This window comes from Pinus tabuliformis, chromosome J (genome assembly GCF_031772625.1).
Source record: "Pinus tabuliformis cultivar Carrire ecotype Pingquan chromosome J, CPIR1, whole genome shotgun sequence".
Taxonomy (NCBI): Eukaryota; Viridiplantae; Streptophyta; class Pinopsida; order Pinales; family Pinaceae; genus Pinus; species Pinus tabuliformis.
Window position 1 is genome coordinate 204,024,408 of NC_142295.1, and position 144,179 is coordinate 204,168,586.

General features: G+C 39.2%; 3 protein-coding genes across 3 annotated transcripts; 2 read left to right on the forward strand and 1 right to left on the reverse strand.

Moving 5' to 3' along the window:
• Nucleotides 1-8,030: 8,030 nt before the first annotated feature.
• On the reverse strand, nt 8,031-12,576 carry LOC149226386 (large ribosomal subunit protein eL8y-like). The gene is made up of 5 exons (XM_089380190.1): nt 12,469-12,576; nt 8,815-8,874; nt 8,549-8,676; nt 8,250-8,340; nt 8,031-8,162 (listed from the first exon to the last, which is right to left on the reverse strand). The coding sequence occupies exons 1-5, from the start codon at nt 12,574-12,576 to the stop codon at nt 8,031-8,033; spliced, it is 519 nt and encodes a 172-aa protein (XP_089236316.1).
• A 24,607-nt stretch (nt 12,577-37,183) lies between these two features.
• On the forward strand, nt 37,184-109,065 carry LOC149226387 (D-amino-acid oxidase-like). Its single transcript, XM_089377476.1, has 2 exons — nt 37,184-38,168; nt 108,520-109,065. The coding sequence occupies exons 1-2, from the start codon at nt 37,271-37,273 to the stop codon at nt 108,900-108,902; spliced, it is 1,281 nt and encodes a 426-aa protein (XP_089233602.1). The 5' UTR covers nt 37,184-37,270; the 3' UTR covers nt 108,903-109,065.
• LOC149226388 (uncharacterized) lies at nt 80,960-83,666 on the forward strand. Its single transcript, XM_089377475.1, has 2 exons — nt 80,960-83,361; nt 83,486-83,666. Exon 1 carries the CDS (start codon nt 81,428-81,430, stop codon nt 83,114-83,116), a length of 1,689 nt encoding a protein of 562 aa, XP_089233601.1. The 5' UTR covers nt 80,960-81,427; the 3' UTR covers nt 83,117-83,361; nt 83,486-83,666.
• Nucleotides 109,066-144,179: the final 35,114 nt, after the last annotated feature.

Consider the following 144,179-nt stretch of genomic DNA (forward strand, 5'->3'; position numbering starts at 1 on the left):
TTCTTTTTTTTTAGGGTTTTTGGGGTAAATTGTTCGCTTTTACTTTTTTTAAGGGTTTTTTTTCTTTTTCGAAGTTATGGAAGATATAAATAGATTTAATATTTTGAATATATTTTAATTGTGGAGGGTTTATAGGTCAAACTTGTATTTACAATATACTATTATGATATTTTTAAGTCATTTTAAGGGTTATTGAAGATACAAATAGATTTAATATTTTTAATACACTTTAATTGTGGAAGGTTTATAGGTCAAACTTGTATTTACAATAGACCATTATGGTATTTTAAATAATTTTAAGCAAAAAATGTGCCAAAAAATTTCCTTTTTTTTGCTACAACCAAGTGTAGGGTAATAGGATAAATGTGTGCAACTCAAATGTAAGATGTGAGATGCTAAATATTTTTTAAATGTAATTTTGGTTTTTATCAATAAAATTATGAACAATTTTTTAGATTAAAGAAAATATAATATACATATCACATTAAAATATATAACATATATATATAATACTTATCAAATAATGTCTATTGTACCATATCAATTAAAATAATGATTTCATAACCATTAACTTATAAATATGATTTTTTACAATACCATGGGTCATCTAGGATTTTGATTATTATGTTATGGATCTAGGCTTCTATTGCAATATCGTGGGCCAATACCAAGGCTTATCAATACTACATGCCCAAAAACCATAACTGATCTCAAAATTAACATATTTTTCAGATACTTTAATTTAATTTAATTTTATAACAGTTTTTAACTAGCATTTCAACTACATGTTGCAAAGGAAACGCCATAAGGCATAAATTGAGGAACAATTTAAATAAGATGCAAAGATGTAGCAGAAATGAAATTGCAAAGCTGTATAAATTGAAGCTGATTTTGTGTGATTAAGACTATATTTTATATTAATTATTAAATTAATATTGTATATACATTTCATAAAATTCAACCAACTTATAATTCAGGGCAATCTCTAAGTTTGGCTTTGGGTCATTAACATGGTGATGCTTTGTCTCAACCACTAAACCACCATAGTAAACCCAATGAGTCTATACACAAGAATTTATTCTTTATTAGAAGAGCAATGATTCTACGCACAAGAATTTATTCTTTACTAGAAGAGCATATTTCTTACCCATATCCACAAAAAGAATGCAATGTGGAAAGCATTCCGTAGAACAAAATCTCTGTTATTATAACTTATAGCATTGTTCAAACCAACAAAACCATCTGCACATTTTGGAAGATCAAATGGCAATAAGTTTTGAAGAATTCAATTAGAAAATGTCCAAGATCATTGGCTCACATGATTAATGGTACCCTGTCCCATGAATCTAATATTTTTAGGCACTTACAATTAAGGGAGAAAACAAGATCCAAAGAATGTATACCACAGGGACCAATAAACAGTTTATTTAATAATCCTTGCTAGGCTCACCAATTACCCTTTGGAGTCTCGTTCGTTTTCATCTTCATCTTCAACTTCACTATTTCCCCCTTCATCTTCAAGACGAGAAAAATCACAAAAACCTGTTATATTTAAGGCAAAAAAAATAACACAAAGTCTTCTCCAGTTGCAGCTCCTCTGCCCACCTTGATCAAACTTGAATATGTACACACTTGGTTTTGAGGCATGTACGTCTTGTTATCACCGACAAAATTTCAAAGAAAAAAGGTAAGGGAAGAGTTAATTGATCCTGGACTTATTCATGCTGATCTTGGTCATGTTCATGCAATAGTCATTTGATACAATTCTTAGTTTGAGAAAACAAGCCCATGGTGAGCAGAGATCAGAAATCTTCATCAAATTCAAGCAAGGCAAGATACATCAGATGGATTAATAATAGGCCCAAACCCAACATCAGAATTATGAAGAGGAAAATCAAGGATTTGAAGATACAACCAAGCCAGCAAAAAGGATTTCCTTAGCTAAGGAAAATCACACAGCAAACAAGGTTAGTCCTAAAGTTTGATCATTTACCTTTTTGAAGTTTTCCTTAAAGAGTGGTTCCTCTGCATTCAGTTTTGAACAGTTTCAGGGCACACGAAAATGGACATTTCAAGATAAAGAAGCTCAAGATGGTCAAGTTTTGGCATTAAAACTGCATTTTTGAAATTACACAGCAGTTTCGTAGCGCGCTACGAAACTGCTGAAGATGATGCCTAATGCACAGCAGTTTCGTAGCGCGCTATGAAACTGCTGTAGCTGCATGTTATAATTCAGTTGATCAATTGAGAGTGACAAAGGGAAAATCATTAACAAAGTATGAGCATCCAGCAAAGTCAAAACAAGCAGAAGAAGGACATATATGAACTCTAAATCTATGTGTTATAAAATGGTCATTATTCATAGCTAGTTTTGTTCATGATGCATCAGGCAGCATTAAAGGGTTTGTTTTCACATATACATGGGCCAAGTCTACAGTGTATGTAAAACAAGATAATCCAATGCAATTTTATGAAGAACAACAGGGATAATTGATTTCGAAGATCCTTGTGGAGACCAAAAGCAAAAAAGGAGGAACTTTCTCTCCTTGTTTTTACGAGTCAATTTCTAGAAGACTTTATGAGCAGTTAAAAACTCATCTCTGAAAAGTGAAAGAGGTTTTCATTCTTAAGATACTGAAGTACAAAAACCTCTTCCACTTTCTTCAAATCCATTATTATTTGAGAGAAATGAATGATCAAAGTTGCGCTACGAAACTGCTGTAGGTGCAGTTTTTCATCTCCTGTTTTACACCTGTTTTTCAAAGACACATTCTGGGCGGTAGGGAAGGTGTTTCAAAAAACCAAGATAGGTTTTTGTTCAGCATGGATTGGTTCACAAAAGCCTCCTTCAGTTTTTCCAAATACAGTTTTTATGAGAAGTTATGAGCTCTGTCCCAAGACCTATTTTTCAGCCAGAACAGAGCAAGGGACAGTCTCCTAGTTTCTAGGAACAACAAAAGGATGAGTCATCAAGGGCCAGCTGGAAGGTTATGAGCACCATCAAATTCGACTTCATGGAGTTTTAGGTGTCAAAGGAGTGTTTAATGCTTAGATAAGGTTGTTGTAATCATGATAAGGAGTTACACTCCTAGTTGTATTAGGTCTCTAGGACTGCTAGTTAGGTGTCATTTGAATTTAATAGTTAGTTTTGAGTGTCATTAGGTGTCAGGTCAGGTAGAATTCGAATTTTCCTCTTCCTAGAAGAGGAATCTAAGCATGTAAAGAGCTCTATATATAGCAGAACATCTGATGTACAAAGGGTTGGAAATTTTTATGGAAAAGCTGGTATTTGGCCTATGTAAGACTCATTCTCAGTAATACATGCTTGATTTTACTTCTCAGGATTCATGAAGGATTTTTTATGTTCAGAATATGTGATGTTGTCCTTTCCTTAATTCTTACAGTAGTATGGATGTATAATCACTCAGAATTCACTGAATGTGCTCTGACTTCCTGTATACATTTATAAACTGTGTGGCCCCATATGAGTTTATGTTCTGAATGTTTAAATGCTGAATGCCCTGACTTCCATGTAAGGTTGAGTTCATTGTTATATTGAGGTGTTGTTGACTCCATAAGCCCAATGGATAGTTTTGTTTAATGTGTTTCCACCATTCATATTTTTCACAGTTGTTCTATAAGATTTAGCCATCTTATCTTTAATCAAAATCATTAATCCATCAAGAGAGAGCCCTCTCAGGTTGAGGAGGCTAAGCGTCAGCCTAAAGTAGGTTGAAATAGTTACTTAGAGTCAACCTGACCAGCAGCCTATCAGGACCTGATTTTGAGATAACACGTCTATTGGCTATTGGTTGACAGTTTGAACGAATGAATCGAGGGAATGGAGACGTGATGTTTGAATTATTATGTATATAAATGAAGAGGAATATTCTTCAGCTATGCGTATGGCAATGGGGTTGATCAGCTCCTCAGACAAAAAACATCTGAAACTCCTCTTCTGCCTCTGCTCTCTAAGGACACGGTCTTGCTATTATTCTCACAAATGGCCTCATTACAAAGTTTATTGGGCCTGATTAAACACAATTTATTTCTTCGAATAGTAGAATAATAAAGACAATTACAAAATGTTGAACAGAAGAGGTCGAAATGCACCATTCTTTGATCCATTTCACACCCGCAGATTTCTTGAACTTGGTTTGTTTTGGCTGGCTTGATTCTCCTGTTCTTGGGGATTGGGGTAGGGATGTTGTTGCTCTAGTGCCTCCATTTCCCTATTGTTCTCAAATGGAATTTCGAGATTCAAACTCATCACCTCCTTTTCATCTTCACTCCACCTCCCCCTCGCCTCTAAAACTGTGACAATATCTCACTCGCTCGTTGTAAATATGTCAATGTAGTATTGTATATAAATCTCATAAAATTCAACCAACTTATAATTCAGGGCTCTAATCTCTAAGTTTGACTTTGGGTCATTAACATGGTGATTCCATGTCTCAACCACTAAACCACAGGCCAAGAAACAAAAGACTATAAAATGTTACGATCATTACCATAGTAAACCCAATGACTCTACACAAGAATTTATTCTTTACTAGAAGAACATATTGCTTACTCATATCCACAAAAAAAAAGCAAGGTGGAAAGCATTATGCAGAAAAAAATCTTTGTTATTATAACTTGTAGCATTGTTCCAACCAACAAAACTATCTGCACATTTTGGAAGATCAAATGGCAATAATTTTTGAAGAATTCAATTAGAAAACATCGAAGATCATTGGCTCACATGATTAATGGTATCCTGCCCTATGAATCTAATATTTTTATGCACTTACAATTAAGGGAGAAAATAAGATCCAAAGAATGTATACCACATGGACCAATAAACAATCTATTTGATAATCCTTGCTAGGCTCAGGATAAAAAACATTATTGCTCCTTAAATCCTTCACATCCAATACAAATGTTGTACAACACAAGGCTCATGCTGTTGTCAATCAAGAAATAGTTCTGATCGACAGTGCCACTAGGTTCCTTCAATCTAATACAGTGATTAATGCACCAAACATAGGTGTACCAGCTGCAATGACTTATATCATTTTATTGATGATGCCATGTTAAAATCAATGTGATACAGTTAAGTCACCTTTAAGCAGAATCTCATTGCAATTTCTATACAAGGATGTATGTCCTATCATTAGTCATTATCACTAAAATAACTTTAGTGCTCATTGTTCACACTTGGACCACAATCTATAAGTATGATGTAGTTTTGTAGAACAAATCTTCCAAAGTAGCCTCAAGAAAGGATGAAAATTGGTGTTTTATTGTTTGTCTTGGATAAGCTTAAACTGTGCATAAAGAATTCACTCATACCAAGGGATAGTTGAAAGCTTAGACATTACCAACTCACAAAAACTTCTTCAGATTTATAAGTTTAGATCTTTGTATTTGTTTGCAACAACTCTCTGGAATTACCTTCAGAATTATGCCAAGACTTTAACCTTAAAAATGCGCCAAGCATTATTCCCAGAAGTCTTAATTCATCCCTGGTTTCACATCCTATGGCATTTTCCAAAACTGATTTCAATGTATAACATTCCAATCAAACTTTAATTCTTCTTTAGCAATTTTTTGTCAAATGTTTATGTTTATTCAATAAATCACACGTGAAAAAAAGATGAATGCAACCCCAACTATAAATTCTCTTGATGCACATTTCCATAACAAAACCCTCTTTTTCATATTTGGCTAATTTTTCTTGTATTCATTTATTCATTTGGGCAGCACTGTTGGATCGATTTGTTGCATCTCGGTAGTATTGTTGTCAAGGAAAATTTTAAGGATGGAAATTTATCTTAATCTTTAGAAACCTTGGCGAATCTTGCTAGTCCCTAACCTGAAAAATATAAAATGTTTATCAATATGTTTGTAAAGATATTCAAATTTATAATGATTTTATATAGTCTCTCAAAAACTTTGCCGATTTTTAAGGTAAATTAATTTTATGATATAAAATTTGGGCAAATAATTTTTACGAAAAATGAAAATTAGCAAATAATCTTTTTGGAAAAACATAGAAAATTAGCCCACCTGTGAATATTAGCCCCTAACATTTTCCCTGATTGTTGGTTGCAATTCTGCTTTTGGGTTTTGTGTTGAATGCAAATTTTTTATCCTCGGTTGTAGTTTGAATGCCATTAGGTATTCTTGTTATTAGAGAATGTGTACACTTCTTTATAAGAGGGCATTAAATGAAGCCAATGTGAGATTGAGTGAGTCTCTTGTGGTTGAGAAGAAAGCACTAGAGAAAACTAAGAGTGAGAAGTTGTCGACTGATGAGCTTGAGCAGGACACCATTGAGGCTGCTCAGAATAGGGATCAAGGTCGACAATTTGAAGTTGAAACTATGTAGAGACAACATGCTTTTGATGTGGTTTGCTTGCAGTATGCAACTCAAGAGCTTCAACGGGTTAAGAAAAACCTCTCCATTGCGATGGATCCTAAGGACACCGTATCCAAATAAGGATTTTGAAAGAGGCTCTCAATTCAGCATATGCATCATGTTTAATGGTTAAGAATGAAAGTGATGCTATTGTTGCAAAACTGGGAATTTGAAGCCAAATAAGCATCTGCAATGGCAGGTAAGGCTAATGAAGAGGTTCAACTGTTGAATAAATAATTGACCAATGTTACGGATATTGAGTTGAAGTTGTGTGATGGACCAAAGTTGAGGTTAACATAACCAAAGAAAATGCAACTAAATTATTATATTCCCTTGAAGAAGCTGAAGTTGAGATTGTTGCAGCAAAAGAAGATGCACAAAGTGCTAATATGGAAATTTCTATTGTCAAAGATGCTCTTCCGGACAAAGAAAATGAGCTTCATCTAAGAAATCAAATGACAATTATGTGTCAATTACAAAAGAAGATTATGATTTGTTATACAAGAAAGCACAGGAGGTTGAAGAACATGCAAGTAAAAGAATAGTAAAGGTCCTTTCCCAGGTGGATCATGCTAATATCAAGGAAAGGGAAGCCCTGAAAAAGTTAAATGTGGTGAATTCAGATCTCGAGAAGAGTAGGAAAATTAGAGATCAATCTTTTGAGCAGCTAGAGGTTGTCCCAATAGCCAAACTAGCCCTAGAAGGAGATTTTAAAAATTTGAAGGAAGGGCTAGAGTACTGGAAGAAGGTTGTTGTAGTAACAACATCTCACAATGGAGAAATGAGTGGAAAGATAGCTAAATTAACAAAGTATAGCTCAATGTCAGGCTAGATTCTCATTCAACATATTGGAAGTAGGTGTAGAAGACTTGCAAGCATTATTAGATTAATTATTATTCCAAATGCAGACAAAACACCTTCAACAATAAAAAGATATAATTTAATAAAAATAAGACCATCTCAAGAAAGAGAAAATGTCTTGGAATCAAACATAGAGCCTTCAAGTAATTTCATGCTAGGGTAAACCATCTTCTAATCAAGGACCAAGAAATTCTAAAACATTAGAAAGGAAAATTTCATCCAATGGAGATAATTTTGTTAGAAAGGAAAATGTCATTCATTGGAGATACTTTTGTTAGAAAGGAAAATGACATTCAATTTAGATACTTTTACCATAGTGCAAAAAGTAAAATATATGAAAGTTCATATAAACCCATGCTACAAGATTTGAGTATATAGTTCTTAGCACGTCAAAATAAGGCACACAAAACCAAAAATAGATAGCTACATACATATTTAAACACTATACACACTTAAAAGTATATAGCAATATATATCAACAACAATAACATAACAAAAGACAAAATGAAGATATCATCATCACAACATACAAAAAGTTGTAGAGAATGCATAAGGCCAATGAATGTGTATGATATATTATTTACTCAACTATTTATCCAATTGAAAAATGGACAAGTTTTCTAAGCCTTAAGCTAAAATTGACTTTAGAGAATTCCTTAGTACAAACTTTATTATGTTAATATACCTATAAATCAAATTGCAACAAAATACATAAGGCAATCGAATAAAAATTTCAACATTGAACAAATATTCCGAGGATTTATTCTTAAGCGAGCCTCTTTACTACTTCCTTGGCCAAAAGCTTTTCCTTGGCCTTTGTTTTTGCCTGAGAATTGGTTCCCATAATGCCACCACCCCATTGTGACCGATACTCATCAAACTTGTCATTGTAGTTAGCCTGCAAGAAGACTTAATTTATAATTTTGATTTTATGTGGCATTGTTTGATGAGTAAAACATAGTGATTTATAATAACTTATGCGCACCTTTATTTCCTCAACAATATTGCTAAATTCCTTCTTGTCCTCATTCTTCACATAAGTCAAGCATAAGGTTGTTGTTTCTTTTGTGCACAATCTGCAAAAAAAAAAAAAATCTTAGTGCAAAAGTTCTACATATCAGTTTTCCATGAAAAAGAATCACATATTACTTACAACAAAAAATTGCATAGTGCAGAAGGCATATTAGTTTCCCATGAAAATTAATCACATATTACTTACAATTTAAGCTAATATGAACTCTGTCATGCTCAAAAATAGTTAATAAAGGCTATAAATATGCATACCCCTCAAGGAGATGTTTGCCCTTGGTAATTGCATATGGGATGTTTATTTTTCTACAATGTGAAGGAAGCCATACTACCAACTCAATTGGATCGATATCATGTGCAATGACTACCAATTTAGCTTTAATCTACACGAATACAAATATTCCTTATCATGACTAAGAAGAAGAAATAATTTGTTGGAGGAATACATAAAAATACCCCAAAAACAAAGAGCTCTGTTAAAATGCATATTGGAGAAACAATTACAATTACAATTGCAATACTTGCTCAATTAGGTAGGTTACTTGATTAATTACATATTTCATAACAATAGGTTTCTTCACCTCAACATGTAGAATTTCTCACTTTTGATCACCTTATAAAGCAATATACTAAAGCAAAATACTTGATCTACTTCTACAAACAAACTTGCGGAAGCTTAACCGATTTTGAGCAAGACCACATAGAACTCATATAATAGAGAATGAGAAATCAATGACACATGAACAAAGAAGAATACTCTGGGGAAAGCCTCAGCTAAAAACCCTGCTATGTGTAATATCATACAAGTGGAAATATCTTTGTATAACACAAAGCTTTGTTTCACACGCTATCCAGCTCTTAGTACAATCCCTTAATGCTGCTCATAGACAGAATAGACACAACATATGCCTTCCTTCAGTCCTCCAAGCCTCCCATTTCCTTGCACAGTTTCTCCTACGTCCTCTGGCTGCCACTTGTGTGAATTCACCTCTCACACAACTCACCAAACTCAAAAATAACTGCGCAATCCTCAAGGAATGAATTCCTTCTGCATGCAAGAGATATCCTCAAGGGAATATTCCTGCAAATGATAGTACAATGTCCCATCCTCTGATCTCAACTGGGTCTCTGACTGAACTGACATGCATGAGTTATTTATGATAGAATATTCAGTTATCTGAAGTACACTAATTACATGCATGCATGCATTAACTAACTGAACTCACAATTAGATCCAAAAAATGTTGGAACTAATCTATCTGGACTTAACTTAGTTAACTGAGCTAACTAATTACAACTCAAAGTACAACTCATCCCGATCTCCTTAATTAAGGGATAACTTCCTCAATCAAAGAGATAATTGTTGCATGTCTTCACATAGACTTCATCTTTGATTTTATCCAACTAATTAACTCAAGATGAATTAATTAATTATTTTTCAAACAGTTTCTAAGATCAAATTTTAATTTTAATTCTCAAGTTTAGTTCAGGGACTAAATAAAATTGGAATGTATCCCGAAATGCTATTTATAGCATTTCTATATTTAACATTTCTTTTTTCTATTTCCAACATTGCCTCTCAAAAAGAAAGGGATTATTTGTCACCCTGATCTTGTATCTATGGAACTCGAATTTGCATTTTGACAATGCCTTAGTCAAAATATCTGCATCCTACTCCTCGATCAAAACATATAGCAACAACATGAGCCTCTTGACCACACAGTCTCGAAGATGATGATACCGGATATCGATGTGATTGGACCTGTCATGAAATACTGGATTTCAGAGAGTTTGATACAACTATGATTATCGCAATAGATCACAATCGGATCCATCCTTTGATCAAACAATCCAACTAGAATTTTCCACATCCAAATGGCCTCACATGCTGCCTGACTAGTAGCCATGTATTCAGCCTCTACTGAGCCAAGTGCAACTGACCTCTGTTTCCTGCTATACCAAGAAACTGAAGTTGAACCAAGGTTGAAAATTCCTCCTGAAGTGCTCTTCCGATCTGATGGACTCCTTGCCCAATCTACATCTGTGAAGCCTTGAAGCTTCACTCCCTTTATCAATCTGTACCATAATCCATACTGAGATGTGCCTTTGAGGTATCTCAACACATGCTTCGCTGCCTTCAAAAACAAATTAGTAGACTGAACCATATCTTGACTCAGTTGGTTCACTGCAAAGCACAAATCTGGTCGTGTGTTTACTAAATACATCAATGAACCCAAAAGTTGATGATAAATAGTAGCAGTTACTACCTCACCTGAAGTAGCATCCTCCTTCCTCCAGTTACCTGCTAGAGGAGTCTGCATGGGCTTGCACTTCTCCATGTGGAATCTCCTGAGTACCTCATTGGCATACTTTCCTTGAGACACAAACACTTCCCCATCCTTATGCCACACTTCCATGCATAGAAAGTAGTGCATAAGACCCATGTCTTTCATCTCAAACTATCTTGCAAGGTCCTCCTTGCAAGACTTGATCAATTGATCATCACCTGCCAATATGAGATCATCAACATAAAGGACAATGATCAATGGCTTACCTTCTACCATGATGTGGTATAGGTTCACATCTGCTTCACTCTTTATGAAGCCCAACCCGGTGAAAGAGTTGTCGATTCTGGTGTACCAAGCACGAGGTGCTTACTTCAGCTCATACAAATCTCTCTTGAGTCGACACACATGTGACTCACAATCGAAGGTCTCAAAACCTTCTAGCTACTCTATGTACGCCTCGTCCTCAATATTACCATTGAGGAATGTAGTCTTCACATCCATCTGATGGATCTTCCTATTAGCCTCCTGTTGCAACAGGTGTTCATCTTTCATGATTGACATTTTTACATGCCAAATATGTCATACTTTGCATGCTGCAATGCTCCATATTTCCTGAAAAGAGGCCAAAGAAGAAGCCATGAAAGTGTGCCAGTCTAAATGCCACTACTGTATCCCAATTTTGATGAGTTGTCCATTTTTGAAGAAGTTTCTGTTAAGGGAAGTCCAAACAGCCTAATCTTGGCTTCCCTAGGTTTCAATTTCTTGTTTTAGAATATAGAGAGTCATTATCTGTCTAAACAGTTCAATCTTGGCAGATTTATAGATAGGTAGAGAAACAAAGGAGCCCAACTGCTTAATCTCGGCCCTTGGAAGAAATAAGTGTAGACTTAGATAGAGGGACAGCAAGAAGAGAAAAGGATAATCTGGGTCTGCAAGTCCAAGTGCACCTATGCAAAAAGAAGAAAAAATGCTAGGTAAGTAGGCTGGGTAAGTAGTTTTGTGGTTGCAGAATCATGCTCTGTAATCCATTTCGTGTTTTCAGGTGTTATATCTTCACAGATCACAGTTAGGATGCAGTTTTCCATTCGGAGGAGGTCAAGTGAGGCATGTCTAACTCCCCCTTCTTCTCATTTCCCAAATCACTCACTAACTTCCCTGAAGGGGTCAAGATCTGCTTGATACCTCTTACTTTCATCATTTTCCATATCATTTGCCTTGGTAAAGATCTTCTTTGCTCAAGGCACGTTCATACTTCCTCTATGAATCATTTTTCCCAATAAATAGCCTAATATTCACATACTTAGCGCTTTCTGATCACTTGTCATATTAACTACTAATTTTACTATGTAGCTCCCTATCTATCTCCCCTTCCCCTACTAAAAATATGTTAATAATTCCCCTATGTACATATTCCCACCCCTTGGAATTTTTTAGCCACATTTATCAAGTCTAGGGAAATATTAAGTCCATCTGGGACCTATATTTAACCCATCCGCGTTCATATTTTGTGATAAAGTTGGTTCGAATCACACCCATGCCGCATTAACCCATAAAAACCCACATTATTAAAGTCCCCCCCTCCCGCCATATGAAAACACACAAAAATTGTGTGCGGGCCCCGTCCCTAATTGTCCGCCACCTTACTCGTGCCGCCGACTGTCAAATCTGGCGTGCCCAAGATCTACGGTGGGCGGGACTTTTTGTGACCCGACGTGCCGAGGGTTAACGCCCGGGAGATGGGCGGTTTTCCCGTCGTACTCCCACCACGCGTCACCCTCTCAGCTGTGGCGGAGCCCCCTCCTCTTATACCGCCTGCGCACAAAAGTGGTGCGCCCGAAACCAGATACCGCCTTTCCTCCTCCTGCATCAGCGCCATGTCATGCTGACGTCATCATCCTGCATCTGCCTCCTGCCGTCGTGTCCTTGCCATGTCACCGCCACGTAACCTCCTCCACTGTACTGCCACGTCACCCATCGTACTGGGTCCCACCCCATGACTTCATGCTGATGTCACCGCCAAAAAGCGCGAGAGGCACAAATCGCAGCCTAGGAAGCCCTGAATCAAAATCTGAGGCAGTTTTTGATGCGCGATTAGCGCCTAGCGCTAATCGCGCATCGCTACGGGAAATAGGCCAAAATGGAAATCCCTTTCATGGCTCGGCCCCCAGCAGGCTCGAAAGGCGCAGAATGACATGAATTTCTTCGCGTAGCATTCAGAAAGGGGAAAAGACAGTTTTAGAAAGCAAACAGAGGGCCGAACAGTAGCCATGAAAGGTTGATGCAACAGTTTAAAGAGTATCAGAAGTAAGAAAGGCGCACATTTAGTGCCAAAGCATATCAAGGAAGCGACAAAGAGTATCAGTCAAAAGTTTTAAATGAAAACCTTTATTCCGAATGCAGGTGGACATTGAATGACCTCCAACAAAGTCAAAGAAAGCAGTAAAGGCAAATCAAGGCTCTCCCATCACAGTTAATGCTCCTCAGAACCACTCAAGAGCATGGATTGAAACCCAAAGCACATTTATGGTTAAATGATCAGCACAGAGCCATAAAGACAACACATTAAACTCCTTTTGGTACAGCTGCACCCAGCGCAGCTCGAGGATATTTTCCCGCATTTATTTCAGACATGTGTTAGGTTAAAGACACTTATTACAGCAGATATGTCTGAGATCTGATCTTTATAGATATTTTACTTATAAAAACCACCCTAATTCACTGTTTAAAGGGTTGGTTGGTTGTATAGCTCCAAGAGAGACTCGCTCTGTATACCTGATGTTTTACTTAATCAAAGACTGCTGAAAAGCTTGGAGGAATGACTGTGTGCTGTGTATGAATGTTTTGAAGAATTGAATGTGGAATTCTTGTGCTGCAACATCACTCAATAAGTGTTTCTTACCTTTGTTTTCCATTGATGTACCATCAAAAATAGCAGAAAGAATGAATAATTTAGAATTGGTTTAATTGACCTCTATGCTAAATTTCTGCTGTTTCTATATGTTTTCATTTGAATTAGAAATGAATATGAATTCCCTGTGGCTCATATTTCCCCTAGTTCACTCATGTTTGACAGTTATCTAGGGATTCTTCACTGCTCCTAGATAGAGCTCATTCACCTTCCCTCTGCTAAGCTGAACGAGAGATTCTTAACTGCCTCTCATTCCTAGCCTTCACTCCATCCTTTAGCTTGAAAGATTGTTTCATGTGCAGCTAGCTTGCTCCATATTCCCTCTTGTGACCAAGAAAACGCACCAGTAGTCGTACTCCTTGACTCCACGCCCAATGGTTCTAAAAATTTCATGCTAACCTTGCTTCTTTACTTGAAAGCATCATCCATCCCACCAAAACTAAAACAAAACCCCTTGTACTCAATAACTAGCCTAAAATCATCATCAACAAAGATAAATCCTAAAGAGAGAGCCCTCTCTGACTACTGGTGGGCTAGCACCTGCAGTCCAAAGATTGGTTTGTGGTTACCTCGGCCGTATCCCTCAAGGAGCTAAGGGACAACTTAAGTGATAACATAATGGCGACTCCACTGGGGAAATCCTCGGTTAAATCTCACAAATCAAGTTGGAAAGCTCCACTGGGGAAAAAAATGAATGTTCCAATTGCTGCATATTCCCTAAAACTACAGATGAAGCCTGAATGTCAGCCAGGAAGCCTTTGAAACTGTTCTTGCTTTGCATTTACAGGAGTAAGCAAATGCTGCTTCAGTCAAACTTCGTGCTAGTTTTAAGTTATAGATAGCTACTCCAAAATTTGATCAGTTCCTTGCTAATTCTAAAAAAACATTCACAGAAAATACCAAAACAAGTTCAGAATCTGGCTCCCAAAAGGAATTCATGGTGTACAAGGTCAAATCCATACCCAAACCCCCCAGCTATTTTTGAAAATCCCAATTTAATCCCAAGTAACCTCAGGAAGCTAGAGCAAAGAGAAGATTTTGTTGACTTTAGCCCTGAAACAATTCAGCCAAGCTGTGTTCCAACCCCTGTCAAGGTTTTATTTCGTTCAACCCCCACTTCCCCTTGTCCATCATCCACCACTCAAAGCACTCCTTCCACACCTCCATTTACTGCACATCCTCCCCTGACCACTGTTGTTACAGCTATTCCAGTTATTCCTATTGTTCCACTTTCCCCGTAAACATGGCTAATAGATATGCACCCCTGCAATTACCTGCTAATCCAGGGGCTATGCCTCAGGATTATCAAACTAAAATCACATACTTTGATGGAACCTGTTCTTGCACAGCCCTTCAGCATACAAAGAAGATGCAAGACTATTTTGAGAACTATGAGATAGATGATGATAGCGTCAGAATGAAGATTTTCGTCCAAAGTTTGACAGGTGATGTTAGAACTTGGTTTAGAGCACTCATAGCCAATTCCATAGCAGACCCAGAAGCCTTATACCAGTCATTTATCAACAGATGGGAGAAAAAGAAAGACCCCTTGCACATATTATCTGAATATGACACCATCAAAAGAGGCCCTCAAGAATCTGTCTTGGACTATTGTGCAAGATTTAATAATATTTATAATGCAATACCACAGAACTTAAGACCTCCACCTGATATTGCTTTGTATAAATTCCCTGATGGTTTTGACACTGACATGGCCTATCAGTTAAGGGAAAGAGCCCCTCAAACCCTTGCAGACATGCAAAATGTTGTTGTTAGCGTAGAGGCAAATCCGAAACAGAGCTAGAACTGAGAGAAGAACCACCTTTAAAGAGGAACCCTCAGCCTTAGACCAAAATTTGGATGCTATTATCACTGGAATGCACAGGCTGGGAGACAGAGTAGAGATTGTTGAGAGGAAATCGTCATGGGAAGGAAAACAACCCAATACCATAAGGAACCCAAATTTCCGAAAAACTCAGAATACAAATGCTGGTAGGTCTAGCCCAGACCATGATGTAAGGCCTCCTTTTCACGAAAATTACGCTGAAGCATCTACATCTAGTGAACAGACGGAAGATACTCACATGAACTTGGTGGATTTGAAGGTTGAGCAACAAATTTTCCTAACTCAACCAGACCAAGATGAACATGACCTTAGTCAATTTCAGAATAAGTCTGGTGAATCTTTTGATTTTAAACAAGGCTATGATACTGCTGTGTATGAGGTCCACAAACAAAATAAGTTGAGGACAAGAACCATAGATGTGCCTGAAAAGGTTAAGGCAAATGATACCAAGCAGTCGAAGCAGATTAAAGAAAAGGTTGCCCTCATGGAAACTGCTGGTAAAGCAGTCCCTAATCCAAAGGATGTCACCATAGAGGACATAACATAAATGCAATATTCTAATGATCAGCCTCTGCCACCTTCTTCCTCGAAAGAGAATTTGAACAACGTTCCAAAAAGCCCTCCTAAAACTGAAAAACCGCAAGCAATTACTTCCCTTAACACTGACAAACAAGATCATTTCCATAGATTCATGGGAATACCCTGTTGAATTTATGATTCTTCAGCCTAAATCTAATCTTGGAGGTTGCCCATTAATCTTGGGAAGACCTTGGTTGGCCATAGCAAATGCCTATATTAGTTGTAGGTATAGGGATATGACTATTTTAATCTAAGGAAATTCTACTAAGAAGCTTACTCTTTATCCTCTTGCTAAACCCTCAAACCATGAACACTCTCTTTCGTTGGAATACAGTGATGAATAATCTACCTGACTTCTCTTGACCCTTGACCAAGCCTCGACTTTTAAAGGAGATATTGAAGATGACCTAATTTATACCTTTATATCACATCCCCATACCGATCATGATTCACCTCTTAGTTAGGTTTTTGGAAAATAATCCTAGGAAACATGTTCCTCCATTGAATAAACACAACGACTAGATACAATAGCTCCACCTAATACTACCATGGAAATTCAAACTAAAGTTATTGAAATTTATTATGGAAAACTTTGAACATTAATGCCCAACTAGAACCCTCAAAACAAAAGCAACTTGTAGAAATGCTTAGGAAAAATAACAATGCTTTTACCCTGGATTATACTGACATGAAGGGGATTCCTCCCAATTTGTGTACCCATGTGGATTCTCGACTTATTAGTCATCCCCAAAGGAGGATGAATCTAACACTAAAGGACATGGTGAAAGAGGAATCACAAAAGTTGTTGAATGCAGGTTTATTTATCATACTTCTAATTTCAAATGGGTCTCACCCCTGGTCATTGTCCCTAAAAGGAATGGAAAATGGAAAGTGTGTGTCGATTATCAGGAAATCAATAAGGTTATTGAATTTCATTGATCAAGTCCTAGATACCCTAGCAAGGAATATATTCTTCTCTTTTCTTGATGGATTTAACAACTACAATCAAATCCAAGTAGCCCATGAAGATCAAGAAAATACAACTTTTACATGCCCATGGGGAACTTATGCATACCAAGTTCTTCCATTCGAATTATGTAATGCTCCAATAACTTTCCAACAAGTTGTTCTCGGGATATTTTTTTACTTTTCCAATGACTGTATTGAAATTTATATGAAAAGCTTTATGATATATGGGGAAATTTTTGAGGAAGCCTTGAAAAATATTGAAAATGTATTAATTAGATGTCAAGAGACTAACCTTTCTCTCAGTCATGAGAAATGTCAAATGCTTCTCATTGAGGAAATTGCACTAGGACACCATATCTCTCAAAAAGGGATTAGGGTGGACCTCATTAAAATATAAGTAATTCTTAAATTATCAACCCTTGCTACACAGAAGGATGTTTGCATTTTTTTACACTATGCAAGATACTATCGAATATTTGTATAAAATTTTACAAAGATAGCCTCCCCATTATTCCACCTCCTAACAAAAGTGGTACATTTATATTTGACTGATCAATATCATTAGGAATTTGATATCCTTAAAGGAAAAATATCCACTGCTCTTATTCTATGGGGCCCTAACTGGTCCTTGCCTTTTCACATTCATACTAACACCTTAGATATGGCCATTGGGGTTGTATTAGGAGAAAGGGAAGAGAAAAAAACCTATGCCATTTATTATGTCAGTAATAACGTAACTCCAACTGAATTGAATTACACTGTAACCAAAAAAGAATTCCTTGCCACGATTCATGCTATAAATAAATTATGTCATTACATTAATGGGCATCCTATGTTTGTACACATTGATCACTCTGCCATTTGGTATTTCATGAATAAACCTATTACTCATGTAGAGTGACGAGGTGGCTTCTTCTCATGTAAGAATTTGATATTACTATCCTTGACAAGCTAGGAAATGAAAATTTCATTGCTGGATTACTATCCCAACTTCATAATAAAGATGAATTAAATCTTACTAAAGATGTTTTGCCTCACAAACATTTGTTTGTTTTATCTATTAATACACCCTAGTTTGCAATTATTGCTAACTACATAGTTACAGAGAAACTCCCACAACACTTTTCACCAAGAGAACGACAAAAGGCTGTTAGAAATAGTTCTTAGGTTGAAGGGTAAATGTTTTGAACTGGGCTTGATCATGTGATCAGACAATGTGTTTGAGAAAATTTATGACATCGTAAAAGCATGTCATGAAGAACCTTATGGACGACACTTTGTTGATAAAATAATTGCAAACAAAGTTTTTGACAAGGATATTAATATGCAACTATCTATAGGGACGCTAAGAAATATGTTAAAAGTTGTGACAAATGTTAAAGAATGGGAAAACTATCACATTATGACGAAATGACACCACAACCACAATAATGATAGAACCCTTTGAAAAGTGGGTTCTCAACTTTGTACGACCGATCAACCCACCATCAAAACATAAGGCATGCGTTTTGGTGCGCATTGAGTATGTAACTAAGTTGGTTGAGGAAAAGGCCCTACCTAAGGAAACATAATAGGTGATTAATGACTTATTGTATAAATAAATCCTTGTTCATTTGGCATTCCACGAGAGATTTTTACAAATTAAGGGGCTCATTTCACTTCCAAACTCATCTAATCTATTATCGAGAATTTCAAAATTAAGCACTAGATGTCCATTTCGTATCACCCTTAAGAAAACAAACAAGTAGAAGTTACTAAAAGGGTTCTGAAGACTATCTTAACCAAGGTGGTGCAACAACATCATGAAGAGTAGGAAGAGAAACTCCTAGAGGCCTTGTGGGCTTACAAAGTCATTGGGAAAAATGCTACTAGTTTTACTCCATATGATTTTGTATACATAAAGTAAATTGTCCTTCTTATCGAATTTGAAATCAATACATTAAGGACAACTTTGCAAGTTGGAATGTACCTCTTTGAGGCTCAACAACATGGATTGTATCAACTCAATTAACTTGATGAAATCTGTTACGATGCCATACAACAGACATTTGTCATTCAACAACAAAGAGCAAAGTGGCACGATAGATTCATCAAAAAGAAGAAATTTAAAGGAGAATGGGATTTCTTGTTTGATTCAATATATAAGGACTTCAAAGGAAAATTCTATACTTTATGGCTAGGACCATATGAAGTTGAAGTTGTATTTGACAATGGGTTCGTAAATCTCCCCACTATTGAAAAGGCACACACACCATTAATGGCCAGTGGCATTGATTGAGGTTACATCAAAGACCCAAATATAAAGAAGAGTTCATCAAGGAGTCAGTAAAGCAATCAGATTTAGAAGTTGTAGAGAGGATGGTCAACCCATCACCTTCTACGACCTCTTAATTTCCAGTCCTCTGTGTGTGTGTGTGTGTGAGAGAGAGAGAGAGAGAGAGTTACTTATGCCTATACATTAATGGGCATTGATCGAGGTTATATTAAAGACCTGAGTCTAAAGAATAATTCATCAAGGAGTTAGTAAAGCAATCATATTTAGAAGTTGTAGAGAGGATCGTCGACCCATCCCCTTCTGTGGCCTCTTAATTTCCAATCTAGTGATTTCTTTTGTTAGAGAGAGAGAGAGAGAGAGTTACTTATGCCTCTACATTGTTAATGGAAACTGGGCATCGATTGAGGTTATATTAAATACCCAATTCTAAAGAAGAATTCATCAAGGAGTTATTAAAGCAATCAGAATTAGAAGTTGTAGAGAGGATGGTGACCCATCCCGTTCCGCGACCTCTTAGTTTCCAATCTAGTGATTTCTTTTGCTAGAGAGAGAGAGAGAGAGAGTTACTTGTGCCTATACACCATTAATTTCCAATGGGCGTCAATAGAGGATCCCCTTCTACGACCTCTTAATTTCAAGTCTATTGATTTCTTTTGTTTGAGAAACCTTTAATTTCCAGTCTAGTGATTTCTTTTGTTAGAGAGAGAGAGAGAGAGAGAGAGAGAGAGAACCTGGTTTAGTGATATTGGAAAACCAATATTCTAGCCAAATCACTAGGGAAAAATAAATATTTCCATCTATGAAAACCTTCCTGGAAGGCGCAGTAGGACATAATTTTGCTTGAAAACGAGGAAACTGGCTAGTAGAATTTGTTAAAGAGTTAGTTTCCTAGTTTTCCAACAAAAGTATGCCCTACTACACCTTCCAATAAGTACATATATAGATGTAAAATTTTCATTGAGTTACTTGTGCCTATATTACCTATGAAAGTTCCTAATGATACACATATTATTTTCCAGGATGATTGTGGAATCACATTCAAAGCATTCACAAAATATCAAACAGACATAGTGACGCTGCAATTTTTCCTACTATCGAAGTGCTTTATTTTTTAGTCCCTTGATCAAAGATACTTAACAAATATAATGTGTACCTGGATTTTTTTCATGTCACTTCCCCGCTGAAAACTTCTTTTTTCTTTTTCTTTTTCTTTTTCTCTTTTTTTTTTTTCCCTTTTTTTTTCATGGCACTCTCATTATTCTAAGCCTATACATCCTACTCTTTATCTCAAACCCCTTTTTATCCTATTTCTATTCTTCGCTTTAGTCCAAGTACTAAAATGTTGAAATCCTTATTTAAAATCTTTTTATCATTATCTTTACTTTTTATTCTAGTCTAAGGACTAAAATAACAAAACAAAAGAGGGGAAGAGATTTGTTCTAAACTCTTTTCAAAGCCCTTTCCCAATGTATCCCATAAAAATATTTCTACCCAACCTATAACTATAATGGGCATACTAATGTCCCCTCGAATGATTTAACCTTGTACCATGTGACTTAGGTTACAAAGGTTAAAACATTAGCACACACTATACATCACAACAAACTTTACATTGTTTCGAATATGGGACATTGCCTCAACAGTCCCACTGCCACCTAGGTGACTCGTCGGATCCCAAACACCCAAACTCGATAATGGATACCTACACATGAACAATTTTCATACCAAGTGAGCATGCTTCATGTGTCGGTGGTCGTGTTAGTGTCTAATCAACAAAGTAAAGCACACAAATCATGCACAGTTACGGAAGTTTCCCACATTAGAGTGGCATCATTTTGTAGCATGTGAGGTTATTGTTTTGGTAGCTCGAAGTATTTTTCATCACTATGGTCCATTCAAATGGTTGTCTGCCAAGATTTAGTTGTAGGGATGAATTTTGTTGTAAAGGTTGAGTCACAGTCCATGGATTACAGGGGAGGAAGCGGGACCGCCATTAACTGTGTAGAGCTAGAAAATATCAATGTCATCTAAATAAAACTTGAAGTTTGGAATGTATTTGTACAAGTTGAGTGGGATGAACCCCTCAACCAATTCTAGGTTGATGACATGACTATCGCATTGGAGTTTTCTTGAACATTCAACGAAGCATGGGCATTTGTAAGACAACTAACTATAATGATAAATGAGCTTATGATCTTCGTTATGACCAAGATTTCTTGAGAGGGGGAAGAATTTTCTAAAACTTTGACACTGATGGGGAATGCTGGTGTCCCTTTCTATAGAGGCCATCCCCACTATCGGATTTAAGGAAAAATATTTAATGAGAAGCATTACTCCCTTTATGGCAGGATGTTGTTTTTTCATTCAAAAATTTGTGACATGTTAAGGGAGATATAGTATGGTTTGTCACTACCACATTTGGATTTTGATGCATTCGATGTGGTGTAAACCCCTCAAAATGCCCTATTACTTGCTTAAAATTTGATGAAGATGGATATTTTGGTTAGGAGGAAGAAGAAAAACTCTGAGCTAGGGTTGTGTCATCGAGCCTTGATCAAAATGTTGATTGACATTGAGTTGCATAGACTGGACATACCGTGGGATTTCTTCGTCCGGGGTATCAGAAGTAAACCCTGGGCAAGGGTCCTACCCCGAAGCACACAAATAAGCCCTAAGATTCCTTCTATGACAGAGCAACGATATCTAACCAGGAGCTTGGTAATTCGTCAGACTAAAAAAGGCAAAGGCTTAGCACCTAGCTTTGAAAACTAATTATGATTTATGAAGGAACAACATAAAATACGGATTTAAATAGAAACACAAAAATATAATGAAACTTAACTTTAATTAACAAATAGAAAATGTTGAATCTAATTACATTCAAAATGAAAGCAAACTAGCTCAAGCGATAGTAGCTTATCTCTAAGAAGAGATGTGACAGTTACATGCCTTTTGAATTGTGTTATAATGAGGCTCAAAGGCCTTTTTACCGAGGATAACAATGAGGAACCCTAAACATCTAAAAACCTAACTCTAGGAGATAAAGTGCTGAAAGGTACGGGCCTCGATGGGGTTAGCTGGAATGTCATCTTTTGGGGTCATAGACATACAATCTCTGTTTTGCACGCAAAATAGCCTGTTAGAAAGGTCTAATGAGGACAAAAATTTCAGCTGCAAATGTTTTCAAAGACTCATGTTTGCTTGTTTCCCCAAAAAATGTTGTTTAAGGCCTTAAACAACTCTAGAAATTCAGATACTGAAAACTGCCAAAAATAGAAATTGTCGAAATAGGAAATTGTGTTGAAAAGTAGTAAACTGATAGAAAATAGTGTTGGGGGTCCAAGTGGAATAGGCAAGTGGCCACCAATATCCACCTAGATTAGTCCTCCCCCATTAGGAAGCAATGGTCCCCATTACGTTGAGTGCCTCCATGAGGTGAGGAAACTTCTGTTGAACTTGGTCCCTGATGAATCACTTGCCTTGATGCAAGAGTTGGTCAGCTTTGAAAACCCAATATAGTTGAATCCTTTATTGGTGAGTGTTCTTAATTTGGGCATCCGCGATATAATGAGTCGTGGCTTGTTCAATGCAATCTGGGTTGAGCTCTTTTAGTTTCAATTTCTCAATAATGTCTGATGTATCCAACAATGGTAGAAAGTATGGTCTAAGGTAGTCCACATTAAATATTGGGTGGAGGCAAAGGAATGGGGTGATACTTAGCTCAAAAGCATTATCACCCACAACCTTGATGATAGTTTAATGCCTGTAGTAGAGTGGTCAAAGCTTCCGATGGGCTCTCGCAAGGCATTCCTTCTACAAACACAACCAAACCTTGTCACCCACTTGAAACTTATGTGGCACCCGATGTTCATGACGTTAATTGTACTTAGTATTTTCTTTATCCAGGATATAATGAACTTGTTGGCGGATGTGTTGAATGCGTTCAATAAACTTGATGGCCTTATCAACTTCATATTGAACATGTGCAAATTGTGTCTGTGTGGTTGCAAGAGGCATTGCAACATTAATGGGACATAATGGTTGAAATCCTAAGCCCGCCTAAAAGGGTTTGTGTCCATTTGAGCTATGGAGAGCTCTATTGTACTTGTGTTACACACAGGGGAGATTCTCATCCCATGTTTGTGGATGATTAGAGTGGTACATGCGTAATATGTACACTATCATCTTGTTGACAACTTTTGTCTGACCATTGGTCTGGAGGTGGAATGCAATCGACTTGGTGAGCTTGGTGTCCAACAATGGCCAGAGGCTTGACCAGAATGTGCTTAGGAAATCCTTATCCTAATATGATATAATGGTATGTGGGATCCTAAAATGTTCCCATACTTGTTCGAAGAATATATTGGCAATGGATTCTATTATGATACTCTTCTTGCATGCAACCAATATGACCATCTTAGAAAATATATCAATGACCACAGACACACAGTCATTACCATTCTTGGTGGAAGGAAGGCCATACATATAGTCCATGGAGTTGGATTCCCAAGGCCAACTAGGAGTAGGCAGAGGAGTGTACAGGCCTTGCTTCTTAATGGTTGGCTTGGAGATTGTACAAACAATGTAAAATCTGATATATTTGCTAACATCTTGTTAGAGTTTTGGCCAATAAAAATACTTCTGCAATACTTCAACTGTCTTCTCCACACCAAAGTGTATTGCAACTCGACTGTAATGTGTCTCCAAAATCAACATGGCACGCTCACTTGGTGGAACACAAAGATGTCCCAGATAACACTTTAGTCCATCTTGAAGGTGGAAGTCTTGAACTGACTTTCCATCCATCAACATCTTATAGGTGGCAAAAAATTCCGAGTCATTGTCATATACTTGTGACCATCCAAAGGTCTTATGCCCACAAGAGTTGAGAACTATGCTCAGTGCCACAATTGGAGTTCATCGTAGGCAATTTGTGACATCACCGATGCCATCCTTCTTATGTTTAATGTTCAAATGGAATTGTCGCAGGTATGTGGACCATTTATGACAACGATCGTTCTACAACTTTCTCTATGTCTGCATAAATTGAAGATGTTGGTGATCCATGTGGATGATCATCTCTTCCCTAGAATATAATGTTTCCATTGTGAGTAGGCCTGCATGACACAATACATTTCCTTGTCATAGGTGGCATAGCTTTGAAAAATATCAGTGAGCAACTCACTGTGATAGGCCACTAGATGCACTTATTGAGTGAGGAATGCAATAATGGCATACTCAGAGGCAAGTGTCTCAATACCAAATAGTTGTTGCAGGTATGATAATGTGAGGACTGGTGCAGAGCAAAGTCAGTGTTTAAGTTCAATGAATGCCTTCTTTTGTGACTTAGACCAGAAAAAAACTTTCCTTTTTCTCCAACCTCAATAACTTTAATCAAGGGCCAAGTGATATGAGAGAAACCCAACATAAATCTCCGATAGAAATTAGCAAGGCCCAAGAAAATGTGAAGCTCTATTAGAGTCATGGGGGCCAACCAATTCCAAATGACTTGGATACTAGTTGGATCCACATGCATGCCTTGCTCATCAATTATGTATCCCATATATTGTACCTAGTCCATGCCAAAGGAGCATTTCTCTAGGTTGGCACACAACTTATGTTGTCACAAGGTTTGAAGGTCCTACCAAGTATGTTTCAAGTGCTCTACCTAACTCTTGCTGAAGATGAGGATACAATCTAGATATACAACCACGAACGAGTTGTTGAAAGGTCACAAGATGTCATCCATTAGCCTCATAAAAGTTGCAGGGGCACTTGTCAACTTGAAGGGCATGACCAACCACTCAAAGAGACCCTCCTTAGAATTGAAGGCGATTTTCCATTCATCCGCGGGTTCTATTGGAACTTGGTGATAGCCAAACTTCAAATCGATCTTTCATGAAGTACTTAGCCCCCTTTATTTGGTCAAGAAGGTCATCAATCTATGGGATCAAGTATTTATTCTTGACTATGATTTTGTTTAGTGTTGAATAATCAGTGTAGAGTCTCCAAGTCACATATTTCTTTTGTACGAGTACAATTGAGCTTCCACGAGGTGATGAACTTGGTCAAATGTTCCCTTTTTGTAGCAACTCGTGGATCTGTCGCTTGATTTCTTTATTTTCAAGAAGAGTGACAATAGATTGGCCCATTAGGTATAGGTGCACTAGGGGTTAGGTCGATCAAATGCTTGACCTGATAGTACAAAGGTATCCCCATGGGTGAGGAGAAGATGTCCCTGTACTCTTCCATAACCATATCCACTTGCTTATGCTAAGCGACAAAGAATTTTCTAGAGGCCATGGATGTGGCCATGATCTTCCCCTTACTTTGAAAGCGAATCAGGAATAAAATAAATTTCTTAGTTTGGGAAATGATCTTACTGCATTTCTTAGTAGAGATTAAATAAATGGAGGCAGCGAGCACCCTTCACCCACATCTATGAGTAGAAGAGACACTCACCCTCCTCTAAATATTCAGGATCACTTTTCTTAACCTTGGTGGTGGAAAAGGTGGTGTTGGGTTTTGCATCAATTATTTGTTTCCCCTTGTTGGGTTTTGGCTCAAATTCAGAACATGTGTCTGACTCTAAAGCTTTTTAGCTCATCCACTAGTGACTGCTTTGCGCGACTTTCACTTGTGTTGTGTGTGGGGCTCTTATGGAACTCACACCACTTTCTTTTGTCTTTCTTCAACTTCCCATTACTATTATTTGCTTACGGCTTTGACGGGTTGTCCTGGGTCATTCCACCTTGGCTATGTGATTTGTTATGTGGTTTGGGGGTGCCCTTGCCCCGCTTTGGGTTCGCAGATCCAAAGTCTTGCTTCTTCTATTTAATTTTTTGCTTAGTATTGACAACATATTGGTATGCTACACCAAGCGAGGAGATGTACATGAACTCCATTTTTACCTGGATGTATTTGTGCAGACAACCACGATGCTTGAGCACCAAATGACGTTTAGAGTCCTTAATACCCAATTTTGTGTGTAACATATGAAATATATTCGTGAACTCTGGAAAGTCTTTGCCCTTTTCTTGTCGTAGTGTGGTCAATTTTATGTACTTGCCTTCATAGCTCCTAACAGGGTAATATTGTTCCTTAACAACATCTTGGAAAGAGTCCCAAGAGGTTGTGGCTAAAAATAATGAAGATTCCTCCTTGACCCTTTGGTCACAGTAAGTTTCCCACTAATCCTTGGCATTGGGGGTGGCCTTAAGGAGTGCAAAATTAATCTTTTCTCTATCGGAAAAATTATGGACCAAAAAATATCCTTCCAGCAGATTTAATCATTTATCTAAAGCATCTGCGTATATCTAGCCTTCAAATATGGGAATGTCAAAATTAACTTATTCCTTAAAGGGGCAAAGCCTCCAAAGTGATTGTTGGATGAAGATGCTTCACCCATTGGCATTTGCCAAAGGAATTGAGAAAAAATATTCATCATCTCATTCCTCTTTCGCTCGAGGGCTTCTTTGAGCAACAATTTGACAGTATCTCCTGCTCCCTTGTCTTTCTTTTCTTCCACAATGGTAGGTTGTCAAGGTCGAAGAGGATGGTCTTGCAAGGGTTCAAGAAATTAGAGTCACAACTCTTTATATCCCGACCTCGTTAAGGACATGTACAAAAAAATAGAGAAAGAGCAAACCACATTGATACCACTAATCCAGATTTATGAAGGAACAAAATGAAAGACAAATTTCAATCATAAACACAAAGGTACAATGAAACTGAACTTCAATTAATAAATAAAAAAGGTTGAAAATTGATTACATGCACAATGACAACAAATTATCTCAGGCGACAATAACTTATATCTAAGAAGAGATGTGATGGCTACATGCCTTTTGAACTATGTTACAATGAGGCTTAAAGGCCTTCTTTTTTTTTTCTTTAATCGTGGAGAACAATGAGAAACCCTAAACATCCAAACACCTAACCCTAGGAGATGAAGCTCCAAAAGGTATGGGCCCTAATGGGGTTAGTTGGAACGTTAACTTCCCGCGGATGTCACTTTGGCATATGATCTCAGTTTCGTGTGCACAATATCCCATTAGAAAGGTCTATCCGAGGGCAACAACTTTCAACTACAAACATTAGTTAAAGGCTCACATTCGCCCATTTCCCCAAAAAAATACCATCCAAGGCCTCAAAACGGCTCCAGAAGTTCAAGACTTGAAAACTACCAAAAATAGAAAACTGTTGAAATAGGAAATTGAGTTAAAAATTAGGAAATTGATAGAAAACAGTGTTGGGGTTCCAAGTGGAATAGGTGGGTGACCACTAGTATCCATCTGGATAAAAAACATCAGGGTTCGTAGAGGAACGAGCATCAATAGGGGACAAATATTATGATATATCAAAAGCCATTATAGAGGAATTTAACAATTCAGTGTATGAGGAGAATGTTGAGACTGTAGCCCCATCATGAGTAAAAGGCACAAAAGGCAATGTTATTGAGGAGCTACCATCAACCTTCAAGGTCAACATCAACAGTGGCAAATTCGGAGAAGTAAGTGCAACAAAGGTAAGATTGTAGCCCCAAAGTCTTTTTGATTATGTAGGCTACCTACTAAGCCCTCAAACAAACAAACAAAAAGATTTCAAGAATGAAAATCTTAAAACAAGATTACACTGACACGGGCCTAAGTTGAATCATTTAGGAGCCTTTCTTCATGCTATAGAACAAAAGGAAGACCCTACAACTAGGGATGAAACATTTTATGAGGGGTATATAGAAGAAGCCCATGTTATCAATGCCATTTTGGATGACATCCTTACCAACACCTGTGATTTTCTCCAGTTAAAGCCCGACTTGCCACAATGGCAAACTAAAGATGATATATTTTCCCTAGGGATCATTCATAAGCAAAGTCATAGATAGGTTATAAGGAAGTTAAAACAACGATGTTTTTCTATGTATCTAGTTTAAGAGGAAAAGTGGAAGACCTAGATTGCCAAATGGAAAAACTTTATTAGAAAAAACAAAGGTTTAAAGAAGAAATTTGTGAGATTGGTATTGAGATTTCTACCTATTAGGTCCCCTCTAGGGTTTACCTTGTCTACTTACATGATTCATGGACCACCTTTTCATTGAGGAAAATCAGAGACAATCAACCTTATGAAAAAAATTAACTAGAGACTCTCATTGAGGTGTATCATAATTCAAACATAGCTTTTGAAACCTACTTTCTGAGTTATATTGATTTAACTTCATCATGCTAGACAATTCTCTTTGGAATCCTAACCCTTTCATTGGGGACATTAAAATTCGAGCTTTATGTCCTATATCACCAAACTAGTTAAATGGAAAAAGGCTTCAGAATTTTATGCAAAAGCAGAGCTCGAGGCTCGATTAATGGTTCGAGAGAAATGTTGGAAATACTGAGAGGGGGGGTGAATCAATATTCCTTTTCAATTGTTATTTTTACCAGTTAAATCATTTATATTTAGAACACAAAATGAACAATAGGAATAAATGATTTTATTAATATAATCTTTACAATAAATTAGGTACAATAAATATAAGGCTCCAACCTGTTGCCAAGCACCAACTTGGTCTTTTGTGAGGCTCCAACCTCTAGGGCACCAACCCTATCTTCTCAAGGCACCAACCTTGTGTTTAGGAGCACCAACTCCAAGGACACCAATCCTTCCAATTCTGAGGCACCAACCCTAAGGGCTCTGACCCTATCTTGTCAAGGCTCCAACCTTGGATTTAGGAGCACCAACTCCAAGGACACCATTCCTTCCAATACCGAGGCACCATCCCCAAGGGCTCTAACCCTATAGTTTTGCTTTGTCAAGAATTGTTTTGATTGTATTACACTACTCTCAAAATCTTCTTCACTATGTTCTGTCAATCTACAGCTTCACTGTAGTCTCCATGTTACATCATCAATGACAACCTATCTTCATATGAAGGAGTCTTCACAACTCTTAATATTGCCCACACAGAGTCTGCAAAGTTACCTCATGATGATTTCAAATAGCCATCATGATATCCAATAATGTCTCCAAGATCTATTAGTGCTTTTCAACAAGATATCTTTGATAAGTTGTGCTAAGCCTTAATGTCTCCACAAAAAAACAATTCTTTGTTTCAACCCGTTGTTCTATCTGTCGCGATAAGTGCTTCAAGAGTGACTGCTTCTCATTGTTCTTAGTGTCGCGATATCTTACTTCCAAGGATCATACTCACAAATAGTTTAATACTGGTATAGTCTATTGCTCCCTTCAAACGATGGTAGATCAAACCTTATTTCGCTTCACTCAATTGTTCTTGGTGTTACGATCTGTACTTTCTTTCTTTTTTAATTCATCACAGGTTCAAGCCTTTTAAAGATTAACCCATTCAGCAAAGTCGCTTGACCTTCAGCTTCCTTCTTTTTCGTTTGATCTTCAACTTCCTCTGTTCCTTCAAGTTCACGAGTTGTGAATTGTTACTTCTTCTCTCTGTTAGATGCCCGAGATCGATTTGCCTGACTCAAGTGAAGCGTTTCAACTTCTATATGTATATATGTATGAGTTTTTCCAATGAATCGAAACGACACGTTCAAAGGTGGAGGGGCTGACTTGTGCATGAGGTGGTATATTAAAATATATCGGAGGGCCTGCCACATCATCACCTTACCCCCGCTATTGCAACCTTCATGAAAATCCACATTAATAGAGGTCCCCACATGCCACGTCATATTTTTAATCGCAATCGCAACTTTCGGAGGTCCCACAATCGCAACTCTTAACATCACTGATGTAACATGGTCGATATTCATACTGTCGATGAAGCGAAGGCAATATAATATTAAACCATCATCAATAGATCTGTTGGGTCCATAGCTCCATCGCAATCGGCACTCCGTCGGGTCCACAGTAATATCGCAATCGGCGATTCGACGGTGACAACTCTTATGATTTGCGTAACTTCCTCGATATCTGGACAAGATACTACATAAAGTTATGTTCTAATTGAGTTGTCGGGTCCACATATTATTATCACAATCTTTAGAGGTTTGCACATAACATAGCAATTCCCCTACTGCCGACAGAGCGGATGCGATATGATCTTAAACAGTTGTTAATAAATCAGTCGGGTCCACAACCTTATCGTAATCAGCGGTTTGGCATCCTTAGAAACTAGCGATACTGCGTATGCGATATTGTACAAAGTCATGTTATAGTGGTGTAGTCAAGTCTGCAATAATATCGCAATAGACCATCGGGTCTGCAACTCATATCACAATCAAGGATTTTAGTGTAACAACAAGGCTTCAAGACTCGTGATGCGGTGGATGCAATATTTCAATAGAGGCGTATTGTAACAGAACCGTCAGGTCCACAAAGCTCCTCCGATTTCACTGTTTTCTTCCTTTAGCACTTACTCTTGGGTATATGCGATAAGTGTCATTGTTCTTCCCTTCAACACTTACCTTTGGGCATATGGGATATGCTCCTATAAACTGCTTCTCTTGCTCCAATAGGTCTTCCTTTGACTTCCGATAGCTCTTCTTTAATAGCTCTTGTTCTTCACTTCCGATGGATTTCGTCCTTGGCTTCTTGCTCCTGTTACTTCACAGATCTACTGCTTCTATTATGTCTGTATATATATATTCAATCCACTTGGGTCCTCCATCTCATCATATCGTCATATATCAAACTTTCATCACTATGAGCATTATGATCAATGGGAATCAATGGGCAATCATGTATCAAAGATTTTTCCATCACTAACACTTCCATATTGACATCAATGAAAACCTAGATTAACAAGAAATACATATTGATAAACCCTATTGTTAATGACCTTGCAAGATTTAAGGGAAGACCCTAGTGACTCAACAACCTTCCGACACAATTAGCGGTACACTACCATAAAATACCACGAGTTAACACACGCCTATTCCTTGGAGGCTTTCTTGGTGGCACATGATATTTGGGAGGGGTTACCACCATTCTTACAGGATAAGCATCCCATGGGGTACCCTATTTCAACTTAGCCCTCAATTGTGCAACATTATATTCTTGTTCCTTATTCAAATATGGTTCATGGTGAATAGGGCTTCACTTCCACTATCCACTTCTTTGGTGCCCCAATAGATTGTATAGGTCCCTAATCCATTGGAATGAAGAAGAGGAATGCTCCAATTAGGAAGAGATGGACAATACATCAGGGTACTATAATCCAAGAGAATTTTGCCACCCTACTTACAATTGGGGTGACCTACATGCTGGGCTCCTTGAGACGTAATAGGTTGCAAGAGGACATACCACCAAGCTAGCTGGGGCAAGATGACGAGTTGCTTATTTCACATCCTTTTTACTTATTAAAATATCCATTTTTTCCTAAATATCCTTCATTCTCCATCTTTGATTACTTATATCTCTCATTGTTCATGACTATAGGTATACATATATGCATTTGTTTGAGTACTTTATTTCTTTCGCTTTGATTAAATTAAAGATGTAACAACCTTGGGGTTAAAAATTCATGTAATAAGGATAATAAAGGAAAAAAATATGACCAACGTCACGGGACACTTATTCCAAGCTAAATCTTGGCAAAACATCATAGTGGGTGTCCATTTGGTTTATTATGGCTAAAGAAATTGGCAAAGACAATGACAAAGACATTGAAAAGGCAAAGAGACATTGATTGACATTTTAATTATGAAAATAATGGAAAATAGGAGAAAAGGAAGGTGAAACGTCAGAGGTTGCATGTGAGGAGGAAATTGAAGGAAAACTAGTGGAAAGTGAAGAAAATAGAGGCCTCTTTGATGAAAAGGCTTATGAGGATCAATTCACAACTTTTGTCAGTTTAGTTTTGGAGCTCTCTCTTTATTCTCTCTATTCTCTGGTACTTTTGCACGCTCAGAGCATTCTTGGACCACTCTAGCCTTGGAGAAAAAAAAAGAAAAGAAAGGACAAGAAAGCAAAGGGAAGCAAAGATCAAGCAAGGAAGAGTTGGATCAAGTGGCTACAACAGGATTACTTACAGGTATTGAGTTGCATGCATGATTTCCTTGCTACTTTTTGACATGCATATGTGTATTTGATTCTCTTGCTGTCATTGGCATGGGTTTTTCCAGGTGTGGCAAAGGTTTTAGCTTTGCCTTGCTATTTTCGAATAGCTATGGTTTGATGGGTTTCTTTCATTTGGTTGAGCTTTGGACTGCTAGATGGTTTTGGAACCAGGTGAGGTGGTCTCAGGAAAATTCCCAAGGGCATAGAAATCCCTTGACTGGTAATGGCGGGATATGAGGTAAAGCCTGAGGGTGGGGACGAGAAAATTCCTCAAGGTATTGGTGAAGAAATCTGGAGGCATCCAAGCTTGTTTAGAGCCTAGTGATCCCTTTACCAATTTTGGTGGGATTGCGATAAAGCCTGTTAGTGTATGTTTCTTTGTTTGGGCCTAGGAATCCTTGACTGATAATGGTAGGATTACGGTAAAAACTGGTTGGCTAGATGCTTTCTTCGGGCCTAGAAATCCCTTGACCAATAATGGCGGGATATGCGGTAAAGCATGGGGAAGGCCTGGTTGCTTTGTTGTGAGTCCCACATTCATGTTTAGAATATGGCACGAGGGTGATTGCTTGAAAGAAAGATTTGGTCCAGCCCAATCTATGGTCGGGTGGTACGTGGAAGTCCCTGACTTGGTTGGCTTTTGAATACGTTAATAAGAGCTCTTTTCCTCTTGTATTTCATGAGTATTTATACTTGTTATTATGTGGATTTGATGGTTGTTCTATCATTGTTATTATTCTGATTATATGTTGGTTATTAGCATGGTTTTATGACATATTCTAGTGATGACTCTTATCATGTTTTGATTGGTAAATGAATGGTTAAGGAATGCATGACCTAATAGATGTTTTTGCATCTAATATGAGAGGGTGGTGAATCTCATATAAGTTTTAGACCTCTATGTTCAAATATGTATTCGTGACCTTTAGATTACATGTTTGCCATGTGTTTGACAACATGTCTGTAATGGTTAGTCTTGGTTAGGTCAAATCCTTGATCAAGTTTTGTGTTGGAGGCTTTGTCTTTGTGTCATTTATTGTTTTGGAAAGTTTCATCAAGTTATGGGCAGTGATCTAGATCCTAGCCCTGAAAAGTGGCTCAAATCTTGGGGTCGCATGCACAGAACTGAGTAATTTAGACTGCAGTCATTGGGAGGGAGGGTTATCCATGTGACTGGAGGCTTACAATCGCCGCTTGCCTTGTTATGCAAGCGACTGGGAATCCAGGTCAGTGAAAATGCAGGTTAACTCAGGGTTTGGGCACTTATAGTGGTTGTTTGGCTCTTAGGGGTCCTGTAGCTCTTGAGGAAGTTCAGTAGAGTTTCGGTTTGTCAATTCCACTTCCTTAACTATACCTAGGAGGTTGAGTCATCATATAGTAACTCTTTGTAATATATTTACCTTGGTGGACCGATGAACTTGGGTAAGTGTGGGATGAGGGTGGTACAAAAGAGTTTTTAAGAAGGTATGTTGGCATGTGTGGCTTAGTAGGTATATATATATATATATATATATATATATATATATCTGTGTGTGTGTGTGGTTTGCAATAAAATAATGCCTGATGAACTAATCAATGTCCACGGATCTCTTGTATGTACAAGGTGTTTTTTGATGGCCATATCCACCTTGCCCAAGTATCAACAGGGCAACCTTAATTATTGGAGTGGGAGCTCTTTATAATACAAGGGGTCCACCATTTCGACCAAGCTCAAAGGATTTTTGCAAATCCCGAGGAACCTTTTGTAGACAAGTATAAAAGAAAGGTGTACACATTCTACAACCACGAGGATCAAGTTCATGGTGACACTTTGACAAGGCCAAATTTCACATCAACACCAAGAATCTTGGGCCAGTTGCACGAATTACTTATGCACATGATTTCTCCATATGTGAAGGGTGTTATAACATCACCAGATTATTGTTTTATGGCACATGCAATATTTCCTATATCCCAACCAAGCGCTAGCATCTTGGTTGGTTGTGTCTGCAACTTGCATTTAGGACTCACTGTAACGAACAAAGTTCATTAACGCTCTCATACCAATGTAACGAACATAATTTGTATACTAGTTAAGTAATCCAAATCAATTGGAATATAAAGACATCCATTCAGGGTAATAATATATATATTGAATAATGTATAAGAGAATTGGTTTAAGATGATCGATGTTACAAATGAGGGCTTATTTATATACCTAGGTAGGTGCCCCTTCATGAACAATCATGTCACCTTAGACATGCCTCTTCAGTACTAACTATTATTTACTTATTTATTAGTATGATTATTATTATTATTTATATTATTTCTATATATATTATATTCATAACAGTCATAGTTGCACCAACATCTGAGATTCGATTGGTTCATTGGTTTAGTGCACATGCATTAGAGGCAAGGAATAACAAACATTATTAACACAATGTTGGAATCATAGTTAGTTGTTAGTACGATTTATATTTTCACCTCTTTTGAGTTGATGAAGAAGAATCATTGTTGTTACTCATTTCCAAGTTAAGAATTGTATTTTTCTATGTATGTAGTAGCGCTTTGAAGCGCAATGAGACAATTATACACATAGTCTATTATTATTTTTCTTGGTTAATATACTACTTTGCGTATTGTTCTGCGATGTTATATTTTGTTGTGCCACCTTGTATGAGCTTGGGAGTTTAGTTTCTCGCTTGTGTTGAATGCTTAAGTGCTTAAAGGCACATGCTAACCTTGAGCAACCCACTCAAGGTACGACTTTGTGCCAGTATTTTTCTTGTTAAATATGTAAGTAGGTTTATATTGTCACTTTTGTCTTATAAGCATTTTAAGTTTAGTTGATTTCCATTTCAAGCACGTGTGGTATTTTGTTTTCCAGCAAGTGTGATATTTTGTTTCTGAGCAAGTGTGGTTGTGTGATTTATGGTTTTGGGAATTTGTCCATCTGCTCTGTGAGCATGCTCTACAAAATTGAATGTTACAAAATTGCCTGAAATATGAAATACAACCGGTGACACTGTGTTAGTCACCCCTAAGGAAGTTTGGGTGCTTGAGGCGCCACGTATTTGTGTCGTGTATTGTCCATAGGTAGATTCTTCCATTCAATCACAAATTCCCATGCATTCCCTTGCCTAGGTCAATCGAGTAAGTGTGAGGGCTTGTCTCTTGTGTATACAACATGGAGAGGCTTGCAAGTCTAGCAACCTCGGCCTGACAATTAAAATGAGCCGTGTAGCCTAAACCTTTGTTGAAATAATCAATCATATAATTACACCGTCAGTGGTCTTCGACAATATCATGTCACATATTGGTTCCTCAATGCCATATTTCATGAATGTCCCCAATTTCACAATATTTTTCCTTGGTAGTGTTTAGGTAGACCTTCCTATCTTTCTCTCCACATTATTTGATAATGAGGGTGGTTATATGGTTCCACCTTTGACAATTTACCCTCATTTTCCACACCCTTGTCATCAATACTAATTTTTTGTACAATGTAATTGAAACTCAAGGACAAAGTTCATTTGATTGTTTGCATTAGACGCATTGATTTTTATGTAGATGTTGATTTCTGGTCTTATTTGATTGTTTGCACTAGATGCATTGATTTCAATGTAGATGTTGATTTCTAATCCTATTTGATTGTTTGCATTAGATGCATTGATTTCAATGTAGATGTTGATTTTTGATCTAATATAACTAGATGTATGATGTACATGAATTTCTAAGCAATTAGATTAATAGTGTACATTGATTTATTTGTTATAGTAACTCAACCATAAATAAAATATTTGAATTTTCATACAAATAAAATGTTCACTTGAAATGTTTACATCTTGAAACTAAAAATTATTTGTAATTGACTACATTCTTAATATTACCATAAATTTTTTGTAATTGACTACATTCTTAATATTACCATTTTCCATCATTCAACTTTGTTAGTCACTTTGCATTCAAACAAAGTAATAGAGAACAACTACCATTGAAGCTTACTTGGGGTTTAACACTCCATAAGTCACAATAATTGACATTGGAGAAAGATATTATTAATATTGTAGAGCAAGAGAGACATGATATGATGTTTATTGCAATAGCTCAAGTTAAAGATTTGAATGGTCTATGATTACAATCGCCCTTTTCACATGATCGATATGAAAAGATGACAAAACTAACATGTGTGACAATAAGAAATGTAGAAGAAAATAATTTGAGATTGATCACAGTGAAGACTATTTGTAATTGGCTACATTCTGTTATTCACATTTTCTATCATTCAACATTGTTACATTGTCATTTTGCATTCAAAATTTTCATTTCATCAATTTTCATCATTCAAGTTATTAATGGCCTCTATCATGTCAACAAAGTGACGTAACTAAGCAAATTTATAATTAAAATTACTAGATTAATCTTAGACATATTTAGCATATTTAAAATGATAAGAATAATTAAATGTTTAACAAATTTCGTGTCACTATTCATGACTGCAACCAGACTAGATCCATCTTAACCCCGGATCTATCAAGTGCCAAGAGGAATCAAATCTCTCGAAGTGCATACCTTTCATCAAGTTCTGCACTCAAAAGAGAGGTTTGCACCTCAAGAAATTTGATCCCTTTCAATACTTGATAAATCTAAGATTAAAGTAAATTTAAGCTAATATCTACTATGAACTCAAAATATTTAATCTCTCTTGATACTTGATAAATCTAAAATTAAAATATATTTAAAATAATATCTAATATTACAATTTCATAATTAATATTTTTTTTTTTTTCCCTCTATCAACTTTCATTAACGCTAAAACTATAAGTCCAATTATGCCTTATATACCACTTTGAATCAAGTCATAATTATGCCTTATATACCACTTTGAATCAAGTCATAATTGACATCTTTCTTTTTTCTTTGTCACCTTGCATTAACACTAAAATCACAAATAATTTCAATCATTCCCTGTGGACAACCTTAGATTGGATCAGGCCATGACTAACATATATCCTATGCTACAAACTATGCCATATTCCTTTTCCTTTCTCCACCCTATACATTCCAGTAGATATACATTTCTATTTATATCTATATACACATAAAAATGGTATTCACACTATGTACAACATCTCTGGTTAGCACTACGATCATCACTGGCCGGTCCACTCGTGCACTGCTCCATATCAGAATGGAATCATCCTCAACTTCCACTTCCACTTCCTCTCCGAAGAAGAAAATCCTAGTCTGTGGAGGAGGCGTTATAGGGGTCTGCACCGCTTATTTCCTCGCCAAGAGAGGAGCCCAAGTGACACTGATAGAGAAGTCCGGTATAGCATGCGCGGCCTCGGGCAAGGCGGGGGGTTTCCTGGCCTTAGACTGGTGCGATGGCGGCCCGGTCTCCTCTCTTGCAAGGGCCAGCTTCCTTTTGCATCAACAGCTCGCCGAAGAGCTCGACGGCTCGGCCTCTTATGGGTATCGGCGGTTGAACACTCTCAGTCTCGGTATTCAAGAACAACTCACTTCGAATTCAGAGAAATCGGGACTTAAATCCACTTCGCATTCAAAGAACTCGGAGCTCATTCCGTCTTGGGTCGATGGCAACGGTGCTGTCAATCCTTCCTCCATCGGAACCCCTCAGACGACTGCCCAAGTTCATCCCCAGTTCTTTACCAGGGCGGTTCTCTCGGCCGCGGTTGAGAAGTATGGTCTTAACGTAGTCATGGGGGAAGTGCAGAAGGTTGAATTGGAAGGGGGCAATGAGGTTCGTGGAGTGGTTGTTGATGGAGAATTGCTGCGGGGCGATGCTGTTGTTCTGGCACTTGGGCCCTGGTCTTCTAAGAATGAAATGATTTCGGGTCTGTTGAGGATATCTGGATTAAAGGCTCACAGCATTGTTCTTAGGCCACAGAACCCGGAGATAATCGGACCGCAAGCTCTGTTTCTCAAGTACGTGACTGCTCAGGGAATATCCATGGATCCTGAGGTGTATCCCCGTCCCACAGGTGAATTGAATTTCAGTTTTTTTCTTTTCTTCTCTCTATATATTTCTCTTTTAAGTTAATTTATTTGGGAAAGGGCTTCAAGAAACTTGCCCCGATCGCTGAGGACCTGCTCAGCAAAGAGCTGACTTTAGGTGCCGGGGTCGAGGAGTATCTATTTGACTTGTGTCGGGGCAAAATCTGACCTTGGGTTTCCAGGTTTGAGGGGCATATATTTCAATTATCAGGTCTTGCATCAGGGCTCGTCCTTTGGAAACTTTGTAACTCATGCTATGCTGCTGGTCGGGCATTCCACGGCAAGAATAGGGCCCTGGTTGACGGCTTAACATTATGTTACCATAATAGAGAAACCTAAAGCAGAGCGTGACGTTCCAATACTGAAACTGAAATATTTTTTCGAGTTTTTTAATACGCGTGCAAAAATGTTTTGAAAAAAATGAAAATTTGAGAAGATCAATCTATTCTACAAATAGATATATACAAAGATAAAATAATATTATTAATGGCAATAATAAGTAGGTTATTTGAAATAAAAAGTAGGTTCAGAACACGGTGGGTGTTGGAATTGTTAACTCTGGTCTTATAGCTTAATTTCTGATATTTGATCATACTAGATTGTGGTTTGTTATTGTACTCAACATTGTGAGGTTTAGGTTGCTTATATGTGAGAAATTTGTTTCTAAGTTGTAGGAGGTTGTTAAATCTAGTTAGGTATGTTGAATGGTGTCATTATTGATATCAACGACCGTTCTTGAACGCTCTTAATATAGATCATGATTACATCAGTGGAAAACCTTCAATGCACAAGTAGCCCTGGAAAGATGGCAGAAAACCCAGGATGCATTGCCTATTGTTGGCCAAAATGACATGGCAATTCATGATTGTCGAGTCTGGACCATCCTTATTGGATTCTCCTTGTCGAACAGTTTCCGGTGGTATGTGGCATGCCCCGAGAGCCCTAACAGTTTGTGAGTTATGCCTATTTGAAAACGAAGGACCCATCCTGTGGGCTAAAACCCCACAGGGTGTTGTTGTGGCAATCCTCCATTGGCTAGCATATCAATTCAAATCATGGTTATTGGGCTTTCATCAATTCTTAAGGCTAACGTTATCCTTGAAGACCGGAAAAATTCTTTTTATATATCTACCAGGGGTCTTGGCTTCAAAAATTAAATCCGAAATTCCAAAAGGGAAGGGGCCTCATCCCTGGGTTTCATTCTTGTTAAAATTCAAAATTACAAAAGGGGATTACCTTCATAAAACTCCTCCAACGATTCACTTTTAGAAGCCCCTTTAAAGTCCATAAAAGGCATTCAATCTATCGTCCTAGGCAAGCACTTGAACGAATTATCTTGTGATATTATATTCTGCGATTCTTTTCAGTCCTATGGAAGCATTGATCTGACGTGAGGCAGATCGAAGAGGTCTTGTTGGTTTGATGCATGAGTTTTATTATCTTATCTTGCAGAGGGGTCTCGGCTCCATTCACAATTCAAATTCTGAACATAAAGGACACATGTGGTGAAAAGTGCAGGGCTTTAAAACAATAACTCTCCGTCCTGTGATTCTAAGATATTTACGGATTATCCTTGCGGTCTTGGTCTAATCATTAAGAGTAATTTCTGTGGTGACAAACATCCTCCATTCACAATTCAAATTCTGAACATAAAGGACTCATGTGGTGAAAAGTGCAGGGCTTTAAAACAATAACTCTCCGTCCTGTGATTCTAAGATATTTACGGATTATCCTGGCGGCCTTGGTCTACTCATTAAGAGTAATTTCTGTGGTGACAAACATCTGAAACATGTGCGGTTCATTGATTCATTTATCCTGTGGCCTAGGTCTTGTTCTGAGATACACCTGTGGTCTTGTTTTAATAATCCTGGGCATGATTTCTGAGTCACATTAAAGGGAAACACGTGATTGATGTCTGTACTTCAGCGACCTTGATCTACTTCAGAGGCATCCTTATATATGCGGCTTCATCTTTGGATGGTTTAGATGTTACAATGGCTTGATGATTGCATCGTTTGGGTCTTTTCTCAGTGCCTTGTAGGCCAGCGAAGGAGGTGAAGACTGCATGATCCATAGCATAGTTGTGATCTGTTTGAGCTCCATAAAAGGGCAGAGATCTAACTCAACTCCTTGACGAATTTTGTGGACAACCTTTGTAATTTGAAGTATTGTTTGAGGCTCGGTTTAAGTATAGCTTTTGTTATAGCATTTGAGCCTTGCGGTCTTGACTGGTTGGCATTGGTCCCTCATAAATCACTCGTTGGTTGGATCTTGTGTGACAATTCTTGTACAATGAATTGATTCTTGGCCTATTATAAAGGAGTCATGATTATATTACAGCTTGGATCCTTGATCATTGAAAAGGTCTCACTCCTACTACAATGTGTTTTCACTAGTACAAACAATCAACGGTGAAAGGCTGTGCCTTATCTACAGTGATGTGGGTCTGAAGTGTCTTGTATATATTTATATTCTTGTTTTATGTCTGCCAAACAAAACCGACTATAGCAACAAGTTCAAAGTTTGATTCGTTACATTCACAAAGAAATTTTAGGGTGACTTGAAAAAGCAAACAAAGGTATGATCTTTTATAAGCAAGAATAAAGGTATGAATATTCTGAATTCTGAACCTGGGCAAAGATTCTTAGTTGCTGCTTTAGTTTGGAACTGAAGGCTAAGGGTTTTTTCTACTAAGAAGTCTGTTGTTAGGGCTTTTCATATCTTCAAGGATTTTGGGCTATATCATCACTTTACAATCAGGGTTTCTAACCTTTTTGCAGCAGTCTAGTACAATATTGATATTATTTCTAGTTCACAACGATTTCATCATTAAAAGTCTGATTCTGTTCAACAGTAAGGGTTTCAAGGTTATAAGCTAGGGTCTCATTGTTCTGTCGTTTGGACCTATTTATGCTATAGCGACATATACATGACTTTGTGATAACTGTAGTTGACAGTGATACTTGTTGATGCTTGTGTACTTGATAGTGATTGACTTGATATTATTTGTATAATGCTTGCATGCTTGTCCATATGATTATCTTGATATCCTTGTGCTAGAAAGCTAACATATGCAGGTGCTTCATAGCTATATCTGAGCAACTACAAGACATATGCCAGTAGGCATCTTTGGGTAGAACTTGAGCAGTTGCAAGGTGGTCATAGAGCTGACCAAGGCATCTAGGACTGAGCCATCATCGAACATCAGTGCCAGCAACATATAAACTGGTACTTGCAGTAGCATATTGATTGATATTTCGTTCGACACTGTTGCAGCAGCATAAGGTCAAAAACAAATTGAGGACAGTTGGTTTGGGCGACTGCTCCATGAGCTTCTTAATGCATATTCATTCATGAGCATTGCAGTGTTTGTGTCAAGGGAAACTGTGGTTGTCGTACAATGATAGTGTCAAGGTGGACAACAACAACTACATTGGCAGCAATAGTAGTAGTGGCAGTAAAAGAGACATGACTAGAGGCAAATTTGATTGACAGAAGATCATTGTGTAGATTCTTGTTTTCGTAGTTCCCTATTGATACCGAGCACAAGGGGATCTAGTTTGAAAATTGTGAAACATGGTTTGCCGGCTAATCAGGGTGGCATGGTGGTGCACGACAGGAGAGTGGAGTCTCCTTCAGGTCGGAGCCTGAGAACACTTTAGGGTGGCAAGGTGGTGCTAAGGCAGGTTGGTGCTTGCACAGTGTGTCAGTGCATCCTTTTAGTCGAAGCTGATAAAACACATCCAAGTTTGAATGCTTTCCTGAAGGTCAGTCATCACAAAGCCAGGGCAGTAGGGTGGTGTTACGAGATAGGTCGCAACCTGTTGTGAGGGTGGGAGCCTCCAATCAATTGTAGCTGGTGAATCGTGTCTCCATTTAGTTGTAGCTAATAAACCATAGTAGCTAGTAACCTAATAAGGGTCAGAGCCTCCATCCAGTGGGTGCTGGTAAAACGAATCTCCATATTTATATTCAGGGAGTTTGAGGCTTCCTTGTGTAGTTGCACTAAAGTGATGTACTGAGTTAAATATAAAAGAATTCCATGGTTTTCTCCCACATTGGGTTTCCGCATAAATCTCATATGTACTCTCTTTATTACTGCACATTGTTGAATTGTATTGTTTACTGTTTCTGTTATGTGATGCTGATTAATGTGAACTTAATGTTGTGAAGATTAAAATTAACGGATTGATTAGAAATATTGATTCACGCCCCTCTCAGTATTTCCAACAAGATATGAGAGATTCTCTTCAACTAGCTGGTTCCCATCTTAGTGTGTTGTTGAGATATTCTCTCAACAAGTTTCATTGTCACTTCCAAAAAATGTGTTTCATTGTCTTTGAGCAAATGACAAAGAGGGAAAAGGTTGTCAGAGAGCCCACTCTAAATGAGCCTCGGATGGGATCCTTTGTTACATGACAAGCTAGTGAAATACTTGCATCTTATAAGAATTAGTCATTAGGAATTATAAAAACAACATCCACAAAAATCCAATTTGGGAAAAAAAGTACATAATAATTTATTTATTATTATTTTTTTAATTTCTTAATATTTGCGGAAAAATATTTACAAACAATAAAGCAAAAAGTGAAAGGGTATATACAATGGAATTCACAACCTTTTCGATAATGCTACTAAACTGAAATAAAATATGAATATGCTATGGGATCTAGAGTTTGGGTATCTTTGATCAACAACGCTCGCTTAGCTAGGCGCTGATGGCATACCGCATCATGCGACATGGTATAAAAGTAGATAGGGAGCTATCCTCGTGCTAAAAAACAAAACTACACATGATCTTCTAGAGAAATAAGGTTGAGATCCTCTAGCACTGTGAGATCTTAGTAAGGGCAGATGGAACTAGAGAGCAACAATCTCCAAACGAGGCAGCACACCAATGAACTTGACCATACAACAAAACTAAATACTGATCCTAGAAATACTTCCAACAACTCTTAGCAAATTGGCACTTGGTTTTCCACGATATTGGAGTCTAGGATAGAATCTTAAATCACTGACGCTACCTATCCAAGTATCAAAACAAACTACTTTGCACAACGGAATAATATACAACAATAAATCTACTAGTGCACAAAATGTGCATAACTTTTTACAAAATTTTACAACAACCCAACTTCGTTATATTAATCAAACTGATAATACAATAGTCTAGGGCTTCTGTACCAAGGATAACGGCCCTCATACATCCACTGATATAATACAACAACAACTAGGGCTTGTTGCCGGTCACTTCGACAACCAATCTACCCTGAACAAAGTACTCTGATCGTCTAGCTAATGTAGAGGTTCTCACAGCTGCCTTGGTTGTACCCTGTATACATCTACCCATCCTTTGGCTCCCAATCCCATTAGTAACTCCAATCTACCTCTATCAATGAACCAACTCCATTAGGCCACTGAACTGGGCTCCACCTGCTCTCTCGTTGAGCATTAGTCCTTCAACACATCAACACATCGAGACTCCCGTCGAGTTGTTCACAACTCTGTTTGTTCACAACTCTCAACTACCCACTGCTGCTCCTTAGCTCTTTTGGGACTTTCTTCCCACTAGTGCCTTCCTGTGCTGCCCGATGAAGACACACTTAGGGCCGGAGGGCTTCCCACTATCACTGTCGAATGTCCTTCTCCAACAATGAACTTAGGGCATGGAGGATTGCCCAACTTCTACTGTAGATGTCCTTCTCCACAAGGCAAGTTTAGGGCAACTCAAACTGCTCCTGGATGATTAGACCTATGAGCTCTTCTTTTGCCACTTCTAACAATCCCTTAGTCCTTCAAGGGACTTGTTCCTTAGGGCTTGAAGCAAGCCTCTACAATCCTCCACAAGTTGTTCTTTAGGCTGCTCCAATTCTGCCACTTCTAGCAGCCTAAAGTCCTTCTAGGTCACTGCACTTAGGGCTTAGATTTGGTCCACTCTCACACTGCCCTCCAACAGTCCTCGAGCGTTCAATGCAATGTCCTCTCCTAGGACCTCTCATCCACTAACATCCAACCATCAACAAGAAGTTGTCTGCAACTCACTGTTGCTGTTTCTTGCCTTGGGATTTGTGCCACCTTGAGCTCTGGTTAAGGCTGAAGTTAGGTTGCTACAACACCTAAAACATCACTCCTATCTTTGTGTTCCCTTGTTTAAACACCTGTCACCCTTTGCTGCCCTTTCTAGGCCTTCTTCACACATTGTTTAGCCTTGGTATCCTCTTCAAAGCACCATACAGCTTACGGTTTTGCTACAACAATAGGCCTCGGCCTCTGATCAAAGGGTTACATCCTCTGTTATAACTGTGTTGTCTCCTTAGTAGTTGCGGGTAGGGAAGAAGGCCCTAGGCTTTGCCTATCGACCCTCCAAACTTCCTCCACAAGTTACTATTACTACAACATTCTCTACGACCTAGAACAGAGGCACAATACCATACACAAATCATAGTTTTAAAATTCGGCCGAATCGAATCCGAAACGGCCGAGTTGATCCGAGTCATTGAAGAATTTTATGACTCGGCAGAAAAACCAGTTCGGGAGGCCGAGTCATGACTGACTCGGCCGAGTTATTGCATGACTCGGCTGAGTCAATCATGACTCGGTCAACCCGACCGTTTCCACATCTACTCGGCCGAGTCATTAAATCTAGCCAGTCCCCACAAAAAACAACGATTTTTCTAATTTTTTTTGAACTTTTTAACATTTAGCTGATTGTTGGGGACTCCAAGGTGTTTTCTAAATTGGTTAAGTGCTATTTGGGGTCCATTCACCTCTCCTAGTATTGATATGCTACTCAAATTTCATGGTGATGTTAAATTCTTAAAGTAAAAGTGACATTCTCCTTAATCTTCATTTTCATCCTTTTACTTAAATTTTTAACATTACCATGAAATGACTTAGGATGTTTGAGAGTGGTTCCGGCCTCATTGGATTTCATATGGAGAAAGTAGAATTTTAGATTTCATTCAAAATTCAGCAGACTTATCAGATTTTCAGGATTTCAGGATTGGAGGATTGCAATGTTTCCATTGAATTTTGTCCTGTATTAGGGTATGGAACTCGTATTTAACCAAGAGCACCAATCCCTCTTTGTACCTTGATGTTAGTGACATTGGTTGTCGAACTTCTCCAAGATTCGCTCCCAAACCAGGAGCTTCTGAAAATGTCACTCCAGCTCCCGTTTTCGCTCTTGCTCCCCACTTTCGCTTCCGTTCCCAAGTAGCACTGAGCCAGATGATGTTGGCAACTCTAGCAGTAGCCAGTAGTACTGGTCACAGAGTTTTGTTGTAGAGGCCATTTATAGCCTCCTTGGTTATTTGTTTTTGTTTTGATCTCTATATCATCATCGTGTATGTATTGGACAATGCACTGGGTGCCATTTTGATATAATGGATATATTCATGAGCCTACTTTGATAATATGTTGTCTTCTATCTATATTCTAATGCTGTGTGTTTGGAAACATGAATGAAAATCTTTAAAATTATGTGTTTTTATAAAAAATAAATATTTAATGTATTTTTTACAATGACCGAGTCATTGAAATCGAGCCGGCCAAGTCGATACCGAGTCGGAGTCGGAGTCGACCCTCGGCCGAGTCGGAGTTTTAAAACATTGACACAAATAGCACAAAATTCACCAAACTTACCTTTGAATCAACGACTAGGATCTGTACATAAGTCTACTCTAAATAAGCCAAGACACATCCTCCAATCCTCTTGTTGGGTGCCTCAGACCTGTGGCCCTGCTGCTCAAGGAATCCGCACCCTAAACAGACCCAAAACTTGTGCTACTTGCCTCTCTTCTTCGCTTGCCTCAGTCGCTGCCAATTTCAGAGCCAACCTTTGGATGGAAGATGCACTTAGGATGTGTAGAAATGGCTCTCACATCACTCCAATTTATATCTAACCATATGGTGTTACCAAACATTAATTTGGGCAACCATAGTACTCGAGCCGACCTGCTCTAGTTGCCAAATTAACCTACAACCACATAGAAAAATTCATATCTCATCATAGACACCTCAGATTTGAGTGATTTTCGCTGCCCCTTTCTCCTCCAAGGGTCCTCTAACACCTCCATGTCAAATCACTCAAATGCCTCATGGATTTACTCCCACCAACTTGGGTGCAAAGCCCACATGCTTGGATTCTAAGCCCACAAACATGTTTGTGTGCCAATTCCTCCAAAACTCACTAGCCTAGGGTTTGGAGTACCTCCCAAGCTACAAGTCTCAACATTCCCTCTTAGTGAGGGAGGTACTTCCAACACTAGCAAGTCTCTATCATCATCATCACTGACGACATTAGCCCATCTGGCATCCATTGCTACAACATACTTTGTAGAATGAACTCTGTAATCTCGGTAGTGCCTCTGCCTCATTGCATCTGAACTTGAAAATCCCAACACTTCCATAGGGTTGCTCCCCCTGAAGCTAGACTCCCTCTAAGGCTACACGATCTCCTTTGGCTCAACCTGTCACTGATCCTGTGTCCAACAAGGTCAGTCCAAGTTGTGGTCGAACACGGGCCATCATCACTGCAACCCAATCCTACAAGCACTCATCCTCCTGGATCAAATACAACTTGTGCACATCCCTCCAATCTTGGATATCCAACATCGTGAGCCAATGAAGAAACTAGCCCGCCAATCGGCAGTCCATTGTTGATTTGGGGTAGCATCAGATGTGTTCTAGCCACGAAAATTGGTGGAGAGGCTAAAGCACATGAGATCTCCAATATCTAGAAATGGTTTGGGCAGAATCTAACCAGTTTGGGAGATATTAAAATAATTAATATTTTTAATGAAGTCCCTAAGTCTAAACTTAGGGAAAATAAAATATTAATGTGAATTAATATAAAATTGAGTTAGAATGGTCCAAAATTCATGGATCAAGCCAGATCTAATCTTAGTCGTTGATTAGGGACTTAATCTCGGTCGTTGAATTGTCAACGAGAAAAGTATAAGAGGAGGCTTGAGGGTCACTTGGAGAACACACCGAGTTGATTAAGAATTCAATTTTCTGGTGCAGGGCTTGCTGAGGAAATCGAAGGAGTGATCAGAGTTGCAGCTGAGGGGCAGTGAAAACAGAAGCAGAGAGGTAGAGAGGGTACCGGGAGCATCAACACAGAAGCTGGGAGAGAGTTGATTCAGAGCTAGCTAGAGGTCACGCAGAGGCAGCTAGGAGCTGCGTAGTGCTAGAGAGAGCCAGCGTGGGTGACGCAGCGGTTATAAAGGCTGACGCAGGGTGAGTTGGGTTGACGCTAGGCCGGAGAGGCTAATGCTGTCCCTAGAGGCAGACACTGGAGATTTCGTGGGACAGATTGGAGCTGAGCGCTGTGGGATTGTTCATCCAGGGTTTTAGCCGGAATATCTGTCTTTGACTGAGAGGTACTACTGTCGAGATCATTCTCTGTTGGGTGAGCTGGTTTGGCATCCAGATTGTATTCTGAAACTGCTTAATAATAAAACCCTCAGATAGCTACACCGGTTTTCCTGCATTTCGCTTTTCTGGGGACATTAGTCCAAAAACAACGGTGTCACTTGTGTGCTTGTTTTTCCTTCAGTTGATGATCTGTAATGTGTTGAGCATGTATTTGTATTTATTTTCAGTATTTCCATGGTAAATAACTTGTTAATTAAACAAAACAAGTAGGCAGAAATAAATCAGAAAGTACATGAAGGATTTCTAATAGCTAGACTTTGAAATTCCAACATGGTATCAGAGCGTGGTTGCAGATCATAGGATAATTGAGGGCATCAGCCGAGCAAAGCAAGCAGTAACAAAAACAACTGTCCAGAGTTACAGACGCTGTTGCTAGCGGAAAATAGCAAGGAAGGGGTGACGCAGTGCCTGTGTCATCAGTTCGAGCCAGGAGGAGGATCAGCGCAGTGGCAAAGAGGAGCATACCTGACCTACGTAGTGCTAGATCATCTTTCTCAGTCAGGAAGGATTGACGCCCGTGGCAAGGAGGTGCAGATTTTGCTGGTGCTGAGATTGCACGGAGCCTAGAAGCTCTAACCTTCAGTTTGCTGGGGCATAGGACGCTGTGGGTAAGTTGCGGAGTGAAGTTGGTGTGGTATTGTGGTTAGAACAATACCTAATCGGGCAAGACCAAGGAGGAGGGAGTTGCTGTCGAGGATTTCTAACCAAGAAATCCGGATCAGTGGTGCAGCTGCACTAACGATCAGAGTGGGGACATCTTGACATTGGTAGAGGGGTTTCCAAGAGGGAAATCGAGGCTCAGAGGGAGTCACACCGAGAACGTCCAGGAGGGAAGTAGAGGAACAGCGAAATGGCAGTGAACGAGGTAAGAGACCATGATAGACTGGACGGAGCCTCAAACTTTGTAGTCTGGAAGGCCAAAATCTTGCCTGTTCTAGACAAGAATCATCTCAAGGACTTTGCCTTGAAAACGATAGCAATCATAATTGACTCGGTTGAAAACGATAAGTATGAGGAAGCAATGGCGAGGGCCAAGAGCATCATCCTTGACGGGGCCAAGGACCATGTAGTACCACATGTTGCTGAAAAGAAAACGACAAATTCGATGTGGGAGGCCTTGACGAAATTGTATCAGCATACTTCCGTGCAAAGGAAGATACTACTAGAAAATCAGCTGCGGTCATACTAGATGCAAAAGGGAGAACAGATCGACATCTTCCTCGGTAGATTGAAGGAGATCTGGGATCAGTTAACTTCCATAGGGGCCACGACGGATCAAGAATTGATGGTGAGGACAACCCTGAACGCAGTCTCAGAAGACTGGGAGGTGTTTGTCCAGAGCATACTGGGCAGGTCGACCCTTCTAGATTTGGAGGAACTGTGGGCGACTCTTCGCCAAGAAGAGATCAGAAGGCTGACCAAAGCAGGAAGCAGCGACAAGCGGGTTAGAATCAAGGAGGAAGAGGAGGATGTTGCCCTAGCATTTGAGGGAAAGGAGGAGAAATGAAAGAAGAAGGACCTCTCCAAGGTTAAATGCTTCCATTGTGGGGAACTGGGTCACTATGCGAGCCAATGTCCAATGAAGAAGAGTAAGGGAGAGGCCTTTGAAACCAAGGCTGCACCAGCAAGGGCTGAGAAGGAAGTGGAGACAGATGATGACTATGCCATGAGTGCTCACACGCCACTTGAGAGGAAGTGGGGAGACATCGAGCTATAGTCAGATGGACTACATGCAATGAGGGGCAGGATCCTCGAGGTACCCAGCCTCTTGGATTATACCTTTCTACGGGAGCCTCGAAGAAGAGTAGCAGTGTTGGCGGATGTCGGTAGAGACAGATGCTGATGGAGCGATAGAGGGAGATACAGTGCAGGTGTCCTAGGACAACGTGAGGCAGCAGTGTGAGATGCACATAGTTGTTGCAGCAGCGCAGAGGTTAGAGAGGGAGCACTTGTCAATGACAGAGGGAGCTTTAGCATCGAGAGTGTTTCTAGCCTGACAGAGATGTCAGAGTTGGGAGATTAGTTACTTACTTCTTAGTAATTGAGTTGTAGTTAGCAGTGGCAGTGCTATGGGTAGCACGATGCAGCATGATGAGAGGGGTTGCAATGCAGATGTAGCAGTGGTAGTGGCAGGGCCATGGGCAACAACAACATGGATGCATAGGGAGTTGCCGTACAGATGCAGTGGCAGGGCCATGGGTAGGAGTACATGATGCAACAGTGCAGAGGACGTTGGGCAGCAGGCCTAGCATCAGCACAGGGACCGATGCCGGATTTTCAGGGTGATGCTCAGTGAGGAGTATTACTAGAGCACAGTCCTTGCGAAGAGGGAGTGTTGATTTGGAGTAGCATCGGATGTGCTCTAGCCACGAAAATTGGTGGAGAGGCTAAAGCACATGAGATCTCCAATACCCATAAATGGTTTGGGCATAATCTAACCAGTTTGAGAGATATTAAAATAATTAATATTTTAAATGAAAATAAAATATTAATGTGAATTAATATAAAACTGAGCTAGAATGGTCCAAAAGTCATGGATCAAGCCAGATCTAATCTTAGCCATTGATTAGGGACTTAATCTTGGCCGTTGAATTGTCAACGAGAAAAGTATAAGAGGAGGCTTGAGGGTCACTTGGAGAACACACCGAGTTGATCAAGAATTCGATTTTCTGGGGCAGGGCTTGCTGAGGAAATTGAAGGAGTGATCAGAGTTGTAGCTGAGGGGCAGTGAATACAGAAGCAGAGAGGCAGAGAGGGTACCGGGAGCATCAGTGTAGAAGCCGAGAGAGAGGGACGTAGAGCCAGCTAGAGGCCACGCAACACCAGTCAGGGCCCACGTAGAGGTAGCCAGGAGCTGTGCAGTGCCCGAGAGAGCCAGCGTGGGTGACGCAGAGGCTCTAGAGGCTGAGGTAGTGCCTCCAGAGGCTGACACAAGGCGAGTTGGGGTGACGCTGGGTTGATGTTGGGCCAGGGAGGCCGACGCTGTCCCTAGAGGCAGACGCTGGAGATTTCATGGGGCAGATTGGAGTTGAGAGTTGTGGGATTGTTCATCCAGGGTTTTAGCTGGAATATTTGTCTTCGACTGAGAGGTTGTTAAAATTGGCAACTAGGGCCAAATTCCATGTGGGTCATCTTAGAAATGGAAGCTGATATTTTTCTTGGATCCCTCTCATCGAGAGGTGTAGGATTGATCTAAAGATCATCCGATTCCGATAAGTATTCATGGAGATATGAATTTATTTGTGTTATGGGACAATTCATTAAGGTCGGCCAACAACCAAATAAACCCCACTTGTGCTCAACGTTTTAGTATAAATAGAGGTGACCTTCAAGTCATTTTCAACACACTTGGGATCTCTTCCTCTCTACTTGTCTTTGGGTTTTAGTAGGAGGAGAGATCCTAAAGGGATAACACTGCCCTAATCTAGAGGGCAGAAGCCGGAACCGTCGGAAAAGTCGTAATTGTTGGAATTGCCGTTAATTGTCGGAATTGCTGGAATAGCCGGAACTGCCAGGGGCTGTCGGGAATAGCCGGAACTGTCGGGAACTGCCGAGAATAGCCGGAACTGTCGGGAATTGCTGGGAATAGCCGGAATTGACAGAACTGCCAGAAAAGCTGGAACTGCTGGGAATAGCCGAAACTGCTGGAATAGCCTGAATTGCCGGGAATAGTTGGAACTGCCGAAACTGCCAGGAATAGTCGGAACTGCCGGGAATAGCCGGAACAATCGGAAACTGCCGGAACTGTCGAGAACTGCCAGAACTGCTGGGAATAGCCAGAACTGTCGGGAACAGCCGGAACTGCCGGAACTCCGAAGGAGAGCAGTATGCAAGGGACAACTAACTAATATTGGGACAGTTGTATAGTGCTTAGCAACATATACACCAAGCATGCAATGTCACATCTAGCATGCAAGGGATAGCGAGCATGCAACAACAAGCATGTTAAGGACAACAAGCATGCTAGGGACAACAAGCAAGGAAGGTGCAACCGGAGCATAGGTCAGTACGACAACATGGTGTAGCAATGGCACATAATGCAGTATTGTGATGGGTACAATCACGATTAATGAAGCGTGATGAGATGCAGCACGGTGAGGTACAGCATGATGACGGAATGCAGCACAACGATAGGTGAAGGAGTCACCTTGGAGAATCAGTTGAAGCAACATGTCCTCAACTGATCTCATGTATCATCTTTTTAGAGATGATCTTTGCTCTTATCTAGATAAGTCAAAGTGTTGACTTCTGTTGTAAACGTACTATCTCTCTCTCTCTCTGCTGAACTATTGAAGAACATATAAGAAGAATTGATCAAGGGTTCCCCACATTGGGTTTTGTCCCTGGCTAGCGCTACATCTTGTGTCCTCTTGTCTTGGCTTGTCTTCTGCGATTTATGTTTATGTTCTATCTACAGTTTACTTTAACGCTGATGCGATTGCTAATCTGGAAAAGATATTGAGTTAATTGTGAAAATTGAAATAAATTGCTCTAAGCATAGAACATACTTAAAATTAACATGGTATCAGAGCTGAGGTGAAGGCAATGCTCAAGCAAGAGAGAGAGAAATCACTGAAGACAGTTGGGAAAGGACAAAAGGATTAGTGGATTCTTCATCCCTCTTTAAATTCACCGAGGGTGAAGTCGAAACAGAGAATATTATCAGAATGGTGCAATGGAAGTTTCTAATGGCCTACCTAAAGATCACTTCATTGGGAAGTTCGGATCTAAGGGTGGAAGGAAAGGCAGAAGCCTTGGTTGCAATAAGTTCGGCCATTATGCGAAGGAGTGTCTGAATGGCAAAGACACATCTCTTGATGAAGATAACAATCATTCCAGGGACATCTTCAATGATCAAAGGAATGACAGGTAATGCAGGTCATCAAGGAAATGGTAGACTCTTCAAAGAAAGCAAGGAACCCCAAGTATGAAGAATCAAATGTTGTTTCTAATAAGGTAAAGAAGCGTTATCTTGTATTGGCCCTCTCTTTTAGATTCTTTGGGAATCTGGCTTATTGATTGTAGTGCTTTAAGGCACTTCATCGGATAGAAGGGTGATCTCTCTAATTTAGTAGAGATGGAAACAATCGTGGGATTATACTTGGAGTCAATGCCACCTATCTCGGAAAGGGTGTAGGGAATGTTACCCCTCAATTGAATGAGGGTAACTCTATTCATTTACAAGAATGTCTTTTATGTACCTAGTCTCAAGAAGAACCTGATGTCCATCTCGGAAATGGAAGTCAAAGGTTTTAGGGTGGCATTCATCGATGGAAAGGTACGTGTTAAAAAATAGAATTTTCAAAGATGTTTTTTCTCATGGGTTCAGGGTTGGAAATTTGTATCAAGTTGTAGGATGGTCCATTGGAGACCATGTCAGTTGTCACATCTCATCTATAGCACTAGAGGTCTACTTATTATGGGGCCCTACCCGATGTGAGTCAGATGGTGACAGGGATGCCTGGATTCAAGAAGAGCATGAAGTTACATGTCCGAGATGTACCAAAGGAAAATCTTTTAAGGGGACCATTCCCCTCATGTTGCAGGTCCACAGGTTTGGAACAACCCGAGGAGTTTGAGATTCAAGATCGGGAATCTCATGTATACAGGTGGAAGAAAGCCCTCTATGGCTTGAAGCAAAACACCCCGGGCATAGTATGAGAGGATTGATAGCTGTCTGATGAAGCTGAGATTCACTAGGAGTGAAACAGATCCAAACCATTGCTCGAAGGTTGTGGATGATAGAACTCTCATACCGGCACCTTCGCAGGACGACCTACTTTTGACAGGTGCAGACCCTTTCATTTGCAGAAGTAAGAGGGAGTTGGATTCCGGATGTGGAATAGTAAACTGCAAGCCCATAACTACCTCGTGGATCTTAACTTTCAGAAGTTATATGGTAGTGATGCTGAACTAGATTTGGGAAATGCCTCTAAGTTTCATAAAGTCATTCACATTGATGTTCTTGGTGAACTTCTGTCCGGATATATGTTTTGTAGTTAGCATGGTGAGCTCATGTTTGATTGAGCCTCACTGGATTGGTGCCAAGAATCTTCTGAGATATCTTTGGGGCACAATCTCTCATGGATTGAGATACACTGCCGAAAATATGAAGCTGCATGATTATTCGAATGTTGACTGGGCAGGTTGTGTGGAGGATCACTAGAGCACTTCTCAGTGCTTGTTCTCTTTGGATTCTGCTTCGATATCATGGATGAGTAGGAAGCGGAAGTTGGTTGCTATAAGCACCGTCGAGACCGAATACATAGCTACAAGTATGATCTCGTGTGAAGCTGCATGGTTGCAGAAGCTCTTAAGTGAGTTGTTTGTACACATGATGAATACCACTATGATTCTCTGTGACAACCAGAGGGGGGATTCGATTATTGAGGAATCCCATATTCGATGATTGCTCTAGCGAATAGACATCAGATACTGCCTTATCTGGGATATGGTAAGTCGATGAGCGAGGAGGCTCCATCGCATTGAGACTGATGTATAGGTCGTAGACATTTTGTCAAAGCCCCGGGGAAAGGTCAAATCTGTGACTTTCCTGAATGACTTGGAGTCGTTGAGAGACCTTCTTATAAGGGTCCTGCATGTTGCATGCATTGAGATCTGGGAGCTCTGGGGGGCTTGGGGTACTTACTGGAGCAACATACGACCACAGGGCGACTCACCCTCCCCTGGTGGTGCGCTATGTACAGGATGATAGGTTCAACCTTCCCCCGTGATACCCCGTGGCGACTGTGGAACAGGATGATTAGTTCTCTTGGGTCGGGATGATTAGTTCTTCCGTGGCAATTGTGAAACAGGATGATTAGTTCTCCTGTGGGCTGGGATGATTAGTTCTCCCGTGGCCACTGTGGGGCAGGATGATTCGTTCTCCTGTGGATAGGATGATTAGTTCTCCTGTCGAGGCATCTTACCCATGTAGTCTGGGACTCATGGGAAGTACCTCTCATATGATGAATGAGCAGGGAAATGGGGTTAGGGACCATAGTAGTATTATCAATGGACGCATTGTTGTATCTATCGTACTCCCTATGCTAGGATGACCTCCATTGATTTGGGATCAGTATGAGTGGTTTGAGACACTCTCTTGTGATATTGATCTAGGATCAATAAAACTGACTTCGGGTCAGTAAGAGTTATGTGACACAATCTCTTCAGATGAAATTGACTTCGGGTCAATAGAGAATGGTATGAGACATTCTCGATCAATTCTTCTTCTTCATGGTTCAGCAGAGCAAAGCAGAGCTCAGCAGAGCAGAGCAGTGCAGGGCACTGATGGCAGAGATAGTACAGTCGGACATATGGATCAGCGGATGGAGTTCTCCCTAGTTGAGAGGGAGTGTTAAAATTGGCAACTAGGGCCAAACTCCATGTGGGTCATCTTATTAATGGAAGCTGATATTTTTCTTGGATCCCTCTCATTGAGAGGTGTAGGATTGATCTAAAGATCATCCGATTCCGATAAGTATTCATGGAGATATGAATTTATTTGTGTTATGGGACAATTCGTCAAGGTCGGCTAACAACCAAATAAACCCCACTTGTGCTCAATGTTTTAGTATAAATAGAGGTGGCCTTCAAGTCATTTTCAACACACTTGGGATCTCTTCCTCTCTACTTGTCTTTGGGTTTTAGTAGGAGGAGAGATCCTAAGGGATAATGCTGCCCTAATCTAGAGGGCAGAAGCTGGAACTGTCGGAAAAGCCGAAACTGTTGGAACTACCGGGAACTGCTGGGAACTGCCGGTAATCACCGGTAATTGCCGGGAAAAGCCAGGAAAAGCCGGGAATAGCCGGAATTGACAGAACTGCTGGGAATTGTCGAGAATAGTCGGAATAACTGGAATTGCGGAAATTGCCGGGAAAAGTCGGAACTGCCTGAACTTCTCGGAACTGTTGGGAACTGCTGGAACTGCCGGGAATAGCCGGAACTGCCAGAACAGTCGGGAACTGCCGGAATTGTCAGGAATAGCCGGAACTGCCGGGAACTGCCGAGAATTGTCGGAACTATCGGGAATTGTTGTGAATAGCCGGAACTGCTAGGAACAGCTGGAAGTGCCGGGAACAGTCGGAACTGCTAGGAATAGCTGGAACTGCCGGAGCATCTGTCTCCGAAGGAGAGCAGCATGCAAGGGACAACTAACTAACATTGGGACAATTGTATGGTACTTAGCAGCATATACACCAAGCATGCAATGTCACATCTAGCATGCAAGGGGCAACTAGCATGAACAACAAGCATGCTAAGGACAACAAGCATGCTAGGGACAACAAGCAAGCAAGGGACAAGAAGCATGCTAGGGACAACAAGCAAGCAAGGTGCAACCAGAGCATAGGTTTGTACGACAACATGGTGTAGCAATGGCACATAATGCAGTATTGTGATGGGTACAGTCATGATTAATGAAGCGTGATGAGATGCAACATAGTGATGATGGGTGCAACATGATGACAAAATGCAACACAACGATAGGTGAAGGAGTCACCTTGGAGAATCAGTTGAAGCAGCATGTCTTCAACTGATCTCATGTATCATCTTCTTAGAGATGATCTTTGCTCTTATCTAGATAAGTCAAAATGTTGACTTCTGTTGTAAACGTACTATCTCTCTCTCTCTCTCTTTGCTGAACTATTGAAGAACATATAAGAAGAATTGATCAAGGGTTTCCCCACATTGGGGTTTGTCCCTGGCTAGCACCACATCTTGTGTCCTCTTGTCTTGGCTTGTCTTCTGCGATTTATGTTTATGTTCTATCTACAGTTTACTTTAATGCTGACGCGATTGCTATTCTGGAAAAGATATTGAGCTAACTATGAAAATTGAAATAAATTGCTCTAAGCATAGAACATACCTAAAATTAACAGAGGTACTACTGCCGAGATCATTCTTTGTTGGGTGAGCCGGTTTGGCATCCAGATTGTATTCTGAAACTGCTTAATAATAAAATCCTCAGATAGTTGCACTGGTTTTCCCGCATTGGGTTTTTCCGGCGACATTAGTCCAAAAACAATGGTGTCACTTGTGTGCTTGTTTTTCCTTCATTTGATGATCTGTAATGTGTTGAGCATGTACTTGTATTTATTTTCAGTATTTACATGGTAAATAACTTGTTAATTAAACAGAACAAGTAGGCAGAAATAAATCATAAAGTACACGAAGGATTTCTAACAATTAGACTTAGAAATTCCAACATCCATCACATGAAGCAATCGTGATCAAACCAATCTCGCCCATGCGAAAGCAATCCCCGAGCTGTCCCAATGATCTTTGACAAGACATAGGAAGTCGATGATCTGCAAACTGCCACACAACGTACTGTAGTGCACCAAGTTCATCATCGATGCACCAAAACTCCCAACCCATCTCACCATGTAGCTTATCGAGACCACATCTCCATGTCTTCAATAGAATCCTCTGCTCCATGATATAGACAACCACAACTCCCTCTAAGCTGCTTCGCTGTGCACATTCTCATTCATTCGCCCTTCAAAGGAGCTCTGTTACCATGTTGTTTTTCCACGATATTGGACTCTAGGATAAAATCTTAAATCATTGATGCTACCAATCCAAGTATCACAACAAACTACTTTGCACAACGGAAAAATATACAACAATAAATCTACTAGTGCACAAAATATACACAACTTTTTACAAAATTTTACAACAACCCAACTTCGTTATATTAATCAAAGTGATAATACACTAGTCTAGGGCTCTCGTACCAATGATAATGGCCCATCATACATCCACTGATACAAGACAACAACAACTAGGGCTTGGTGTCGGTCACTTCGACAACCAATCTACCCTGAACAAAGTACTCTGATTGTCTAGTTGATATAGAGCTCCTCACAGCTGCCTTGGTGGTACCCTGTACACATCTACTCGGTCCTTTGGCTTCCAATCTCATTAGCAACTCCAATCTACCTCTATCAATGAACCAACTCCATTAGGCCACTGAATTGGGCTCCGCCTGCTCTCTCGTTGACCGTTAGTCCTTCAACACATCAACACATCGAGACTCCCGTCGAGTTCACAACTCTCAACTACCCACTGTTGCTCCTCAGCTCTTTTGGGACTTTCTTCCCACTAGTGCCTTCCTGTGCTGCCTGATGAAGACACACTTAGGGCCGGAGGGCTTCCCACTATCACTATCGAATGTCCTTCTCCAACAATGAACTTAGGGCATGGAGGACTGCCCAACTTCTGCTGTAGATGTCCTTCTCCACAAGGCAAGTCTAGGGCTACAAACTGCTCCTGGCTGATCAGACCTATGAGCTCTTTTTTTGCCACTTCTAACAATCCCTTAGTCCTTTAAGGGACTTGTTCCTAGGGCTTGAAGCAAGCCTCTACGATCCTCCACAAGTTGCTCTTTAGGCTGCTCTAACTCTGCCACTTCTAGCAGGTCTAAGGTCCTTCTAGTTCTAGGTCACTGCATATAGGGCTTAGATTTGGTCCACTCTCACGTTGCCCTCCAACAGTCCACGAGCTTCCAATACAATGTCCTCTCCTAGGCCTCTCATCCACTAACATCCAACCATCAACAAGAAGTCATCTGCAACTCAGTGCTGCTGCGTCTTGCGTTGGGATCTGTGCCACCTTGAGCTCTGGTTAGGGCTGAAGTCAGGCTGCTACAGCACCTAAAACACTGCTCCTATCTCTGTGTTCTCTTGTCCAAACACCTGTCACCCTTCACTGCCCTTTCTAGGCCTTCTCCACACACGGTTTAGCCTTGGGATCCTCCTCAAAGCACCCTACAGCATGTGGTTATGCTACAGCAATAGGTCGCGGCCTCTGATCAAAGGGTTACACCCTCCGTTCTAACTACGCTGTCTCCTTAGTGGCTGCGGATAGGGAAGGAGGCCCTAGAGTAGGCCTCTCGGCCCTCCAAACTTCCTCCACAAGTTGCTGTTGCTACAGCATTCTTTGCGGCCTAGAACAGAGGCACAATACCATACACAAATAGCACAGAATTCATCCAAACTAACTTCTGAACCAGCGGCTAGGATCTGCACATAAGTCTGCTCCAAAACAAGCCTAGATACGTCCTCCAATCCTCTTGTTGGGTGCCTCAGACCTACGGCCCTGCCATTCAAGGAATCTAAACAGACCCAAAACTCGTGCTCCTTGCCTCTTTTCTTCGCCTGCCTTCGTCGCTGCCAATTTCAGAGCCAACCTTTGAATGGAAGATGCACCTAGGATGTGTAGAAATGCCTCTCACATCACTCCAATTTATATCTAACAATGTGGTGTCACCAAACATTAATTTGGGCAACCATAATACTCAAGCCGACCTGCTCTAGCTGCCAAATTAACCTACAGCCACATAGAAAAATTCATATCTCATCTTAGACACCTTGGATTTGAGTGATTTTCCCTGCCCCTCTTCTAAGGGTCCTCTAACACCTCCATGTGTCAAATCACTCAAATGCCTCATGGATTCACACCCACCAGCTTGGGTGCAAAGCCCACAGGCTTGGGTTCTAAGCCCACAAACATATTTGTGTGCCAATTCCTCCAAAACCCACTAGCCTAGGTTTTAGAGTACCTCCCAAGCTACAAATCTCAACAGCGCTCCTGAAAAATGTGTTTCACTATCTTTGGGCAATGACAGACAGGGCAAAGGCTGTTACAGAGCCCACTCTTGGCCAAATGAGCCTTGGATGGGATCCCCTGCTGCATAACTAGCCAGTGAAATACTTCCAGATTATAAGAAAGTTGAACAGACCAAACACTATGGATCCTGTGTCAATGGACATTCTTCTTGCATTGAGACAATGGATAACAGATGTTTATGATGTAAAATCAATAAGTCACTGAGAGTCATACTGCTGTAAAGGCCGACCAAAACTCCATCCTCCATCCCTTCAAAAAGGTTCAGGCATCCCCGTATTCATTTTGAACATGTTTGTCTATGGGATTACCCCATTAACTCCATAATTGATTGACGGTCAGTGGCAATCAGTCTATAATCTTGAGCTAGAGAGCACCAATCCTTCTAGGAGTGTGTGGCAAGCATCCCACAAGTCCACCCAGAAGAAGATGCCTTTCTTGCTCATTATGCACATCTGAAAGTCATTGCAAGTTTGGTTTGTTGGAATTGGTAGGGAACCAGGGTAGGTTAGTTGAAAGTATGCATATAATTAGAATGGAAAAACATACTAATGATATTTAAATTTCTCTGAGAGCATGTCTGAAAATGCTCCCTTCAGGGAGACATCTCATAATGTGCCTTATTTATCGAATATTTTGAGGTTTAATTTTATAATTATTAGATCCAAATTTTAAAGTTAACAGTTGTGTTTTAGAGATTTCCTGTATGGTATGAATATGGGGACTTGACTTAATCAAAATTTTGACCAAACACCTATATGGAAGGGCTATATTTGGCTGAATTCCGCTACTATGGTTAGAAGCTTCGTACTTTCAATGAATTTTCTTTCCTCTACCTTGTCATTGGTCCCTTTCCATTTCACCAAGATGATAACCAAGAGGGTGTTCTATTCAATCAATTAAATTAGCTTTTAAACTTAAACTAAAACAAATCTAGAATCCTAAGATCATAGCCAAGAATTCAGCTTCACTGCTGGAGACTTGTCTCTGTTCCAAACTAAAGTTTAAAGCCATATTCTATGATTACCCATATTTTCCCCTGATTGCTATTCCTTGCATGTCTTGTCCAGGATTACTCATAGCAGTATCATTGGGATTTTTAAGTCATGAACTCCTTCTTAGTCATGGTCCATTACTGGTTGAGGTCCCTCATATTTTGAAGTGTCCTGCCCATCAGGAAATTTATATTCAATTCTAATTTCTACTAGAGACCTTTATGTATTTAAAAAATTGTTTAATCGGGGGAATGTAGCCATCTTACTTGGAAAACAGAAACAAAGAGGGTCTTTAAAATTTAGTAACTGCGAACAAAATTGTTTAAAAGTTAACACTTGCAAAACTGCAATTGCTAACTCGAGGCATTCTTGCTGATATTCAGCACTGAGCAAACACAGCCAATCTATTCAACATGGACGGTTCAGATTAGTTTAATCTGAATTTCAAGCTTTGAATTTGAAATGAATCTTGCATAACATTGGAGGCTATTGACTTTAACCCACTCAAGCACAACAAGCCTTCAGACAAAAGGCAAGGAAAAAAGGAGAAAAGGCTGCCTCCCTTTTTCTATCTTATTATGGATAGAGGTAGTAATGCTGACTTTTACTTTCTCACTGTTTTGAACGTTGATTGTTTGCCAAGGAAGTTTTCTTCCTTTTTTAAGATGAACTGTTGATTTTTCAGGGATTTGTTTCATCATGCTTTGTGTGTTGAAAATGTAGCGATGGAAGGTCTTCTAGCCTGTGCCTTAGCCAGTTAAGACCACGAATTTGTCTTTCTTTAGCCTGGATGTGAGTTCATGAGATATAGACTTCAGTTTCGGTGAGCTTATTTCCAGTTTACTGGAATGCTCATCAAAATTGCATGTGTATAGTTGGAGCTTCAGTTAGTTGGAATCTTCTTCAGTTTGACTACAGTACAAGTTCAGTTAGAATGAGTTATGTCTTCAGTGTTGATTGGAGAGAGAACAAGTTGAACTCTTATTTAACTTGCAATCACAATTAAAGACTAGGCCTCCTTACATGTTCGAATTCTATCTATAAAGAGAAGGATGAAGGCACAAAATCGATCGTTCTTGTGAGATCAATTCTTTGTGTGGAGTGCGTATTCTTGAGGAGCAAGTGTGCACAGATTTAGGAGCTGATTTGCACTAGGAAATAGGGCCACAAGTGTGCTAAGAAATAGGAGCCTTGTGTGCTAGGAAATAGGAGCAAGTGCCGAAAAAAATAGGGGCTAAGGTATGCAAGGATTGTGGAGTAGGGATCAAAGATTCTCAGGGAAAGTCAATGATATTTAGTAGGCGAATAATTGTGATCTCAGAGACAGATTGCTGGCTGGAGTAGCAGTGTGAATTGTAATAGATCCATTTGCTCAAGAACAATCAATAAAATACGTCAACAAAGAAATCCCTTTTGGGTTTCCTGGGTAAACAGGCATGTCAATTTGTGTGCATGTGATTTTACCTTTGGTGTTTTTTCTTTGCTTATAAATTGTTAAGAAACTTTGTATCTTGTTGAAAGTAAATTTGGTTTCAGTTTTTAATTGCCTTGTTTTCAGTAATTCATTTAAGTAGTTGCAGAGTTTCAAGAGAAAATTAACTTGGTATCAGAGCAAAGTTCAGCGTAAAGATCAGTACCAAATTGATCAGTCAGTGAAAAGTGCAGTTTAGGTTGAAGGCTTGTGTAAGAGATTTGAAGAACAATTTGTTGAAATTTGATGACTAAAATGTTTCCTGCAATCCCAACCCGGTTTTAATTTCACTTTATCACTCCCATTAAGTTAAATGCCTTTTCTCATAAACATACATTCAACACAGTGTTACTTGGGAGCGGAAGCGACATTTTCAAAAGCTCTCGGTTTGGGAGCGAATCCCGGAGCGATTTTTAAAAATATATATATTTTTTATATTTTGATACATATATGTCAACAAAAACATGTAGAATGATGAATTAGATATAAAAAACATAAAAAAACATAGATTAATCATTGAACCATATCACATCAATCATCTAGAAGTTATAATCTTTATCAATCACGTCCACAAGTTAGTAACATACATATTACAACATATTGAGTCTCGTGAATCATGATTCATCAATCTTAAAGTTTCAACTTCAAGCTTTCAAAATTGAAAATTCAATATATAACATTTATCATCATTGATCACCAAAGTTGTACTTTTAAGCTAAGTTTAACCATTACAAGAAATAATATCTAACTGTTAACATGAAATGAAATGTTCTAAAATGAATTATGAAATGAAATGAAACAACTTTCACGAAGCATCATATTCATAATTCAGAATCATTACCAATGAGTTATAATTGCCAACATCAAACTTCAAACTTTCATTGCATTTGTCACAGTCATATATTGTTTACAAAAAATATCATTATGATATGAAAGAGTCAAGAGTCAAGAGTCAAGAGTCAAGACTCAATAGTTATGAAAACTAATAGAAACTAGAAAAGACAAGTAAACTGTAAATCTATTATCTACTACTGCATGTGGCCCTTGCCACAACAGTCTACTGTATGAGCAGGTCGTGGTGGTCTTCTAGGAGTCTCCTGCACAGACCGACGACCAGAACTAGAAGGCACATGCCCTCCACGTGAGGGTGTAGATGGAGGTGGCAACAACAAAGGAACAAGACTTAGAACTCGAGCATTGCTAGTGGATGGTGGAGGTGGCATGGCTACTGCTTCATCTTCCTCCCTTATAAGTTCCTCTTCCAATTCTTCAAGATGTTTAGTGCCATCCTCCAAATTGTCATCCTCTGGGTGGTTGTCCCAGATTTTATATGTTGGATCCTCATAAGCCCGATCATAGTAATGACTCAACAACCTCAAGTTGCAGTGCACATAAACCAAGCTTTTTGCTCGGTTTTCATTGAGTCTCTTTCTTTTCACATTATATATGAAGTTGTAGGTGCTCCAACACCTCTCTGCAGAAGAAGTATTTACAACCTGTGATAGAACTTTTTTTTGCTTGTTTTGGCAAAAGTCCATGGCCGCCATATGTTTCCCACCATGTGAGAGCATCAAACCTGTCTCTGTCTTCCATTGCATGGAAGGTACCAAACAAACCAGTGCCACTGAAGTATCTGCCTATTTCAAGGCGCACACTAGCACATTCCTCCTTGTCAAGCATCAACTTTTCTAATGCTTCCAAATATCCTTTAGATACCTCTTCATCTATATGGGGTTTGGTCCTAACCCCACCCCTTGGTGCAGGTTGGCCCAACCAAGATGTAGAGTAGTATTTTGGTGTAAGGATATACGCCAAGCAATGTAGTGGAAGATTAAGTTTATTCCACTGTACACACACACAATCGTGAATCAGTTTGTACAAGTCGGGGTCATTGTTATGAACAATATCTTTTATTTACCCCGGCATGGTATCCATCTGCTCATACACCTCGCCAATCACTAGTTTATCTGTATATGCAAACCGAATCATGTGATAAATGGGCTTGGTGAAATCCAATACTTGCCTCACACGTGCCCAAAACATACCATCAAGAGCGGCCTCCTCCACCAATTCAAAACCTCACCTGTTAGCTGCATTTGTAGCCCTTTCCTTTAATACCTGCCAGTGTGGACTTGATACCATGCTAGCCAATGACTCTATTACCTTCAAAAGGCGCCTGAAGGTGAGGTAATAGCTACCAAATCTATTCCTTGCAATCTTCAACAACTCCAATCTTGAGTGACTGCGAAAAAGGCCATGGGTATTGCTATGATTTGTAATAAATTTTATCATTTGTTTGCCTTTCTTGTACAAATCACCAATCCATTTGTATTGTTCATTTTTGTTCTTAACAACATCATGCATCAAAAGGTTCAATGTGTGAACCAAACACCCAGACCAAAATATGTTGGGGTATTTATCCTCAATAATTGCTCCCGCTGACTTACAATTCGGATCATTATCAATGATGACTTGGATGACATTGTATGGCCCAATACGGTCAATTGTTTCAAGTAATGCTTCTGCAATGTTGATGCCGGTCTTGAACTTCTCTGAGTAATCATATGCATTTAGAAAGATGGCACCACTAACAGACACAGCAAGAACACTTATCAATGGCTTGCCTTTTACATTTGTCCATCCATCAGATACAATGGACACCCCATGGTCAGTCCAAGAACTTGTCATTCTATTCAAAGAATGTGATTTTTTTGCTTTTTCATGATCAAGTCCAACGGTTCTTGCCTTGTCATACCCAGGGCTCTTGTATCCTTTAGGGGCATCATTTATGGCAGAAACCATTTCGTGCTAATAAGGTGAGCGAAGAACATTGAATGGTATCTCACGTGCATAGAGAAACCTGTAAACTTTTGAATCCACATCATTCCTACATCCTTCATCAAGGAAATCTGATATGGTTCTACGCCTTAAAGCTGGTGACCCTGTGCCTCCATATCCATTGCCTTGGGAGGATGCTGAAGGAGTTCTTTGTGCTTGTGATTGTGAGCTTGGTTCAAAGAAACCCCTTTATTTTTTAGATTTGTATTGGGCTTCCTCCTTTTCCCTTATGTATTTGGCTCTATCTGCTACTGAAACACTTGCACAAGTTTTGATTCCTATTTGTTTATCTCCATCCCATGGCATTTTCCCGCAGAGGTGTTTTTTGGCACGGGTGTATGAACCTGTGTAATTATTGTTGCAATGGGGGCAATGAAATTTACTGGTTCCACCCCCTTTCCCTGCTTCAGGCTTGTTAACATATTTTCACAATGGGGTTTGGTCTTGTTTAGTTTTTTCAGCTGCTGAATCATGTTCACTCTCCTCCAGCTCCTCCTCACCGGGGTTTTCATCAAATCCACTTTGTTCCCCTTCTTCATCCCCTTCTTCATTTTGAACCCTCCTTTTCCCACTCTCCAGCACCATAATAACCAGAAAAGGAACCAAGAAGAAGAAAATGCCAAGAAATATAACCATGATGTTTGAAATTTGTAGTTTTGAATTTGCAAAATTTAATAAAATGGAATGGGATTTGGAATGGCCCAATGGGAAACTGGAATAGAGAAAAATTTATTTATTTATTTAGAAATTAGGAGTAAATTAATAAACATTAAAAAAAAATTGCTAACCTACCTCAAATGCGCCCAAGACTCCTTGCTCCTTGCTGCTTGCAGCGTGCTCCTTGGCACCTTGCTCTCAGTCTCACTCAAGTCACAATGAATCATAAAAGCCCTCCCTCCCTCATTATATAAAAAAGAAAATTTGATTTTTTAGCTGCGCAATTTTTTTTTATTTTTATTATTTTTTTTTTTGTTGTCTATTTTGGTGGTTGTTTTAGTTGATATTGTTGGTTGTACCGCCGGATTGGCTCTCGGCCTCTGCACGTGTCGCTCTAGGAGCGATCGCTCCCTGACCGCTCCCAGGCTTTAAATTTCGCTCCTGGAGCGACGCTTCCGAAGTCGCTCCCGGATTTGGCAGGGAGCGCAAATTTTTTTATCGAGAGCACACTCTCGACCCGCTCCCGCCCGGCTTGCGGATTGGGAGCGGGATTGGGGGGAGGGGGCGCTCCCCCGCAACACTGATTCAACATATAGAATTCTGGAGATGAAATTTTCAGATTAAAACACATGGGACTATCAGCACATGCTGAAAATAAATATGGACATAAACAGACCAGCGACACATAAAAATACACAGATTTTTGGTCAACTTAGACGCAGGCAAAACCCCTTCAATCTTCTCTAGGGAAAACCTATTAGAGAGCTCTTCAAATTATTTATCTTCCAAGTTCAGGAAAAATACATTTGCAGACGAAACAGAATAGAAAAATACAACTTATCTCTTCAGCCCAAAACTCCTTGAAAACCGTGCCTACTTTGCCTCAATTTCCGTGCCCACGTGAAACTGAAAATATGTATTGTACGTATACGATTGTACTATATGGATTCCGTACAGAATGTATGGATTTCTGTACCGTTGTACGGATTTCTTTTCAAAAACTTCTCTCAAGCGGCTTGTAGCTCACAACATTCAATGCTATTTATATTGTACCTTATGCTGTCTTCTATGCCTCAATTTTCGTGCCCAACTTTGTCCAGAAATCACTCCTTCAACTTGCTACAACAAATTTCTCCCTCAAAACTTTTCTCAAGCTCTCTGCCACCTTTCTCCAATCTACTCATGAAGAATGAATTCTTTTCTCCCTTTTGTTTCCTTAAATGACTTTTGGAAAACCGTAAGATCTAATGGCTCAGATTCATTTAGATCAAGGGATGAGAATAAATGTGCATTTAATTCTCACTTTCTATTTTTTAACTTACCCATTAAATAAAGTACCCACATTGTACTTTATGTTTAAAGTCACTTTTTACTTTATAATTTAACATTGACTTTACCACTTATAAAGTCATTTTCACTTTATAAAGTCACACTTAGGAAAATAACTATTTTGGGCACTTTTCCCTAGGTAGAGACTAACCCATGGGAAACCACTTGTCCAAGATACATTAAAAAATCAACACTCCCTCTTACTGAGGAAAGTGTTTCTCACCACACCCATCTTGTCCCTGAAATGGACATGCTTGCCTCTTGGGAAGGACTTTGTGAGAACATCGACCCCCTGCTCATCTGTTGATATATACTCCATCTTCACTGCCCCCTTCTGAACATAGTCCATGATGAAATAATATCTGATGTCAATGTGTTTTGACCTGTCATTGAACATTGGATTCTCCGTGAGTTTAATACAACTCTGATTATCACAGTGAATAACCGTTGGTCTCAACTCCTGATCAAATAAGCCATACAACAACTTGCAAAGCCAAATGGCCTCACAACTATCTTGGCTAGCATCCATATACTTAGCCTCAGAAGAGCTCAAAGCAACTGACTTTTGCTTTCGACTAAACTATGACATAATTGCCGAATCCAATCCGTAGCAACACCATGAAGTGTTTTTCCTGTCAGAAGCACAACCTGCCCAGTATGCATTTGTGTAACCTGCCAATCTCACTCCATCTCCCTGCCTATAGTCCAGACCATAATCTACAATTCCCTGCACATAGCGAAGAATGTGCTTTGCAGCTACCTAGTGCACCCTCCTGAGCTCAACCATGAACTGGTTAAGTGTGTTCACTGCAAAGCATATATCTGGCCTAGCATTGACCAGATACATGAAGGACCCAATAAGCTTCCTATACAATGTGGGATCCATCAAACTAGAATCTGAAGAATGAATCTTCTTCCAGTTGGTGATCATAGGTGTAGACATGGCTCTACAGTCTGCCATGTGAAATATGCTCAACACATCCACAACATACTGCGCCTGCCCCAAAAAGATATGCCCCTCCAATGCCACACCTCAAGCCCCAAAAAGTAATGCATCAGCCCAATGTCTTTCATCTCGAACTCCATAGCAAGATCCTCCTTGCAACCACTAATTAGTCTCTCTGCCCCAGTAATGAACAAGTCATCAACATACAACACAAGGATGAGCGTATCATCCCCTACAACAATGTAGTATAGGTTTGGATCTGCATCACTCTTCGTGAAACCCATCTCTGCTGCAAGTATTAATCTTCAAATACCAAGCTCTCGGAGCTTGCTTAAGTCTGTAGAGTGCTCGCCTCAAACCGACAAACATGGGTCTCTTGCCCAAGTACCTCAAAGCCCTGCGGCTGCTCAACATACACCTCCTCCTCTATAATTCCATTCAGAAATGCGGTCTTCACATCCATCTGATGGATCTGCCAACACGCAGCAATAGAAATAAGGGACCAGATAGAAGTTTACCGAGCCATGGGACCGAAGGTCTCATCATTGTCAACTCCCTCTATCTGTGAGAACCCTCTAACCACAAACCTCGCCTTGAACTTCTCAATGCTGCTATTTGCAACATACTTGATCTTGTAGAGCCCCACCTGGAAGTCACAACTGACTTGCCCTCAGGCCTAGGCACCACTTCCCAGAAATTGTTCTTAATGATAGAGGCATACTCCTCCACCATAGCCTCTCTCCATACCTCTTGGTTGGCAGCCTCCTCATAGCTAGTAGGCTCAGAGTCAACAATGCTGGTAGCCTTGGCTACATAACTGCAAAACCGCTCAGGTGGCACACTCTCTCCCTGTTCACCCTCTTCGAAGGACCAACTGACTCCGCTTCCTTCAAGGTGCCTTGAAACCACTTGGGCCTCCTCTTCCCTGAAGAATCTTCCCCATAAGGAACCTCATCCTCTGTTCGTCAGTCTGGTGAACCTGAAGGTCTACCAACTAACCCTGGTGTGCCTGTACCAACACCCGTCCTCGAAGAACCTGTATTGGCACCTGTGCCTGTGTTAGTTGAAGTGCCATGTGAACTCTGTACCAGTGGACTCCCTAAAGAAGTGCTCGATGAACTCGCCACTGGTGCCCCAAATGTCACTGACACTAAAATACCTCCTGTAACAGTCGATCTAGAACCCTGAGGTCCTGCTCCCTATACCTGACCTCCCTGCTGAGGAGAAGTCTATGACTCTCTCTCATCATACTCCCGTGATCTCCGATAGGCCCTCTCCTCGTCGAACTTCACATCCCTCCTAATCACCAGTCTCCGTTTTCGAAGTCTCGTTGTCACCCATAAAGATACCCTTCTTTGCCATGGGTTCTAGCTTCGTTCTTTGCTCCTTGGGGATATAAGAATATGTATGAGACATCCAAAGATACGAAGATGTCCCACATGAAGCTTCTCTCCAGTGAAAGCCTCCTCCAGAGTCATATTCCCCAATACTATGTGAGGATTGCTGTTCTGAAGATAAACAATAGTATTGCAGGCCTCAACCCACAAAAACAAAGGTAACCTATGATCATGAATTATCGCCGCTCTAGCAGCCCCAACAATAGCTCTGTTCTTCCCTTCAGACACCCCATTCTGCTGGGGGTTGTAAGGAGCCGTGAACTCTTTCCTAATGCCCTCCTGCGCACAGAAGTCAGAAAACCCACCATTGGTGTGCTCACCACCATTGCCTGACCTCAAGACCTAAATCTTCCTACTTGCCTGCTTTTCCACAAGAGCTTTGAACTCTTTAAAGCGACTGAAGGCCTCACCCTTGGTCTTAAGGAAATATATCCAAGTCCTCCTCGAGTAGTCATCAATGAATATAACATAATACTCATAACCACCCAAAGACACATGAGACATACAACCATTAACATTAGTATGAATCACGTCTAGTATACCTATAGATCTGTTGTCGCTCACTAGGAATGGTAACTTGGTGTATTTGCCCAAAGCACACCCTCTGCAGGCCTCATAATGCTCGACACTGGAGTCAGGAACTCCAGTAGTGATCTCCCTCAGTACTCTCAAAGCTCCATGATGCATATGCACCATCCTCTGATGCCATAACTCGCACAAGTCTCTACTGCTGGTGGTACTAGTGTGAGTGCTACCAGATGTGCTACTCACCAATGCCCCTGCTGACTGAAAACTAAACCTATATAGTTTCCCATAGTGGACTCTAATCACTTTGGTCGAAGTGATGGAAGCTCCCCTGGGATGCATCAATACCTGCCCTCCTGAGAAAGTGACGTCAAACCCCTTCTCATCCATAACAGGCACTAAAATCAAGTTCTTCTTCATCCCTGGAACATACAAAATATCCACGACCTTCAAAGGAGGCAAAGACTCCCTCTCAAAGGTCACAATCCCCACACTAACAACTCTCACAGTGTGGTCATCTCCTAGTACAATCTCAATATCAAGTGCCCTATCTGCAAGCTCTGAAAAGAACTCCCGTGCATCAGTCATATGGCGGGAAGCCTCGCTGTCTATGTACCACACATCGGATGATGTACTCCTGAGTCCTACTAGATGTAGAAGTAATAAATGCAAAGTCCTAGTCAAACTGTGAAGCAAACTGCTCCACCGCTGCTGAAGCCTGGAGGTGCAACACCCTTCTTCCCCTTGTTCTTCCTCTTAGGACATGTAGCAGCATAGTGTCCCATCTTCTGACATGACCAACATTTGACTTTGGACATATCCGTATCTTTCTTCTTCTTCTTCTCCTTTCCCCTAGCCCCATTTGATGAGGCCCCTTTCTTGGTCTTCCCTTTGTTCTTCCCCTTGGCTGTCAAGGCTACATCCTCCTCATTTTCTATCTTCACCTCACCACTGCCAGTCTTACGTATCTCATGCTGCACACAATCATCCCAGAATCTGTCCCAATTGGGAAGATTCTCCCTAAAGGTAACATCATCTCCAAAGACCTCCCAAGACTTAGGAAGTCCCGCTACAACTATCCTGACTAACTGTGGGTGCAACTGCCTCACCAATAGCAGTCAAATCATCACTTACCTGTTTGACCCTGCCAATTTAATGAACTACACTTTCAGCCTTTGTCATCCGAATGTTCTTCATTGTTCTTTGAGTACCATCTTCCTGCTCTCATCGGTACTTTGATAGAGAGTGGTTAGAGCTGTCCACATCTGATATGCATATGTGTTTCCTCTCACCCGAGGAACCACATGATCATTCAGACTGTCCATCAAAATCCTTTTTGCCTTTGCATATTTTTTTTGAATTTAACAAGTTCATCTTGCAGCAGTAGGAGGTACAACCACTTGCCGCACTATGTCCCAAACTTCTGCCTCCTCAAACACTGTCTGAATTCTGTCCTTCTAAACGACATAGTTGGATATCCCATCCAATCTGTCCTCTATTCTTAAGAACATGGCCATGACTGCTGTCCAAAATTTACAAAACCAAGATGGAGAAATGAACTTTCGAGCACACCTTGCTGTCCCAAAATATCAGTTTGTTGTCCAAACTACTCTTTGCTGTTCAAATTGCAATTTTCAGCCTGTAGCTCTGATACCATGTTGAAATTTGATGACTAAAATATTTCCTGCAATCCCAACCCAGTGTTAATTTCACCTTATCATTCCAATTAAGCTAAATGCCCTTCCCCATAAACATACATTCACATATAGAATTCTAGAAATGAAATTTTCAGATTAAAGCACATGGGGCATGTCAACACACGCTGAAAATAAATATGGACATAAACAGACCAGCAACACACATAAATTTTTGGTCAACTTAGATCCAGGCAAAACCCCTTTTCCGGGGAAAACCTATTAGAGAGCTCTTCAATTTTATTTATTTTTCAAGTTCAGGGAATACATTTGCAGACAAAACAGAACAACAAAATACAACTTATCTCTTCAGCGCAAAACTCCTTGAAAATCGTGCCCACGTGAAGCTGAAAATATGTATTGTACGGATACAACTGTACATATTGCGTACAGACTGTATGGATTTTCGTACCGTTGTACGAACTGTACAATTTTTTTTCAAAAACTTCTCTCGAACGACGTGCAACTCACATCATTCAATGCTGTTTGTACTGTACATTATGCTGTCTTCTATGCCTCAATTTTCGTGCCCAACTTTGCCAAAAAATCACTCCTTCAACTTGCTGCAACAAATTTCTCCTTCAGAACTTTTTTCCAGCTCTCAGCCTCCTTTCTCCAATCTGCTCATGAAGAATGAATGCAATCTCTCTTTTCTTTTCCCCCTTTTGTTTCCCTAAATGACTTTTGGGCAACTCTAAGATCTAATGGCTCAGATTCATTTAGATCAAGGGATGAGAATAAATGTGCATTTAATTATCACTTTCTATTTTTTAACTCACCCATTAAATAAAGTACCCACATTGTAATTTATGTCTAAAGTCACTTTTCACTTTATAATTTAACATTGACTTTACCACTTATAAAGTCACTTTCAATTTATAAAGTCACACTTAGGAAAATAATTATTTTGGACACTTTTCCCTAGGTAGAGACTAACCCATGGGAAACCACTTGTCCAAGGTACATTAAAAAATCAACACAATTTTTGGATAGTAGGATGGCGTTCTAAGGAGTGGGTGAGACTGTAACAGACAATGACCTTGTGAGTCTTGCACTATTGGGACTTCATAAGTCATGGGAGAATTTCAGGATGCAGTTAATGGCTGAGAGAATATTCCTAGCTGGGAAAGCCTATGGGCAGATTGTGTCTAAGAAGAAATTCGGAGAGGGACGAGAGTTGGAAGATCAACAAAGATAGAGGACGAGAAGAACTTTACCCTCATAGGCAAAGACAACAAAGCTAAGGGCAAGGAGGGCCAAGGAAAGGCCGAGTCCAGTCAAAAGGGCAAGAAGAAAAAGAAATATCTAAGCAAGATCAAATTCTTCCATTGCCACGAGTTCGGGCACTATGCCACTAAGTGTCTTAATAGGAAGAAGCGGTCCAATAAGGATCATGTGGCTGCATCAGCTGGGGTAGATGAGTTTTCTTCTTAGTTCGAGAAAGACTTATCAACGGTGTATGGTATATTGATTCTGGTGCATCCTTCGACATGATCGAGAACAAGGAATATTTTCGCCAACTAAAGGAGAAGGACATGTAGTTTCACATTGAGCTAGGAAATGATGGCTGGTACTTGACTAGGGGAGTAGGTACTATCAGTTTTGAGAGGGAGTTTGGTAGCTCTCTCCATCTTAAGGATGTCCTTTATGTTCCAGGCCTTAAGAAGAACCTTATTTCTGTTGCTACCCTAGAGGACAAGGGTTATGATGTTATTTTTAGTAGAGGTAAAGCTTACTTAGAGCACTTAGCTTCTGGAGCCATGAACCAATTGGTGTGAGGATGATGAATCTTTATAGGTTTCAAGTTGAGAAATGCACAACCTTGAGCAATAAGGCAGGAAGTGCACAGAGCAGAGATTTGGGGGAGCTTTGGCATAGACTCATGGGGCAGTTGCATCATGGGGTGCTGAAGATTTTTCAACAGATAGCCATAGGAATACCACAGTGCGTATTTGACCAACATGATGTGTGTAAGGGCTGCACACTTGGCAAGTATGCCAAGTCATCTTTTCGTGGCCAAGACAATAGAGCCAAAGGGATTTTGGAGCTGGTACATTCAGACGTATTTGAGCCCCTCTATTTTCCATCACTCATTAGACACAGGTACTATGTCACCTTCATAGATGGCTATTCCTCGAAGACATGGATCTACTTTATGAAGAAGAAGGAAGAGGTCTTCTTCAACTTCATGGAGTTCAAGGCCTTGGTAGATAACCAAATCGGGAAGAAGATCAAAGCTTTGAGGAGTGAAATTGGCGTGGAATATGTCTCTAATGCTTTCAGGGACGTGTGTGTCGAGAAGGGCATTAGGAGAGAGCTTACAACACCACATAACCCTCAGCAAAATGGGGTGGCTGAGAGAAAGAATCATAGCATAGTTGGAGTGACCAAGGCTATGTTGCATGACTAGAGGCTCCCCATGTTCTTGTGGGCAAAGGCGTGCAACACTGCAATATTTATGCAGAACAAGTGTTCACATAGAGTGCTTGGATATGTTACACTGGAGGAGGCTTTCATGAGCAAGAAGCTTGATTTTTCTCACTTCTGCATCTTTGGGACAAAAGTTTACTGCCACGTATCCAAAGAGAGTAGGAAGAAGCTGGAGTCCACAGTTGAGACATCTCAAGCATATAGGGTGTATATACCATCACTGAAGAAGGTAGTTATCAGGCGGGATGTGAGGTTTGAGGAGGACAAAGCTCTAAGGGAGTCCTTGGAGCGAGAGTAGGTTGGAGTACCTAAGGAGGAGCTATTCGCTCCCAAGTAGGAGCCTCAGCTAGTATCATAGGTTGAGTCTTAGCCAGGTGGCAAGCAGACTGCACAACAAGATGACAAGGAGTCATTGCAGGATGAAGAGAGACCAGGATGAGTGGAGGCAACCACTCAGTCAGTGACTCCTAACACGAGAAGGAAGAGTGCCAAGTGGGCCGAGCAGTTGATTTAGGAGGCCCAGGATTGAGTTGAGACTCCTAACTTTATGTTCAGGCAAAGCAAGCAACCACAAAGGTACACTGGATATATGGCATTGATGACTGAGTTGTTGGACATCGAGCCTTCTTGTTATGAGGAGGCAACCTCTTAGCAAGTTTGGGAGGATGCCATGGCGGAGGAATATTCTTCCATCATGAAGAACGATATCTGGAATATTGTGCCACGACTAGAGGGAAAATCAGTAGTAGGCTCATGCTGGGTGTATAAGGTGAAGCATGGAGCAGATGTGAGTGTGGAGAAGTACAAGGCCAAGTTTGTGGCCAAGGGCTTCTCACAGGTTGAGGGCATCAACTATGATGAGACATTTGTTCCAATGGCATGCTATTCTTCCGTTAGGGCTATTCTGGTACTTGCAACTCAGATGGGGTGGAAGATCCACCAGATGGACGTGAAAATAACATTCCTCAACAGGGTGGTTGAGGAGGAGAATTATATGGAGCAACTAGAGGGGTTTGAGACTTTCAGTAGAGACACTCATGTCTGTTTGTTGAAGAGAGCTCTTTATGGGCTCAAGCAGGCTCCAAGAGCATGATACACTCGCATTGATAGCTACCTCCAGGGATTGGGCTTCACTAAGAGTGAGGCGGATGCCAACCTGTACTACATCACTGTTGGAGGGCTTCCACTCATTCTAGTGCTCTATGTTGACTAGAGCAGACAACTTGATCCAGGATTGCAAGGTAGATCTTGCAAGAGAGTTTGAAGGGTATAGGTCTTATGAGCTATTTCTTTGGACTGGAGGTATGGCAGGGTGATTAGGTAAATCTTCTTAGGGCAGGGGAAGTACACTACAAAGATTCTCAGGAGATTTAGTATGTAGGATTGCAGGTCCATCACTAAGCCTCTAGTCACAAACTGGAGGAAGGTGGAAGCTAGTATAGCAGAGCAGAGCGAGTAGATTCTACATTGTACAAGCAACTCATCAGGTCATTGATGTACTTAGTCAACACACGACCTAACAAATGTTTTGTAGTGAACCAGTTGAGCCAGTTCATGATGGATCCTACCAAAGTTCATTGGGTTGCTGCAAAGCATGTTTTGAGGTATCTCAGAGGCAAGAATATGGATTATGGTACAAAAGGGTTGATGGAGTGAGGCTTAAGGGCTTCAAAGGTGCAAATTGGGCAGGGATCTCCACAGATTGAAAGAGTACTTTAGGTTACATCTTCAACATTGGGTCAACCACTGTTTCCTAGATCAACAAGAAGCAAAGATCAGTCGCACTTAGTTTAGTAGAGGCCGAATACATGGCTACCAGTTTGCTAGCATGTGAAGCTATCTAGATTAGGAAGTTGCTAGTGGGACTTTTTAGTCCGAGGATGGAGCCCATTGTGATCCACTTTGACAATTAGAGTTGCATTATTCTCTCTGAGAATCCAGTGTTTCATTATTGCTCCAAGCTTATTGAGATTAGGTATCATCATCTCTGGGACTTGTTGAAATATGTAACTAGGTTCGGTCTTCATAATGACAATATGTAATCATGATTTTATGTATTTAATGAAAAGAGAAAAATAAATTTATTATTGTTATTCTTGAAGCATGGGTTCATGCTCAAAGGAAATTTATTTTTAGGTCAATCTCCCATTGAGAGCTTCTAGTGCTTGTCATTGAGTCTACACGTAAAGAAGAGTTGTTGTCATGTATGGAAGACCCATTTGGGCATGTTACATATTCTAGAGAAAATTTATTTTAGTCAAAAGAAAGTCAAAAGACCCTCCAAGACCTTGTCATGGTGCAAAGATCAAGTCGACCTACATGAAGGGATAAGTCGGCCTAAAGGTACCCCTCAAAAGCCTATAAATAAGAAGGAACTAGATCTCATTTGGACACACTCTAAAGAAAGTTCGATCTCCTCAAGAAAGTAGCTGGAAAAGGAAGAAAAAGAAGAAGAGCAAGATCAAAGTTTTGGGCCTCGCTCTCTCTCTCTCTCGTGCTAGGGTTTCTACAATTGTTGGGCAAGTCGAAGTGCTGGAAAGTTGTTGGGCAAGTCGAAATGTTGAGCAAGTCGAAGTACTGCTGGGCAAGTTGAAGTGCTAGGAAGAAACTTCTCGGTCGAAGTTGTAGAAGAATTTGCTGAGTAGACCGAAGTTGCAGAAGAATTTGCTAGGCAGGTCGAAGTTGCGAAAGAATTTGTTGGGCAGGTCGAAGTTAAAGAGGAATTTGCTAGGTAGGTCGAAGTTGCAGAAGAATCTGCTAGGAGATCGAAATTGCCTAAGTTGTTGGAAGGAAAGCTCATCAAGGAAGAAAGGTTTGACTTGGTCTTGGAGGGTCTTGGTCAAGGGTCATAAGTCTTGGAATTCTTCAATTCAAGATTCTATAAGAAGAGAAATTCTTGCGGGTTTTCCTCTTAGTTGGAGAGGTTTTAGCCTTAGTTGATCGCCTATATCTTGTGTCCTTTGTCTTATTGTTCTTTATGGTTTGGTAGCTGCTTGATGGAGAATACTAATAATAATCAAGTGAAAGAAGAAGTTAATCAAGTTAATTAAAAATACATCACAAGCAATTATCAAAGTAAGAGAAATCACCTAATCTAGCTGCCCTTAGATTTGTCAACATGGTATCAGAGCTAAGGTGACAAGACAAGGAAAGGCAACTTAAAGACGAGCACTGACAAGCTGAATCACTAGAAGGTCATCAAGAGCATCAATCATCAAGAAGAACCATTCATCTCAAGGATCATCACATCCCAAAGAAAGAAGACCTCAAAACCCTAGCTCATCCAAAGAAGGGTTATACACTTGAAGCATTCTTGAGAAACTCACGTCATCATCACAAAGATAAGATCTATAGCACCCTACCTCCACTTAAACAATGACTACTCATTGAAGCATTTTGGAGTCTCTACAATCAAGGGAAGCAAGAAGAGGCGTTGTCTTCATCATGAAGGAATCAAGGTGATCTCCCTCTCTTTGAAGGGTCACTTTTGAAGGAAGACATCTTCTATTATCAACATCATCATCAAAATCAAGAAGGCATCAAATTGAAGATATTGTCATCAAAGAGCATCTTCACTTGACAAGTAAGTGCTTCTATATTTATGACCGAATTTGCTATCAAAATGACTTCATTTCCAAGTAAAACAACAAATTGGTTGGGTCATCAAACTTTCTTGCATGGAAGAATAGGACAGATTTGATCCTCGTAGAAAATGAAGTCGATGAACATGTTAAGGGATCAATCACTAAGCCTCCAAAGGAAGAAGCTCAAGCTCTAGCAAAGTATATGAAAGGGCAAGGGCTCAAAGGATTCTTATTGAATCTATCAAGGATCCCCTCATACCTAATGTATCAAAGTTGGAGACATCAAAAGAAATATATGACAAGTTAATAGAATTGTTCTCCGTAAGTATTGTAGGAGAAGTGATATCTTTGAGGAACGAGTTGTACAAAATGAAGATCTCAAAGGAAGATGGAATAGCCCCATATTTTATGAAGGTATCAGAAATAAGAGACCAACTACAAGAGTTGGGAGAAATAATGTTCGATAAAGAAATGACCACCATAGTGCTCAATGCACTTCTAGAGGAATGGGGCAACTTCACATCTAGCATCTTTGGAAAGAAGGAAGCCACCCCATTCAGTGAACTTTGGTCATTGTGTAAAATTGAAGAAACCAGATTGAAGGCAAAAAGCGATGTAGGATCAAACAAGAAAGTCTCAGCATTTGTTGCCATGGCTAGGAAGAACAAGAAGAAAATGTCAAAGGTCTAATGCTATGGTTGTCATGAATATGGGCACTACAAGAGAGACTGTCCAAAACTTATGAAGGACAACAACAAAAGAGGAAGGGAAGAAGCCCACATCATTGAAGAAGTGGAAGAACCTGAGAAGAAGAAATAAAATAAGGAGAAAGTAAGAGATCTCTACTATGACTGAGATAATCTCCTCCACTAAGTTCTTTTTAGTTTTGTAAATAATAGCTATCATGGTAGGAAGCATTGTAAGTATAATAGGATGCATCATATCAGGAAATGGCATCATGGGAGAAGCATATGATTGAAGCAGGAGTTCATTATAGAAGCTTGAAAAGGATAGTGAAGTAGAAGTCTATACGGATGTAGCAATTATCACATAAAGGAAGTGGCTTGTGCTAACCTCATTGAAAGCATGTATAGTGCATATAATTGAAAGAAAGTCATCTAGCATGGTAGAAAGAATTCATCATACATCATCATCATGAGAAAGGAGCTTCTACCGGATGAGGATAATCTAGATTCTCTGTTCGGATCTTCATTAGAAGGTTCACCTCTTCTTGGAAGAAGCAAGTGTCTCGCTGATCATTCCACTTTGTGTGGGGTACATTGTTTAGAAGGATGATGGTATGGTGACAAAGGAGTGCAACAAGACAAGTTGATTGGAGTACTCTCAATCAAGGAAAGGAAGCTGCCGAAGGAAGTCTAGATGACCAAAAGGAGGAAAGAGGTATGCATATATTTGATAGATTAGATTAAGTCATGTCACCATATAGTTGCAGATAGCATGAGAAAATGCTTCATCTCATGAGCATGATCAAAGAAAAGTGATCTCTTTCTTTGGAAAGATGCATGAAGGCATAACTCACTTATTGATAAGATGAAATCAACATAATATGCCCTCATATGGACTATGAGGTGGTTGACAAAGATGAAGGAACTATGAGTTCCTGGGAAGCAATGTGTGAAGAACGAAATAGAGATCGTGAAAGATGCAACTACGTTCACAAGAAGTCAACATTCGATGACTAGAAGAATTGATCATGACATCTCCATAGAGAAGAAGACCATGATAAGGTCTGTAAAGAAAGGAGACCCTTGACATATGAAGTCTTGAAGATATGTTTATGAATTTGTAGGATGTTGCAGGCAAACAAGATGTCATGATGAAAGGCCATCACAAAAGGTAACTTTGATTTGATGTTAATTTTTTTATTTTTGAACAACATTTGGATGGGTTGATACAGGGCTACTGAAAAGAGAGTTGTAGATGTCACCTACAACTAGCACTCATGTGGTTGGATGAAATATCCTGGAGGAAACATGACTTGAAAGAGGTAGCTGTATGAGGAAAAAGCCAGATGGGGACTAGAGGATCACTTTTTGACAGAGAGAAGGATGACATGACTGATGTGGCTCGTGAAGGAAAGTGATGGATGGCCGATGCCCTACAAAAGATGAAGGCTCCATAATGTTGAAGATGAACTTCATGACATTGAAAGAAGGAGCCCCACAAGCAGCTGATAGTCCCATGATCTCCACCTAGAGAAGAAAGTTGCTGGAAGCAAGTCCCTGGTTAAGAGGGAGCTTGGACAAGTCCTTGAATAAGAGGGAGCTTTGGTACATTCCTTTATAAGAATGAGTATGTCCTCTCTAGTTGAGAGGGAGAGATAGACACATCATTCTTATATTCACTTTGGAAAGAAAGAACGGAGGATTGGGTAGGCGTCTGACATCTGATACTCTTTGAGGATGAGGTAGGGCATACAAGATAAGAGTAGTCGAAGAGGATTGATATTCTTTGAGGATTGGGAATCCAAGATAAGAATAGTCTTGGGAGGACATACTCTACTCTGTGAACACCTGGGTGGGGTATGTATCTTGAGAGACAATGATGATGGTGTCTATAAGTCATTGGTCTCGCTAACACTATGCTCTGATCTTGTGGAGAGATAGAGCTGTTAGTCAAGGCCTTGCTGTGTGACAATGCTGGATGATATGATGCTAAATAGATGGGTTACCAATCTGACTCTTCTTATGATAATTCTTCAAATTGAGAATGTCCAAGTACTTTGCATGGATTATGAATGCTTCCATAGTTTAGAGGGAGTGTTGAAATATGTAACTAGGTTTGGTCTTCATAATGACATCTAATCATGATTTTATGTATTTAATGAAAAGAGAAAAATAAATCTATTGTTGTTATTCTTGAGGCATGGGTTTCATGCTCAAGGGAAATTTATTTTTAAGTAAAATTCCCATTGAGAGCTTCTAGGGTTTGTCATTGAGTCTACAAGTCAAGAAGAGTCATTGTCATGTATGGAAGACCCATTTGGGCATGTTACATATTGTAGAGAAAATTTATTTGAGTCAAAAGAAAGTCAAAAGACCCTCCATGACCTCGTCATGGTGCAAAGATCAAGTCGGCCTACATGAAGGGACAAGTCATCCTAAAGATAGTAATTTGTACCCCTTAAAAGCCTATAAATAAGAAGGAACTCGACCTCATTTGGACACACTCTAAAGCAAGTTCGATCTCCTCAAGAAAGTAGCTAGAAAAGGATGAAAAAGAAGAGGAGAAAGATCAAAGTTTTGGGTCTCTCTCTCTCTCATGCTAGGGTTTCTACAGTTGTTGGGCAAATCGAAGTGCTGAAGTCAAACCAGTGAAATTGTCCCAATCACCTTGAAAATTGTGCCCATCAGTGAGGACTTCAAAAATTGGAATTTTGCCCTCAAGATCAAAGTCAACATTGGTCAAAATCACCCAAGTCAATGCTGGTCAACGTTGCCTTGTTTCTTGAAATTTTCGTCCAGCAAACTACCCCAGAAAATCGTCCTTCTCTCACATGTGCAAATTAGGAAGAGCCCGCCTCCAAGCTGTATGAACCAGTGTTGCACACATCGCGATAAAATCGCGATAAAATCGGAAAATCGCGATTTTTTTAAATTGCCGATTCAAAGCGCGATTTTTATCCAAAAAATCGCCGCTTTTTTTTTATAGCGATTTTTATCGAAAAAATCGCGATTTTTTGAAAAAATCGCGATTTTTTCGATAAAATCGCGATTTTTTCGCATTAAATCGCGAGGGGCGCGGGCAGCGGGGTTTTATATGGAAAAAACGAAATTTTTTTTATTCATTCAGCAGTCCGCCGCGGAGGAGAAGGAGGAGAAGGAGAGGAAGTGAGGGAGAGGGTTGCCGTCCGTTGTGGGAGCGAATCGAAGCGATTTTAGGAGGAATCCAAGCCAAGATCGCCAATTTGTCCATAAACCAGGTATGTAGATTAATTTTTTTTTGTTTTGGTTCTATAAAAACTTTGTTTTTCATTGTTTTTAAAGAATTTTTGGAAATTTTTCATTGATTTGGGATGGGTTATTTGTTATGACTATGAGAACCAATTTTTGATTTTTATTTTCTCATTTTCTTTAAACATTGTTTATTTTTTTTGATTTTTCATTGTTTTTTGGCATTTGGTTGGGTAACTTGGGTTTAGAAATTGGGATTTTGGAAATAATTAGCTTGTAATTTTGCAAATGCTAAATTGTAATTTGTATTTACTATTATCATTTATGTAATCCTAAATTCCTATTTCCTAATCCTTATTTTTCCATAGGTTTGCAAATTCAAAATTCAAAAACAAACATGCCAAGGAAATTGGATCCTTTCTGGGAATATGGTGACCCTAAAACTCCGAATGATAGACAAAACTTGTATTGCAAGTTGTGTGGAAAGGAAATATTCGGGGGGGTGTACAGGTTGAAGTTCCACCTTGCACAAATCCCTGGACGTGATGTGGTGCCCTGTCTAAAGACAAATGCTGAAATTATCCAAAAAGCCATGAGAGCATTGGGAGAATTAGAGCACACTAGAGACGCCAAAGAAGAACTCAAAAGGCAACTAAAAAGGTCAGTTGAAGGAAGTGGGCCAAGTGGCACAGGTTCTACTGCAGCGTCAGTCAATCCGGTAGCTGCATCATCATATTTTGTTCCTCGAACCACACCTGGTTCACAACCAACTATTGGTTCAATGCTAAAAAGAACTGAAAAAGAAAAAGCTGACAAGTTGATGACAAAATTTCTCCTCTGGAGTGATATTCCTTTCAGCATTATAAGGAATAATCCATTTTTCCAACCTACTCTTGATGCTGTTGCCAGTGTTGGCCCGGGGTACAAACTCCCTTCTCTTCATGATTTCAGAGGCCGGCTTCTTCAAGATGAAAAGCGTGACTGCACCCAAAGATTGGAGGATTTTAGGGCATCATGGGCACAAACAGGATGCACTGTTATGTCAGATGGTTGGACTGACCAAAAGGGGAGAACCCTTATAAACTTCTTGGTTAGTTGTCCCTTGGGGACTATGTTTATCAAATCTGTTGATGCAACTCATCAAATCAAAGATGCAAAAAATTTATGTGATTTGCTGGATGTGTTTATTTTGGAGGTGGGTGCAGAAAATGTTGTCCAAGTCATAACGGACAATGCTGCAAATTATGTTGCTGCTGGTAGAATGCTTATGGACAGGCATCCTACTTTATTTTGGACACCTTGTGCTGCCCATTGTATTGATTTGATGTTAGAGGACATTGGGAAAATTCCCTTTGTCAAAGAGGTTGTTGACTCATCAAAAAGCATCACAAAATTTATTTACAATCACACATCTGTGCTTAGCTTGATGAGAAAATGCACCAACAACAAAGAGTTGGTGCGCCCCGCCATTACACGGTTTGCGACGAGTTTCATATCTCTTCAATCCCTCTTGAATTCTATGTGGGATTTGAAGAGAATGTTTCTTTCAGAGGAGTGGCGTGCTTCGACAATGAGCCGCAAACCAGAAGGAGAGGCCGTCTGCAGACTAGTTTCATACCAGGAGGACTTCTGGGCGGGAGTGCAGGAGGTGTGCGCTGTTACAGAACCTTTGGTAAAGGTTCTTCGGTTGGTTGATGGTGAGAAGCCCGCAATGGGCTATTTGTATGAAGCCATGGATAGGGCCAAAGAAGCCATTCGGTCCTACTATGATGACAAGGGAGATGATGGGTTCCAGAGACAACTCCTTCTATGGAACGTCATTGATGAGCGATGGAACAACACACTCCATCGTCCCATTCATGCTGCTGGCCTTTTCCTGAACCCTGCATTTTCTTATGCATGTGGGTTTAATTTTGATGTTGAGGTCGTGGAAGGATTATTAACCTGTGTCCAGAAGATGGTGAGAACTTCAGAAGAACGTATGGAGGCCTCTAGACAAATTGAGCAATATAAGTTGTCAGCTGGCACATTTGGCTTTGAGATGGCTGTCATTGATAGGACGGTTAAAATGCCAGGTATTTTTTAGTTTGTAGTATGTACTTTGTAACTTTGTTTCAAATTTCATTGTTTCTTCAAATTCCATTTTTTTCTTATGTTTATTTAAAATTTTCTTTGTAATTTTGTTGTAGACGCATGGTGGAAGATGTATGGTGGCAGAGTACCCCTTTTGCAAAATCTTGCCGTGCGGATCCTCAGCCAAACATGCAGCTCCTCGGGATGTGAGCGCAATTGGAGTGTATTTGAAAAAATACACAACAAGAAGCGCAATAGGTTAACACTTAAACATTTAAAATATTGCAAATTTCCAAATAAATTTTTGAATTCATTAAAGTTTTAAACAATATTTTTTTTATAATATTAATTATTAATTTATTATTTCATGAACTTTGTACAGGTTGGAGTCCCATAGACTTAATGACATGGTCTATGTCTACTACAATCTTCGATTGTGGGTGAAACAACTAGAGAAGACACCTGATACGGAAGCCATCTCATTGGATGGGATTGACACCACTGCTGAATGGAGGGTTGAGACCGAGAGGCCTCTCATGGATCCCACTGAGGATTGGTTAGTGCAGGAGGAGGGGGAGGAGGAGGGGGAGGAGGAGGAGGAGGAGGAGCAGGAGCAGGAGCAGGAGCAAGAGCAGGAGGAGGAGGAGTTGGAGGAGCAGGAGGAGGAGGTGACACCGCCTACCCGGGCTACCCGGGCTACCACTACCACCAGTAGAGGACGTGGTCTCCGTCCACCTCAGCCTCCTGTAGCTGCTACTACTAGTTCTTCAGCTTCTAGAGCACGTCAGACTCCACTGCCATTTCCACCACCACAGGCACCAGCTTCTACATCTAGAGGGAAAGAGAAAGCTGTGCCATATTCTCGCAAGAGGGGCAGAGGAAATCAATAGGATTAGACTTTCATTTTATTGTATATGACATTATGACATGATGAGATACATTATCATATTTTTTGTTGATATTTTGAGGCTGAGTTGGACTTGGGACTCAGGACTTACTATTCAGGACATGATTCAATGTTATGTGTGATTTTAGCGCTAGAAATGATATTGAACATCTTATATATTAGTTTTTTTATCATATTTATGTGTCAATGTATTTATTTTATGTTGTAGATGGTTTAGATATTAAAAAAATTGAAAAAAATTGAAAAAAAATGAATATTTTTGTGCCAAACGATTTTTTCCCGCTTTTTTCCGATTTTTTCCCGATTTTAACGATTTTTTCCGCTTTTTTCCCGGCGCCGATTAAATCCCGATCGCGATGTGTGCAACATTGGTATGAACAAATCAAGAGAGGAGAGAGAGAGATATGTGATGAGATGAGTGATGTCCAAATGAGAGAGAGGTCACTCATATCTATACACTTCGTTGAGGGTGAGGAGACACATCCATTGGGCTTCATGAGCCTACATTTGACTGAGGCCGACCTTGACAATTTGTGCATGAGAAAGAATAAATTCAAAATTCCATTTCTGCTTGTGAGACTGAGATGATCTTTATATCAAAATTGCACCTCTTGAAAAGAGGAATCCAATGCAATAATCATTTCCATCATATGAACTGTCCCAAGGTGGAATTTGGCCATAGTTGCCAATTTTAACACACCTTCTCAACTAGGGAGAATTCCACTTGCCAATCCAACTGTCATCATGCCATCCTGTCATCCTGTACCATCCCTGTCATCACTGTCTTGCTCTACTCTGCTCAACTAAGAAGTAATAATGAAGAAGTGATCGAGAGTGAGTCATAGGATCATACCGCTCTCCACTGATTAAAGTCAGTCCTTGATCGCAGATCAAGTTGTTGAACACCATGCATCCTAGTCATAGGGAGTACGACAATACACGATGTGTTCATTGGTAGTGCTATGGTCCCTAACCGTCTTTTCCCAACTCATACGAGACCCTCATAGGAGGGTCATTCCACGACTCCAAGTCTCTCTTGGAAGGTTAAGAATTTGACTTAAGGTTAAGAATTTGACTCCAAGTCTCTCTCAAGGAGTGCTAACGAGAGGTACTTCCCCTGAGTCCTAGACTCTATGGGTGGGATGTGTGCCAGGGCATCAGCAGGAGAAGCTGAACCACTCATCTTGCTCATATGCCATAAGAGAAGGTGAACCACTCACCCTGTATCTAGCGCACCACTAGGGGATGGTGCACTACTCACCCTATGGTCGCTCATAGCTCCAAGAAGTACCCCAAGCTCGCAGGAGCTTCCAGAGCTTTGTGTCCAACTCATACGAGACCCTCATAGGAGGGTCATTCCACGACTCCAAGTCTCTCTTGGAAGGTTAAGAATTTGACCTTCCCCAAAGGCTTCGTGAGAATATCTGCAACTTGCTTATCTGTTCTAATGTGTTGGAGCCTTATTTCTCCCCGTTGTACCATATCCCAGATAAGGTGGTACCTGATATCAATGTGCTTGGGGCGGTCATGGAACACGAGATTCTCTGATAGGCGAATCCCACTCTAGTTGTCGCAAAAGATCATATTGGTATCCAACACGTGCTCAAATAGCTCACTGAAGAGCTTCCTCAACCAAAAAGCTTCACAACAGGTCATACATGCAGCAATGTATTTGGCCTCAGCGGTGCTTAGTGCAACCAATTTCTGCTTCCTGCTCATCCAAGTTATTGAAGTAGACCCCAAAGAGAAGCAACACCTAGACGTGCTCTTACAGTCCACCACAGTGCCAGTCCAATCAACATCTGAATATCCATGTAGCCTCAAGTTCCCGACAGTGTATCTTAGACCATAGTGGATTGTGCCTCGGAGATATCTCAAGAGATTCTTAGCAGCAATCCAATGAATGTGATGAGGCTCGACAATAAACTGACTCAACATGTTCACAACGAAGCATATGTCAGGATGGGAGTTGACCAAGAACATTAGGGCCCCCACAAGTTGACAATACTCGGAAGGGTTCACTAATTTGGGCTTAGCAGCACTTCCACATAGCTTCTTAAAGTTGAGTTCCATCGGAGTAGTCACGGATTTGCAGTCCACCATCCCACATCTCTCAAGTAGCTTCACATTGTATTTTCCTTGAGAAAGGAAAATCTCATCTGGCTTTTGCCAAACCTCCAACCCTAGGAAGTAATGCATCAGTCCTAGGTCCTTCATCTTGAACTCGGAAGCCAACTCCCTCTTGCATTGATGAATGAGAGGGTCATCACCTGTCAGAAAGAGATCATCCACATAAAGGACAAGAATGAGAGGTCTGTCATTTTCAACCTTGAAGTATAGGTTTGGGTTAGCATTGCTCCTTGTGAATTCTGACTTCATAAGATAGTTATCGATCCTCTCATACCAAGCCGTAGGGGCTTGCTTCAACACGTAGAGGGATTTCTTCAACTTGCATACATGTGTCTCACGATCTTGAACCTTGAACCCCTCGGGTTGTTCCACATAGACTTCCTCCTTAAGCGAACCACGCAAAAAGGCAGTTTTGACATCCATCTGGTGTAGGCTCCATCCTTGCGAGGCAGCAAGGGCTATAATTGAACGGATGGTGGTATATCGGGCAACTAGTGCAAATATCTCATCGTAGTCTACTCGTTCCTTTTGAGAGAAGCCTCGAAGTCGAGAAACAAATATGGCCTTGAACTTTTCAGCACTCCCATCAGCGCCATGTTTGATCTTGTAGAGCCATTTAGAAGTGACCACTGACTTGTCCTTGGGTCTAGGAACCAAATACCAAACATCATTTTTCATGATCGACTCATACTCCTCGTTCATCGCATCCTTTCAAACTTGTTGCTTCACAACTTTTTCGAATGTACAAGGCGCAAATTGTATAATGGTATAAATGGCAACTAAATACCCTTGGTTCCTATTCGATTTCTTGCTTTCATGAAATGTCCCCCTTGGTGCAGTGTGTTTCTTAGCATCTTCGAGAGTATCTTTGAGCCACAAAGGTATTTTTCTTGATGTAGAGGGCTCACTAGGAGGTGGATCAATGGGATCCATTGGACCTTCCACATTGGATATCGGTTCATCAGACGGAGGTTCATCCTGCTTTTTTGCATCAGCATCATCATTGTCCTTCCTAGGGATAGGAAGATCTCAGATCTTTCTAAGAGAAGAATCTTCATCGATAGTGACATCATGACTTAATTCCACTTCCTTTTGACTAGACACATAGCTTCTATATGCCTTTGAAGTTTCACTGTAGCCCACAAATGTTCATTTCTTCCCAAATGCATCTAGTTTGTTTCTTTTCTTTTTCAGCACATGAAAATATACGAGACAACCAAAAATTCTAGAATAAGAAACATTAGGTTTCTTACCGGTGAAAACTTCTTCGAGTGCCTTGAAGTCCAAAGCTTGATGTGGGCATCTGTTTTGGACATACATGACGGTGTTTACAACTTCTCCCCATAAGAACTTCGGAAGACCTTGATCATGAAGTATAACACGGGTGGCTTCTATGATAGTACGAGACTTCCTTTCGACAACACCATTTTGTTTAGGAGTATATGCAGTAGTGGTCTCCCTTTTAATGCTAGCTTCTCTACAATAGTCTTTGAATTCATTTGACTCATATTCGGTTCCATTATCGGTCCTCAATATTTTGATCTTCCCTGTTTGGTTCTCGACCAAGGCTTTGAAGGAGCGGAACCATTTGAATACTTCATCCTTCTTCTGTAAGAAATAGATCCATGTTTTGCGAGAGAAGTCATCCACAAAAATAACATAATACAAATATCCACCCAAAGATGTCACGGGAACATACTTGATAGATTAGAATGGACCAATTGAAGAATATCGGTGGTTTGAGTTTCACTTGAGGGGAATGGTCCCCTTGTATGTTTTCTAGCTTCACGTCCTTGACAAACACTTTCATGATTTAAATTGAATTCGGACATACTTGTGACCATCTTCTTTACATTAGGTAAGGCTTTGAAATGGAAGTGAACAAATATTCGGTGCCATAATTCAGATTGAAGAGAAGTATCACAAGTCATTGCTCCTAATTGACTTCCTCCAACCTGATAGAGACCTTCAACCCCGAATCAAAGTGTGAATGCATCTCTTGGGTTCCTTTGCCAAACACGAACTTTCCCATCAATGAATATCACCTTGAAACCTTTGTCTTCCATCACAGAAATTGAGACCAAATTTTTTTCAGATCAAGTACATATAGTACTTCTTGTAAATGTAGGGTTTGACCTTGATTTAAGTGAAGAGTAATAGTCCCAATTCCTTTCACGAGATAAGTGGCATTATCCCCAAGTATAATCTCCATATTTGTCTTCTTTTCAACCAAATTTGAGAGGACCTCCTTGTACCCAGTGAAGTGCCTCGAGGCACCACTATCAATCAACCAATGATCCAATGTATCCGAAGGAGAGGTGGTGGTGAGGGCATAAATAAGATAAAATTATTTTTTCTTTACAACATTAACTTCTTCATACCTGGAGTTTCTCGACTTCTTGGGAGGACGACCATTTCCATTTCGAGCAGTGGGAGCATTCCTCTTTCCTTTGTTATTGAACCTATTGTTCCTTTGATTGCCATTGCCTTTGTAGTTGTTGTTATTGTTATCATCATCTCTTGGAGTATCCTTCTTGTAAGGACACTCTCTAGCGAAGTGGCCAAACCTGTTACAATTGAAGCATCTTCCTTTTCTTCTTTTTTTGAATCCCGACTTGAACCCTTGTCCTTGATTCCTTGGACCAACATTGTTCCTCCTCTTAGAATGAGCGGAGAAGGCGGTAGGATTGTTTCCATTTGAGGGCTTGTCTCTTTCCATCATCCTTATTTCTTTTCGAGTGCATCTATCCAATAATTCATCAAATCCTAGAATCCTGTCATTGTTGAAGAAGGTAGTGTTGAACACATCCCATTCTCTTGTAAGGTCTCCAAGTGCAATAAGAGTAAGCTCTCTATCACTAATGACTTCTCCAATAGCTAGGAGATCATTTTTGATCTCGGTAATCCTCATGAAGTAGGATTAGATGGATTCTCCTCTATCCATCTTGATGTCTTTCAACTTGTTCTTGAGAAGGAGAACTTGATTTGCATTATTTACTTTGAACATCCCAACCAACTTGTCATACATCTCCTTAGATGTTTCCAAATCAGAATATAGGCAACCAAAGTCTTGTGAATAAGATTAACAATAATTTTCTTAGCTTTAAACTCACTTTTCTTCTACTTTGTTTGTGTAGCTGCAGAATTTGAAGGAGGCTCCGCTACTCTTCTTTTAACATAATCCATAGAATCATTTTATTCCAATGTAAAATCTAGAGTCATCTTCCATGCATGATAGTCGGATTTGTCCTTAAGCTTGTTCTCAAATTTTAAGAAAGATGTAGTCGTCATTGGGAGTCTGATGCAGGAGCATCCAGCTCAGCAATTTCATTGTATTTTAGTAGACATAGGGGGTCTTGTGTTTTCAAGGAAGTTGGTTTCCTGAGTATTAAATTAATGTAATTATTAAGGTTTCTAAGTAAGTTTATGAGAGATATTAAGAATAGGAATTAATTAGATATTGTGAGGAATATTGTAAATGTTCTCGAATGTTGGAGAACATGAGAGATTTAGGCTAGTTAAGATTCCATTAGGGATTGAGAGATTTGGAAATCAATTGTAAATCTTAGATTAGGAATTGGTTTCATGGTTTGTGGAACTAGAGAGGATCCTTAGGGATTATTTGAGTCAAAAGTGGACTTAGAGGATATTCAGGATTTAGTTCAAAAGATTAAGGATTTGAACCGAAATGGGTTACAAAACCTTTTGTATAAATGTAAGCCTAAAAGGCATAGAGAGAGTGAGTTAGTGAGTTAGAGTGAGAATCAGAGTTCAGAGATTAGATAGGGTTTGACTGTAAGCCTACGGGCAGGAAAGGAAAAAGGCCACTGATTAGAAAATCAGGCCAGAGAGAGAGATTCATTATGTAAATAATTGTTTATAAAGACAGAGAATTCGATTCCTGAGTTGTGTGGTGTGTATTGATTAATGGAATTATAAATTGTGTGTGAATTAGAGTAATTTCTGCATAGTATATGTATGCAGGTGGAATTAAAGCAGAACACAGAGGTGGAGAATGAAGGATAGTGGTTTGATCGTTTGAATCCGATTGAAGGATCAAAGTTGAAGTTCAGATGTGATAGCACTTAAAAGTACGTAGAAGTAAGTTCAGGAGGAAGTTGCACTGAAGAAAACCAAAGACCAGAAACCCTGGAGAAAACCTAAACCATAGAAGAACAGAGAGAGGAAAGTGCACAGAGAAGGAGTACAACAATTAGAAGTGATTGAATAATCTCAGAAAGGATAGATGCATAAAGAATCGTATAGGCAAGTCGGATGAATAGACCAAAACACTGAGGAATTGCATAAAGATGAAGAAAGGAAAGGAGGAAGAAATGAAGTAACTGTGCACAGGAATCGTTGGATCAGTCAGATCAACGGACATGATTGATAGAATAGGATCGGCGGAGATCTTATCGCGCAAAATAAAGTCAAGAAGTGAAGGGATCAGATTAAGCCATGTGACAGTAGAATAATGGAGCGGTCTACGACAGCGGTAAGTAGTATCTCGCACGGTCTCAAAATGGTAAACAATATTTTACAAATTCACGTGATTAACCTGAGGGGTTGACACGTAGCACATCGGTGGGGAAGCAAAACCACTTATCTCGCGCGCTCTCGACCTGTTATGTATCGTGCTAGTAATCACGCGAGATTACACGATCATCGTTGGATTGAGGTAAATGAAATATACGGTGGAGATCGGCCGGGCTAGTTGGCGCGTGATACGTCGCGATAGCCATTGGATCAGATGGGACAGATCGACGATGGTAATTTGGAGCGCCCAAAAGTCAAGTGTTGAAATAAATACGTCAGTTGTGCGACACGCGGTTGACGGTGATTGGTCAGGTTTGTTGTGGATTGGACAGTAAGAAAATCCACGGGTATAATCTGATTAACGTGTGATTAAATAGCTTCCGCTTAAGCATTTAATTAAGAGCATTAAACCTTGGTTTAAGAAGGTTTTACTAAGCAGGAATATTAAAATTCCTAAGACATAGTGTGACATGCAGTTTTATTTGCATAATGTGGGTAGATGCGGTTTAGGCTGCGTCAGGACTAGTTCCAAGTCCTTGTCCAATAGGTTCCCTTAGTGATTGCTTTTCCTCACTCTTGCTTGGGCTTTGTCTTCACCTGAGCTCTGATACCATGTGGATTTTAGATAACAATGGTATGTTCTATGCTTTAGCACAATTTACTTCAATGTTCCTTTAGCATCCCAATGACAATTTCCAATTATATCCAGTAGCAATCACATTAACTTAAACACATTGATAGTAAATGCAGATAGAACATAAAAACATGTGCAGAAGACAAGCCAAGACAAGAGGACACAAGATATGGCAGATGTCAGGGACAAACCCCAATGTGGGGAAACCCTTTGATCAAATCTTCTTATTATTCTTCAATAGTTCAGCACAGAGAGAGAGTACAAATATCAGAATTACATGCCCAAAACAGTCCTGTCAAATCAGCAGTGAACAACAGTCAACTGCAACTCTAACCAGAAAGTCAACAATGGTCAAAGCAGCTCCAAAATGTCCTCCAAGTAGCTTGGTCAACAACAGAAGAATTTGGCCTTTCAAGAAGGTCAAAGTCAGCCCAAAAACAGTTCGGTCAACCCAGTGAAACGCTGCTGTAATTTCCACAGTCAAAGGCTGAAGTCAACACTGAAGTCAAACTAGTCAAATTGTCCCAATCACCTCGAAAATCGTGCCAACCAACGCTGCCTTCAAAACTCGGAATTCTATCCTCAAGATCGAAGTCAACGCTGGTCAATGCTGCCCTGTTTCTTGAAATTTTCGGTCAGCAAACTAACCCAGAAAATCGTCCTTCTTTCACACGTGCAAAGTAGGAAGAGGTTGCCTCCAAGGTGTATGAACCAATCAAGAGAGGAGAGAGAGATATGTGATGAGATGAGTGATGTCCAAATGAGAGAGAGGTCACTCCTATTTATACACTTCATTGAGGGTGAGGAGACATCCATTGGGCTTCATGAGCCTACATTTGACTAAGGTCGACCTTGACAATTTGTGCATGAGAAATAATAAATTCAAAATTCCATTTTTGCTTGTCAGAATGAGATGATATTTATATCAAAATTGGACGTCTCGAAAAGAGGAATCCAATGCAATAATCATCTCCATCATATGAGCTATCCTAAGGTGGAATTTGGCCCTATTTGCCAATTTTAACAAGAATACTAATAATAATCAAGTGAAAGAAGAAGCTAATCAAGTTAAGTAAAAATACATCTCAAGCAGTTATCAAAGTAAGAGAAATCACCTAATCTTGCTACCCCTAGATTTCTCAACAGGATTGTGTGCAGAAAGGGATAGTGAAGCTACATATATTCCAACAGAGGAGCAGATAGTAGATTATTAGATATCTTGACTAAGGCATTGACAAGAGGCAGTTTTGTCTATTTCAGAGATAAGTTGGGAGTTGCACAAAATCCCTTCCTCGCTAAGAGTGAGTGTTGAAAATGCAGTGACGGAAGGTCTTCCGGCTTGTGTCTTAGCTAGTGAAGGCCACAAATTTGTCTTTCTCTAGCATGGATGTGAGTTCATGAGATAGACTTCGGTTTCAGTGAGTTTATTTTTAGTTTACTGGAATGGTCATCAAGATTGCATGTGTAGAGTTGGAGCTTCATTTAGTTGGAGTCTTCTTCAGTTTGACTATAGGATGGGGTGGCAGTTACAAGTTCAATTAGAACGAGTTAAGTCTTATGCAATCGCAAATAAAGACTAGGCCTCCTTGCATGTTCAAATTTTATCTATAAAGAGATGGACAAAGGCACAAGATTGATCATTCTTGTGAGATCAATCCTTTGCGTGTGGAGTGTGTATTCTTGAGGAGCAAGTGTGCACAGTTTTAGGAGCTGATTTGTGCTAGGAAATAGGGCCTCTTGTGCACTACGAAATAGGGCCACAAGTGCGCTAAGAAATAGGAGCCTTGTGCACTAGGAAATAGGAGCAAGTGTGCAAAGAAATAGGGGCTTAGGTGTTCAAGGATTGTGGAGTAGGGATTAGAGATTCTCAGGGCAAGTAAAGGCTATTCAGTAGGAGAACAATTGTGTTCTGAGAGACTTATTGCTGGCTACAGTAGCACCGTGAATTGTAATAGATCCATTTGCTCAAGAACAATCAATAAAATACCACAACAAAGAAAGCAGGTTTTCCCTTTTGGGTTTCCTGGGTAAAAAAGTGTGTCAATTTGTGTGCATGTGTTTTTATCTCAGGTGTTTTTCCGTTGCTTATAAATTGTTAAGAAACTCTTTATCTTGGTGAAAGTAAATTTGGTTTCAATTTTCAATTTCCTTGTTTTTAGTAATTCATCTAAGTAGCTGCAGAGTTTCAAGAGAAAATTAACATTCTGCTGAAAAGTTTAACTAGGAATTATATATACAACCATTTAATTTGAATAGTATAGATAAATGATTTCCGTTATTTCCTTGAGACTGATTGTGTGTGTGTATGTGTTTTTTTTAATGTTTTTGGGAACTTGCTTAATTGCTAAAATCAATGTTGCGAACATTTTGATAACATCCGATTTTATCTCGAAATCACGATTTTTTGGCCTAGCCGATGTTTGCCGATTTTTATTGATATTGTCCCGATTTTTACAATTTTTTGGTTTTCCGGACCCTTTCCGATTTTATCCCGATGCCATGTTTACAACATTGGCTAAAATTGTAAAGCCATCTTGTGAAATATATATGTGAAGTTGAATATGTCTTGATTATCTTCCTGCATTGTTGTTAAACCAAATTTCTTACTTTTTAGAATGTGCTAGGTACTCCCTATTTTCCTACTTGTACTGACTTTACTTTTGGGTCCCATTGATCTTTCCTTGGTCATGAGTGGACATTAAACATAATTTCATTTTATTTCAATTTTTGTTTCTATTTTGTACATGGCAATCCATTACCTTACTGCTGTTTTCCAATGATTCCCAATAATGGATAGTCTATGAATGTAGGTCACTAAATGTTGCTAACATTCTTGGATCTTGATGGCTGGCAAGGAACTAGTTCTTCCTGAATGGGACTCCTAAGATACACCATTGACCAAGTACTCTCAATCAGTGTTGAAAATATTGGTATCGGCAAAATATCGGCGAGGGTCCAGAAAACATCTTATCGACAATATCGGCAAGGATAAAAAATGCATAATATATTCATTTTTTTCTTCAGATTTTTAAACATATAAAGCAATAACAACACAAAATAAACACATTGGCACATAAATATGAAGAAAGCACTGATATATATGATGTAAAATAAAAATGATACATCAAAGGCGATACCAAACCCTGCTGATCCCTGATAATTGTTCAATCAAGGGCTCAAATGTGGAGAACCAATACAAAATAACATCACATATATAAAAGTATCTCATCACCATGAGTTATATGTAGCAAAACAAATAAAACTAGTAGCTATCTATCTGAAATCAGTGCCCTCTCCCCCTTTTACGGGAAAACATGATGGGCTGTTTGTTAGGCCTGCCCCTAGCAGTAGAAGGCCCTGCCTCTGCACCTAATGTCAAATAATGAGTGCTAGGTATGGAGTTGTGCTCTCCTATATCTATAGCAGATGGTGCTGATGTTGATGCTCCCACAACCTTCTCCTCCTCCTCCTACTCTTCCTCCTTCTCCACCTCCTCATGTTGCTCCTCCCTCGAGTCCTCCTCCTCTTGCTGACCCTGTTCTAATGGATCCTCTGGCTCTAACCATGAAGGTGACTCCTCCAAGATGGGCACCTCAAACTCCACCCTCCACTGAGACAATTCATCAATATTGTCTAAGGAAATGGCATCTGGATTCATTGGTGCTTCTATTTGTTTCACTCGAAGTTGGATATTGTAATGCACATACACTAAATCATTGAGGCATGAGAACTCCAACTTGTAAGTGTGTCAAAAAAACTAGTGAGTCTTGAGTCTTGACATTGGAGGCTCATTAATTAAAAATTAAAAATTATAATAAATGTAATTGCTCAACTGAAGGCTGAAGCTCAAAGTTATACTTGTTGTGCTTTTTTGAGTGTATTTTCTCAAATACAATCTGAAGAGCTACATGTTAGAGTCTTAGACTTAAGATTATTATGGCCAATTTCAACAAATTTGGTGCCCTTGCACCATAGCTTCGCCACAAATATCTACAACAAATAAGAAATAAAAAACTCAAAAACTTAAAACATAATTAAATTTTCAAATAAAAGTTACATAATTGAATTTTAAAAATGTAGAATTAAAAAAAGTAAATTCTAAATTGAAAATTCTATTGAGTGATGACTTGTCACTTACGTGGCATGAAGAGGGTCCTTTCCATAATAACATCATCAAAATCAAATAGGTCAACACAGTCCCGATAAAATTGTATCTCGCGATTGATTTTGCTACAATGCTCAGGATTAGGCACCATCCTCTGAATATAGGAATGGAGCCCTTCCATCACCTCGCCATCAAAATCCAGGGCGCATTTATATGAAAATGCGGGGTTGAGGAGTGCTACTGCATGAATGGGTCGATGAAGCATCCTTGTCCACCGACTATCAATCACATCCCATAACATCATATGTCTATCAAGCGCAACAGAACCCTTGTCTACATAATAAGAACGAATGGTCTCCTTGGCCCTATCCATGGCCTCATACAATTAAGCCATTGCATGCTTGTCCTCATCTACCAATCTCAGAACCTTTACTATAGGTTCACTAATTGAGCACACTTCTTCTACTCCTTGCCAAAATGTGTCAGTGTACACCATTTTTGCAATGGCTCTCCCATCCTGTCTCCTGCTGTATCTACAATCACGCCACTCATTAGAAACAAACATTTGCTTCAACTCAAATTGGCATCGAAGCAAAGACTGAAGAGTAATAAAGTTGGTGGCAAAACATGTGATTTCAGGACGCTGCAACTCCTTGTTTCTAGTGTATTTCCTCATGAGGCTAAGAACAAAAGCATGGTTATAAATAAACTTGGGGACGCTCCTAGCCATATCAATCACCTCCTCGACGAAGGACAATTTCCCCATATTTTCAAGCAGTAAATCAATACAACGTGTTGCACACGGAGTCCAGAGCAATGTGCATTGCCTCTCCATAAGCATCCTGCCGACAGACACATAATTAGCTGCATTGTTTGTTATGAATTGCACCACATTCTGCACACCAATCTCCAAGATGAACCCATCTAACAACTCACATATCATTGCTGCATCTTTTATATGTGCTGATGGATTTGCTGATTGAATAAACATGGCACCTTTAAGACTATGTATCAAGAAATTTAGAAGGGTCCTACCCCTCCTATCTGTCCAACCATGAGACATCACTGTGCATCCAGACACTTCCGATGTCTGTTTCAACTCCGCCAATCTAGAGTTGATGTCCTGCTTTTCTGCTTGAAGAATTTGCCCCCTGCAACTCCTCATATGTAGCACTTATGTACCTTGGGTCCACAACAACAATAACATCATACATTGGCTGCCAAAATGGATTGGTTTTGGTGATGCTGAGAGGTAAGTCGCTCCAGAAAAGACACCTCCCCATAGCTCTATCTCCTTTTTGCTTCTCACTTCTTTTAACAATTGATTTTATGGAAGGTTGTGCTCCATGTTTTGTTCGTGGAACAAAAAATGATGATCTCGCACTTCCAGTAACATTAGCATTAGCAGTAGTAGGTGACGCTATGGAGCCCCTCCCACTACCCTTAGCCTCAAAATCAGAAGAAGATACCCAAAAGATCTACCTCCATGTTCAACCTTGTTTCTTTTTGCCTCTTCCTTCTTTTTGTCTTTTTCATCAATTGCTTCAAGAGCTTTTTGTATAAGCTCTGCACTAGAAACTGTACAAAGCCCCACATCATGTCCAGGGAGTCTAGCCAAATGGTATTTCAATCGCGTAACTCCTCCTATCATCCTGGTCCCACACGATTTGCATGATAGATATGTCTGATTTGTCCCACCATCAGGCTCCCCATACTCCCAAAATGGGTCCAAGGCTTTTGGCATATTTGTAGTGAGCTAATTAAAACCTAGGGCACCCAAAAACCAAAAAAATGGAATTAATGATTAAAGTTAAACACCCATACACAAAAAAAAAAGTAATAACCACATGTTAAAAAATATTTTTTTTGTTACATTATTTGCAATGTGAATTCAATGAAAAATGACAATAAGAGGGTGCATTTGAAAGTTAAGAAAAGAAATGGAGTTTGCTGTCCAAATATGGAGAAAACCCTTGCATTGGCTCATGGGCATGAAAATCATAGCAAATGGAAAAAAGAAGAAGCAAAATATTGGTAGGCAAAGAGGCAAGCAAGAGTAACCCTAACTCTGAAAAAAATAATTAACATAGGGGTTATTAAGAACATGCCTGTTAATGGAAGAAATGAAGTTTGTCTCACTGTTCTTCAATCTTTGATCCAAAAAAAATTCTTAGTTGGTGGTGATAATGGCTGTTTGATCCTCAATCCTTCCTTGACAACCAGCACAAAGCTCTTTCCTTTCCTTTCCAACACTCAGAAACCGAAATGAGGAAAAAAAAAAGACAAATTTCCCTTTTCTAGCCACGGCCCAATCGGCCCAACAATATTTTATATTGTTGCGCGATTTTTTGCTGAGATATCGGCGTTTTCTCGGAAATATATCGCTATATTTCCGAAAATCACCGATATCTCAGCGATATTTTCATCACTGCTCTCAATGAATAGTGGCACTACGTATCCTATGAACAGTGTTATGAGATCTAACATATGGCATTTGAAATTATAACAAATCAAGTTCTTTATACAGTGCCAAGGGTTTGCACACAAATTTTGAGCTGCCCTACCATTTTTCCTAATGTTCTATGATCTTTCATGTTTAATTAGTAGTTACATGCTTGGGGAAAATATTTTCCCTGATCGTTGTTCATCTTTTAACTTCATAAAAACTTTAGAGGGTGGCATGCAATAATTGCATGCTTACTACAGTGATATAATCCATATGATCCAGCATGCACTTTGCAAACTAGGAAAAAGCGAACATGTGTATGGGTGGATGGTCCAGCAACTCTTTAAAGTTTAGTTATAGTGATAGTTAATAGATTCTGTGGTGCATCTGCAACCGATGAACCCAACTTCCCAAAATGCAGTACCTGCAGTAAGCAAGCCAAGAATAAAATTCCCACATTTACACCTGCACCCATCTGTGCTTATGTGCCCAAAAGCCATGGTAACTATGATATGACTGTATTCATCTCAGAATGGATAAAAATACAAAATAGGGTTGCCACTAAATTTCCTTGGCTTTATGGGCAAAATGGAGTCACCCGGATTATTTTTATTTGCATTTATGAATATATTTGCTTACCAACCTTCCTTGTCCATAATTTGTTCATTTATGTTCTTTGCAATGTTTTTGCTGTAACCATAATCATTGTTTTACCAAGTGGTTGAACTCTGAAAGCCAATTCTGGAGCCCACTCCCTACTCAAAATTCACTTACTGATGGATCCATTAATTTGCATTTGCATGAAACAACATTTCAAGGAATTCTGCCAAGTTAAGTCTGAGAAACTAAACTAGACCACGTTTTGCACATGCAGCTTTCCCATTGTTAAAGAGGACTCTGGTCCTTCTTTGAACAGACTGACCCTGAAAAGTTGCATGTTGAAAATAGTAGCGAGAAAGGTCCTTCTTTGACTTGTGCGTTAGTCAAAGAAACCAAGATGCAGTTTTCCATGCACACATTCCTTAAAGTTGGGACAAGTTCTTAAAATTTAGGACAGATTCCTAAAAATTAGGGTGAGGTCTTATAAATTAGGACAGTTCTTGAAGCAGTTTGACTGATATGCAGAAGTGGAAGGCTCAGTTTGTTGTCTTCTAGTGTGAGTTATTTTTGGGAAAAGACAAACGAGTGAGCCTCAAGTTCTAAATTGAGGCAGGATGAGTTGCATGAGTTAGTTAACTCATCAATCACTAGTTTGAGTTCCAAAAATAAAACTTGCCAGAATTAGCTAATTCAAAGTGCTTCTAAGGAGATCGAAAGGCACAATTGTATTCATTGTCTTGTGAGCAAGAGTTGGTGAGACAAGGCAGTAGGGAACACAGGTTTGTGTTGGTGTGTGTGAGCTTGTGAGAGGATTAACATACCAAGAGAGGTTTGTGCGCAGATTTATAGGAGAATTTCCTTGGGATTTGTGCAAGGAAATAGGGAAGCAACGGTCAGAGTCTTGCAGGTGTTTCAACTCAGTACAAGCAGAGAAACCAGATTGGTTTCTATTGAAACAAGATTGTTTCTGTAAGAGATATATTGCTCATTCTTCTATCAATAAAATTCTCAATCAAGTAGAGGGTTTTCCCAGTTGGGTTCTCTAGAAAATTTGTGTTTTGCTACTGTGTGACTCTGATTTATTTCTGTTCTATTCCACTGCAAAATTAGTAGAGAAATCTTGTGTCTTGTGAATAGCAACTAGTTTTCAGAATTATTCATTAAGCAGTTGCAAAAGTTCAAGGAAATTATACATGGTATTGGAGCAGTGAACAGAATCTAGACCAACACACAGAGAATACAGTTGAAAGAAGACTGCCCTAATGTTATTTTTGGGCACAGGCAATGCGGCGGACAGGAAAAATGAATGAGCTTACCTGAGCGCTGAACAATCCACGCATTACCTGATTTGATTTGCCATAAGAGAATACGCCAGCGGGTTTGATGATTCAATAGCAGTCGACGCAGAAAGTATATGGGCGAAATGAAACTCAATCTTCCCTCGTTGATTTGCAGGTATCCGACAGCAATAAGAAACCACAGCTTTCTTCCCCAGCCAACGCTTGATAAACGAAACGCCTTCCTCAGAACTCAGGATAATGATACGCAGATTACCGGGAGCGATTTCCTAAGCCGATGGTGAATATGGCGAGTAATTTGTAATTTCAAACGTTTTCCGAGCCTCCCACACAAGAAATTGCACGTTGATGGCTCGCTGAATACAGTGGTAGATGGGTACAGCTTAAATGAAATGATGCCCAGCACATAACCTTCAGTCTCAGATCAAAATGCGTGAGACGTACTGAAAGCTAAGGGTAAATCGATCGTTGTGTGGCCCTTCCACCAAAATTACGCTGTTTCTTTCAGAACCATCCTTCCTGCGCATGGGTGGATACACGATGATAGCCGACACTTGATAAATCTGAGACTTATTTTTCAACTGGCCCGCAAGTATTGGTGGGGGAGTGCGAGTCTTCTGAATAGGAATCGTGCAGATGGATGCTGCACTGCACGCAGTAGCTTGTGGCACAGTTTTAGCAGAAACAATGTGATCTTCAGAGAGAGAGCCTCAATCGATTTTGAAACAGTGAAGATCCTCACAGATTTATGTTTGGCAAACCCCTGAAGAAAAACCCTGTACCTGCAATTGCAAGGAAACAAAACCCTAATGAAAACTGCGTAAATCAAAAAATTAAAACCCTAGAACAGCTAATTTAATTTACAGATTCGGCCCCTTAACAGCGAGATTCAACAATAAGCACAGAAATATTTTAAGGAATAAAAATTTAAGGTTTTCACTGTGAAGAACTTCGGAAAATCTCTCATGCAAATTTTTAAAAAATAAACTGAATGATAGACCCAGGATCAAATCCAACTGGGCTCAGCAAAAAATGCTTGTGGGAGTTCGCTGGTTCAGCCGAGAACTTCCCCGAATGCCCACAAAATTCCTTCAGAAAATGTTTTCTGCACAGCTCAAAACAACCATCAGTAAAGAGAGCAAAAATGCTGCTAGATCTCAAAAAGTAATGGAGATACCTGCCATTACTTCAGAAACCCTAGCAGCACTCAAACCCTAGCAAGTGAACAAAATCCCTGTGCTCACAATACTCTACAAAAAGCTATTATTAATGGCTGAAAATAACATATGCAGAAAATTAAACAATCTCACAGCATTTCAAGAGAGTAACACCAGCAAGATATGGACCCCAAAGTCTTCTTTTATTAACCAGAAACAGATTTACAAGAGAGCTTCTTTAGTCTTAGACTCACAGATCTTCCATGATCTGAAATGACCCCTAGCACCCTATATAAAGGAAATGATCCCAACGGCTAGTTCGAGTGATCCATGTCGAAATGATCTCGACCGTTGATGAGGATCAAAACATCTCTTAATCTCATCCGTCGATTTATTAAAAAATGATATTTTGCATGCATTCACTTAAAATATTATTATTTTATTATTTTAGGGTTTTTGCTCTATTTTATGATTTTTTAATTTTTTTTAATTTTTTAATTTTTTATTATTTTATTATTTTATTAAATGGATCATCGAACTAAGCCTTCGGAAACATCACCTAGGACCTAGGACTTAGGACTCATGAGGGGATTTAAAACATTTTTCAACCCTCAAGACACATTACATCATGACTTTTACAATTTACATCTTAAGGGGACAAACCCACTTAACATAGACCCTCATAAACCACCCAGTTCTGCGACACAACTATAATCTAGCAGATTAACACACTAGGATTCTCCTAAAGTTCTAATAACAAAATCCATCCCGGCTTTGGGGTCAGACTGAAGGAAAACTCTGCCGATCGTAGATCGGTGAGACAAAAAACCTTCCGGGACGTAGATTATCATTAGAAAGTTAGGTCCACCTAGGCAACTTTACATACATGACTCTGATCTGCTAAGATTATTTACATTTCATACATGCAGACTGGGTTTACAATTAACTTGATCAAGCTGCTGATGACTGCAGGATGGCACGGACACGTCGATCAAGTGCTGCCCCTTTCTGCCAAGAAAAGAGGGGGTGTACTGCATGGGGAGTTGACCTGTATCATCAGTGCATTCGATCAAAAGAAAGGAGCTACCTGAAGCAGCCGCAGATCTCAAGTGAAGCCAAGCCAAGAAGAAGATAAGGATGAATTTTCTAGTTCTGTTTTTGTCTTAAGTTTTGGCAGATTGACTCTAGGAGACCTGTGCGAAGATGTTTTGGGCATAGTTGTTTGAAGTGTGACAGTTCTGTGATCAAGCCGTAGAGTTTTTGTGTGAGAGAAAAGAAGGCCGTGACCTCTGTTCTGGGCTAGAAGTAGAGGTTGGGAAAGGGCCGAAGTTCTCTCCATGACAGTGCAGGGATTACAAGCTAGGTTGAGGAGTTGGCACACAGGTTTGGTGACTGGTTATCCACAGATTTGGAGGTGGCTGCAGGCCTGAACCTTCCTTAGGTCCGAACTGAAACTTTGACGTGGATTACAGTCATGTATGCTCAGAACTGTGGTTATATCAGCTGAGGACAATGAGGTAAGTAAAGTGCTCTTTTATGTTGATTGAATGCTAGGTGATGAGGGTTGTTTGATGAGTTTGAACAGCAGTGACCATAGCCCTAGTTCAGTGGATAAGTAGCAGACTTATCACTTATAAGAGGGCTGTGTATGTGAGCCCTAAGTACAGTATAAGAAGATTGTCTTACTGCTGTTAGAGGGCTGGTTATGTTCATACTAACCCAGGTTTGAAGACTGTTCAGAGTCTGGTATAGTCGCTGTATTTCTGCGCTAAAGACTAGAGAGCCAAGACGCTAGGAGGTAATATATATGCTGGTGCAGACCTGAGATAAGAGGCCACAATACCTCAGGATCGGACACGGAGTTCTGTGGCATATATGTTCCTAGAGAGGGCTGAATGTGCATAGATTGTTGCATAGTGATGCGATCTGGAACAACAGTAGGAAGGGATGGGTATCGCGTGAACAGTGAGGGACTGATCCAACAAAAGTAGTGTGCTGGAAATAACAGTGAAGCGGTCTGTTCATAGGAGTGTTTGAACAATAGTATTGTGGGCCCCAGTTCAGAGGTTTCCAGGATCAAATCTGTGATGAAAGGGTTGGTTGAGTTAGGCCCTAGGATCAACATTCTGAAGTGGGCAAGTGGGCAGATCTGGAAGCCCTTATGACAATGATCTTGGAGCAGCTAAGACAGTGTGTGAAGGTAGCAGAATACTGTTCACAAACGAAGTTGTGAATAGTGTTTCTCATGGGTGTGTATGCAGTGGGTAGATGTACTTATATGTTGTGAGAAGCCAGCCTTGTTGAAGACATCAAGTACAGTGTTCATGGAAGGAGTCATCGGCTGTTAAGAGGCAGATTCGTATGGGAGCCCTAGTTCAGTTGATGAAAAGAACCATATGGTTGATAAGAGGGCAGTTCCAGAAGTCCCTAAGAGCAGTGATGATGGAGCAGCCATATCAGTGCTAGTGGGGAGTTTGTTGAAGACCCTAAGAGCTAACGATCTTCAAGGAGCAGAAGAGCAGCTAGTGGGTAGATTTGTTTGAGACAGGTACAACCTTGAGCAGCAAGGCAGGGAGAGCTCAGAGTAGAGAAGTGGTGGTTGAGCGAGAGCAGGATAGAGCTCTCAAGATGGAGCCTTAGTTAGTATCTCAGCGTGAGTCTAAGCTAGTTGGCAGTTGGGCCGACTAACACGATGATGAGGAGCTGAGCCCAGGGCGAGTGGAGGCAGCCACTTAATCGGTGACTTCCAGAGTAGGTAGAGTTCAAGCCAAGTGGGTAGAGAATTTGGTTAAGGAAGATGAGAAGAGAGTTGAATCCTCTAGTATCACTTCCAGCTAGAGGAAGTAACCACGGAGGTACATGGTACATGGCAGTTATGACTGAAGTGTTGGACTCACAGAGCATGGTGGGAAAGAACAAGTCTTCAAATCAGGTTCCACAGAAGAAAGCAGGGAAGTCTTCTAGTTCAGAGGGAGCAGCTGCAACAGCAAAGAACGTGGTAATGTTGGAGACAGATCCAAGTGGACGAGGTTCTTCTAGAAGCACCTTCCTCGCTAAGAGTGAGTTTTGAAAATAGTAGCAAGAAAGGTACTTGTGCCTTAGCCAAAAAAACCAAGAAGCAGTTTTCCTTAGCGTGCGCGAGTACCTAAAAGTTAGGACGAGTTCTTGAAATTTAGGACGAATTACTAAAAATTAGTGCGAGTTCCTATAAATTAGGACAGTTCATGAAGCAGTTTGACTGATATGCAGAAGTGGGAGGCTCAATTTGTTGTCTTCTAGTGCGAGTTATTTTTGGGAAAAGACAAACAATTGAGCCTCAAGTTCTAAATTGAGGCAGGCCGAGTTGCATGAGTTAGTTAACTCATCAATCACTAGTTTGAGTTTCAAAAATAGAACTTGCTAGAATTAGCTAATTTGAAGTGCTTATAAGGATATCGAAAGGCGCAATTGTAATCATTGTCTTGTGAGCACGAGTTGGTGAGACAAGTCAGTAGAGAACACCAATTTTTGTTTATGTGCGAGAGCTTGTCAAAGGATCAACGTACCAAGAGAGGCTTGTGCACAGATTTATAGGAGAATTTCCTTGGGATTTGCGCAAGGAAATTGGGAAGCAAGGATCAGAGTCTTGCAAGTGTTTCACGTCAGTAGAAGCAGAGAAAACCAGATTGGTTTCTATTGAAACAAGATTGTTTTAGTAAGAGATCTATTGCTCATTCTTTACCAATAAAATTCTCAATCAAGTAGAGGGTTTTCCCAGTTGGGTTCTCTAGAAAAATTGTGTTTCGCTACTGTGTGGCTGTGATTTATTTCTGTTCTATTCCGCTGCAAAGTTAGTAGAGAACTTATGTGTCTTGTGAATAGAAACTAGTTTTCAGAATTATTCATTAAGCAGTTGTAGAATTTCAAGGAAATGAAATTCTCCATGGTACTAGAGCAGTGAAAAAAATCTAGACCAGCACACGGAGAATGCAGTTGGAAGAAGACTGTCCTAAAGTGTTTTTTTGCGCAGTAGTTTTTGTGACTTTAGTGCATTTGATCAAAAGGAAGGAGCTACCTGAAGCAGCCGCAAATCTCAAGTGAAGCCAATCCTAGAAGAAGATAAAGATTAATTTTCTAGCTCTGTTTTTGTCTTAAGTTCTGGCAGATTGACTCTAGGAGACCTGTGCAAAGATGTTTTGGGCATCGTTTTCTGATGTGTGACAATTCTATGATCAGGCCGCAGAGTCTTTGTGAGATAAAAGAAGGTCGTGACCTCTGTTCTGGGCTAGAAGTAGAGGTTGAGAAAGGGCCAAAGTTCTCTCCATGACAGTACAGGGATTACAGGCTATTTGGAGGAGTTAGCACACAAGTTTGGTGACTGGTTATCCACAAATTTGGAGGTGGCTGCAAGCCTAAACCTTCCTCAGGTCCGAACTGTAACTTGGGCATGGATTACAGTCATGTATGCTCAGAACTTTGGTTATATCAACTGAGGACAAAGAGGTAAGTAAAGTGCTCATTTATGTTGATTGAATTCTAGGTGATAAGGGATGTTTGATGAGTTTGAACAACAGTGAGTATAGCCCTAGTTTAGTGGATAAGTAGCAGACTTATCACTGATAAGAGGGCTGTGTATGTGAGCCCTAAGTACAGTATAAGAAGATTGTCTTACTGTTGTTAGAGGGTTGGTTCAAGAGCCCTAGTTAGGGCTGGTTATGTTCATACTAACCCAAGTTTGAAGACTGTTCAGAGTCTGGTATAGTTGCAGTATTTCTGTGCTAAAGACTAGAGAGCCGAGACCCTAGGAGGTAATATATATGCTGTTGCAGACCTGAGATAAGAGGCCGCAATACCTCAGGATCAGACACAGAGTTTTGTGGCATATATGTTTCTAAAGTGGGCCGAATGTGCTCAAATTGTTGCACAATGATGCGATTTGGAAGAACAGTAGGAAGGGCTGGTATGGCGTGAACAATGAGGGACTGATCTAGCACAAGTAGTGTGCTGGAAGTAACAGTGAAGAGGTTTGTTCATAGGAGTGTTTGAACAACAGTATTGTGGGCCCCAGTTCAGAGGTTTGAAGGATCAAATCTGTGATGAAAGGGTTGGTTGATTTAGGCCCTAGGATCAACATTCTGAAGTGAATAGAAGGTGGACAAGTGGGCAGATCTGGAAGGCCTTATGACAGTGATCTTGGAGCAGCTAAGACACTGTGTGAAGGTAGCAGAGTATTGTTCACAAACAAAGTTGTGAATAGTGTTTCTCATGGGTGAGTATGTAGTGGGTAGATGTACTTATCTGTTGTGAGAAGCCAACCTTGTTGACGACCTCAAGTACAATGTTCATGGAAGGAGTCATGGGCTGTTAGGAGGCAGATTACAATAGGATCCTTAGTTTAGCTGATGAAAGGAGCCATATGGTTGATAAGAGGTCAGTTCCAAAAGTTGCTAAGAGCAGTGATGATGGAGCAACCATATCAGTGCTACTGGGCAGTTTGTTGAAGACCCTAAGAGCTAACGATCTTGGAGGAGCAGGAGAGCAATTAGTGGGCAGATTTGTTTGAGACAGGTACAACCTTGAGCAGCAAGGCAGGGAGAGCTCAAAGTAGAGAAATGGTGGTTGAGTGAGAGCAGAATAGAGCTCTCAAGGTGGAGCTTCAGCGAGTATCTCAGTTTGAGTCTAAGCGAGTTGGCAGTTGGGCTGACCAGCAGGATGACGAGGAGCAGAGCCCAGGGCGAGTGGAAGCAGCCACTCAGTCGATGACTCCCAGTATAGGGAGAGTTCGATCCAAGTGGGCAGAGGATTTGGTTAAGGGAGATCAAAAGAGAGTTGAATCTTCCAGTATCACTTTTGGCTAGATGAAGCAACCACAAAGGTACATGGCACTTATCACTGAAGTGGTGGACTCACAGAACATGGTGGGAAAGAACACGTCTTCGAATTAGGTCCTGCAAAAGAAAGCAGGGAAGTCTTCTAGTTCATAGGGAGTAGCTGCAGCAACAAAGAACGTGGTTGTGTTGGAGATAGATCCAGGGGGAGGAGCTTCTTCCAGAAGCACCTTCCTTGCTAAGAGGGAGTGTTGAAAATAGTATAAGAGGCCAAGAAGCAGTTTTCCTTAGCATGCATGAGTTCCTAAAAGTTAGGACGAGTTCCTAAACTTTAGGACGAATTCCTAAAAATTAGGGCGAGTTTGTATAAATTAGGATAGTTCATGAAGGAGTTTCACTGATATGCAGAAGTGGAAAGCTCAGTTTGTTGTCTTCTAGTGTGAGTTATTTTTGGGACAAGACAAACGAGTGAAGCCTCAAGTGTTAAATTGAGACAGAATGAGTTGCATGAGTTAGTTAACTCATCAATCAGTAGTTTGAGTTTCAAAATAGAATTAGCTAATTTGGAGTGCTTATATGGAGATCGAAAGGCACAATTATATTCATTGTCTTGTGAGCACGAGTTGGTGAGACAAGGCAGTAGAGAACAAAGATTTGTGTGTGTGTGTGAGCTTGTGAGAGGATCAGTGTACCAAGAGAGGCTTGTGCGTAGATTTATAGGAGAATTTCCTTGGGATTTGCACAAGGAAATAGGGATCAGAGTCTTGCAGGTGTTTCAGCTTAGTACAAGCAGAGAAAACCAGATTGGTTTATATTGAAACAAGATTGTTTTTGTAAGAGATCTATAGCTCATTCTTTTATCAATAAAATTCTCAATCAAGTATAGGGTTTTCTCAGTTGCATTCCCTAGAAAAATTTTGTTTTACTACTGTGTGAATCTGATTTATTTCTGTTCTATTCCGCTGCAAAATTAGTAGGGAAATTCTGTGTGTTGTGAATAGAAGCTAGTTTTCAGAATTATTCATTAAGCAGTTGCAGAATTTCAAGGAAATTCTATACTGTAGGCTCTTATTTGAATATATTTTGGGAGAAAATACTCGGGGCCACTTTGAACAGGCAAACATATTTATAGTTTCACTTGTTTTTTCAAAAAAGTTTTTTAGCAGTTCTATAAAGATTAATTCTGTATGATTTTGACAATAATATATGTTTGGCAAGGTAAGAAAATGTGTATCTAAGAAATTTGTATGCTGTTATTCTAATTTAATTTGCAGGAAGTAATTTATTTAAGTCAATCTGAAATATTGTTCACAACATGGTCACCCATAATCTTTATGCGTGGTTCTTGTACACATTTTTGAAGTGAACATGAATATTAGAAGAGAAAATGAACCTGCAGTTATTTCTTTGACACAATCAATGTGCTATGAGATGTTGTGGAATCTAGCAGATGAACCATTCCTTCTGAATGAACATTGGACATTAATGCATCAACACCATGATTCATGGTATTTATGGGATTTAAATGGTAATATAGCTGATTAAATTAAGTTTGCAGAAGCCAGAAAATGATTTCACTGTATAGCTGAAACTAATTCATAACCAACTATTACATTCAGGATTTGTTCTAGTGGAAAATCATTGAAGGATGCATCCACGAGAACAGAGTCAACATAGGGTCCCTTTAATTACCTACATGAAAAAAATCGTTCGTTTTGTTTTTAACCTGCAGTAATGACTTGCAACATTGTTTTCCAACTCAAATAATGTTGAACCCCTGTTTTTCTAATCTACAGGTGAGGTGTACATTTGTGGCATGTCAGAGGAAGTAGAAGTCCCAGATGATCCCCAGCAAGTTTTACCTAGAAAGGAATCTATAGAAATGCTGCAGAGGATAGCTCAGGCAGTGTCAAGTCAATTGGCAAATGCAGAACTTCAAGCAGAACAGGCTTGCTTTTTGCCATGTTCCGATGATGGCAGGCCAGCTATTGGTAAAATACCTGATATAAATGGTGCATATGTAGCTACAGGTCACAGCTGTTGGGGCATACTCAATGCACCTGCTACTGGTGCATCTTTGGCGGAACTTATTATTGATGGTCATTCAAAAATTGTAGATTTGAAGCCCTTTGATCCTGCTAGGTTTAAGAGGGCAACTCGGAAGATTTCAATATTTTAGTACTACAAAAAACATCTTGTGTACCTTACCTTTCTTATGTCTATATTGATCAATCTCCAAAGAAACACATTGTATTATATATAGCATTAGTAGTAAAGCAATTAAACCTCCTTGTTGCTTCAATAATTTAGCACCCTTTTCTAGGGTCTGTTTTACGATTTTCTACACTTGTTAATTGTGTTAAGTGTTTAGAGAAATCGGAGGAATCCATACATTCTGACTCCAATGTTTATGTACCTCCTCAGTTGAAGTAGATATCCAAGTTGATTGATGTTCACACCTTCAAGTTTGGCCCTAAAACTGGTTATGAATGGCTGAAGGTGATTTCTTTTGAATCTAATGCTTCATTTTCTCTTAAGGTCACGGGTTCAAATCTAGAGGAGTAGACTATGTACACCTTTGTACACTTTAGCAGTCAAATTGCTGTGCAGAGGGGGTCCCTTGTACCATAAACAAGGGGGTCTCATACACTGATTTGGTGTCTAGCTTGGTCATGACCTTAAAATTAGATTACTATTATTATTATCATTTAATATATACAATAAGGTTTACATGCATTTTATACAAAAAAGGGCCATACAGAGAGCTGCCACAAGCATAGAGACAATAACAGGTCCTATCATCAAATAAAAAGTGAATCCATGTAGGGCTAAGAAGTAAATATGCCATTAAGGCTACAGAGGTTAAGATAACATAAATTGTAATCGAAATAAGCTGGGAAGCTGGATAAAGTACATTGCCATATACAGCTACTGGCATAGTGTCAGTGTCGGGAGGAAGGCCTTTGTCCTTGGTTGTATGTCCCCATCTATTTGCTGCGAGCTCTGTATGAACTAGAATTCACTACCATCCATCGTTGCATTGTGCAGCCTGATCATGCTACTTCATCTCAGAATTAGCCAGTGGAACAGTGGGAAACTTTTCGAACTGTCTGACTTTAAGGACTCATTGTCTTTTTAAATTAAGCTACTTTTATCACTGTTGAGGCTAATGTGCCGAGATTTAGCATTATGGGGGAACGATTAACACAATTCATTTTAACTGCTCTTCGGCTAAGTATCAGGAAGTGAGGGGTATCTATTTTGCTGAAGGGACTTGATGTTGTGCTCCTCTCTTGTGCTTCTCCCTACAACAAATTGCTCAACTAGCTCTATGTCGAGGGAAAAGGCTAGCAGAAGATGAATGGCCAGCAAAATCACATAAGGAGGGGACCCTACGCATTGTACATGGTGTTGAGGCCCCAGAATTCATCAACTGGTGCACCTAGAGAATGAGATGGATGGGCTTGTGAGTTCCCATGAAGGGGAACCTTGCTCATTGTGTATGTTGTTGATGCCCCAAAATCCATCAATTAATACAAGTGTACATTAGATTTGCCAGTGCAAATGTAGACATACTAGGGCATGGTCATGCTAGGTAAAAGATGTGCAGGCTATGTATTTGTGAGTAGGGATTTATTTATTGTTTTCCAAATATGACACGAGATATCCACTCTAATCATTATCCACCTTCCTCATTTGTAATTAGATCTCTTAGATAAAATGGAGGCATGTTAGGGTGCTGTCATGTGGGGTAAGATGTGTATGTCTATGTATTTGTGAATAAGCATTTATTTCTTGTTTTTGAAATATGATGCAAATTATCTGCTCTTATCATTAGCCATGCTATATGATACTCCCTGACTCATGGGAGGTTATCTATGAACGATGAAAAATGTTGGGTCATAGGATATGGGGACAAACAATTGTCTACAAAACTTGAAGGCCTAATGCTTAGTGGATTTAGCTAAATTACATAACTAAAAGAAATGTTCAATTGTTTCGTTCTTTCCACAAAGGGGACGTTTGGGTTGTGTCATCCCTAAGTGCTTCAATCATTGGCCCACAAAAAGGTCAACATGAATTAAGGACTAAGCAAAACAAGGATTCTTGGTTTCCAAAGGAGCTTCTTAGATGAATTTGAGTTTATATAACCAAGTCTTTTGCTTAGATGTGAGCCTCCAAATTTGATTCAGTCTAGCATCTAAAACAACCTTCGCTAATAGTCATAGCCCTTAGTTGGCTTGAATTTCTTGAAACCCTTCATTTTGCTCTACCTCTAGTTGTGCCACTAGCTTTGGGGTTCTTTTCGGAAGAATTTTGAGAAAAAGATCGTGAAGAATGAGCTTTCAAATTTTGTGCATTATATGCTTATGAGTGTTGATAGTCAACCAACACTTCCAGTCCATTGCTTGAGTATGAAACAAATCTTTGGCAATTTTAATGCATTTCTTGAAGAATACATTTGTTGAAAAACACATTGACTTTGCTAAAGGCTTGCTTTTATATAGCATTGCTAGTGGCCATCAATGGCTATGATCCTTATAGGACAAGCCAACACTTAATGAATCACTTTATTGTCTATGCTTGGTTGCTTCCCTTACCATCCATATCCTCTTCGCCATGGAAGTCTCTTTAATGATGAATGGGGAGCATGTAATTAGTAGTGTACATGTTAAGTTTTCTTCAAACGCAGTGGCCTAAAAGGGAACTAGAGGTGATGCAGTTTCTCAATTGTTTTTGCTAGGATTCATGATCTCGATTCGCCTTGATGGAGCACTTGGTGTAGAATGCCCAAGCTTTAGCACATGTATAGATCATACCCATCCCTCCCTATCTTTGGGTTTACAACAAAGATCACAATCAATTATTTGGAAACTCTTTTCTCCCTTCAAATTGTGCCATAAAAATTCCTAAGCAGTTATATCAATTGTTGGTAGATCAAGTAGAAGGGACTGAACATGAAGAGATGTAGATTGGCACAGTGCCCAACACTTTGGTGCATGCTTGGAACTTCATAGCGAGAGTCATAGGTTTTATGATCCATTTGTCAATTTTGACAACTCTTTGAAAAACAACCTCCCATAGCTCCTTGGGAGAGGTGTAAAAAAGTAAAGGGGGTTCCTAAGAATTTGAAGACTTGGCCAAATTGAAACCAAGGCCTCCTTTTGGCCAACAAGCTAGTTAGGCACTTATTTTTGACTCATAGTGGAAATCATCGTTGTTTTGGCCATATACAGTGTAGATCATAAATGTTTACAAAAAAATTGTAAGCATTGCAAATCATTAAGAAATGTTTCCATGTCTTCTGATAGGGTGATGAAATAATCAACAATGTGCCCACTAATTGGTTAACCACCTTTAGGGTACTGTAAGGGGATGCTTTTGATTTGGCCCCGAGCCAATCTAATTTGCAACAAATATTCCTAAGCTTTTGTGACAATCATATAAACGGCGGGGGGGAGGGCGGGTCAAGGGGCATGTTGTAGTATTGTCTAATCAATTTGAATAAGCCTATCTTTTCAAATTTGGTATTTCAACAATCTTAAAGAATAAAGGAACTAACTTAAGGGTTGACCTTCAACAAGGTAATGATGAATGTTGATTCTATCGTGTCAATCGATCTCGATGAATATTGACATTTAGTCCCAAGCATCTAGGCCATTCCATCCCTTCTTAGAGGATGATGACATTATTTAAAATACAATGTAACGAACAAGGTTCGTATACGTAGCGGAAATATTTAGAATATCTGAAATATGAGAATATCCATTATAGGACAAGTAATATATTTATATAGAAATGTTTGAATGTACATGAGATATGAGATATGGGATAGTTATATACCTAGGGAGGTCCCCCTTCATGAATGGTCATGTCCTTTAAGACATGCCTCTTCAGTAACTAATTATTAATTAATTAATTAATATTATGATTATTACTATTTAAATTATTTTATATGATTTTTGTATATTATATTTAGAAAGCTTTCTCCTCAAAGCTTATTACTAACAAGGTTGTCATCTATTTATTTGTCTTATGATCTATTTCACATCTTTCAGAATTCTTTGAGTTGTTGTCTTTGATGATATAAGACGATAGGATCATTGGAGTGATAAACAAATTTGTCCAAATAAGAAGAATCTTGTGGTTAATGGAAACTTGAGATGAATTGTTATCACAACACTAGATTATGGTGTGATATCGATATTCTTTGGAATATAAGTTACTTGTTTCTGGTTTGAGTGATATGGATTTGCAAGCTGGTTGAGATGTTTTCTTTTATGATCTGGGTGTCGATAAGCAGTTCTTATGATTAGATTTCCCCTTATCTTGTTTGTGGTAATTTCTTGATTTAATTGAAGTATTTGATTTCTTTCACATACTAAAGTTGCTTGTTTAAACGTTGGATTTTCACTTAAAGTTTTCGTCCTCTAATTTGCAACATATGAATATATTTTTACTTCAACTGGTTTATCTTCTTCTTGAGTTGTCATATTGATTGGATCAATATTCATTCTTTTTTCTTCAATTTGGATTGTTATGTCTGAAGACTTTGATATTTCTTTTGTGATAAGTTATGCTAATTTGTTTTTCAATGATTTCTTATAATCTTTAAGTTTCTTAATCTGAGTAAGAAAATTTTGGTTATGATTTTTTGAATGTGAAAGTTCTTCAATGTTCGATTCAAGTTCATTTTAAGGCTCAAACTTCTCATTTTTCAACTCTGATTTTTTCTAATAAATTTTGATCAAGGTTTTTTAAGAGAAAATTTTCTTCTACTTTTTCGCTGCAACATTTAATGCACCTCACTTTTTTAAGGCTAATAATCTTTGGGCAGAATATATGCTTCCATTGCAAGATGAAGGCTTGGGTCAATATTTTGATGAAACATTATGTGATTGGAAACTACTAGCAATGAACTCAGGGTCATTAGGGTTTGGAATAAATTTTATAAGCCCTTTGTTAATGTGATTCCTTGATGGTTTGTTCTTTACAATCTCCTTGTATTCTTGGAGCAAGTCGAACCTAACAAAATTTCATACAACTTCTGAAATTCATGAGTAGCCATTTAGGCCCTAGGTATTGTTCATCAACTTTATCTTTTAAAGCTGCTATCAACTCATGATCTCAAAGCCTTTGATGATCTATTGATGTATGATGCAAGACTATGTTGATGCATGTTTGTGTGGCCACACTTCACACCTTTGTCAGTGATTGGCACTAGAAGACCATCTTATAATGGTTCACAAACTCTTTTTAGTAGCTTCTTGATTTGTTATGTACCCTTTTCAAGTCTTGAGAACTTTGATTCATTTTGCTTCCTCCTCCTTTGTTAGGGATTTGAATAAGGGCTTATTTATCTTGTTGCTTGTTACCTATGTATATATAGGGGTAACCCTAGGAGAAAATTTTTCTCCTTAGATGTAGATTTCTAGCCAACAACCTCAAATGATCCTTAGACAGAAACTCCTCGAATGCCTCTTGCCGACTCATTGGTCAACTCATCCACTTGATTAGATTGCTCACCAGATGAAGGTAGGTCAATGATCACGAGTTACATTAGCCATTGTTTCATACAAAGTGCTTATATTCAATGCTTTTGACATATAAGTGAGGATCATGAGTTGAAATCAGATAATGGATCATGATGCTTGGAAGTTATACTTTTGCCTCATTTCACCTTGGTGATCATCTCTTCCTTCTAGTAAAGTGCAAACTCTTTGGGGCCTTTCTTTCACTGTCTAGGAGGGGCACAAATAGGAGGCCTTGATTAATGTAGTGTGTTCACACCCCTCCGTGCTTAACAATTGCCATATATCTTTGATTTGTTGTCCTTTCTTTTGTTGTTGTTGTCAGTGGTTTGCATTGGTTCGTTGTTTGCCTCATCTAATGTGAAGAAGGGCTTGGAAATCGCCTAGAGGTTGATACAATTGCAAAAAAAAAGAACGACAAAAGCATTTGCCAATTGTCAAAATGGAAAATAGTGGCAAGGGGTGAACGATGATTGAAAGCCAAGTAACTTGCGCTGCACCCTGTCATGTGAGGCCATCACCCTAGTCCCATGCATATCATGTTTGTCAAAGTAAAAGTGAATTAAAAAAAGCTATCCTAACCTCTGTGAGCGATAAATTTCCCATATCGAAGGGGATCAAAATGAAATGGAAGCATGTTAAGCAAGCCAAATCATTTAAGGAAAAGGAAAAATTTGTTGAAAAAGTGTTAACTAGGTTCGGTCTTCATAATGACATGTAATTGTATTTTCATGTAAAGCGATGAAAAGAAGAAAAATAAAATTATTGTAATGCTCGCATCATGGGTTTCATGAACAAGAGATTTTATTTTTGAGTCAAGGCTCCCATTGAGAGCCTTTAGGAATTTTTTCATCTAGTCATAAAAGAACAAAAGAGTCGTTGTCATGTAATGAAGTCATGGTACACATTGTAAAGAGTCACACTTGTCTATGTAAAGTAATCCTCTAAGACCTTGTCACTAGTCCTCTCCAAGTCGGCCTACAACAAATGAAGAAACCTAGAATATGATGTCACCTCTCCTCCTTATGATCATGTTGGCGTTAAGGACATGAGACATCGTGTATATATAGCCACACTTGACCTCACTTGGAGGCAAACAATTCGGTGAAGAAGAGCCTACAAGCATAAGTGCGAAGAAAGGACTAGACAAGAGAAACGAAGAACAAAGGAAGGATAACGAAGGAAGGGATTCTCCTTGGTATTCTGATTTGGGCTCGTATACTCTCCAATGTGCAAAGGAAGCAGGTCCAAGGGCATAGAGAGAAGGTCAAAGAACTTGCTATTGCAGTGAGGTAACCTTGTTTTTGGGTATAGAATCTCTCAAGAGGAAGCCAAGGAGAAGTGTTATAGGTCTCTCTCTCTCTCTCTTGAAGAGACCAATCAAGGAGCAAAGAGTGTTCTAGGGTTTCTATAATAGGGTTAACCTAAGAGATCAAGATGCTCTAGGGAAGTCGAGAAGAGTAGTTCGAGAATTTAGAAGGAACCCGAGAAAGGGAAGGCCGAGAAGGAGCAGTTCGAGACTCTAGAAGGAAGCCGACAAAGGGAAGAATTAGAACATCAATGAGGCTAGTGACAAGGGTCTTGGGAGGACACAAGAGTCAAGGGCCTTTGTCATAGTCTTGGTATTCTTCAATTGAAGATCTATAAGAAGAATTTCTGATTGGGTTTTCCGCTCAAAGAGTGAGAGGCTTTGGCCCTGGCTGACAAGCCTACATACTGTGTCATTTGTCTTCTATTGTTTATTTGGTATTTTTCTTGATGAAAAGAACACAATAATAACATAACGAAGAGAAAATCATAATCCAAGAAATAAAAGTATATCACAAATAATTACCAAGAAAAGAAATCTCCTAACTATTGATGCCCTAGATTTCTCAACAAAATTAAGGGTGGAAAAAGTAGTGTTGAGGAAAGGGTAACTCAAATAATGCAAAATCTCCCTCCACGAATGTGCTCATGGATGATGGTCTTGCATAACCCATGTATAAGACCATGACACATCTCATGAAGTACACCATAGACCATATCCCTTATCACTCACACTTATTGATTGAAGGGTCAACCTAGGAATTGTTCCTCCCCCTAGGGTTGAGAACATGTGATAGGGGCATTTGATGATCCCTCCCATAACTAAATCTGGAAACTTGTATTAGGTCATAATCTGGAGTGAAGTTTGACAATGATACTTTGTGTAATATACTTATATGGATCTAACATTGAATATGGTCCATCTTTTATGGTTCATTGACTCTTGCGTCCATGCTGCAATACCTAACGTGATTCTTTGGAGCTTTCATTTCATGATGATCCATAGTCCTTTGAAGGACATTGATGATGCCTCATTTATATGTCTTGGACGTTGATGATATACCATTTGGAGGGTAATCTATTGTACCTTGGAAATTTCACACTAGATCATGGATGTTGAGCTTGATGATGATGTGGCATGCACCCTAAGACACTCCTTCACCTCCAACGAAAGTTGTATTCTCTGTTGAAATAGTTGCCTTGTAAAAGAGATCAGATTGCTATATTTTCTGTCAATAAAATTCTAAAGCTAGTAGAGGGTTTTGTTGAAAAATCATGTAGCTATGGTCGACATTTTTCATTATTTAAAGGAGAAATTTATCTATTCTTGTCACCTACAAGTTGGCTCCAAGAGATCCTCGTGCCGGCCTCGTTAGGGCTAATTGGCCCACATGTGACACACACACACACACACACACATATGAGCTCATTGGCATTCATTTTGATCACCAATTCAACCAAGTTTGATCTGCAACTACATACAAAGGTACCACACGTGCGAAGGAAGATAAAATGGATCTTTTGTTTTGCATTGAACTTATTCTTGGAGCGAAAGGTGACCGTATTTGTCTTAGGAATTTTTACATATGTTTGGGCTGCCATTTTGTGTCATATTGGAGGTTGAAAACTTCAGAAGTACATTGACCGTCATTGAGTGTGATTTCGATCCTTTTTGTGTGACGTTGACCTGGGTTGATCGAGGGTTTTGATTGTGATTTTGGGCCGAGCTTCTGTGGATAGTTCAACACTATTTTCGACCTCTTTCTATAGTGAGCTCAAGCCAGAATTTTGGCCTCATTGTGCATACCTCATTCATTGGACAAAAGTTGATTATTTCTCGTTCTATTGACAGATTTTGACCGATATTTCTTTGAGGACAAATTTGAATTTGTTGGAACAATTTTGATGTACTTTCGATGGACACCATCTCTCTCTCATAAGAAAAGAATATTGGGTTTTCCCCTTGTGGGTTTTGCCTTGGCTATGAGCCTAATATTGGTGTCTCGTCTCTTATTGTTCATTGTTTTTTGTGATCTCTATTTATTGCTCTTATTGAAGAATTGAATGGTTGAAGTTTTTCATGTATACCTACTTGCTGACTAATGTATAAAGAAGGAACTAATTGCATCAATAAAAGTAGTTATCAATTGTGAAAAACTATTCTAGCCTTAGCTGCACTAGAATTTCAACATGGTATCAGATCTATGGTGAAGGAGAAAGAACAGAGAAATAACCTTGAAGAGTACTTGAAGGGCATCTAAAAAGGTCTTTAAGAAGTTTTTGATTTTGTCCTCTGTTGTGACTTGCAACCTTCATCATGAATTCTTCCTTCATGAAGATTGAAAGCAAGCTTGAAGGAGCCACTAACTACAGGGCTTGGAAGGCAAGGGTTGAAATCATTCTTGTAAGGAACAAGGTCTTGGGAATTGTCATAGGTAAAGTTATTGAACCATCTGATCAAACATGGAAAGATAAATATCATGAAGATGATATTTTGGCAAGAAGCATTTTATTGGATTTTGTTAGGGATCATTTGATTCCCTATATTGCTAAACAAATGTTAATTTTAGATAACAATGGTATTTTCTATGCTTGCAACAATTACTTCAATGTCCTTTTAGTAGCCCAATGACAATTCCACTTAGATTTCAATAGCAATCACATTAACCATTAATTCACATTGACAGTAAGAGTAGATAGAACATAAACAATAAAAATGCATAAGACAAGTCAAGACAAGAGAACACAAATATTTAGCTCAAGCCAGGGAAAAAGCCCCAGAGGGGGAAAACCCTTAATCAATCCTTCTTATTATCAAATATCAAATGTTCAGCAGAGAGAGAATATCCAATAGAGTACAATGATGAAAGTCAAAGTCAATGTGACTTGACTTTTGTAAAGAATCCAAACCAATATCCAAAGTCAAATTTGATCTTTCTGCAAATGCAAATTCATTTAACCACACGCAAATTCCTTAACCATACGCAAATTCTTCTAATAGCACGCGAATTCCTGTAATCACGAATTCCAGTAACCATATGTGAATTCCTGTAATCACGAATTCTTGTAATAGCACGCAAATTCCTACAATTTGTACAAACCAATGAAGAGAATATGTATGTGATGAGTGTGTTCAAATGAGGTTGATGCATCATGTATTTATAGGCATTGGAGGAGGGCTAATTAGCCTCTTAGTCCGACCTTAACAATTTGTTGACCTGTGGGCTTGACTTAAAAAATACACTTTTCCTTATCCAAATTCAATGGTTCCAGGGTCAATTTTGGTCCTCTCGAAAAGAGGAATTTCGTCCAAACATCATCTTAGGTCAATGAGTTGCCCAAAGTGGAAATTTTCGCTAGTCACACATTTTAAAACTCCCCCTCAACCATGGAGAATACCACCTACTAGTATCCATCCATCATCATACCATCTTGATCATCAAGTATTATCTCTGCATCTCATCTTGTCTCCGCTGAAGATTGATGTTGATAATAAGAAGAATCGATCGAGAGTGAGTCGCAAGACATTACCACTCTTTTCCCATCGACAAAAGTTAGTTCACATAATCAGGGGTAGAACCCCAATCAGACTTGAGCCCGAGTGATCAAGTTGTTGAACACCATGCATCCTAGACATAGGGAATACGACAGTACACGATGCGTCCATTTGTAGTGCTATGGTCGCTAACCACCTTTCCCAATTCATTGGCCAAATGAGAGGTACTTCCCAAAAGTCCTAGACTACAAGGGTAGGATGTATGCTGGGGCATTCACAAGAGAAGGTGAACCACTCCTCCTGCCCATATGCCATAGGAGAAGGTGAACCACTCATCCTCTGCATATATCATCAACCATAGGTGAAGGTGAATCACTCACCCTATGCTCAATTAGTTGAGGTATATACTTCACAGGGGAAGGTGAACCACTCACCCTATTCTCTTATAGCTCCAAGAAGTACCCTAGGCCCCCTAGGAGCTCCCAGAGCTCAATGTCCAACTCAAATAGGATCCTCATGGGAGGATCTTTCCACGACTCTAAGTCTCTCTCAAGAGGCTAAGAACTTGTCCTTCTTTAAGGGCCTCACGAGGATGTTAGCAACATGTTCACCGGTCCTAATGTGTTGGAGCCTTACTGCTCCCCATTGTACCATATCTCAGATAAAGTGGTACCTGATATCAATATGCATGGATCGTTCATGGACGATGGAACACGAGATTCTTTGAAAGGCGAATCCCACTTTGGTTGTCACAATAAATGACGGTGGTATCCACCACATGCTCAAATAGCTCACTGAAGAGCTTCTCAACCAAATAGCTTCACAACAAGCCATACTAGCTGTAATATATTTAGCCTCCGCGTACTTAGTGCAACATACTTTTTTTTTGGCTCATCCATGAAATTGTAGCAGATCCCAAAGAAAAACAACATCCAAATGTGCTCTTTCTATCCACCACACTACCAGCCCAGCCAACATCAGAATATCCATGTAGTCTGAAATGTCCAACAATATATCTCAATCCATAGTTAATAGTACAACAAAGATATCTTAGAACATTATTTGCAACAACCCAATGTACATGATGAGGCTCAACCATAAATTGACTCAAAGTATTTACAACGAAGCATATGTTCAGTTTGGAGTTCACCAAGAACATCAAGGCCCCCACAAGTTGTCCATATTTAGAAGGATTTTCCAATTCGGGACCAACAACATTTCCGCATAGCTTCTTGAAATTTAGTTCCATTAGAGTAGACATAGTCTTGCATTCCACAATACCGCATCTTTCTAACAACTTCACAATTTATTTCCCTTGAGAGAGGAAAATATCGACTGAATTTTGCCAGACCTCCAGTGTTAGGAAGTAATGCATCAGTCCTAGGTCCTTCATTTCGAATTCAGAGGTCAACTCTCTCTTGCATTGATAAATGAGAGGGTCCACACTAGTCAGAATAGATCATCGACACACAAGACCAAAATAAGTGGCATGTACTTTTCAACCTTGAGGTATAAGTTTGGATCAACATAACTCCTTGTAAATCTCAACTTCATAAGATAGCTATCAATCCTCTTATACCAAGCCCTAGGGGCTTGCTTTACCCATAGAGGACTTTCTTGAACCTGCATACATGTGTCCTTTTATCTTGTACTTCAAACCCCTGAGATTGTTCCAAGTAGACTTCCTCCTTAAGTGAACCATGCAAGAATGCAGTCTTGACGTCCATTTGATGTAGGCTCCATCCTTGATTGGCAACAAGAGAAATTATGGATCAAATAGTGGTGTATCGAGCAACTGGTGCAAATATTTCATCATAGTCAACTCCTTCCTTTTGAGAGAAACCACGAGCCACGAACCTTGCCTTATATTTTTTAGCACTTCCATCAGCTCCATGTTTAATTTTGTAGATCCATTTTGAAGTGACCACAGACTTGTCCTTGGGTCTAGGTACCACTTCCTAGACATCATTCTTCATGATTGACTCATACTCGTCGACCATCACATCTTTCCATACCTGGTGCTTTATAACTTCTTCGAAAGTGCAAGGTTCACATTGAATGATAGTACTCATGGTAGCCAAGTACCCTTGATACCTATTAGGCTTCTTACTTTCCCGAAATGTTTCTCTTGGAGCAACATGATTTTCAACATCTTGAAGTGTATCCTTGAGCCATAATGGTATTTTCCTTGAGGTAGAGGTGTCACAAGGAGGTGGATCAAGAGGATCCATGGGGCCATCAACATCGGGCATAGGCTCATCCATCGGAGGTTCTTGTTGTTTTTTAGAAAGATCATCCTTCCTTGAGATGGGGAGATATCTGTTTTTCCTGAGGGCAGTGTCTTCATCAAAGGTAACATCTCTACTTACTTCTACATCTCTTTGACTAAATGCAGTCTTAACGCTGACTTTGCAAAAGTCATTAAATTCATTGGATTCATATTCGGTTCTGTTGTCAGTGCTCAACGCCTTGATCTTCTTTCATGTTTGATTTTCCACCAATGCTTTGAAAGAACATAACCACTTGAACAGTTCATCCTTCCTCTTCAAGAAATAAATCCATGTTTTGCGTGAGAAGTCATCCACAAAAATTGCATAGTATGTGTATCCTTATAATGAAGTTACAGGTAAGGCACCAGACAGGTCAGAATGGATCAATTGGAGAATATCAGTTGGCTTGCTTTCAATAGAAGGGAATGGTCCCTTTGTATGTTTCCCAACTGCGCAACCTTGGCATAATCCTTCATGGTTCCTATGAAACTCGGGCATTCCTGTGACCATCTTCCTTACCCCTGGTCAGGGTTTGTAATGTAAGTGGGAAAATCTCCGGTGCCATAACTTACATTGAATAGAAGTATCACTTGTCAATGCTTCAAAGAAGGATTCTACTTCACAAAGAAGACCTCCTCCTCCCTCTCCAGATAGAAGAGATAAAAGAGATAAAAAAGATAAAAGATATCTATCAAATGTTCAATGCTTTTGTTGTCAACCTTATGGTCACTATCAAGCTCAATGTCCTCAAAATAATCGAAGAGATAACTATGAAAGGGATGATGATCATAAAAGAAGAAGACATCATGCATCTGCTGCTGATCTAAATGAACCATCTTCAAAGAGGAGGCATATGAGACATGATTCTGAATTTGAATACTCATTTATTTGTGCTCTTACAAGTTCCATTGAAAATCATGATGAAATTTGGCTTGTGGACAGTGGTGCTTCTAGGCACATGAATGGAAGTTGTGATAATCTATCTAAATTGATTTAAAAGAACTTTACTCAAAAGCTTGAGCTTGAAGACAATGGAAAATATAAGTCAAATCCATTGGTACATTATCCTTTCAATTAAAATCCAGAGGTAATGTATCTATTAACAATATCTTATATGTTCCTGGTTTGAAGAAAAAATTGTTGTGCATATCATCTCTCTAAGACAAAGGATATAGAGTTGCTTTTGTTGATGTATAAGTCTTAGTATGGAAGAATAATGCCTCTTTTCAATATGCTAAATTCATTGGGGTACGAATTGGAGGACTAGATCATCTCCTAGGCCACTCAATCCAAGTTCTTCTACACACCACTGTTGAACTTACTGAGATTTGGCATCAAACATATACTCATATGCACTACAAAGCTTTGGGAAGATTGAAATATTTTGTTAAAGGTGTACCTGAACTTAAAGCAAACCATGATGGAGTATGCAAAGGATGTGCTCTTGGGAAAAACATTAAAGGAAGATGCACTAATAGTGATAGTAGATTTAAAGGAATTTTGGTGCTTGTGCATTCTGATGTCTGTGGCCCATGCTTGATAAAACCTTGGGTGGATGCTTGTATTATGTATACTTCATTGATGACTATTCTCGCAAAACATGGATATATCTTTTAAAGACCAAGGATCAAGTATTTGAGAAGTTTTGTGAGTTCAAAGCACATGTTGAAAATTCTACAAGAAGAAGAATCAAGACTCTAAGTTCCGATAATGGTGGGGAGTATGTATCAAATGAATTGATTGATTTCTGTAGGGATGCTGGAATTAATAGGGAGATGATACTTCCCTACTAGCCCAAACAAAATGGAACTACAAAGAAAAAAAATAGAACTATAATGGAAGTAGTCAAAGCCATGCTTCATGATTAAGAATTTCCTACGTTTCTTTGGGGAGAAGCTGTAAGGACTTCCGTCTACATTCAAAACCGGTGCCCACATCGAATCTCGGATTACAAGACTCCTGAAGAAAGATTTATTGGTGAGAGACCAAATGTTGAACATTTAAGAATATCTGGTTGTCTCGTTTTTGTTGATGTTCCCAAAGAGAAAAAGAACAAAGTTGGAACCATATGGAAAGAAGGGAATCTTTGTTGGTTATATTGAGAATTCAAAGGCTTTTAGGGTCTATATTCTAGGGCAACGATATATTGAGACTTGTAGGAATGTTATTTTTGATAAGGACATTGCTTTTTGGAAGTCGAAGGGTTCACGCCTGAACTTTGATGATGACGTGCAAGTAGCCCCAAGAATTTGGAATCAAGTTCCAAAGAACCTAAACCTATTTTTGGATGGTGTTGTCACTAATGTCAACCTTGGGTTTGACTGGGTTTGACTTTGACTAAAACGCCAATCGTTGATTTCAAATAAGCAATGAATGCTTCTTAGAATTGTATGGATTATATGACATTGAAGGTTACATTGTTGGATTTTTGAAAACCCAAGTCCTAGGGTTTGGGTTGCATGGACTGAGGATGTACCTTGACTTTGTAGAGGGGTTTTGAAGTGTCAAATCATTGAGTTTGGTTTGGATATCCATATCATTGGATTCTCCTTGGAAATATGTTTCTCGTGGTATGTGGCACGCCACACAATTCCTCCTAGTTTGAGAGATAATAACATTTGAAGTTTGTGACCCCAGTCTCTGGGCTAAATCCCAAGAGGTGGTGACTTGGCATATTTTCATTGGTTATGGGAATTTTAAATTTCGCATGACGGTTCTTTATCATATTTTGTGAAGATACCATCTTAGGAGGCACATTAAAAATGACATGTACCCATAAATACCTCCACATCTTATTGAAAAGCCTAAAACCTTACACCAAAAGGGCAACGTTACTTCTAACTAGGGGTTAATATAATTAATAAACTATGGATGTGTAAATAATAAAAAGTTTAAATTTTTAAGCATCTCCAACTTATACCTTAAGAAGCCCCTCCAAAATTCTATAAAAGGAAGACCTCACTCCTTCAAATGACACAAAAACTTCACAACTTATATTATGTCTTGAGTCTGAAATATTCGAACTGTTTGAGGACATCTAAGGAAATTTTAAGGTTCATACCTCTCTATAGCTAGGGCAACGAAGTTAGTATTTCATCATAGTTTGGACTCCATCTCTCTTTATTCTACTCGACCTTCAATGTAAGTCCTTTTGTTGATTTATTTGTGTTTTATTGAGCAAACCCTACAGTGACCAAGCATGCAACCTCCCTTATAGGGCTAGTATTAGGGTAGTGAAGTTTTTGTTTAAAAAGAGATTGTTGTGTATACCTTTAAAAAAAAAATCGGACTTGTTAAAGTGTGTCTTTAGGGTAGCAACTCCATACAGTACCTTGGCCCTCCTGTTCTAGCCCAACAAATGAAGATACACGACTTCTAATCCCTTCAGACTTGCTCCAAGAAATAATAAATGAATTTGTAAAAGTACAATCTTCATTACAAGGTCTTGTGTACTGTTTTTTCTTGATCTCAAGACCTCTGTCCTTATGCAGCAATAAGGAACGCTTCATTCTATAGATCTCGGTATTCATCTATTATAGGATCTTAGACCTCATTATGATTCTCTAAGGAAGTGAGTTTGAAAAACCCTTGACAATAAGAGCCCCTATCTTATGTGGACCTGAGGTAATGGTTAGGACATCGCTCTATGCACTGTCCTAGTAACCTTGGCTTAGTAACCTAGTAACCTTGACAATCTATTATTTCTACCAAGATCTTTAGACCTCCTCTACAGGATTGTGCACAAGGTTCTTAATTGAAGTTTGCAGACACGAGTCTTTGTCTAGGAACATTCAAGTGTCTTAGACATGTACCATCAGATTGAAGATATATATACACATTTGTTCACGAGTCTGTCTAGAAATTAAACCGACCTCATAGTATCTCACCATCGTATACGCTGACTGAGCTTGGCAGTAAAACAAATGCACCTTAACATTAAATATATGACATCTTGAAAGTTATGATAATATATGTTGATTTTACATAGTGATTTTGTTAGTATGTTGTATCCTCTTATCCACCTACAGTTGTCAATATATGACAGTGATTCTCACCGCAATCTTATTGTGTATAAATTGAATATCTTCAAGAACCAAAGGTAGTAACCCTATCATTGACTTTGGATTTTATTTTTGTGCGTCTTGTTGACAAACCTCTCATTGCAATTCTGAACCAAAACACAATGAAAAATACTTACTCTATGTGACCTTGTAATAATACAACAGCCTTAAATAATACAATGATTTTAACAACATTAGAATACCCTAACAATGACTTGATTTTTTGACATAGAAGGTATGATCTTTGTGCAATGAAAAGCATCACACAATAGTGTTGATGACCTGAACAAGAAGTAAACAGTGAACTGATGTAAAGGACTGATATGACAATCTATGACAACTAGATATAGATGACATAAATGAATCTTTAGCACCTATGATGTAACATGAAACAATGAAAGTAAAGTTTACCTAACAGTCACAAGCATAGTATGGTGTTTTGACATACACCAAACTTGACTCAAAATTATGAACCTTGTAAATTGATTGTGATCTCAAGGACATAACAATATCTGTTTACAATATTTTCATTTGACATTGACATGACACATAGACTACTTGATACGTTGACCTCACATTAATTGCAGTGTTAGTACAAGTAAGATTACAACAATAGCATAGACTTGAAGGTTGATATGACTTCTTGACTTATATGACAAATGATTGTAGCAGCATATGCAGAGGAGTATTTTCAAATTGTAAGAGCTAGACATAACCTATTGACATGACCTATTGGAATTGACTCTTAGATTGGATTGTACAATACATTAACATACTTTCTATATCAATGACATTGACAACATATGTTGTATCCGTTGGCATGATGGTATTTATGTAACCGATATCACAATTGGATTGTGGAAGCATTATTGAACAATTATATATGTGACTGCGGTGATGATGATGGCTCCAGGGGCATTGACTATCTGAGCAACAATGTTTACGCATATGCTGGTAGCCCTCCTTGGGCTTGAGAACTTTGAAGGAAAGTCATAGGGATGTGTTGAGGCACCTTGGTTTGTGCCGTTGTTTGATATCAGTGCCAGATAGTTGCAACATTATTTGCAGCGGTATGAGAAGTTTGGTATAGTGATGTGGGTTACCCGCATATGAGCTTTGATGCTTATTCATTCGTGAACAATGCAGTGTAGTGCAGTGATGTGTAGTTGGTAGCCAGTTTGTGAGCTCTCGAATGCTCATCTATTCATGTGCATTTGAGCAGTGACAATGATGAGGAGTTGAGTAGTTGCTGTGATAACAGGTTGCATAGTGGTCAACTTGTGGTTAGTTGACTTGAGAACGTCAGCAATGAAGTCTTGATGAGCAACTTTATGTAGTGATCAACTTTGACAATATTCTGTAGTGTGGTCATTGGCTACTAGGATTTGACAAGTTATAGCAATATCTTCTTTACAACATTCTTCTATTAATTAAGAGCACAACGGGATCTAGTCTGAAAATTGTGAAACGTGGTCCGCCTGTTGATTAGGGTGGCATGGTGGTGCAAGGAAGGTGATTGGAGTCACCTTCAAGTTGTGGCTTGAGAACGCTTTAGGGCGACAAGGTGGTGGTAGGGTAGGTCGTAGAATACACAGGGCGCTGTGGCGTCCTTTCAAACGTGGTTGATAAATTACAGGGCAACAAAGCATCCCTCTAACAACAACTGGTAAACAGAGTGTTGGGGCACTCATTAGGTTGTGTCTTGACTCAGAGGGCGTTGGGGTGTCCTTTTGGTTGCAACAGGTTATTAGGGTGTAGTAGCATCCTACAGGGTGTAGCTTGTGAATTAGGGGGTTGACGCCTCCCTCAGTTGTAGTTGAAATCTTGATGTAATAAATTTTGTTTTAACAGGGAGAAGACAATTACTAAAGAAGCGTTCGATGGCTTTTGACCTCGAGGGGATTTTCCACCTAAAAATCTGTATCTACTCTTTTATCTTTCTACATTGTTGTATGGTGTTGTCTACTATTGATCATTGTTTATGATTATCTGAATAGGAACAATAATAATAACTAAAGGTTAACTAATAATCTAAAAAGGATTAGAAAGTTATAATTGCTAAGAAATACTTATTCACCCCCCTCTTAGCATTTTTAACAATTGGTATCAAAACCTGGTGTTGGGCCTTAGTTTTGGTCTTATTTTTGCTCAAAGAAACTTACTTATCCATCTATTTTCCATCCATTTTCCCTTCATTTATCCCATTTTGATGTATATTTGATATCCATTCAGGGATTTAATTTTAATTTTTCAATTTCTAAAGTTTTTATGAAAATTTGGTTTTTAGTGCAAAACTGGTAGATTCAGAAATTCTCGTAATAGCTCTATGGTTGATATGGTTGCAGGACACTTGGGCACGAATGGAATGCATGGATGGACAGCTTGGGAACTAGGACTAAGCCAACAATGCTTAGTTCGAACAGAACAAGCTTTATTAGGCCCATTTGGTGCTAGTAAACCATGACTAGTCATGCATGAATCCCATAGAAATATGACAGTTTTGAGATTTCATAGGAATGGTCATCTTTCTTGGGATGGGGATAATGAATTCGACTTAGATAGGTGGATGAGAGTAGATGGGTTTGTTTGAGTGAATATAAATCAGTTTGTTCATGAGACTTCTTATTTAAAGCCAAAATTTTGATGGTTTATGTATTGATTTTGTGATATACTTTTATGTTGTGACATCTTTGGATTGAGGAGTTAATTTGAAGACTTGTGTTATTATTATTTTGCTGTTTAATGCTATGTATGTGTGACTGATTTAAGCTTCTGATATCACCTCTCAAAGTGTGCAAGGCAAGGGTGGAGGGCCCCCATTCCAAGCTAAGTACACTTCCTTGTTAACTAGTTTCATTTCTTTGTAATCTGGTTGATTGTAGCACTAGTTTTTCAAAGCTTTATTTCAGTTTGCTTTATGGTTCATGCATAGTGATTGATTTCATTAGTTAATAACTTATTCATCACTTTATTGAGTTGGAAAAATAGGTGTTCAAGTTGGGCATCCCTTCTGCTAAAATGATGAATCAAAACTAGTTTCTTTTGTTTGCATGCAAGTAGTTTTATTTTCATTGAGATTTGGATATTGAGATGAATGAATTATGATGGAATATCTTATGTGTCTCTTAAGTTAAGAGCTTCTTTCATTAATAATTTATCCATCTTAAGCTTTTGATTTCAATCTCTGATTCATTAAGTGATAATTGAGGTGAAGGTGGACTTCTTGAGGTCAAGAACCCTTTCAATATTTTTCTCTTTTTAAGCTGATTGAATTAGAGTTATAGGATGTACTACTTTTAGCTTTTGAATAACTTATCTTTCAAGGTTTGTTATATCTGATCTTCACATATAGTGAACTTGCCTCAAAGCATAAACAACCCGGATTGATAAGAAATAATTGTGTTAATTTAGGACCACAAATTAGCTCAACATTTTGGCGCCGTTGCCGGGGAGGCAAATATCGGCATAGTCAATAGAAAGATAAATTTCAAAACCATAAAAACATTAGTTACATTCCATTTAAGTTATGTTTCTTTATGCCTAGATATAGAGATCCTCAAGGTATATTTATCAAAAACCCCCCACAAGTAGAAATATGATCATCACACACCCCAGTTACTGGTAATCCAACAATTGAAGAGTTGGTAGAAAAACAAAGAACTGGCCAAAGATTAACCTTGATTGAAAGGCAAACTTTGTTAGCTTGGGAAGCAAAACAAAAACAATTCTCCACTTCCGGAAAACAAAAACAAAAAGAAAAACAACTTGTTTTTCCATCCATAAATTCTCCTATCTTCCAACAACTTGAAATTCCACTTGAAATTGAAATAAATCAATCAATGGCAGAAGAGGGACATGGATCCGTTATTCTCACTCCTGAACAACAAAGGGATGAATATGAGAGACAACAAAGAGAATGGAGAAAAAAGAGAGAAGAAGAGGCAAAACAAGAAACTGATAGGAAGCTAGAAAACGATCGGATAAGACAAGAAGATGGAATTGATCAAGAAACTACTTTTGGTTTTCCAATAGTAGATACAAGTGCAATATTGGGAGAAAAAGTAAAAATGAAAAATATTCCACCTTCTGTATTGCCAAACTTTTATGGAATGTCTACAGAAGATTCTGATGCATTTATGTTTGAATTTGATATCCTATGTAGAACATATGGATATACTAATGACGTTCATAAACTTCGTCTTTTCCCTGCAACATTAAAAGCAGCAGCTTTAAAATGGTTTATGGGTTTAGGAGAACAAAAAATAGCCTCTTGGGATGATATGCGATCTGTCTTCCTTAAGAAATATCAAGCTTACTGTAAATCTAGAGATTCAAAGGAAGATGTTTTTAGAATGACACAACAAGAAGATGAAAGTTTAGAAGAATATTTGGAAAGATTCGCATATAATATACATAAATCTAAACAACATTCTCTAAATCAAGAAACTGTTCGCACGATCTTTCTCAAAGGTGTAAGGGATGAATACCTTGACATTTTGAATGTGATGGGTAAAGGAGATATCTCAAACCTTCCATTCGATGAAATTGTTGAGTTATGTCAAAAATATTCTAGAGGAAGATCAAAAACCGGAAGAAGGGAAGTAAGTTCAAAAGCAGCAAAGTCAGCTGCAGGAGGGATAACAAGAGCTGAAATAGAAAGTTTATTGGAAAATTTCAAAACAGATCTCTTGAGTACATTAGGGACACAAGTAGATGTGCTAAAGGCAAACAAGAAGAAAGAAGAACAAGAACAAACTCTAGCAATCTTTTGTTCCAAATGTAAAAGGAAACATCCTTTGAGAGAATGTCCTTTGGATAGTATTCATGTTTGTGGTCTTTGTACAGGAAATCATTCCACAAAGAATTGTGTAAAATTGAAAGAATTACAAATGAACTCAATGGAAGAAGTGCCGGGGACAGAAGGTTTCTATTATGTTGCACCACGAAGACCATGGCAACCTATGATGCCTCAACCAAATCAACAACAATTCCCTCAACAAAATTATTCCTATCCACCTCATAATCCTTGGACCCCTCCAATGCCATGGCAAGCTTGGCCTCCACAACAATATTCACAACAACCTGCACAAGGTTGGAGAGGATATGGTTATGGAAACCAGCAAACTCAACAGTGTCAACAACAATACCAGCAAGAATACCAACAACCATTTGCATATCCACAATATCCGCAATCCATACTCTTTCAACAACAACATTCTGTATATCCGCAATCCATCCCATTTCCACAACAGAATCCACCATCGTTGTTGACCCAACAGTTACAACTACCTACAAATCAACCCAGACCAACTCAACTACCAGCCCAACCAATGGCCAATCCAAATAATAAGGTGGACAAATCTGCATACACTATGGAGGAAGCAGCATGTTTTCCTACATATTCGATCCTTCCTCTTAATGATGTCCATCTAAGGTCTGGAAAAGTGCTTAAATAGGATTCTCCTCCAATTATAGAAGAACCAACTGAACAAGGAGAATCACCTGAAACATCACAAACTGAGATACAAAATCAGAAAGGAACAAATGTTACAACACAAACACCACCTTATACTGAAAGGTTAGTGGAACAACAAAACAAAATAATCCTTCATGAATTTGATATTTTAGACGAGTTAAAAAATGCTTATGCAAAAATTCCTTTGTTGAAAGCAATTAAAGAAATACCAATATATGCTAAAACAATAAAGGAATTGTGCATTCGGAAATCAGAGAAAAAGAAAAAGGATCCTACTACAATTCAAGTCATTGGTAAGTTAGCAAGCCTCATGTCTACACAAACCATAGTAGAAAAATATATTGATCCTGGTATCCCAATGGTTACCATATCAATAAATAATTTCTCAGTACCAAATACATTAATAGATGTGGGAGCAGCTATAAACGTAATGACAATGGAGATAATGAAAACTTTGCAATTAAACAACATTAGATCAACTTCTACAATCTTGGAACTAGCAGATAGATCCAAAGTTGTTCCTGAAGGAATATTAGAAGATATCATAGTCTCCTTGGATCCATGGGAGTATCCTGTTGACTTCCTGATCTTGCAACCAAAGAGAAACTTGGGAGGACATCCTCTAATCTTAGGCAGACCATGGTTAGCTACTGCTGATGCCTTCATAGGATGCAGATCTGGAAGCATGATTATTTCACATGGAGATGAAAGGAAACATATCACTCTTTATTCACCTGCACAATCCACTTCTTTAGAATCAATACTTGAAACTCAAGAAAAACAACAAACAAAATCAGTTTTAAGTATAAATCAATTCTTTGATTTTAGAGAAGAAGAAGGGAATGAGGACTTAATGGATCTTTTCATTTCAGAACCAAGTATTTCAGAGCAGCTTAGGAAAGCTCAATATGAAGCTGCAAGTAACCTTTTGAATCAATGTTTTCATGAAACATGTACAATTCAAAGCTTGCATAAATCTTTTATAGATATCTTTCCTGTAAACACGGTCTCCAAGCCAACAATCAAAACAATTGAGGTTCATCCTGGAAAACATCTAAACATTGGAAATGAATTGCAACCAACACAAGAGCAAGAGGTAATTGCACTATTACAGAAATATTCAAAAGCTTTTGCCTGGGATTATACTGATATGCAAGGAATTCATCCTAACACATGTATCCACTACATCTATACAGATGATCAACTTAAACCTGTAAGACAACCTCAAAGACGAATGAATCCCATGATGAAGGAAATAGTGAAAGAAGAACTACAAAAATTGTTAAAAGTTGGATTCATCTATCCTATTTTAGATAGTCAATGGGTTTCTCCACTGGTTATTGTGCCAAAGAAAAATGGAAAGTGGAGGGTATGTGTGGATTACCGGGAATTAAACAAAGCTACACTCAAAGATCATTTTCCTCTACCTTTCATTGACCAAGTGTTAGACTCATTAGCTGGAAAGAAAATTTTCTCCTTCTTAGATGGGTTTAGCGGATACAACCAGATAAGAATAGCAGAAGAAGACCAAGACAAGACAACATTTACTTGCCCATGGGGAACCTATGCATATAATGTTTTGCCATTTGGTCTATGCAATGCACGTGCAACTTTCCAACGAGCAGTACTTGCAATATTTGCTGATCTAATTCATGAATGTGTAGAGGTCTATATGGATGACTTCACAGTTTACGGGAACACATACAATGATTGTTTAAACAACCTTGAGAAAGTTTTGAAACGATGCATTGAAACAAATTTGTCATTAAGCAATGAGAAATGCTATATGATGTTGACAGAAGGAATAGTTCTGGGACACCACATTTCTACTTCAGGAATAAAGGTGGATCCAACAAAAATCCAAGTCCTAGTGAACTTAATGCCTTCTAAAACACAGAAAGAGGTAAGAAGTTTCTTAGGCTATGCAGGCTATTATAGACGATTCATTGAAAACTTTAGTAAAATAGCCCAACCTCTGTTCAAACTATTAGTAAAAGATATTGAATTTCACTGGACAAATGATTGCCAAAATGCATTTCAAATTCTGAAAGAGAAATTGTCAGTTGCCCCCATTCTTCGTGGGCCAAACTGGTCTTTACCATTTCATATCTCAACTAATGCATCTGATACCGCGATAGGTGCCTCTCTTGGACAGAAAGAGAATTTGTTCACTTATGCAATATACTTTATAAGCAAAAATCTAACACCTGCAGAAATGAACTACACAGTCACAGAAAGAGAAATGTTAGCCGTTATACATGCAGTAAATAAATTCCGACAATATATAACAGGATATCAAGTTTTCATTCATACTGATCATTCAACAATCAAATACTTGATGAATAAACCCATCACCAATGGACGAATAACAAAATAGTTACTGTTACTGCAAGAATTTAATATCACAATACAAGATCGGCCAGGCAAAGAAAATCAAGTGGCTGACTTTCTGTCCCGCAGACACTCACACCCCGATCCAAATCCAGTTGTAGATAACTTTTCAGATGAACATTTGTTTGCCATCACAGTCAAAACACCATGGTTTGCAGATATTGCAAACTATTTATCATCTGGAAGGTTTCCAGCTCAATTCACTAAAAAGCAAAAATACAAAATTGTTAGAGCAAGCTCTAGATATACATGGGTCAATGGTGATTTATTTTATACTGGTTCAGATTTGATAATTAGAAAATGTGTACGGGAAGATGAAATATTAGACATTTTAAGAGCATGTCATGATGAACCATGTGGTGGCCATTTTGCAGATAAACGAACAACGTATAAGGTGCTGCAACTAGGCTATTACTGGCCATCCATCTTCAGAGACTCTAAGAAATATGTCAAGCAATGTGACAGCTGCCAGAGAACAGGACGACCAATAACATCAGATGAAATGCCACTGAAGCCACAGGTTCTCATAGAACCATTTGAGCAGTGGGCACTTGACTTTGTTGGACCTATCAATCCACCATCAAATGGGAAGAGGTACATCTTAGTATGTACAGACTATGTAACCAAATGGGCAGAAGCAAAAGCAGTTAACAGAGCAACAGAAGATACAGTGGTCACCTTTCTTTTTGAAGAAATTTTTTTCAAATATGGAGTACCTAGACAAATTGTAACAGATCAGGGCACACAGTTTACATCAAAGCTGGTACGAGATCTAACGCAGAAATACAAGATCAAACATAGGAAATATACACCATATCATCCACAAGCAAATGGGCAAGTCGAATCAACAAATAAAGTCCTAGAAAATATTATGACAAAAACACTACATATGAACAGAAAAGAGTGGTCTCAAAAATTAAAAGATGCACTCTGGGCCTATAAGATAACTTGGAAAACTACAACTGGTTTCAGTCCATACCAGTTAGTATATGGGAAGGAGGCCCTACTGCCTATAGAGTTTCAGATACATACATACAGACTAGCAGCTGAACTAGGACTCGACTTGACAGAAGCACAACAGCAGCGGATCATGGAACTGAATCAGTTAGATGAGCATCGTCAGCAAGCTATGGAACATACTACATTAGTGCAACAACAAAGAATGAAGTGGCACGACAGATATATCAAAACAAAGACATTTCACAAGGGAGACTGGGCATTGATTTTCGACTCCAAATTCAAAGACTTCAAAGCAAAGTTCACAACACACTGGCTAGGCCCATATGAAATTGACGAAATCTTTGACAATGGAGCAGTAAGGATCAAGACAATTGACCATGATTCCACCTCATTTATAGTGAATGGACATAGGCTCAAAGTTTACAATAGGCCTAGCAGTAAAGAAACATTTATGAAACAACTGATCGAAGACACAGAACTGGAACTTATGGCACAGGATCAACCATCTTCCAGTCTACTAGTTGAATAAAACATATCTGAAAAAAAAAAAAGAAAAAAAAGAAAAGAAAAAGAAAAAACAAAAAAATATATAAAAAAACAAAATAAAAAACAACATAAAAAATAAATAAATTGTTTGCAAGTGAAAACCAGGCAACTGGCACATTGCAAGCACGAATTCATAGGGGAAAACCAGGGCAACTTGGACTCTATGAATTCTTTCTACTTGTTCTATTGTTCTCAGATACATTTACTGTAGGTACACTCCACCAACCAATGACTTGAGGACAAGTCATATCTTCAACAAGGGGGGAGACTTGCATTTGCTCTTTAAGTGGACAGCTGAAGTTGCAAACATCAGCTCTTTAGCTGGAACGCTGGAGTATAAACAGGACTTGTATTGTCAATAGAGGGACCTAATATAACAAATCATTGCCAAGGGACCTGAAAGACCTGCCAATGTCAACACAACATGTGCATATTTTGTAAGCAGAAAAAGGGACCTGAAACAACGAATCATTACAGAGGGCCCTGATTATCAATTCAAGAATTAGAACATGAAGAACAAGGAGCAGCAATAAAGTCTACATTTGGATCCATCTACAACATCTGATCAATTGATTTCATCCTACTTGTACAGCCATCATCCAGGGGAGTATATGTGGTCATTTTGTGCTTTAAAAATTCAAATTTTTCTTAGAAATTTTTAGTTTTTGTTAAGTTGAAATTAGTACCTGGGGATATTTATTATCATTTATATCCTATATTCCTATAACCCTATTCCCTTTCATTTCCATGCATATTCCCTCTTTTCATTAACCCTACTACCCCTAAGTATTTTTCTTTGCGAGCTTAAAAAGGCCAAACTGGGACAACTTTCAACCTGCACATACAACTCAAAGCATTAGAGGTGGTGATAATTTTAAATATGACCCCAATGGTCATTTTAAAATTATAAAAGCTATGTTAAACAAGTCACATAAACCATGCGCTATATGGAAACCAAACATTATTATATATCATATTAATATATACCATATTTCAAAACTCAAAAAATGTGAATGCGCAAATCATATCACCCAACGCGCATATGCTATAAGGTTTAAGGTATGCAATATGGTATATAATATAATGAAAACGACCGCATAATATGATATATAACAATGGTATGATATGAGACGGGTTATATAACAATGCAATGGTATGATATGGTAAAGCGACCGCATGCAAACAATGAGGAAGCCGTGATCGATCATCCAATCAAACGGCGGGTGGTTGCAATATCATTGCATGCGACTCATTGCAACACAACCAATGGTCATATATCATAAGCGCATGACGGTGGGCATAATGGTGAAACGATTGTAATAAATAAAACAAACCACCACCGGCCAGCACACAAGTACGAACATGAACACGGTGGCACGAAGACTTATGGTAATTGGAAAGTATACTGTGCAGGGGGTCATGCGTATGTGAACATGATTCGGCCATCCTCATGACACAGTCGGGCGACTGGTCAAACAGGACGGCCATGTAAACCACGCAGCGCAAACACCAATAGATACAGAGAGCAGTACAGCCCCTGAAACGGTCATGAACCGATTAGCTTATCACTGTTCAAAACCATAATCCTCATCACTGTTAAAACAATAATCCGCGTTGTTCAAACCATAATCCTCATCGCTGAATAGCTCAGAGAAATGGTGATTGAAGCCGCAGCCTGGTGAAAAGAAGAGTGAACTGAGTTGGGTGGATTTAAAAAAATCGTCCCGTGTTTGACGTTCAGGATAGCAAAGTTTTGGGGATTCGATCAGGTAAGGCGTTGTTTGAAGCTCGGCATATAGTGAATCTCGGTCATAAACTATCAGTTATTAATGGTAACGATTGCTTTGCCTTGCCACCAGTCAATTGAGCAGTTAAACAAAGATTTGGAGCACCAGATATCCCTCCAAGTGCTCGGTGATCTAAGGTAAGCCGAAATTATAGCCTCCAACTCGTTGATTTGCTGCGTGAATTTTGGTATGAACCCTTAGTGGATCACGCTTCACTTAAATGTGAATGCAGTGCATGATGAACACATTAGGATTGTATGCCGTGTTAAATGCGAATGCAATATATGCCGTGTTAACTTGTTATGAACAGAGGAGGCATAAAACTTGAATTGTTATGGCGTTGAATGGTAATATGAAGTGCTGTAGAATGCGCACCGCATTTTGTGTTGTCACACTTTGTTTGATTGTGCACCATTTTAAACATGAAACGACATGCATTCATGCCCTTGCTGCGCGATGTTGTTTCCACTTGTAGTTTTCATTTGCACCTAAACAGAGGACTGAGATCCTTAATGATTGAAACGAGTAATGCCATGCGAAATGTCTACTTGCCAAAACAAAAAAAACAGGGATTTGATTGCCGAGCCAAATGCGCCGTGTTCATTTGTGTTTGAGAGGCCGAGCGTATGTGTATAGCCCTCAATTTGCCATGCTAAGGCTAAGTGCCTTCTTGCCCATAGTTTTGTTGCAACCGAGTGTATTTTTGATAATTGATTTGGTAATTAAGGCCATGTGCATAATTTCCAAATTTTTGTGATCAGTCAAAAAGTGTTTTTTTAAAATATTTTTGGTTAGGCCGAGAGCCATACGCATGCGCACTACACAGTTTTCATGGTTGAATATACACAGTAAATAATGGTTTGAATTTTGGCAAACAAAATAAGGCCAGGAGCATGTATGAATATTGTGTATATATGTATTTTTGTTTTCAAAAGCAGAGAGCGGCATATTGATAGGGTATACAGGCATTTGTTTGCATTGAACAGGGGATTAAAACAATACTGTTGCTGAGAGCAGAGTCAAACAGAGGTGAATTGAGTTGATTGAAAGGAGGAAGGTAAGGTTCTTTGCCTTCAAAAATTTCATTTTGAAATCAAACAAATAATTATATCTTTCTTTCAAAATGAAATTAGTAACAGCAGAGGAATTCATTCATTGGTTTACAGAAACAATGTCAGTCAGAGTAGAGCCAAAATTCCAGATAGAGAGCTGGGGGAAGGAAACTATAGAAAAAATTTACCAAGCAGGGATGATAAGTTTCCTACAAAAATTTGATGGCCACTCTGGACAAATAACCAGGGATTTTATAAACAATTTCAATCAAGATTAGACACAGGTGGGAGATGTCATTATTCTGTAACCCAGGAATATCTTTCCCAAGCTTTAGATCTGTCCATGATAGGTGAGAAGTATTACAAAGGCCTGCACTTCAAGGAGAAAGCCTGGACTTTCTTTCTTGAGAAGAACCGGAAATGGACATTTGATAGAACAAAAGGGATACCCAGGGAATGGTTTAATGAACCATGGGGTGAGTTGGTTTTGGTTATCCAAAAGTTTTTGACCTGTGATAGAGGGTATAGCGTGGCTCACTTGTATCATGTCAGACTTCTGCAACATATAAAAGGGGAGGATAGGATTAACTTGCCTTATTTCCTATATAGGAGCTTTTTGAGAATGATTGAAACAGTCAAACATGAACACAGGCCTAAAGCAGGATAGATATACCACCAATGATTAATCAAAATCCTAGTTGAGTATCAGGTGAGATCACAGGGCATAGTGTGGCGAGAATTCATGTCTAAAAATCAATTCATTGAACAGGTTAATGAGGTACAGGATAAAACAGAGCAGGAAAATAGAGGATTGATGAACTCACCCTTGTATCCTAGAACAAGAGCCAAACAACAGAACAACATGGCCATGCAAGAAAATGAAACATCTGTTATGTCTATTCCTAGACGATTTAGGAATAAGAGTCCCATTGATTTAGAGAAGGAAGTAGAAACATATTCCCCAAGACAGCAAGTAGAGAATGATATTGCACAAGAGGTATTTGAGAAGGATTCTTCATATGATGATGCAGCAGCAGCATCACTAATGAAAACAACACAAGATTTTGAGAGAGAACTTAATTTGGGAAGAATCAGGGATTTAACTGACCAATTGGAAATTAGCAAAATCTTAGAGAAGCAATTAAAAGAAGAAAACAAGGCAAATAAGAAAGATAATGCTAAATTGGTTAAGGAAAATGAAAAACTGAATGAAGAATTGGGGAGGCTGAAAAGGAAAAATGATCTACTTTCTAAGCAAGCATTTAAATGGCTGAAGGAAAAGAACATGTGGCAGGCAAAATATGAAAAACAAAAGGTCAAGGCAGCTTTGTTTAGGGAGAGACATGATACAGGTCTGGATTGTTTGGCCAGGGTAGCACAACAGGAAGCATCTACAGGTACAACATCTACTACAGAAAGGCGAAGGTCAAAGAGGAGCAAGTAAGCATGGGGACATGCTTGATGATAAGCAAGGGAGAGATGTTGGGCCTTAGTTTTGGTCTTATTTTTGCTCAAAGAAACTTACTTATCCATCTATTTTCCATCCATTTTCCCTTCATTTATCCCATTTTGATGTATATTTGATATCCATTCATGTATTTAATTTTAATTTTTCAATTTCTAAAGTTTTTATGAAAATTTGGTTTTTAGTGCAAAATTGGCAGATTCAGAAATTCCCGTAATAGCTTTATGGTTGATATGGTTGCAAGACACTTGGGAACGAATGGAATGCATGGATGGACAGCTTGGGAACTAGGACTAAGCCAGCAATGCTTAGTTTGAACAGAACAAGCTTTATTAGGCCCATTTGGTGCTAGTCAACTATGACTAGTCATGCAGGAATCCCATAGAAATAGGGCAGTTTTGAGAGTTCATAGGAATGGTCATCTTTCTTGGGATGGGGATAATGAATTCGACTTAGATAGGTGGATGAGAGTAGATGGGTTTGTATGAGTGAATATAGATCATTTTGTTCATGAGACTTCTTATTTAAAGCCAAAACTTTGATGGCTTATGTATTGATTTTGTGATATACTTTTATGTTGTGAGATCTTTGGATTGAGGAGTTAATTTGAAGACTTGTGTTATTATTATTTTGCTGTTCAATGCTATGGATGTGTGACTGATTTAATCTTCTGATATCACTTCTCAAAGTGTGCAAGGCAAGGGTGGAGGGCCGCCATTCCAAGCGAAGTACACTTCCTTGTTAACTAGTTTCATTTCCTTGTAATCTGGTTGATTGTAGCACTAGTTTTTCAAAGCTTTATTTCAGTTTGCTTTATGGTTCATGCATAGTGATTGTATTAGTTAATAACTTCTTCATCACTTTTTTGAGTTGGAAAAACAGGTGTTCAAGTTGGGCATCCCTTCTGCTAAAATGATGAATCAAAACTAGTTTCTTTTGTTTGCATGCAAGTAGTTTTATTTTCATTGAGATTTGGATATTGAGATGAATGAATTATGATGGAATATCTTATGTGTCTCTTAAGTTAAGAGCTTCTTTCATTAATAATTTATCCATCTTAAGCTTTTGGTTTCAATCTCTGATTCATTAAGTGATAATTGAGGTGAAGGTGGACTTCTTGAGGTCAAGAACCCTTTCAATATTTTTGTCTTTTTAAGCTGATTGAATTAGAGTTATAAGATGTACTACTTTTAGCTTTTGAATAACTTATCTTTCAAGGTTTGATTATATCTGATCTTCACATATAGTGAACTTGCCTCAAAGCATAAACAACCCGGATTGATAAGCAATAATTGTATTAATTTAGGACCACAAATTAGCTCAACATTTTGGCGCCGTTGCCGGGGAGGCAAATATCGGCATAGTCAATAGAAAGATAAATTTCAAAACCACAAAAACATTAGTTACATTCCATTTAAGTTATGTTTCTTTATGCCTAGATATAGAGATCCTCAAGGTAGATTTATCAAAAACCCCCCACAAGTAGAAATAGGATCATCACACACCCCAGTTACTGGTAATCCAACAATTGAAGAGTTGGTAGAAAAACAAAGAACTAGCCAAAGATTAACCTTGATCGAAAGGCAAACTTTGTTAGCTTGGGAAGCAAAACAAAAACAATTCTCCACTTCCGGAAAACAAAAACAAAAAGGAAAACAACTTGTTTTTCCATCCATAAATTTTCCTATCTTCCAACAACTTGAAATTCCACTTGAAATTGAAATAAATCAATCAATGGCAGAAGAGGGACATGGATCCGTTATTCTCACTCCTGAACAACAAAGGGCTGAATATGAGAGACAACAAAGAGAATGGAGAAGAAAGAGAGAAGAAGAGGCAAAACAAGAAAATGATAGGAAGCTAGAAAACGATCGGAAAAGACAAGAAGATGGAATTGATCAAGAAACTACTTTTGGTTTTCCAATAGTAGATACAAGTGCAATATTGGGAGAAGAAGTAAAAATGAAAAATATTCCACTTTATGTATTGCCAAACTTTTATGGAATGTCTACAGAAGATTCTGATGCATTTATGTTTGAATTTGATATCTTATGTAGAACATATGGATATACTAATGACGTTCATAAACTTCGTCTTTTCCCTACAACATTAAAAGCAGCAGCTTTAAAATGGTTTATGAGTTTAGGAGAACAAACAATAGCCTCTTAGGATGATATGCGATCTGTCTTCCTTAAGAAATATCAAGCTTATTGTAGATCTAGATATTCAAAGGAAGATGTTTTTAGAATGACACAACAAGAAGATGAAAGTTTAGAAGAATATTTGGAAAGATTCGCATATAGTCTACAGAAATCTAAACAACATTCTCTAAATCAAGAAACTGTTCGCACGATCTTTCTCAAAGGTGTAAGGGATGAATACCTTGACATTTTGAATGTGATGGGTAAATGAGATATCTCAAACCTTCCATTCGATGAAATTGTTGAGTAATGTCAAAAATATTCTAGAGGAAGATAAAAAACCGGAAGAAGGGAAGTAAGTTCAAAAGCAGCAAAGTCAGCTGCAGGAGGGATAACAAGAGCTGAAATAGGAAGTTTATTGGAAAATTTCAAAACAGATCTCTTGAGTACATTAGGGACACAAGTAGATGTGCTAAAGGCAAACAAGAAGAAAGAAGAACAATAACAAGCTCTAGCAATATTTTGTTCCAAATGTAAAAAGAAACATCCTTTGAGAGAATGTCCTTTGGATAGTATTCATGTTTGTGGTCTTTGTACAGGAAATCATTCCACAGAGAATTGTGTAAAATTGAAAGAATTACAAATGAACTCAATGGAAGACGTGCCGGGGACAGAAGGTTTCTATTATGTTGCACCACGAAGACCATGGCAACCTAGGATGCCTCAACCAAATTAGCAACAATTCCCTCAACAAAATTATTCCTATCCACCTCATAATCCTTGGACCCCTCCAATGCCATGGCAAGCTTGGCCTCCACAACAATATTCACAACAACCTGCACAAGGTTGGAGAGGATATGGTTATGGAAACCAGCAACCTCAACAGTATCAACAACAATACCAACAACCATTTGCATATCCACAATATCCACAATCCATACCCTTTCAACAACAACATTCTGTATATCCGCAATCCATCCCATTTCCACAACAGAATCCACCATCGTTGTTGACCCAACCACAACAGTTACAACTACCTACAAATCAACCCAGACCAACTCAACTACCAGCCCAACCAATGGCCAATCCAAATAATAAGGTGGACAAATCTGCATACACTGTGGAAGAAGCAGCATGTTTTCCTACATATTCGATCCTTCCTCTTAATGATGTCCATCTAAGGTCTGGAAAAGTGCTTAAAAAGGATTCTCCTCCAATTATAGAAGAACCAACTGAACAAGGAGAATCACCTGAAACATCACAAATTGAGATACAAAATCAGAAAGGAACAAATGTTACAACACAAACACCACCTTATACTGAAAGGTTAGTGGAACAACAAAACAAAATAATCCTTCCTGAATTTGATATTTTAGACGAGTTAAAAAATGCTTATGTAAAAATTCCTTTGTTGAAAGCAATTAAAGAAATACCAAAATATGCTAAAACAATAAAGGAATTGTGCATTCGGAAATCAGAGAAAAAGAAAAAGGATCCTACTACAATCCAAGTCATTGGTAAGTTAGCAAGCCTCATGTCTACACAAACCATAGTAGAAAAATATATTGATCCTGGTATCCCAATGGTTACCATATCAATAAATAATTTCTCACTACCAAATACATTAATAGACGTGGGAGCAGCTATAAACGTAATGGCAATGGAGATAATGAAAACTTTGCAATTAAACAACATTAGATCAACTTCTACAATCTTAGAGCTAGCAGATAGATCTAAAGTTGTTCCTGAAGGAATATTAGAAGATATCATAGTCTCCTTGGATTCATGGGAGTATCCTGTTGACTTCCTGATCTTGCAACCAAAGACAAACTTGGGAGGACATCCTCTAATCTTAGGCAGACCATGGTTAGCTACTGCTGATGCCTTCATAGGATGCAGATCTGGAAGCATGATTATTTCACATGGAGATGAAAGGAAACATATCACTCTTTATTCACCTGCACAATCCACTTCTTTAGAATCAATACTTGAAACTCAAGAAAAACAACAAACAAAATCAGTTTTAAGTATAAATCAATTCTTTGATTTTAGAGAAGAAGAAGGGAATGAGGACTTAATGGATCTTTTCATTTCAGAACCAAGTATTTCAGAGCAGCTTAGGAAAGCTTAATATGAAGCTGCAAGTAACCTTTTGAATCAATGTTTTCATGAAACATGTACAATTCAAACCTTGCAGAAATCTTTTATAGATATCTTTCCTGTAAACACGGTCTCCAAGCCAACAATCAAAACAATTGAGGTTCATCCTGGAAAACATCTAAACATTGGAAATGAATTGCAACCAGCACAAGAGCAAGAGGTAATTGCACTATTACAGAAATATTCAAAAGCTTTTGCCTGGGATTATACTGATATGCAAGGAATTCATCCTAGCACATGTATCCACCACATCTATACAGATGATCAACTTAAACCTGTAAGACAACCTCAAAGACGAATGAATCCCATGATGAAGGAAATAGTGAAAGAAGAACTGCAAAAATTGTTAAAAGTTGGATTCATCTATCCTATTTCAGATAGTCAATGGGTTTCTCCACTGGTTATTGTGCCAAAGAAAAATGGAAAGTGGAGGGTATGTGTGGACTACCGGGAATTAAACAAAGCTACACTCAAAGATCATTTTCCTCTACCTTTCATTGACCAAGTGTTAGACTCATTAGCTGGAAAGAAATTTTTCTCCTTCTTAGATGGGTTTAGCGGATACAACCAGATAAGAATAGTAGAAGAAGACCAAGACAAGACAACATTTACTTGCCCATGGGGAACCTATGCATATAATGTTTTTCCATTTGGTCTATGCAATGCACCTGCAACTTTCCAACGAGCAGTACTTGCAATATTTGCTGATCTAATTCATGAATTTGTAGAGGTCTATATGGGTGACTTCACAGTTTACGGGAACACATACAATGATTGTTTAAACAACCTTGAGAAAGTTTTGAAATGATGC

Bases quoted from the DNA above. Each gene is read 5' to 3' on its own strand.
- LOC149226386 (XM_089380190.1), bottom strand. From the start codon at position 12,576: ATGGGGTGGGACCCAGTACGATGGGTGACGTGGCAGTACAGTGGAGGA. The intron at 8,677-8,814 runs GTATTGCAATTG...GTATTCGTGTAG, and splicing joins TAACCTACCTAATTGAGCAA to ATTAAAGCTAAATTGGTAGT. The intron at 8,341-8,548 runs GTATGCATATTT...TTTTTTTTGCAG, and splicing joins GGCAAACATCTCCTTGAGGG to ATTGTGCACAAAAGAAACAA.
- LOC149226388 (XM_089377475.1), top strand. From the start codon at position 81,428: ATGCCAAGGAAATTGGATCCTTTCTGGGAATATGGTGACCCTAAAACT.
- LOC149226387 (XM_089377476.1), top strand. From the start codon at position 37,271: ATGGTATTCACACTATGTACAACATCTCTGGTTAGCACTACGATCATC. The intron at 38,169-108,519 runs GTGAATTGAATT...TCTAATCTACAG, and splicing joins GGTGTATCCCCGTCCCACAG to GTGAGGTGTACATTTGTGGC.